Source organism: Anomaloglossus baeobatrachus, chromosome 4, assembly GCF_048569485.1.
Source record: "Anomaloglossus baeobatrachus isolate aAnoBae1 chromosome 4, aAnoBae1.hap1, whole genome shotgun sequence".
Taxonomy (NCBI): Eukaryota; Metazoa; Chordata; class Amphibia; order Anura; family Aromobatidae; genus Anomaloglossus; species Anomaloglossus baeobatrachus.
This window is the reverse complement of record NC_134356.1, coordinates 347289806-347433984: the sequence shown is the minus strand read 5'-3', so window position 1 is coordinate 347433984 and position 144179 is coordinate 347289806. Positions and strand designations below refer to the sequence as shown.

Here is a 144179-nt window from a genome sequence, read left to right as displayed (position 1 = left end):
TTCATGCCACCAATGCGCAAATTAAAGGACAGCATTAACATCTTATTTTTCACAGGCAATTTGGTCGCTTTTGACTGCAGCTTCAGAGTCTCTTCTTGGTATAAGTGGATAAAGAGAGCGTCATAGGCCAACCTCTTAAACCGCTGCTTGGTTTTCTTCTTGCTTTGGCTCCTAACACCCAGACTGGTTTTCCATGGGAATCCTTTCAAGTGCGACTCGCACAGGTCACTGAAGAGCTGAGTGATGCTGCTCATCTTACCGGATACACGGTTATCACTCAGGGAATGACTTTACTAAGCTTCATGTTAGAGGACAGAAAGGACAGTGACATCTGAAATACAAAGCAGGACGATGTATATATTGTAGAAGCATCACGAGGAAAACTATATAGATTATACCCCACAGTAAATCAGAGCCACGGCTGAAGTCACCAAGGAGATCACGACCATAGAAAACCAAAAAGCTACTGGACCAAGAAACAGAGTGCCAGCCCTCAATCATTCCTTAAAGGGATTGTCCCACAAAGAAAATTCATTTTAATCAATAAATCTTGGAATAATAATTTACATAACTGGATGTGATTAAAAAATTGTTCCTGTGCTGAGATAATCTTATATATGTGTCCCTGCTGTGTACTGTGTAATGGCGGTGTCTGACCGTACAGGAACATGGTCTGATCATACCACAGCTCCTGAGCCGGGGGGGGGGGGAGGTAAAAGAGTATACAGACATTACAGCACAGGACTGGAAATAATTCTTTCTTTGAGTTCTTTAAATAAAAACAATGGATACTCACATACCGCACCAGCGCTGTTCCAGCAATGTTAGTGTCGCTAATCATGGTAAGTCACGTGATATTGTTTACTGGAAATATTGATGAGCTCCAGCTGGACAGTAGCTCCTGATTGTCTACCTTGGTCACATGACACCACAATGTCACTTGACCCCCTGTAAATATCAGCAGTAATATAGCTGCTGCCGGATGGGAGTATCCACTGTTTTTTATTTATATAGAGGCCCTGAAGTGATTAAGCGGGGGTAGTCCAGTGGTAAACATCCCCTTTAAAATGGTTAATATCAGATCAGAGGGGGTCCGACAACCAGAACCCTCAGCGAGCAGTGGTTACCCGCTACAGCAGTGCCCAGATTTATCCAGTATACTGAGCAGTACACCCCCTCTGTAACAATGTTTGGGGGTGATCTGTAGTGCATGGACCACTGGGCTTCTGCTAGGTGCACCAGGCTGCCGGAGCTGATAACGGCTGATCCTGGGGGGTGATCTGTGGTGTCCGGCAGAAGCCCCTATATGGAGTAAGGACCAGTGGGTTCTGCTGGGTGCACCAGGCTGCCGGAGCTGATAACGGCTGATCCTGGGGGGTGATCTGTGGTGTCCCGTAGAAGCCACTATATGGTGTATGGATCAGTGGGTCTGCTGGGTGCACTAGGCTGCCGGAGCTGATAATGGCTGATCTGTGGTGTCCGGCAGAAGCCCCTATATGGAGTATGAACCAGTGGGTTCTGCTGGATGCACCAGGCTGCCGGAGCTGATAATGGCTGATCTGTGGTGTCCGGCAGAAGCCACTATATGGTGTATGGTTCAGTGGGTCTGCTGGGTGCACCAGGCTGCCGGAGCTGATAATGGCTGATCTGTGGTGTCCGGCAGAAGCCCCTATATGGAGTATGAACCAGTGGGTTCTGCTGGATGCACCAGGCTGCCGGAGCTGATAATGGCTGATCTGTGGTGTCCGGCAGAAGCCACTATATGGTGTATGGTTCAGTGGGTCTGCTGGGTGCACCAGGCTGCCGGAGCTGATAATGGCTGATCTGTGGTGTCCGGCAGAAGCCCCTATATGGAGTATGGACCAGTGGGTTCTGCTGGATGCACCAGGCTGCCGGAGCTGATAATGGCTGATCTGTGGTGTCCGGCAGAAGCCCCTATATGGAGTATGGTTCAGTGGGTCTGCTGGGTGCACCAGGCTGCCGGAGCTGATAATGGCTGATCTGTGGTGTCCGGCAGAAGCCCCTATATGGAGTATGGACCAGTGGGTTCTGCTGGATGCACCAGGCTGCCGGAGCTGATAATGGCTGATCTGTGGTGTCTGGCAGAAGCCACTATATGGTGTATGGTTCAGTGGGTTTTGCTGGGTGCACCAGGCTGCCGGAGCTGATAACAGCTGATCCTGGGGGGGTGATCTGTGGTGTCCGGCAGAAGCCCCTATATGGAGTATGGACCAGTGGGTTCTGCTGGATGCACCAGGCTGCCGGAGCTGATAATGGCTGATCTGTGGTGTCCGGCAGAAGCCCCTATATGGAGTATGGACCAGTGGGTTCTGCTGGATGCACCAGGCTGCCGGAGCTGATGACGGCTGATCCTGGGGGGTGCAGGGTGTCAGGCCCCCTCCTATCTCATATAGATGACTGATACTGGGGATCGTCCATCAATATCACAGTACTGGAACACCTTTAAGTTTTCACTCATGAAATAGCATGGTAATCCATATAATAATGCGGTGACCTCCTTATGCTATAAAGATGTTTATAAACTGGACAGAGTAGTGATCAGCCGCTGTGGCCTCCCCAGTAATGGGCGCTGCACAGTGTAACTCCAATTACAGAAGCGTCAGTGTCAGGTATGATTCAAGTGGAAGCCCGACCCTGGAGCCGGACGCCGCCATGCCATCTTCCAGTGTAGTAGTGATTACTGACACTCCAGCCACAGTCACCTCTGCAGGGCAGATAGCAATGGCGGGTCCCCGGAGATCAATAACGGCGATCACACGGGAGGATGTGACGGATACGGTATAGGATGTCTAATGGCAGCGATATCGCCCGGGGACTGACACTGCACTGCATGGATGAGGCAGCCTCTGCCATGAGGCAAATGGGCACAATTCATAATGCGCCGCCCCCGCAGCACTAACACTACATGTACTAGATTATCTCACCGGCACACTGTTCCGACACCGCCGCGCTCCATAGCTTCTACTTCCGGTATCCGTCTGGAAACTGCAGGGTACTTCCGGGAGCAGCAGCCGGTTGCTTGGTAACACAAACAACGCTGCGCCTCAGCCAATAGCGTTTTGTTTATGTGGGATGTTTTGAATGTGACCAGACGGGAACAGTGATCGCACACAAGGTTCCGGCTCACTCCACACAGCCGGGCCCGCCGCCTGCCTGTCATATAGTCTGCAGTAGGCCCAGGCCCAGCACTCCACACAGCCGGGCCCGCCGCCTGCCTGTCATATAGTCTGCAGTGGGGCCAGGCCCAGCACTCCACACAGCAGGGCCCGCCGCCTGCCTGTCATATAGTCTGCAGTGGGGCCAGGCCCAGCACTCCACACAGCAGGGACCGCCGCCTGCCTGTCATATAGTCTGCAGTAGAGCCAGGCCCAGCACTCCACACAGCAGGGACCGCCGCCTGCCTGTCATATAGTCTGCAGTAGGGCCAGGCCCAGCACTCCACACAGCAGGGTCCGCCGCCTGCCTGTCATATAGTCTGCAGTGGGGCCAGGCCCAGCACTCCACACAGCCGGGACAGCCGCCTGCCTGTCATATAGTCTGCAGTAGGGCCAGGCCCAGCACTCCACACAGCCGGGACCGCCGCCTGCCTGTCATATAGTCTGCAGTGGGGCCAGGCCCAGCACTCCACACAGCAGGGACCGCCGCCTGCCTGTCATATAGTCTGCAGTGGGGCCAGGCCCAGCACTCCACACAGCAGGGACCGCCGCCTGCCTGTCATATAGTCTGCAGTAGGCCCAGGCCCAGCACTCCACACAGCCGGGACCGCCGCCTGCCTGTCATATAGTCTGCAGTGGGGCCAGGCCCAGCCCTCCACACAGCCGGGACAGCCGCCTGCCTGTCATATAGTCTGCAGTAGGGCCAGGCCCAGCACTCCACACAGCCGGGACCGCCGCCTGCCTGTCATATAGTCTGCAGTGGGGCCAGGCCCAGCACTCCACACAGCCGGGACCGCCGCCTGCCTGTCATATAGTCTGCAGTGGGGCCAGGCCCAGCACTCCACACAGCCGGGACCGCCGCCTGCCTGTCATATAGTCTGCAGTGGGGCCAGGCCCAGCACTCCACACAGCAGGGCCCGCCGCCTGCCTGTCATATAGTCTGCAGTAGAGCCAGGCCCAGCACTCCACACAGCAGGGACCGCCGCCTGCCTGTCATATAGTCTGCAGTAGAGCCAGGCCCAGCACTCCACACAGCAGGGACCGCCGCCTGCCTGTCATATAGTCTGCAGTAGGGCCAGGCCCAGCACTCCACACAGCCGGGACCGCCGCCTGCCTGTCATATAGTCTGCAGTGGGGCCAGGCCCAGCACTCCACACAGCCGGGACAGCCGCCTGCCTGTCATATAGTCTGCAGTAGGGCCAGGCCCAGCACTCCACACAGCCGGGACCGCCGCCTGCCTGTCATATAGTCTGCAGTGGGGCCAGGCCCAGCACTCCACACAGCCGGGACCGCCGCCTGCCTGTCATATAGTCTGCAGTGGGGCCAGGCCCAGCACTCCACACAGCCGGGACCGCCGCCTGCCTGTCATATAGTCTGCAGTGGGGCCAGGCCCAGCACTCCACACAGCAGGGCCCGCCGCCTGCCTGTCATATAGTCTGCAGTAGAGCCAGGCCCAGCACTCCACACAGCAGGGACCGCCGCCTGCCTGTCATATAGTCTGCAGTAGAGCCAGGCCCAGCACTCCACACAGCAGGGACCGCCGCCTGCCTGTCATATAGTCTGCAGTAGGGCCAGGCCCAGCACTCCACACAGCCGGGCCCGCCTCCTGCCTGTCATATAGTCTACAGTAAGACCAGGCCCAGCACTCCACACAGCAGGGACCGCCGCCTGCCTGTCATATAGTCTGCAGTGGGGCCAGGCCCAGCACTCCACACAGCAGGGACCGCCGCCTGCCTGTCATATAGTCTGCAGTGGGGCCAGGCCCAGCACTCCACACAGCAGGGACCGCCGCCTGCCTGTCATATAGTCTGCAGTGGGGCCAGGCCCAGCACTCCACACAGCAGGGACCGCCGCCTGCCTGTCATATAGTCTGCAGTGGGGCCAGGCCCAGCACTCCACACAGCAGGGACCGCCGCCTGCCTGTCATATAGTCTGCAGTGGGGCCAGGCCCAGCACTCCACACAGCAGGGACCGCCGCCTGCCTGTCATATAGTCTGCAGTGGGGCCAGGCCCAGCACTCCACACAGCAGGGACCGCCGCCTGCCTGTCATATAGTCTGCAGTGGGGCCAGGCCCAGCACTCCACACAGCAGGGACCGCCGCCTGCCTGTCATATAGTCTGCAGTGGGGCCAGGCCCAGCACTCCACACAGCAGGGACCGCCGCCTGCCTGTCATATAGTCTGCAGTGGGGCCAGGCCCAGCACTCCACACAGCAGAGACCGCCGCCTGCCTGTCATATAGTCTGCAGTGGGGCCAGGCCCAGCACTCCACACAGCAGGGACCGCCGCCTGCCTGTCATATAGTCTGCAGTGGGGCCAGGCCCAGCACTGCACACAGCCGGGACCGCCACCTGCCTGTCATATAGTCTGCAGTAGGGCCAGGCCCAGCACTCCACACAGCAGGGACCGCCGCCTGCCTGTCATATAGTCTGCAGTAGGGCCAGGCCCAGCACTCCACACAGCAGGGACCGCCGCCTGCCTGTCATATAGTCTACAGTGGGGCCAGGCCCAGCACTCCACACAGCAGGGACCGCCGCCTGCCTGTCATATAGTCTGCAGTAGGGCCAGGCCCAGCACTCCACACAGCAGGGACCGCCGCCTGCCTGTCATATAGTCTGCAGTGGGGCCAGGCCCAGCACTCCACACAGCCGGGACCGCCGCCTGCCTGTCATATAGTCTACAGTGGGGCCAGGCCCAGCACTCCACACAGCCGGGACCGCCGCCTGCCTGTCATATAGTCTGCAGTGGGGCCAGGCCCAGCACTGCACACAGCCGGGACCGCCACCTGCCTGTCATATAGTCTGCAGTGGGGCCAGGCCCAGCACTCCACACAGCAGCGACCGCCGCCTGCCTGTCATATAGTCTGCAGTAGGGCCAGGCCCAGCACTCCACACAGCCGGGACCGCCACCTGCCTGTCATATAGTCTGCAGTGGGGCCAGGCCCAGCACTCCACACAGCCGGGACCGCCGCCTGCCTGTCATATAGTCTGCAGTGGGGCCAGGCCCAGCACTGCACACAGCAGGGACCGCCGCCTGCCTGTCATATAGTCTGCAGTGGGGCCAGGCCCAGCACTCCACACAGCCGGGACCGCCGCCTGCCTGTCATATAGTCTGCAGTGGGGCCAGGCCCAGCACTCCACACAGCAGGGCCCGCCGCCTGCCTGTCATATAGTCTGCAGTAGGGCCAGGCCCAGCACTCCACACAGCCGGGACCGCCGCCTGCCTGTCATATAGTCTGCAGTAGAGCCAGGCCCAGCACTCCACACAGCAGGGACCGCCGCCTGCCTGTCATATAGTCTGCAGTAGGGCCAGGCCCAGCACTCCACACAGCCGGGACCGCCGCCTGCCTGTCATATAGTCTGCAGTAGAGCCAGGCCCAGCACTCCACACAGCAGGGACCGCCGCCTGCCTGTCATATAGTCTGCAGTAGGGCCAGGCCCAGCACTCCACACAGCCGGGACCGCCGCCTGCCTGTCATATAGTCTGCAGTAGGGCCAGGCCCAGCACTCCACACAGCCGGGACCGCCGCCTGCCTGTCATATAGTCTGCAGTGGGGCCAGGCCCAGCACTCCACACAGCCGGGACCGCCGCCTGCCTGTCATATAGTCTGCAGTGGGGCCAGGCCCAGCACTCCACACAGCAGGGCCCGCCGCCTGCCTGTCATATAGTCTGCAGTAGAGCCAGGCCCAGCACTCCACACAGCAGGGCCCGCTGCCTGCCTGTCATATAGTCTGCAGTAGAGCCAGGCCCAGCACTCCACACAGCAGGGACCGCCGCCTGCCTGTCATATAGTCTGCAGTAGGGCCAGGCCCAGCACTCCACACAGCCGGGACCGCCGCCTGCCTGTCATATAGTCTGCAGTAGGGCCAGGCCCAGCACTCCACACAGCCGGGACCGCCGCCTGCCTGTCATATAGTCTGCAGTGGGGCCAGGCCCAGCACTGCACACAGCAGGGACCGCCGCCTGCCTGTCATATAGTCTGCAGTAGAGCCAGGCCCAGCACTCCACACAGCAGGGCCCGCTGCCTGCCTGTCATATAGTCTGCAGTGGGGTCAGGCCCAGCACTCCACACAGCCGGGACGCCGCCTGCCTGTCATATAGTCTGCAGTGGGGCCAGGCCCAGCACTCCACACAGCAGGGCCCGCCGCCTGCCTGTCATATAGTCTGCAGTGGGGCCAGGCCCAGCACTCCACACAGCAGGGACCGCCGCCTGCCTGTCATATAGTCTGCAGTGGGGCCAGGCCCAGCACTCCACACAGCAGGGACCGCCGCCTGCCTGTCATATAGTCTGCAGTGGGGCCAGGCCCAGCACTCCACACAGCAGGGACCGCCGCCTGCCTGTCATATAGTCTGCAGTGGGGCCAGGCCCAGCACTCCACACAGCAGGGACCGCCGCCTGCCTGTCATATAGTCTGCAGTGGGGCCAGGCCCAGCACTCCACACAGCAGAGACCGCCGCCTGCCTGTCATATAGTCTGCAGTGGGGCCAGGCCCAGCACTCCACACAGCAGGGACCGCCGCCTGCCTGTCATATAGTCTGCAGTGGGGCCAGGCCCAGCACTGCACACAGCCGGGACCGCCACCTGCCTGTCATATAGTCTGCAGTAGGGCCAGGCCCAGCACTCCACACAGCAGGGACCGCCGCCTGCCTGTCATATAGTCTGCAGTAGGGCCAGGCCCAGCACTCCACACAGCCGGGACCGCCGCCTGCCTGTCATATAGTCTACAGTGGGGCCAGGCCCAGCACTCCACACAGCCGGGACCGCCGCCTGCCTGTCATATAGTCTGCAGTGGGGCCAGGCCCAGCACTGCACACAGCCGGGACCGCCACCTGCCTGTCATATAGTCTGCAGTGGGGCCAGGCCCAGCACTCCACACAGCAGCGACCGCCGCCTGCCTGTCATATAGTCTGCAGTAGGGCCAGGCCCAGCACTCCACACAGCCGGGACCGCCACCTGCCTGTCATATAGTCTGCAGTGGGGCCAGGTCCAGCACTCCACACAGCCGGGACCGCCGCCTGCCTGTCATATAGTCTGCAGTGGGGCCAGGCCCAGCACTGCACACAGCAGGGACCGCCGCCTGCCTGTCATATAGTCTGCAGTGGGGCCAGGCCCAGCACTCCACACAGCCGGGACCGCCGCCTGCCTGTCATATAGTCTGCAGTGGGGCCAGGCCCAGCACTCCACACAGCAGGGCCCGCCGCCTGCCTGTCATATAGTCTGCAGTAGGGCCAGGCCCAGCACTCCACACAGCCGGGACCGCCGCCTGCCTGTCATATAGTCTGCAGTAGAGCCAGGCCCAGCACTCCACACAGCAGGGACCGCCGCCTGCCTGTCATATAGTCTGCAGTAGGGCCAGGCCCAGCACTCCACACAGCCGGGACCGCCGCCTGCCTGTCATATAGTCTGCAGTAGAGCCAGGCCCAGCACTCCACACAGCAGGGACCGCCGCCTGCCTGTCATATAGTCTGCAGTAGGGCCAGGCCCAGCACTCCACACAGCCGGGACCGCCGCCTGCCTGTCATATAGTCTGCAGTAGGGCCAGGCCCAGCACTCCACACAGCCGGGACCGCCGCCTGCCTGTCATATAGTCTGCAGTGGGGCCAGGCCCAGCACTCCACACAGCCGGGACCGCCGCCTGCCTGTCATATAGTCTGCAGTGGGGCCAGGCCCAGCACTCCACACAGCAGGGCCCGCCGCCTGCCTGTCATATAGTCTGCAGTAGAGCCAGGCCCAGCACTCCACACAGCAGGGCCCGCTGCCTGCCTGTCATATAGTCTGCAGTAGAGCCAGGCCCAGCACTCCACACAGCAGGGACCGCCGCCTGCCTGTCATATAGTCTGCAGTAGGGCCAGGCCCAGCACTCCACACAGCCGGGACCGCCGCCTGCCTGTCATATAGTCTGCAGTAGGGCCAGGCCCAGCACTCCACACAGCCGGGACCGCCGCCTGCCTGTCATATAGTCTGCAGTGGGGCCAGGCCCAGCACTGCACACAGCAGGGACCGCCGCCTGCCTGTCATATAGTCTGCAGTAGAGCCAGGCCCAGCACTCCACACAGCAGGGCCCGCTGCCTGCCTGTCATATAGTCTGCAGTAGGGCCAGGCCCAGCACTCCACACAGCCGGGACCGCCGCCTGCCTGTCATATAGTCTGCAGTAGGGCCAGGCCCAGCACTCCACACAGCAGGGCCCGCCGCCTGCCTGTCATATAGTCTGCAGTAGGGCCAGGCCCAGCACTCCACACAGCAGGGCCCGCTGCCTGCCTGTCATATAGTCTGCAGTGGGGCCAGGCCCAGCACTCCACACAGCCGGGACCGCCGCCTGCCTGTCATATAGTCTGCAGTGGGGCCAGGCCCAGCACTCCACACAGCCGGGACCGCCGCCTGCCTGTCATATAGTCTGCAGTGGGGCCAGGCCCAGCACTCCACACAGCCGGGACCGCCGCCTGCCTGTCATATAGTCTGCAGTGGGGCCAGGCCCAGCACTCCACACAGCAGGGCCCGCCGCCTGCCTGTCATATAGTCTGCAGTGGGGTAAAGCCCAGCACTCCACACAGCAGGGACCGCCGCCTGCCTGTCATATAGTCTGCAGTAGGGCCAGGCCCAGCACTCTACACAGCAGGGCCCGCTGCCTGCCTGTCATATAGTCTGCAGTAGGGCCAAGCCCAGCACTCCACACAGCAGGGACCGCCGCCTGCCTGTCATATAGTCTGCAGTAGGGCCAGGCCCAGCACTCCACACAGCAGGGACCGCCGCCTGCCTGTCATATAGTCTACAGTAGGGCCAGGCCCAGCACTCCACACAGCAGGGACCGCCGCCTGCCTGTCATATAGTCTGCAGTAGGGCCAGGCCCAGCACTCCACACAGCAGGGACCGCCGCCTGCCTGTCATATAGTCTGCAGTACAGCAAGGCCCAGCACTCCACACAGCAGGGCCCGCCGCCTGCCTGTCATATAGTCTGCAGTGGGGCCAGGCCCAGCACTCCACACAGCAGGGACCGCCGCCTGCCTCTCATATAGTCTGCAGTAGAGCCAGGCCCAGAACTCCACACAGCAGGGACCGCCGCCTGCCTGTCATATAGTCTACAGTAGGGCCAGGCCCAGCACTCCACACAGCAGGGACCGCCGCCTGCCTGTCATATAGTCTACAGTAAGACCAGGCCCAGCACTCCACACAGCAGGGACCGCCGCCTGCCTGTCATATAGTCTGCAGTGGGGCCAGGCCCAGCACTCCACACAGCAGGGACCGCCGCCTGCCTCTCATATAGTCTGCAGTAGAGCCAGGCCCAGCACTCCACACAGCAGGGCCCGCCGCCTGCCTGTCATATAGTCTACAGTAAGACCAGGCCCAGCACTGCACACAGCAGCGACCGCCGCCTGCCTGTCATATAGTCTACAGTAGGGCCAGGCCCAGCACTCCACACAGCAGGGACCGCCGCCTGCCTGTCATATAGTCTGCAGTGGGGTAAAGCCCAGCACTCCACACAGCAGGGACCGCCGCCTTCCTGTCATATAGTCTGCAGTGGGGCCAGGCCCAGCACTCCACACAGCAGGGCCCGCCGCCTGCCTGTCATATAGTCTGCAGTGGGGCCAGGCCCAGCACTCCACACAGCAGGGACCGCCACCTGCCTGTCATATAGTCTGCAGTAGAGCCAGGCCCAGAACTCCACACAGCAGGGACCGCCGCCTGCCTGTCATATAGTCTACAGTAGGGCCAGGCCCAGCACTACACACAGCAGGGACCGCCGCCTGCCTGTCATATAGTCTACAGTAAGACCAGGCCCAGCACTCCACACAGCAGGGACCGCCGCCTGCCTGTCATATAGTCTACAGTAGGGCCAGGCCCAGCACTCCACACAGCAGCGACCGCCGCCTGCCTGTCATATAGTCTACAGTAAGGCCAGGCCCAGCACTCCACACAGCAGGGACCGCCGCCTGCCTGTCATATAGTCTGCAGTGGGGTAAAGCCCAGCACTCCACACAGCAGGGACCGCCGCCTGCCTGTCATATAGTCTGCAGTGGGGCCAGGCCCAGCACTCCACACAGCAGGGCCCGCCGCCTGCCTGTCATATAGTCTGCAGTGGGGCCAGGCCCAGCACTCCACACAGCAGGGACCGCCGCCTGCCTGTCATATAGTCTGCAGTAGAGCCAGGCCCAGCACTCCACACAGCCGGGACCGCCGCCTGCCTGTCATATAGTCTGCAGTAGGGCCAGGCCCAGCACTCCACACAGCCGGGACCGCCGCCTGCCTGTCATATAGTCTGCAGTGGGGCCAGGCCCAGCACTGCACACAGCAGGGACCGCCGCCTGCCTGTCATATAGTCTGCAGTAGAGCCAGGCCCAGCACTCCACACAGCAGGGCCCGCTGCCTGCCTGTCATATAGTCTGCAGTAGGGCCAGGCCCAGCACTCCACACAGCCGGGACCACCGCCTGCCTGTCATATAGTCTGCAGTAGGGCCAGGCCCAGCACTCCACACAGCAGGGACCGCCGCCTGCCTGTCATATAGTCTGCAGTAGGGCCAGGCCCAGCACTCCACACAGCAGGGCCCGCTGCCTGCCTGTCATATAGTCTGCAGTGGGGCCAGGCCCAGCACTCCACACAGCCGGGACCGCCGCCTGCCTGTCATATAGTCTGCAGTGGGGCCAGGCCCAGCACTCCACACAGCCGGGACCGCCGCCTGCCTGTCATATAGTCTGCAGTGGGGCCAGGCCCAGCACTCCACACAGCCGGGACCGCCGCCTGCCTGTCATATAGTCTGCAGTGGGGCCAGGCCCAGCACTCCACACAGCAGGGCCCGCCGCCTGCCTGTCATATAGTCTGCAGTGGGGTAAAGCCCAGCACTCCACACAGCAGGGACCGCCGCCTGCCTGTCATATAGTCTGCAGTAGGGCCAGGCCCAGCACTCTACACAGCAGGGCCCGCTGCCTGCCTGTCATATAGTCTGCAGTAGGGCCAAGCCCAGCACTCCACACAGCAGGGACCGCCGCCTGCCTGTCATATAGTCTGCAGTAGGGCCAGGCCCAGCACTCCACACAGCAGGGACCGCCGCCTGCCTGTCATATAGTCTACAGTAGGGCCAGGCCCAGCACTCCACACAGCAGGAACCGCCGCCTGCCTGTCATATAGTCTGCAGTAGGGCCAGGCCCAGCACTCCACACAGCAGGGACCGCCGCCTGCCTGTCATATAGTCTGCAGTACAGCAAGGCCCAGCACTCCACACAGCAGGGCCCGCCGCCTGCCTGTCATATAGTCTGCAGTGGGGCCAGGCCCAGCACTCCACACAGCAGGGACCGCCGCCTGCCTCTCATATAGTCTGCAGTAGAGCCAGGCCCAGAACTCCACACAGCAGGGACCGCCGCCTGCCTGTCATATAGTCTACAGTAGGGCCAGGCCCAGCACTCCACACAGCAGGGACCGCCGCCTGCCTGTCATATAGTCTACAGTAAGACCAGGCCCAGCACTCCACACAGCAGGGACCGCCGCCTGCCTGTCATATAATCTGCAGTGGGGCCAGGCCCAGCACTCCACACAGCAGGGACCGCCGCCTGCCTCTCATATAGTCTGCAGTAGAGCCAGGCCCAGCACTCCACACAGCAGGGACCGCCGCCTGCCTGTCATATAGTCTGCAGTGGGGTAAAGCCCAGCACTCCACACAGCAGGGACCGCCGCCTTCCTGTCATATAGTCTGCAGTGGGGCCAGGCCCAGCACTCCACACAGCAGGGCCCGCCGCCTGCCTGTCATATAGTCTGCAGTGGGGCCAGGCCCAGCACTCCACACAGCAGGGACCGCCACCTGCCTGTCATATAGTCTGCAGTAGAGCCAGGCCCAGAACTCCACACAGCAGGGACCGCCGCCTGCCTGTCATATAGTCTACAGTAGGGCCAGGCCCAGCACTACACACAGCAGGGACCGCCGCCTGCCTGTCATATAGTCTACAGTAAGACCAGGCCCAGCACTCCACACAGCAGGGACCGCCGCCTGCCTGTCATATAGTCTACAGTAGGGCCAGGCCCAGCACTCCACACAGCAGCGACCGCCGCCTGCCTGTCATATAGTCTACAGTAAGGCCAGGCCCAGCACTCCACACAGCAGGGACCGCCGCCTGCCTGTCATATAGTCTGCAGTGGGGTAAAGCCCAGCACTCCACACAGCAGGGACCGCCGCCTGCCTGTCATATAGTCTGCAGTGGGGCCAGGCCCAGCACTCCACACAACAGGGCCCGCCGCCTGCCTGTCATATAGTCTGCAGTGGGGCCAGGCCCAGCACTCCACACAGCAGGGACCGCCGCCTGCCTGTCATATAGTCTGCAGTAGAGCCAGGCCCAGAACTCCACACAGCAGGGACCGCCGCCTGCCTGTCATATAGTCTACAGTAGGGCCAGGCCCAGCACTCCACACAGCAGGGACCGCCGCCTGCCTGTCATATAGTCTGCAGTAGGGCCAGGCCCAGCACTCCACACAGCAGGGACCGCCGCCTGCCTGTCCTATAGTCTGCAGTACAGCAAGGCCCAGCACTCCACACAGCAGGGCCCGCCGCCTGCCTGTCATATAGTCTGCAGTAGAGCCAGGCCCAGAACTCCACACAGCAGGGACCGCCGCCTGCCTGTCATATAGTCTACAGTAGGGCCAGGCCCAGCACTCCACACAGCAGGGACCGCCGCCTGCCTGTCATATAGTCTACAGTAAGACCAGGCCCAGCACTCCACACAGCAGGGACCGCCGCCTGCCTGTCATATAGTCTGCAGTGGGGCCAGGCCCAGCACTCCACACAGCAGGGACCGCCGCCTGCCTCTCATATAGTCTGCAGTAGAGCCAGGCCCAGCACTCCACACAGCAGGGCCCGCCGCCTGCCTGTCATATAGTCTACAGTAAGACCAGGCCCAGCACTCCACACAGCAGCGACCGCCGCCTGCCTGTCATATAGTCTACAGTAGGGCCAGGCCCAGCACTCCACACAGCAGGGACCGCCGCCTGCCTGTCATATAGTCTGCAGTGGGGTAAAGCCCAGCACTCCACACAGCAGGGACCGCCGCCTTCCTGTCATATAGTCTGCAGTGGGGCCAGGCCCAGCACTCCACACAGCAGGGCCCGCCGCCTGCCTGTCATATAGTCTGCAGTGGGGCCAGGCCCAGCACTCCACACAGCAGGGACCGCCACCTGCCTGTCATATAGTCTGCAGTAGAGCCAGGCCCAGAACTCCACACAGCAGGGACCGCCGCCTGCCTGTCATATAGTCTACAGTAGGGCCAGGCCCAGCACTACACACAGCAGGGACCGCCGCCTGCCTGTCATATAGTCTACAGTAAGACCAGGCCCAGCACTCCACACAGCAGGGACCGCCGCCTGCCTGTCATATAGTCTACAGTAGGGCCAGGCCCAGCACTCCACACAGCAGCGACCGCCGCCTGCCTGTCATATAGTCTACAGTAAGGCCAGGCCCAGCACTCCACACAGCAGGGACCGCCGCCTGCCTGTCATATAGTCTGCAGTGGGGTAAAGCCCAGCACTCCACACAGCAGGGACCGCCGCCTGCCTGTCATATAGTCTGCAGTGGGGCCAGGCCCAGCACTCCACACAGCAGGGCCCGCCGCCTGCCTGTCATATAGTCTGCAGTGGGGCCAGGCCCAGCACTCCACACAGCAGGGACCGCCGCCTGCCTGTCATATAGTCTGCAGTAGAGCCAGGCCCAGAACTCCACACAGCAGGGACCGCCGCCTGCCTGTCATATAGTCTACAGTAGGGCCAGGCCCAGCACTCCACACAGCAGGGACCGCCGCCTGCCTGTCATATAGTCTGCAGTAGGGCCAGGCCCAGCACTCCACACAGCAGGGACCGCCGCCTGCCTGTCATATAGTCTGCAGTAGGGCCAGGCCCAGCACTCCACAGAGCAGGGCCCGCCGCCTGCCTGTCATATAGTCTGCAGTAGAGCCAGGCCCAGCACTCCACACAGCAGGGACCGCCGCCTGCCTGTCATATAGTCTGCAGTAGGGCCAGGCCCAGCACTCCACACAGCAGGGACCGCCGCCTGCCTGTCATATAGTCTGCATTGGGGCCAGGCCCAGCACTCCACACAGCAGGGACCGCCGCCTGCCTGTCATATAGTCTGCAGTAGGGCCAGGCCCAGCACTCCACACAGCAGGGACCGCCGCCTGCCTGTCATATAGTCTGCAGTAGGGCCAGGCCCGGCACTCCACACAGCAGGGACCGCCGCCTGCCTGTCATATAGTCTGCAGTGGGGCCAGGCCCAGCACTCCACACAGCAGGGACCGCCGCCTGCCTGTCATATAGTCTGCAGTAGGGCCAGGCCCAGCACTCCACACAGCCGGGACCGCCGCCTGCCTGTCATATAGTCTGCAGTAGGGCCAGGCCCAGCACTCCACACAGCAGGGACCGCCGCCTGCCTGTCATATAGTCTGCAGTAGGGCCAGGCCCAGCACTCCACAGAGCAGGGCCCGCCGCCTGCCTGTCATATAGTCTGCAGTAGAGCCAGGCCCAGCACTCCACACAGCAGGGACCGCCGCCTGCCTGTCATATAGTCTGCAGTAGGGCCAGGCCCGGCACTCCACACAGCAGGGACCGCCGCCTGCCTGTCATATAGTCTGCAGTAGGGCCAGGCCCAGCACTCCACACAGCAGGGACCGCCGCCTGCCTGTCATATAGTCTGCAGTGGGGCCAGGCCCAGCACTCCACACAGCAGGGACCGCCGCCTGCCTGTCATATAGTCTGCAGTGGGGCCAGGCCCAGCACTCCACACAGCCGGGACCGCCGCCTGCCTGTCATATAGTCTGCAGTGGGGCCAGGCCCAGCACTCCACACAGCAGGGACCGCCGCCTGCCTGTCATATAGTCAGCAGTGGGGCCAGGCCCAGCACTCCACACAGCAGGGACCGCCGCCTGCCTGTCATATAGTCTGCAGTAGGGCCAGGCCCAGCACTCCACACAGCAGGGACCGCCGCCTGCCTGTCATAAAGTCTGCAGTGGGCCCAGGCCCAGCACTCCACACAGCAGGGCCCGCCGCCTGCCTGTCATATAGTCTGCAGTGGGGCCAGGCCCAGCACTCCACACAGCAGGGACCGCCGCCTGCCTGTCATATAGTCTGCAGTGGGGCCAGGCCCAGCACTCCACACAGCAGGGACCGCCGCCTGCCTGTCATATAGTCTGCAGTAGGGCCAGGCCCAGCACTCCACACAGCAGGGACCGCCGCCTGCCTGTCATATAGTCTGCAGTAGGGCCGGGCCCAGCACTCCACACAGCAGGGACCGCCGCCTGCCTGTCATATAGTCTGCAGTAGGGCCAGGCCCAGCACTCCACACAGCAGGGCCCGCCTCCTGCCTGTCATATAGTCTGCAGTAGGGCCAGGCCCAGCACTCCACACAGCAGGGACCGCCGCCTGCCTGTCATATAGTCTGCAGTGGGGCCAGGCCCAGCACTCCAAACAGCAGGGACCGCCGCCTGCCTATCCTATAGATTGCAGTAGGCCCAGGCCCAGCACTCCACACAGCAGGGACTGCCGCCTGCCTGTCATATAGTCTGCAGTAGGGCCAGGCCCAGCACTCCACACAGCAGGGACCGCCGCCTGCCTGTCATATAGTCTGCAGTGGGGCCAGGCCCAGCACTCCACACAGCAGGGACCGCCGCCTGCCTGTCATATAGTCTGCAGTGGGGCCAGGCCCAGCACTCCACACAGCAGGGCCCGCCGCCTGCCTGTCATATAGTCTGCAGTGGGGCCAGGCCCAGCACTCCACACAGCAGGGACCGCCGCCTGCCTGTCATATAGTCTGCAGTGGGGCCAGGCCCAGCACTCCACACAGCAGGGCCCGCCGCCTGCCTGTCATATAGTCTGCAGTAGGGCCAGGCCCAGCACTCCACACAGCAGGGACCGCCGCCTGCCTGTCATATAGTCTGCAGTAGGGCCAGGCCCAGCACTCCACACAGCCGGGACCGCCGCCTGCGTGTCATATAGTCTGCAGTGGGGCCAGGCCCAGCACTGCACACAGCAGGGACCGCCGCCTGCCTGTCATATAGTCTGCAGTAGAGCCAGGCCCAGAACTCCACACAGCAGGGACCGCCGCCTGCCTGTCATATAGATTGCAGTAGGGCCAGGCCCAGCACTCCACACAGCAGGGACCGCCGCCTGCCTGTCATATAGTCTGCAGTAGGCCCAGGCCCAGCACTCCACACAGCAGGGACCGCCGCCTGCCTGTCATATAGTCTGCAGTAGGGCCAGGCCCAGCACTCCACACAGCAGGGCCCGCCGCCTGCCTGTCATATAGTCTGCAGTGGGGCCAGGCCCAGCACTCCACACAGCAGGGACCGCCGCCTGCCTGTCATAGTCTGCAGTAGGGCCAGGCCCAGCACTCCACACAGCAGGGACCGCCGCCTGCCTGTCATATAGTCTGCAGTAGGGCCGGGCCCAGCACTCCACACAGCAGGGACCGCCACCTGCCTGTCATATAGTCTGCAGTAGGGCCAGGCCCAGCACTTCACACAGCAGGGCCCGCCTCCTGCCTGTCATATAGTCTGCAGTGGGGCCAGGCCCAGCACTCCACACAGCAGGGCCCGCCGCCTGCCTGTCATATAGTCTGCAGTAGGGCCAGGCCCAGCACTCCACACAGCAGGGACCGCCACCTGCCTGTCATATAGTCTGCAGTAGGGCCAGGCCCAGCACTCCACACAGCAGGGCCCGCCTCCTGCCTGTCATATAGTCTGCAGTAGGGCCAGGCCCAGCACTCCACACAGCAGGGACCGCCGCCTGCCTGTCATATAGTCTGCAGTGGGGCCAGGCCCAGCACTCCAAACAGCAGGGACCGCCGCCTGCCTATCCTATAGATTGCAGTAGGCCCAGGCCCAGCACTCCACACAGCAGGGACTGCCGCCTGCCTGTCATATAGTCTGCAGTAGGGCCAGGCCCAGCACTCCACACAGCAGGGACCGCCGCCTGCCTGTCATATAGTCTGCAGTGGGGCCAGGCCCAGCACTCCACACAGCAGGGACCGCCGCCTGCCTGTCATATAGTCTGCAGTGGGGCCAGGCCCAGCACTCCACACAGCAGGGCCCGCCGCCTGCCTGTCATATAGTCTGCAGTGGGGCCAGGCCCAGCACTCCACACAGCAGGGACCGCCGCCTGCCTGTCATATAGTCTGCAGTGGGGCCAGGCCCAGCACTCCACACAGCAGGGCCCGCCGCCTGCCTGTCATATAGTCTGCAGTAGGGCCAGGCCCAGCACTCCACACAGCAGGGACCGCCGCCTGCCTGTCATATAGTCTGCAGTAGGGCCAGGCCCAGCACTCCACACAGCCGGGACCGCCGCCTGCGTGTCATATAGTCTGCAGTGGGGCCAGGCCCAGCACTGCACACAGCAGGGACCGCCGCCTGCCTGTCATATAGTCTGCAGTAGAGCCAGGCCCAGAACTCCACACAGCAGGGACCGCCGCCTGCCTGTCATATAGATTGCAGTAGGGCCAGGCCCAGCACTCCACACAGCAGGGACCGCCGCCTGCCTGTCATATAGTCTGCAGTAGGCCCAGGCCCAGCACTCCACACAGCAGGGACCGCCGCCTGCCTGTCATATAGTCTGCAGTAGGGCCAGGCCCAGCACTCCACACAGCAGGGCCCGCCGCCTGCCTGTCATATAGTCTGCAGTGGGGCCAGGCCCAGCACTCCACACAGCAGGGACCGCCGCCTGCCTGTCATAGTCTGCAGTAGGGCCAGTCCCAGCACTCCACACAGCAGGGACCGCCGCCTGCCTGTCATATAGTCTGCAGTAGGGCCGGGCCCAGCACTCCACACAGCAGGGACCGCCACCTGCCTGTCATATAGTCTGCAGTAGGGCCAGGCCCAGCACTCCACACAGCAGGGCCCGCCTCCTGCCTGTCATATAGTCTGCAGTGGGGCCAGGCCCAGCACTCCACACAGCAGGGCCCGCCGCCTGCCTGTCATATAGTCTGCAGTAGGGCCAGGCCCAGCACTCCACACAGCAGGGACCGCCACCTGCCTGTCATATAGTCTGCAGTAGGCCCAGGCCCAGCACTCCACACAGCAGGGACCGCCGCCTGCCTGTCATATAGTCTGCAGTAGGGCCAGGCCCAGCACTCCACACAGCAGGGACCGCCGCCTGCCTGTCATATAGTCTGCAGTGGGGCCAGGCCCAGCACTCCACACAGCAGGGACCGCCGCCTGCCTGTCATATAGTCTGCAGTGGGGCCAGGCCCAGCACTCCACACAGCAGGGCCCGCCGCCTGCCTGTCATATAGTCTGCAGTGGGGCCAGGCCCAGCACTCCACACAGCAGGGACCGCCGCCTGCCTGTCATATAGTCTGCAGTAGGGCCAGGCCCAGCACTCCACACAGCAGGGTCCGCCGCCTGCCTGTCATATAGTCTGCAGTGGGGCCAGGCCCAGCACTCCACACAGCAGGGACCGCTGCCTGCCTGTCATATAGTCTGCAGTGGGGCCAGGCCCAGCACTCCACACAGCAGGGACCGCCGCCTGCCTGTCATATAGTCTGCAGTAGGGCCAGGCCCAGCACTCCACACAGCAGGGACCGCCGCCTGCCTGTCATATAGTCTGCAGTGGGGTAAAGCCCAGCACTCCACACAGCAGGGACCGCCGCCTGCCTGTCATATAGTCTGCAGTAGGGCCAGGCCCAGCACTCCACACAGCAGGGACCGCCGCCTGCCTGTCATATAGTCTGCAGTAGGCCCAGGCCCAGCACTTCACACAGCAGGGCCCGCTGCCTGCCTGTCATATAGTCTGCAGTGGGGCTAGGCCCAGCACTCCACACAGCCGGGACCGCCGCCTGCCTGTCATATAGTCTGCAGTGGGGCCAGGTCCAGCACTCCACACAGCAGGGCCCGCCGCCTGCCTGTCATATAGTCTGCAGTGGGGCCAGGCCCAGCACTCCGCTCAGGTCATTAACCCCTTCACCACCCGGCGATTTTGTTTTTCCTCCCCTTCTTCTAAGAACCATAACTTCTTTATTTTTCTGGCAATATTGCAATATCAGGGCTTATTTTTTGCTGGACAAGTTGTACTTCTGAGTGACACCATTCATTCTGCCTCATAGTGTACAGTTAAAATGGAAAAACAATTCCAAGTGCAGTAAAATTGAAAAAAAAGTGCAATTCTATGATTGTTTTTCTAATTACCATGTTCATTATATGGTAAAACTGCCCAGTCACTTAGATGCCTCAGGTCGGTGCGAGTTCGTAGACACCAGACGTATACGTTTATGTAAGGGTTAAAAAAAATCAGACGTTTGTAAAACAAAATGTCTCTTTTGGCGCGATTTCCCAGACCATAGCGTTCTCATTTTTCAGGATCTGGGCTCAGAGATGGGTTATTTTTTGTGTCCTGAGCTGGCGTTTTTAATTCTACAATTTTTGGGTAGATCCGATGTTTTGATCTTCTGTTACTGCATTATAATACAATGTTGCGGCAACCAAAATACGGAATTCTGAAATGTTGATTTGCTTTCTCGCTACACCATGTACCGATTAGATTAATTTATTTTAGATTTTGATAGATCGGACTTTTCTGAATGCGGAGATAACAAATATGTATTATTTTGTTTGTTTTATTTTCAATGGACTAAAAGGGGGGTGATTTGAACTTTTCTGTTTCTTTAATTATTTTCATTTTTTTTTAAACTTTTTTCCCCACTTTTTATAGAATTTACTAGTCCCCTTAGGCAACTTGATGCTGTGATCATCTGATCGCTTGCGCTGTACACCACTCTGTACAGCAGAAATGCTGACCTCCTGTCAATGCTGGCATTCACAGGAAGTATGTCATGACATACACAGGGGTCATCAGCTGACCCCCAACTTATGACAAACCATTGGAGCCCTGTGTTCATGTCACAGGTGAGCTGTTGGGAGCGGGGACTGACACACTTACAGCCGGTGCATGTTAATTCCCATTGTCAGAGATTGACAGCAGGATTTAACTGCTTAACATCTGCGGGCGGATCTCTGATCCCCCTATGCCTGTTAGAGGCACATTATTGCTGAACAGATCAGCTGACTTGTGCAGGGAAAGATGTGGGCTTGGTGTGTGAGCCCGCATCAAAGTCAGGGAGCCAGCATAGGACGTACCAGTACATCCTAGGTCATGAAGGGGTTAAAAGGAACCTATCAACATGTTTTTAGAACTTATTCTGAGCGCTACATAATTAGGGATAGAGATGCTATTTCCAGTAATGTGCCACTTGTGGAGGAAATTATTGTTTCAATAAAATCAGTGTTTTATCAGCAGGAGATTATCACTACAGGACTCAGTGTCTAGAGCCTCCAAGTCAACTTCTCTGTGTAACACTCAACTAATTAGCAGCTGTCTGCCTATGCACAGTGTACATAAGAAGCTGCCAAGCAGTGGTGTGGGTGGAGATATACACACCTCAGTATGCAGAGAACTGGCAGATCTCTGGAGATAGAACAGGAAATGTATCAAATGTAAACAAAGCAGCCCTGTAAGTGATACATAGGTGAAATCAGGCTTCCTGCCCCTACACCATGCTGCTCTCAGATTACATAGCAAAGACCTAGTGATTCTCTTCAGCATATAAAAAGAACACGGATTCCAGAAAGTGGTGATCTGGCTTTCACAGAGCCCTGATCTCAACATCACCGAGTCTGTCTGGGATTAAATGACAAGACGGAAGGATGTGCACAAGTGACATCCACAGGGTTCTTCAAGGTTTTTGGAACAACCTTCCTGCTGAGTTCCTTCAAAAACTAAGTCATGTGTACCAAGGAGATTTAATATTGATATTGTAGTGAAGGCAACGGCAATCACACCAAATGCTGATTTGATTTAGATATTTCTTTTTTACTACTAACACATCTATTCTTGAAATCATTCTTTGCTTTGCACACCTGCCTAAAATTTAGCTCAGTACTGTATATACATATAGTGGCAGAAAAGGAGGATCCAGCAACACGTCCATGGAGATATTGAATTAAAGTGGATTTATGTCATTCTTGTTAAAAGCATGGATGAAGAGAGAACACGAAGGATCGCAGCCTCCATATTACGCCTTTCAAACAATAGACGTGTTCTTAGTGATAGTATAAATACCAATAACAAGTATTCTAATTATCTGGAAAAAAGCCCAAGACGTTCAATAAAAGTAATTGTAGACACATGACCAAATAAACTTAAAGGAAACCTGTCAGCAGAAATTTCGCAATAAACCTAAAAGATTCCCCCTCTGCAGCTCCTGGGCTGCATTCTAGAAAGGTTCCTGTTGCTATTCTGCCCCCTTTGATACCTAAATAAAGACTTTATAAAGTCTTACCTTTTTGTATGCAAATGTTTTCTTATAGTCACGGGGGCGGGTTCTCTTCTCTTGCATCCGTTATTCTCCCTCCTGCCGCTTTACGCCGTCCCCCATTCTCATTTCCAAACATGAGGATGCCGCCCAGTGCTCCCGAGGTCTCGCGCATGCCCAGTGCCACTCTCGCGGGACTGAGTACTGTGCACAGTGTGACCGCTGGTGACGTGGTTGCGCAGGCGCGAGATTATGGGCGGCGCTGTGATTGTCATCAGCAAGTACCCGCCCATAATCTCGTGCCCGTGCTTCTCACTCTGCCTCCACAGTTATGCGCAAGCGCTGGCCATATGAACCCACATCACCTCTTACCCATCTATTTCCTGCTCCATGGAGCATGTGGAATTTAAACTGCATTACTGCTATATAATATATACTTATAACATGAAGGTACTTGGCCAATTCATATGTGCCCACCAGCCACTACAAAGCATACCTTTCTCCGGTAACACCCGCAACCTGATATTTATGAAACATGCCTCTCCCAAGCTAAAAGCCTACAAATTTATAGGACACTATTTCCACCAGGAATCTGTATAAATTAGTGCCCCATAAAATGAACATAGTGCAAAGCAATTTCACAACAGCATTGCTATGCAAATGTTCCATCTCATGTAATTTCTTTAATATGCTTCAGGATTCGGAACCCTGAAAGCGGTTAAAGGAAGTGAAGTGATTATTCTTCACTAAGTGAAGAAGGGATTAATCCGTGCGGTCATATCATAAACAAATCGGTGAGACCAGGATCCTGGATAAGAGACTTTAATGTCAACGTGCTTCCCAGTTAGTAGTATTCCTTTATCTGGACAAATCACAACTGAAATGACCAGTAGAACAATATTATTTTTATATATATATATATATGATTGAAAAAAGGTGCGTAAATAGCAGATGTTACAAATATGAATGCCGTTTCATGCGATTACAGCAGTTATGACTTACAAAACCACATATCTTGGTTTCGCTACTTGTTACCCTATTTGTTCTCTATTGTCTTTTCAACCTTCTATTGTTCTTCAGGCAGCTCCCACCACCTCGCTATAACTATAGAGTGAAACCTGGAGGCAGCAGAGCCCCGACAAGAGCAACAGCAAAATGTTTGAGGACAAGGTGTATTCTTATATATCATCCTATCATAGGAAGCTGCTGTAGTTACCATATTGACTCAATGTGAAATCCGCATGTGTCTTCCATCCATCCATTGTATGGTGATAGTCTTATGGGCTAAAAACATAAGGTTCCTGAGGAGTTTGTGAGGGTAGTGAGGCCAGGCGTCCTCATGAAGGATTCCCAATAAGCCCACCTTGTCACAGGGTGGTACAGGAGAATGCAAGATCTGGGTGAGGATAGCTTATCACTGCTTTCCAATAGTATGCAATAGGAGGGCAATGTCACATCAGGTGTATAAGAAATGCTGCCCTCTCCTCAAACCTCTGGCAACCTGCAGTGGTAGAACTACTCATTTTTTATAACCTGCTGTCAGGTAGCATTGATGGACTAAATGTATTTGGATTAGCTTGTTAATTGCTGGTGAAATACTCTGTGTTGAGCTGAAGGCATCGCCCCAATCCTCCTCTAATAGTGGAGGGTGATATCGTCCTCCATTTGGCTTCAACTAACAATGGTGATTAGGAGCGACTCCTGCTCAGTAATTGGGTATATAAAAACAAATTAACCCTTGAATCCGTAGCTCCTGAAATTCCCAATCAGGGAGTATGAGTTCCCAATGTATGGAAACTGGGTATTCAGGGCCTTTGTTGTGGATTTCTAAAGAAAGTGTGTCTGGGGACTCGATGGAGCTGCTCACATTGTGCAAAGTAAACAAGAACGCCCTGGGCTATATACCTGCGGCAATGTCTTGATCCCTAGATCCAACCAAAACGGAGCATGGAAATTCAGGAAAAGTCCTATTATGCCATTGGAGGGACTCCGCTATTGCACCCCTGAATTGAATTTTTTTTTGGTGTTTTCCACATTTGAACTGCGAGTCTATGAATGGGCAAGAAAGATCATGAATATTGCTCTGGTGCCTGCAAGACCACACCATAAACTCTAAAGACACAAATAGGTGGGGTTCAGAGTTAGGCAAGTGGTTATCCACTAGTATAAAAATAAGTCTGTGAGTGCTGCGCCTGCTTCATCCCCATCACATCCCAAGAGTGGTCATTTTCAGTTTATTTTGGTTTGAGCCCCATATTAAGGATGCTAAATAAGAGTTAATCATGACCAAAACCTTTTTGGGAACTATGGAGGGTGAATGCTAAAGAACATATAAGAATTTAGGGAGGAATATCATTTTAAGGACAATAATTCTCAAAACTGCTGACAGAGGGAGGGCACCCCATATTCTTATTTTCTCCTGCAGCTACGACAAGAGAGTGGATATATTTTAATCACGGAGCTTCGTGTGATTTCTTGCTATGTGTATACCTAGTAATATGAGGTGGAACACTATACACAGTCTGCAAAATTCATCCCCTTTCCATTCCATAGTGCTTAGAGATAACGGCATAGATTTCTGTCAGTTTATTGTTTGACTTGAGAATGGGCCAAATTAATCAATCAGATCATCGCTAAAGGCAATGTAACCCTTGGATTGGTCATAAATCAGTTGAAATTTTCTGCATATGACGCTAAGTGGTCTTCACGAGAGCCCACTTTAATCCATTGATACCCTCCAGTCAGATGGATCCTGACTGCTAGTGTTTGTATGGCAATGAAAACAAAAGGGGAGACAAAGAGCATCCCTGTCTGGTCCCCTTCCCTGAGGGAATCAACAAAGACCTAAAACCATGTATCTGGACCCTGGGCTTCGTAGATCAATACAACACTGTAATCCTTCTTCTAAAAGCTAAATCATTGAAGCATTCTTCTTACATCTCTTCCTTCCTAACTACATCTAGTATGAAGATAGCGGTCCCTTCTGTATGAAGACAATTGCCACTCCCCTGAGTAGGAAGGTAGTAGCACCACCCGTTAAAAGGTAGATGGCGGCACCATCCTAGTGTAGAAAGATGGCAGCACATCCCTTGTGTAGGAAGATGGCAGAATCTCGCCTGTCTATGTAGTTTGCAGAACTCTTATGTAGGAAGGAGACAGCACCTACCCTCTGTAGGAAGATAACAGTACCTTTAGGGTACCGTCACACTTTAGCGACGCAGCAGCGATCCCACCAGCGTTCTGACCTGGTCAGGATCGCTGCTGCATCGCTACATGGTCGCTGGTGAGCTGTCAAACAGGCAGATCTCACCAGCGGCCAGTGACCAGCCCCCAGCCAGCAGCGATGTGCAAGCGACGCTGCGCTTGCACGGAGCCGGCGTCTGGAAGCTGCAGACACTGGTAACTAAGGTAAACATCGGGTATGGTTACCCGATGTTTACCTTAGTTACCAGCGCACACCGCTTAGCTTAGCGTGTGCAGGGAGCAGGAGCCGGCACTGGCAGCGTGAGAGCTGCGGAGGCTGGTAACGAAGGTAAATATCGGGTAACCACCTTGGTTACCCGATGTTTACCTTGGTTACAGCTTACCGCAGGCTGTCAGATGCCGGCTCCTGCTCCCTGCACATTCAGGATTGTTGCTCTCTCGCTGTCACACACAGCGATGTGTGCTTATCAGCGGGAGAGCAACAATAAAAAAACGAACCAGGGCTGTGTGTAACGAGCAGCGATCTCACAGCAGGGGCCAGATCGCTGCTCAGTGTCACACACAGCGAGGTCACTGCTGCGTCACAAAAACCGTGACTCCGCAGCGATCTCAGAAGCGATCTCGCTGTGTGTGAAGTACCCCTTAGATGTATGTATGAAGATAACAGTGCCTCCCATATGTGTATGAAGATAACAGCATCTCCTCCAGTAAGAAGATAGCAGCCCCTCTCGTGTGTGTGTGTGTGTGTGTGTGTGTGTGTGTGTGTATGAAGATAACAACACCTCTCCTGTGTATGAAGATAACAGCACCTACTCTGTATATAAAGATAATGGAACCTCCCCTGTGTATGAAAACAGAAAGACGTCACTGTCACACCACAGCACACAGGAGAGAAATGGATCTGGCCACATATAAGGCTGGGAAAATGCTCAATATTTTATTTGACTTTGAGTAAAACATGTGCAACAAAAAGGTAGATAACAGCACCTCCTATGTGTGTATGAAGATAGCGCTGCCCCTGTGCAAGGAGATAACACTTGTTTCCATGTTGCAGTCTTTCCTTACAAATGGTAGCTCCAAATTGAGAAACTGCAGTCTCACAGGGCTATCAAATAGTAAGACAGTAGAGAGCACTGACGACAGTTTTACCCAGATACGTGCTAGCATATCTGGATATGGTGGCACACATCCAGATAGACCTGGACTATTGCCAGGACACTGAAACCGTGGCATTCACATAAAGAGGATATGCTGGCACACATCTACATAGAAACAGACTGCTGTATGGACACCCGACGTGTCACCAATTGAAATCAATTTTCCTTTTGTAGCGTACAGACAAAACTTGGATATAAAGTGTCTTTTCATGTTAATACATATGTTACGTTCTCTCAGCTATGACTTGCGATGCTATAATTTTTTGCTCCATTCTTTATTAAATAACACTGTATATTGTAGAAATATTTTATATTTTAGTCAACTTTTACCTCTTGAAGCATTCCAGAATATTAGAACATGACATGCTTCTGTAAACTGATAAATACTATATCACTTTTTGCAAGTGACAAACAAGCATATGAAATCATTTACACGGCTCAAGTATATATCATTTATGGGTTAAAAAAAGTTCCCAAGTTAATAAAAATGTGGTAAATGGGAGATAATGCCTTTGAGACCAAATAAACAAAGATTGATGGTAAGCACTGGAGCTGAAGCTGTGGGGAACATACCAGGAGATTATAGGTTAATTTAGCTCATCATACTGCCTTGTTTTTGGCCAATTTTGTATGATCTTAGGAAACACTTAAGAGGTTCCACATCAATCACAGATTGGGTTATTAAACATGCGACTGCATGTAGGCAGCTGTATGCAGAATTTAAAAATCACTAAAAGAGGTTTACAGGCCCTTATTGTTTGTCTACAGGAGTACAAACCTCAGAACCCTAGCAAATCTCAAACTGACGAGGTCAGGGCAATACAGTAAGAGCTACATATCCCACATAGCATTCTGTTAGCACAGGGGTGGGGAAGTTCTGGCCCGCAAGCCATATGTGGCCCACAATGACTTTTTCTGCGACCTGAGGTCAGATTCATGGGGACCACAGTGCTCAGGCAGCAGCCACATCTTGCTGACTTCTAGCCCTTTAAAGTCCCACGTGCGATGTGAGCATGCGCATGTATCGTTCACTGCTGAACACTGCAGGCGCATACACTAAAGGTTTATTTAGAGCCTAACACTAGCCGTGGCAGCATGCTGAGTATGCCATTTGCCAGTGAGGTTAGCGTGTGATGCGCTCCTGTCCCACAGAACTTAGAGGAGCGGCATCCCCACTGTTCCCAGTAATGTAAATGCCTCAAGTATTGTATGTGTCCCACAGTTATATATATACCCCCAGTGCTGTATGTGCACCCCCCAGTGATGTTTGTTTTCCCCAGTGCTGTATGTGCCCCCCAGTGATGTCTGTGCTCCACCAGTGATGTCTTTGCCCCCCAAACTAACCTGTGATGTATGTCCCATCTCCACCTGTGATGTATATGCCCCTAGCCTCTCCTTTGATATACAGTAGGTACGGAAAGTACTCAGACCCCTTTCAATCTTTCACGCTTTGTTACATTGCAGCCATTTGGTATATTCAAAAAAGTTCATTTTTTTCTCTCACTAATGTAGACTCTGCACCCCATCTTGACAGAAACCCCCCCCAGAAATGTAGAAATTTTTGCAAATGTATTAAACAAGAAAAACTGAAATATCACATGGTCATAAGTATTCAGACCCTTGCTCAATATTAAGTAGAAGCACCTTTTGAGCTAGTACAGCCATGAGTCTTCTTGGGAATGATGGAATAAGTTTTTTCACACCTGGATTTGGGGATCCTCTGCCATTCTTCCTTGCAGATCCTCACCAGTTCCATCAGGTTGGCTGGTGAACATTGGTGGACAGCCTTTTTCAGGTCTCTGCAGAGATGCTCAATTGGGCTTAGGTCAGGGCTCTGCCTGGGCAAGTCAAGAATGGTCACAGAGTTGTTCTGAAGCCACTCCTTTGTTATTTTAGCTGTGTGCTTAGGGTCATTCTCTTGTTGAAAGGTGAACCTTCAGCCAAGTCTGAGGTCCGAGCACTCTGGAAGAGGTTTTCTTCTAGGATATCTCTATACTTGGCCGCATTCATCTTTCCTTCAATTGCAACCAGTCGTCTTGTCCCTGCAGCTGAAAAACAACCCCATAGCATGATGCTGCCACCACCATGTTTCACTGTTGGGATTGTATTGGGCAGGTGATGAGCAGTGCCTGGTTTTCTCCACACATACCGCTTAGAATTATCACCAAAACGTTCTTTGTCTTATCAGACCACAGAATCTTATTTCTCATAGTTTGGGAGTCCTTCATGTGTTTTTTTGGAAACTCTATACAGGCTTTCATATGTCTTGCCCTGAGGAGAGGCTTCCGTCGGGCCACTCTACCATAAAGGCCCAACTGGTGGAGCGCTGCAGTAATAGTTGACTTTCTCCCATCTCCCAACTGCATCTCTGGAGCTCAGCCACAGTGATCTTGGGGTTCTTCTTTACCTCTCTCACCAAGGCTCTTCTCCCACGATTGCTCAGCTTGGCTGGACAGCCAGGTCTAGGAAAAGTTCTGGTGGTCCCAAACGTCTTTCATTTAAGGATTATGGAGGCCACTGTGCTCTTAGGAACCTTGAGTACTGCAGAAATTCTTTTGTAACCTTGGCCAGATCTGTGCCTTGCCACAATTCTGTTTCAGAGCTCCTTGGGCAGTTCCTTTGACCTCATGATTCTCATTTGGTCTAATATGCACTGTGAAGTCTTATATAAACAGGTGTGTGCCTTTCCAAATCAAGTCCTGTCAGTTTAATTAAACACAGCTGGACTCGAATTAAGGAGTAGAACAATCTGAAGGAGAATCACAAGGAAATGAACAGCATATGACCTAAATATGAGTGTCTGAGCAAAGGGTCTGAATACGTATGACTATGTGATATTTCAGTTTTTCTTGTTTAATAAATTTGCTAAAATTTCTATATTTCTGTTTTTTTCTGTCAAGATTGGGTGCAGAGTGTACATTCATGGGAAAAAAAAAAAGAACTTTTTGAATGTACCAAATGGCTGCAATGAAACAAATAGTGAAAAATGATAAGGGGTCTGAATACTTTCCGTACCCATTGTATATGCTCCAAGCCCCTCCTGTGATGTATATGCCCCCAGCGTCTCTTGTGATGTATATACTGCAGCTCCCATGTCTCCTGTGATGTATATGTGCCCCAGCATCTCTTATGTGATGTACAGTATATTCAACAGCCCCAGCGTCCATGTGATGTATATGATTTACAAAACTCATTATCACAAAGAGTTAACTGCGCTCCAGATGGACACAAACCTGGAAAAGCAGCTGAGAAGTAACATGATCAGTATTACCTAACATCACAGCTGCACCAAAGATAAGCAGCTCAAGCCAACACAGTAGGGGTGAGTTAGTTCATTGTTTGACCAAATACAGAAGGAGAAAAGTTTGTGCGGCCCCCGAATGATAGTAGAAATTTCCAAATGGCCAGTGACAGAAAAAAGGTTCCCTACCCATGTTTAGTAGCACTGCAGTGTTATAATAAAAACAATGACTGGTTAATTAGTTAATATTGCATTCTTGAATATCAGCCATGAAATCTCCAGTATTTATTCAGGGTTATGATTATTACATTGGTATGAAATAGTATATTAGTTAATTATTTTATTTTTTTTTACAAAAGTAAAAAAATGCCATATTTGTATAGTTGCCTTTTTTTCATTGAAATGATTGCATAGGAGTTTTGAAACCACTTCTGAATAGATAAAGTTAAAGGTCTTGACTCTGAAATCTTAATAGTTGTCTTCTTTTTCTTAGTTCATTTGTTCTGTCTTCTACTTTGCTATTAAATAAGAAAACACAATTAACAATGTATTCTTTACTTTCCTGTGCTACTAGCTGTTAATAAATCAGCAATATATATATTCTTTATAATATATTTGTAGTCTGATAGAAATCTGAAGTCTACAAAAACAATTGTATAATCTTCTGCAAAAGTTCATCCCGTTTTGTAACAGATGAAAGGCAAAATCCATTCCAAAAGATTTTTCTGATATGTTATATATAGCTGTCCCTGACTTGTCAAAGCGCCGGTTGCCGGTGCGAAACAGCTGTTGTCCGCGTGTGGTCAGTCCCTCTCCCCTCCTTCCTTTTTTATGCCTGCTCTTTGTAACAAATAAATACAAGTTTTCTACTGCCTATTTACGGTGAGTGCCCTCCGTTCTTATCTTTTTGTTTTGTACTGCTTCTTAACCTTGCTGTGCGGTGCACCCCGTTTGGCAGTTCCATGCTAGTGGGAATAATCCCCCTGTCTATTATGACAGGTGTTTTTCTGCATTGATTACTGGCTGGAGAATGTGCCCGCTTTCTTCCTTCTTTTTCCTTTGACACTACAGAACCTTCATATGGTTCTTACAAAGCCACTCCTTCGTTGCCCTCGCGGTGTGCTTGGGATCATTATCATGCTGAAAGACCCAGCCACGTTTCATCTTCAATGCCATTGCTGATGGAAGGAGGTTTGCACTCAAAACGCACGAGATATGGCCCCATTCATTCTTTCATGTACACGGATCAGTCATGCTGGTCCCTTTGCAGAGAAACAGCCTCAAAGCATGATGTTGTAACCCCCATGCTTCACAGTACTTATGGTGTTCCTTGGATGTAACTCAGCATTCTGTCTCATCCAAACACGACGAGTAGTGTTTCTACCAAACAGTTCTACTTTGGTTTCATCAGACCATATGACATTCTCCAACTACTCTTCTGGATAATGAAAATGCTCTCTAGCAAACTTCAGACGGGCCCGGACATGTACTGTCTTAGGCTATAAGCGCACGTGTGCGCTCTGCACTGCACACAAAAGGTCAGATTCAGAGCGCAGCTGAAAAGCTCCGTTCTGAAGTGCCTGGTGCCTGCAGAATTCGTGCGCTCTGCATGCTGCCTCTCCCTATAGACAGCATGCAAAGCGCACAAAAGAAGTGACATGTCACTTCTTAGAACGCACACTTCGGGCAGCAACCGAATCGCTGCGTTCCAATACGCCACGTGCGCACGTCTCATGCACAATCTTCATAGATTGTGCTGGGTACACAGGACGCATGAAGTTACGCTGCGGTGTAGAACGCAGCGTAACTGCATGCAATACGCACACGTGCGCACATAGCCTTAAGCCGGGAACACATCTGGCATTGTAGGATCTGAGTCCCTGGCAGCAAAGTGTGTTACTGATGGTAGCCTTTGTTACGGTGGTCCCAGCTCTATGCAGGTCATTCATTAGGTCCCCTCAGTGTGGTTCTGGGATTTTTGCTCATCGTTCTTGTGATCATTTTGACACCATGGGGTGAGATCTTACGTGAAGACCCAGATTGAAGGAGTTTATCAGTGGTCTTTTAAATCTTCTATTTTCTTATATTGCTCCCACAAGTTGATTTCATCACACCAAGCTGCTTGCCTATTGCAGATTCAGTTTTCCCAGCCTGGTGCAGGGCTACAATTTTTGTTTCTAGTGTCCTTCGACAGCTCTTTTGTCTTTACCGTAGTGGAGTTTGGAGTATGACTGTTTGAGGTTGTGGACAGGTGTCTTTTATACTGATAAGTTCAAACAGGTGCCATTAATACAGGTAATTAGTGGAGGACAGAGGAGCCTCTTAAAGAAAAAGTTAGAGGTCTGTGAGAGACAGAAATCTTGCATGTTTTTAGATGACCAAATACTTATTTTCCACCATAATTTGCAAAAAAAATCTTGCCAAATCAGAGAAGGTGATTTCCTGGATTTGTTTTCTCATTTTGTCGCTCACAGTTGTGGTCTACCTATGATGTCAATTACAGACCTCTCTCATCTTTTTAAGTGGGAGAACTAGCAGAATTGATAGTGGACTAAATAATTTTATCCCCACTGTAGGTGTGCTTCAACTGTAAGGAAAAATACTGATGCCACATTCTAACACGCAAGTGTGAACAGGTGCATACTGAGTATGAGATATATTGGCTCACTCAGACATCAGCTTTTCACATTCAAGTTATGTGTTTTGTACAGATAGAATTCCTACCTATTATAAGATATGGGGCTGGTTACGTGTCCATCTATTTTTGCATGGTCAGCACAAAATCACAAAGATTTGTTCAACTTTGATCCAAGCCTTGGATCATTTTCACCATCATATCTTTGTACACTGAGTTGTTCACAGACAAATTGATAGAGGTTTGAGAAATCTTCATACAAAAACAAAATCTGATAAAACTTTGACCAAACCCTTCTGGTAAAACCTACACAAATTTGAATGAAAAGCTGACGTCTGAAAATGGTCTGCTATGGTATTCAATACTTTTTTTGTGGTACACCAACATGTGAAGGACACTCTTTTGACTGCTATAAGGCTAAAGGCCCCGTCACACTAAGCAACATCACTAGCAACATCGCTGCTAACGAACAACTTTTGTGACGTTGCTAGCGATGTTGCTGTGTGTGACATCCAGCAACAACCTGGCCCCTGCTGTGAGGTCGTTGGTTGTTGCTGAATGTCCTGGGCCATTTTTTAGTTGTTGCTGTCCCGCTGTGAAGCACAGATCGCTGTGTGTGACAGCGAGACAGCAACAACTAAATGTGCAGGCAGCAGGAGCCGGCTTCTGCGGAAGCTGGTAACCACAGTAAACATCGGGTAACCAAGAAGCCCTGTCCTTGGTTACCCGATATTTACCTTTGTTACCAGCCTCCGCCGCTCTCACTGTCAGTGCCGGCTCCTGCTCTGTGCACATGTAGCTGCAGGACACATCAGGTAATTAACCCGATGTGTGCTGTAACTAGGAGAGCAAGGAGCCAGCGCTAAGCGGTGTGCGCTGCTCCCTGCTCTGTGCACATGTAGCTGCAGCACACATCGGGTAATTAACCCGATGTGTGCTGTAACTAGGAGAGCAGGGAGCCAGCGCTCAGTGTGCGCTGCTCCCTGCTCTCTGCACGTGTAGCTCCGAGCGCTGGTAACCAAGGTAAATATCGGGTTGGTTACCCGATATTTACCTTAGTTACCAAGCGCAGCATCTTCCACGCGGCGCTGGGGGCTGGTCACTGGTTGCTGGTGAGCTCACCAGCAACTCGTGTAGCGACGCTCCAGCGATCCCTGCCAGGTCAGGTTGCTGGTGGGATCGTTGGAGCGTCGCAGTGTGACATCTCACCAGCAACCTCCTAGCAACTTACCAGCGATCCCTATCGTTGTTGGGATCGCTGGTAAGTTGCTTGGTGTGACTGGACCTTTAGAGAACCCTTTACACAAACTTATCTTGTATGTCAGGAGCCTTTTATAGCGTAGACGCTAAATAAAATTCATCTACCTAAGCAGTCTCTGTTCACACTGTAGTGGAGGCTTCCATTTCTGATGGAGCCATTTTACATTCTATCAGGCCTACATTTCTTTGTAGAATAGATGATGCTATTCTGTAAGTAAAAAGTAAAGGAGGACTGATAAAACAGGAGTGAGACAATGCTGACAGATGACAAAACAGCTCAATGATACAATGTTTTGCCATAAAACTGACAGAACAAAAAAGCCTCTGTAAGCTGCTGTCCAACTATATACCCTTGATGCTTTTATACTACCTTTTCCGGCTGTTCTGTGTGCAAAAAGCCCCCAAGAAGACAAAAAGAAGATTAAAAGAATGAACATATTAATTTCTATACAAATATGACTTGCTGTTTATATGCCCAAGCTTCTGAGCTTCTCTTAAATGATCAGTTGTTGAAAAGACACCAACTGTCTAAATGAAGTAACATGTCCTATCATTTTCCACATGATAGACAATATACACTGCCTGACAGAAGTTCTGTCGCTTATCCATGTTATGTAAATAAAAGCTTATAACCTGACTTTAAATTCATCCATTGGTTTTATAAATTACTCTTTTGAAAGCTGACCCCGCAAGACAACTGTTCATGAGCAACGTTTGTTGGTTAGAAAATCCAAAGCCAGCCCCTCTTCCACTGCAGCAGAGCTCCAACAGGCCTGGTCACCTCAAGTCCCTGTATCAACTAGAACAGTTTGTAGGATTCTGTCTCAGAAATGTTGGGAAAATGCAGTGGAAAAAAACACTGAAAAGATAGTGGCAGCAAGAATGCTGAAAATGCAGAAAAATAAAAACCAACTTAATGTTTGCAATACTACAAAGAAAAGGAGAGTTTCCATAAGTGTCTTCTGCTTGAAAAACTAACCTTTAAACATCGGAAAAAGCACGCAGTGGGAACATACTCTTAAAAATGTCTTCCTGTACAGTTTTCAGTAATAGAAATTTCCCAGCAGTAGCAAAGGAATATGCCATCTGCAAAGAGCCGAAGATCATAGACCTTCTCAATGTAATCCTCCCACAGTGATCTGTTACATATCAAAGGATCATTTTAACTTGATTTCTAATTTAGACTCTAAAGCCGCTAATCTCAGCAATACTGTACACATTTGACCATTGCTCCACACTAGCTAATGACAAGCGGCTATTCCATCACTTCCTTACCATGTGACCGTAAATTTGCTCTCAGATATTTAGCCTAAAGTGATAACGTCAAAAAGAATATGAGTTTTTTTGTTTGTTTTTTTACTCAAAAATGCAAAGGAATTTCCAAGTCTAATGACTCTTCGTCTTGGGTCCGTTTTCTTGTTACCTATACTGTTAATACACTGACATGGTTAGAGATACAGAGACTTACCAAGACATTGCAGCATTCTCCATTTTGTCTCTAGGACAGTAAGCTCTTGTGTTAAGCTTTGCGCACAGTCATTCGCAGGAGCATTGTAGGGTCCAAAGCCCAATGAAGCACACTTTACTAGCACATTAGACAAGGCTCCTATGATTTCTTTTTCTGTTTCCTGTTAAATTGAGAAATCGCGGGAAAAGACGACAGAAATAAAATATAAACTTAAGTGATTTTAAAAAAAGCACACAATACATTTATCAGTAAACAGGCCATTCCCAGTTCCTGGCAGGATACAGACAATCTAAAATGTTATACGAGGATGACTGTACAGGGGCAAAATAGTTATGGACAACTCCTACACCTATTATCCTTGAAGACCGTGGGCGCTTTAAGCCATGCTGGCAAACAGCCTATTGGTCACTTCTAGTGATGAGTGAGCACTACCATGCTCGGGTGCTCGTTATCCTTACGAACAATTGGAAGCTTGAACGGGCTCGACTCCGAGTGTAATGAAAGTCAATGGGGGACTCGAGCATTTCCAATTGACTTTCTTTATACTCAGCATTCGAGCGTCCAACTCCTGGTTACTAGTACTGAGCATGGTAGTGCTAGCTCATCACTAGTCACTTCCATACTTATTTAATCAGGGAAAGATTTTAATCAAGTTACAGGATACCAGAGTATTATAGTCATATCTTACCGTAACAACAGCGAGCACAGCACCATCCGCTAGAGCCTGCAGAAGACTGGTAAGCAGAGCAATATCCATTGTACCAACACTTCTGTTGCTTCCAACAGCTAATATAACAAGATCTGGCTGGTAGGAATAAGCCAAGGGAAGTAGAAATCGAAACAGAGGATAGAAAAAGCTGCTACCGCCATGTGGGGTCTGCAGGAAGAAAAAACAGTACAGTAGTTCTTATACATTTTCAAGGTTAAGCATTCTTCTCAATAGAGCTTTTACTGTATACTGTACTTGCCATTCTTTATACAAACTGTTCCTCTAAATTTTCAAGGTTAGAAATTTTTCTCAATAGATTTTTCACTGTATTCAGTATTTTTCATACAAACTGAGCAACTATTTTAAAACTATATAGATATTGTTTGTTTGTTTTTTTTAACAAAAATAATTACACACATATGAAAGTCAACCTCTAAAACCATGTTCTTTTATTCTATGAAAACCTACGTTTATTTGTGAAGCCTTCAGAAGAACCTTTGCAATGAAGCAGGAAAGCATGGACCAACATCCCAATACCCATGACCCAGAGAATAAAAGAAATGATGAAATCACCACTGATACAAGTTGTATCATATAATCACCCCCTTTAAAACTGTGTGGTATATATATCTCACATACAGATTTAAAGAAAATGTTAATTTTACCCTTATTTTAACTAAAGTTGTGGTACTAAGTAATATACAAGTATTACAGGCTTTCCTCCTGTAAATGTGACTGCAGCATTGCTCTCCTCCTGTCTCCGGTCCATAAAATGGCTATTGATGGAGGGGCATATAATCAGATTTGTTTTTAAAGCCCCGCCAATAAAGAAGCCAGCTTTCCTATGTGCAGTGTTCTTCAACTGGAGGAGGCAGATGGACAGGTCGGGTCACACGCTCCTTTACTAGCAGCTGTTTTGTGGACAGGACCGCTGGGCATTCTGTATCAAAGCTGTAGTAACAAGGGGGAGGAGAACCTGTCATACTTATATATTGCCAAGTGCTACAAAATTTTGTCCATGATGCATTTGTTAACATAAAGATAATGTGTTTTATCGGGACGGCTGGGGCTAGAACTTGGGAACTAATGCTTCTGAGTCAAGCACTCTAACCATTGAGCTACTGGCTCTAATAAGTTTTAAATAAAGATAATGTGGCCTAACCCCTTTAAAGGGAACCTATCACTAGATTTGGCGACTATAAGCTGTTGCCACCGCCACTAAGCTCTGATATACAGCATTCCAGAATACTGTGTATATAAGAGCCCAGGCCAAGCTGTATAGCGTAAAAACACTTTTATAATACTCACCTAGGGGGTGGTCCAGTCCAGTGGGTGTTGCTTCTCTCTGGTCCAGCACCTCCTCTCTGCGGCAATCGCTGTTCTTCTTCCCAGTCCAGTGTGGATGACGCGTGTACGCCATCCACACAAGCAGACATTACAGTCCTACACAGGCGCACTTTTATCTCCCCTGCTGAAGGAAGATCAGAGTACTGTAAAGTGCAGGCGTGTAGAAAGGTTAAAGACAACATGTGCACTACAATACTTTGATCTGCCCTGTGCAGGGCAGATCAAAGTGCGCCTGCACAGGACCTCAATGCCAGCTAGTGTGCATGACGTAGGACAAGTCATGCACACAGACCTCAGAAGAAGGAGGACGGCGATCACCGCAGAGTGGAGGCGCCAGACCGGAGAGTAGCGACAGCCATCATACTGGACCGCCCCTCAGGGGAGTATTATAAAATTGTTTTTTACGTTATACAGAGTGACCTAGACTCTTATACACAGTACTAGAAGGTGGCCCGATTCTACGCATCGGGTATTCTAGAACTTACGTATTGTGTAGTTAATGTATGATTTTTGTTATATATATATATATATATATAAATGTTGTTGTGTGTAGTTGCCAAGTGTTTGTGTAGTGCGCTGTAAATGTTCTGGGTGTTGTCTGAGTGTGGCGGGGGGTGAGAGCGGTGTTGTTTGTTTGTTGCGCTGTTTGTGGAGCGCTGTGTGTCTGTAGCGTTGTCTGTGTGTGGTGCTGTGTGTGTTGCGCGGTTTGTGTGGGTGTGGAGTGCGTGTGTGTGTTTTGGGGGGAGGTATGTTTTGTGCAGTGTGTGTGTTGTGCGGTATGTGCGTATATTTGTGTGTGCCACGGTGTTTGTGTGTTGTGTGTGTGCGGCGTTGTCTGTGTAGGGCGGTGTTTGTGGTTCCCAGTGTGTGTGTGGTGTGTTGTGCGGTGCGTGCGTGACGGTGTGTGTGTGTTTTGGGGGGAGGTGTGCACCCCCCCATCGTGCTCCATCCCCCATGCTGCGCACCCCCCATCGTGCTCCATCCCCCATGCTGCGCACCCCCCATCGTGCTCCATCCCCCATGCTGCGCACTCCCCATTGTGCTCCTTCCCCAATGCTGCGCACTCCCAATCGTGCTCCATCCCCCATGCTGCGCACTCCCCATCGTGCTCTATCCCCCATGCAGCGCACTCCCAAACGTGCTCCATCCCCCATGCTGCGCACTCCCCATTGTGCTCCATCCCCATCGTGCTCCATCCCCCATGCTGCACACTCCCCATCGTGCTCCATCCCCCATGCTGCGCACTCCCCATCGTGCTCCATCCCCCATGCTGTGCACCCCCCATTGTGCTCCACAGTCACACATCAGACAGTATACACGCACACATCTGATCGCATACACTCACACACACACCCCACTTTTCCCTGTGCCCACCGGTGGGCGGTCCCAGCAGCTGTGCTGCACGCCGTGCTCCTCTGCCGACACTCACAGATCCGATCGCACACACTCACACATCAGAACACACTCACACACATCCGATCGCATACACGCACACACACACTGACGATATCGCACATACGCGCTCACACAATCACAACATCCGGAGATACCACATGCTTCCGGCCATGTGATCCTCCGGCAGGTCCTGGAAGGTCACTGCACAGTATCGCCGCCGAGAAGCAAGCGATATCACGGGATGTTGTAAATATGTGGATACGATCTGATGTGTGTGTAAGGTGTGTGTGAGAGTGAGTGTGATCTGATGTGTGTGTGTGTGTGTGTCTGTTCTTATGTGTGTGCGTGTTTGTGTTCCGCCGCTGCAGGACCTTGATGCGCTCACCTCGGGGTGAGAGGCCATTCCGTGTGGGGGGCGGAGCCTGGGCGAGCGGCCAATCCGTGCGGGGGGCGGAGCTGAGGCGAGGCGAGCGGCCAATCCGTGCGGGGGGGAGGAGCCGAGGCGAGCGGCCAATTCGTGAGGCCGAGCGGCCAATCCGTGCGGGGGGGCGGGGCCATGGCGAGCCCAGCGGCCAATCCGCTGTTTGTCACCGTAAGGACATGGCCAATCCGTGCAGGGGGGGCGGAGGCGAGGCGAGCGGCCAATCCGTGCAGGTGGGCGGGGCCATGGCGAGCCCAGCGGCCAATCCGCTGTTTGTCACCGTAAGGACATGGCCAATCCGTGCAGGGGGGGGCGGAGGCGAGGCGAGCGGCCAATCCGTGCGGGGGGAGGAGCCGAGGCGAGCGGCCAATCCGTGCAGGTGGGCGGGGCCATGGCGAGCCCAGCGGCCAATCCGCTGTTTGTCACCGTAAGGACACAATTTTGGAGCAAGACAGACAGACAGACAGAATAAGGCAATTATATATATAGATTCTAGAATGCTGTATATAAGGGCTCACTAGTTTTGGCCGCAGCTTATAATCACCAACTCTCGTGACAGGTTCCCTTTAAGTAATATCAAGAAAATGCACAAGTATTGACAAGAAACACTACAGCTCAATTTGCATGGTGCACTTCACTTACTTCCTTCCACTGGAGGAAAGTTACATATGGTGAATGAGTCTTCTCGGGCATTTTGTCTCCAGAAATTGTAAGACACAAAGTTTTCCTGTTAGGTGTAAAGTCATATAGCAAATTTAATGCAGCTGAAGTGCTTTCCCAAGCATTGCTGATTAACATTATATCATTATGGGTTATGCAGGGTTTCATCATGTGTATGGATTAATCAATTTTAATTACGTGTAAAAAAAACAAACTGCGTACAACAATAAGAAATGTTTATTCCATAAAATAGGAAAAGCTCAAGGCTACTTACCCCTCATTTGCTATTTCAGGTTTCATATCCACATCCCCAATAAGGACACAAAATACTCTGTACATAATAAAGAAATAAATGGTATGAAAAGAATCATTGATCTTGTACTACACCCTCCCTTAATACAAAACCTAGACTGCTTATTTGAATTTGATCGTTTAAGGTCTACAGTCAGAATTTATGAGTTATGGCGAGGTTAGCAAGTGATAAGTTATGTTCATATATTATACTCTGCTCACTTCCAAGCAGGACGGTAGGCGGGGGAGGGCATGGTGCGGCCTGTGGGCCACTGATTTCAGCCTTTCAGCTGTCTCAGTCCATGGGCCGGACAGGAACAGCCAGAGAGCCTGATGTGGCTTCTGAATAGCATTTTACTGAGCCCTGTTTTATAGTATGCTATCCATCATCGGGGTCAGGCTGTGCCAGGGGACATATACCCCATTGGCTGTTCTCCTAGAAGAAGCTTAAATTGTTTTCGCTAAAAGAAAGTTAATTTTAAAGTTCATTTTAATCAATAGATCTTGGAATAATAATACGTTCCACAATTGGAGGTATTTAACATTTTTTTGGACTGATATAATCTTATATATGTCCCTGCTATGTACTGTGTAATGGCCGTGTCTGACCGTACAGGAACTTGGTCTGATCATACCACATCTCCTGGGCCGGTGAGGATGCAAAAAAACAAACAGACATGCCCATATTGATGGCCTAGGATGGTTGATCGCACTGACAGATTCCCTTTAAGAAGCTATAAAATAGTTCATGACTATCAGATGTTTGGGGGTCCCCATCGATCAGCTGACAGATGGAGCTATGGTACCCCAAAACTGGAACAGAGGACAAGTACTGTTTTTTCTGCGAATTATTTAACTTGTAATTATTGCAAAGTAATTTTTTCCATGTGGGATTAACATATTTATCACGGAAGGTTTCATTGTAGTCCAATCATCTCACTGCACACTGACAAGGTCCAGAATATGCAGTACTATTACTCTGTTTAATCTGCTAATTTATCTTTCGTTATACTGACATGTTCCTTATAGTTTCTTATATGATAAGATACCGGTTACACATCAATATAAACAAGTGCTGTGCATTTCTTCTGAACTGATCATGTGGTATTCACTATTATGAAAGCTTTCTCCTGTTTGTCAGGATCCAACACCATCCTTGGCCCCAATATATTGCTCCCATTGACGTCACTATATCAGAGGTACATTTACCTTTCAGAGCCCAGATGTAAAGCTTGCTGTATGGCAGCTGCAGCAGAAAGATACACATTTGGAGATACGGTAATGCAATTCCTGGTCTAAGAAAAATAACATACACCAAACAACCGGATATTAATAATGGATTTAGTTCTAGTTACTTCACTACAAAGTTAGTAAACCCTTTTATAGAATAATTGACAATATTAAGCCCTTGAGAATGCTGCCTTGTTTCAGATTATCGCCTTTGATTGTTCCTGCTCACATTCCAAGAGCCATATTTTTTTTTTTTTTCCGTATGTTTTTGGTTGGGAGAGTTGTGGTCACATAGTTACATAGGTTGAAAAAAGACCTAGGTCCATCTAGTTCAACCTTCCTCCACCAGTTCTACATTTGGTCACAAAGTCATTTATAACCAACAATGTTGTGTAGTGAGGAAATCATCCAGCCCTTTCTTAAAAGCTGTTATAGTATCTGCCATTACTACCTCTTGTGGTAGGGCATTCCACAGTCTGACTGCTCTAACTGTAAAGAACCCTTTCCTATTTAGCTGTCGGAATCGCTTTTCTTCCACTCCCGGTGAGTGCCCCCTGGTCCTTAGTATAGTCTTTGGAAGAAATAAGTCATGTGCCAGTCCTTTATATTGACCACACATGTATTTATACATATAAATGAGATCTCCTCTGAGACGTCTTTTTTCTAAGCTAAACACCTTATCTTGAAAGTCACCATGCACGTTACCATTTAATGTACTGAAAGAAAGGAAAACAAGTCTGTGTGGTGGCATTGAGAAAAACAAATCGCCGGCAATACTGTCATTACTTTTTTGTTTTTTACAATAGATGACATGTTAACTTCGCCAGTTAACCCCCTAGAGACCGAGTGATTTTTTTTTTTGTTTTCGTTTTTACCTCCCCTTATTTCTAGAGCCATAAAGTTTTTTTTATTTTCTCATTGATATAACTGTGAGGGCTTGTTTTTTGCAATATGAGTTATACTTTTGAATCACATCATCCATTTTATCAAAATATATAATGGTAAGTAGGAAAAAGATTCCAAGTGTGGTGAAAAAGCAAAAAAAATAGTGAAATTCTTCCATTGTTTTTTTGTTTTCATTTACAATGTTCCTTTTACCATAAAAGTTACCGGGCAATATGATTCCCCAGGTCAGTATGATTGTGCAGATACCAAACATGTATAGTTTTATTTATCTGGTGACAAAAAGAAACCCCAGAAATTTTTTTAAAAAAAAATTAAAAATATAATATAATATATATATATATATATATATATATATATATATATATATAAAATATATATATTATATATATATATATATATATATATATATATATATATATATATATATATATATACACACACATACATACATACACACACACACGTTTATGTTGCGACTTTAGAAAAGCCGTAACATTTTAAATTTTTGGGATATGGAGCTATGTGAGGGCTTGGTGATTCAGCACCTTGAGCTGAAATTTTTATTGACATAGTGCAGGAGTATACATAATGTTTTGATCACCTGGTATTATTCCTCCCGTTGCTGTGGCAGCTGAAAAATTGCAATTCCGGCATTTTAACTTTTTACCCTTGTTACGCTGTTTACAGATTGGATAGTCATATTAAATGCATTAATTTTCATTCATATATACAGTATATCATTTTATTTTATCTCATTTTAAACATTTTTTGATATTTTTTATATTAGCCCCTCTAGTAGACTGCAACATTTAATCAATTATACAATGGGCCACAATGTTGTAGCACTGCAGTGTTTTGTAAAATGTGCAATCTCCAAAGAAACCAGCGCCAGTCTGGGATTCACTGGAGTACGAAGAATGCAAAAACGTGGGCTATCCGTAGGCCCCTGGTGGAGCTAAGTCTGACAGTGGCTTAATGAAGTTGGCTGGCCTTGGGTACAAGTCCACAGTCAGTCTCTGTGACTGCAGTCTTGTAAATCCTTACAGCTTGCAAAGTCAAGATGCTTGGTTGCAGGCAGTTGCGTGCCTGCAAATATGAGATTTGCATACATGTGGTCACAAAAATACATCAGGGGGGACTCTAGCGAATATGTTCCAAGTGCCAAGTGTTGTGACTTTTTTAAAAAGCTGCAATTGATGAATCATCTGAAGATATCTGGTCTTCCTAAACTCCACCCATAAAGTAAAAAAAACAACAGGAGAGCACTTATAAAATAGGCTTGAAAAAAAAGTGCAAATAGGCACTATGAATTCGGTGCAAAAAGAGTCCGTAATGGAAAAAAAAAGCCGATTCCATGCGCTCTGAGTGCAGCCTCTCCCATAGACAGAGCGGGGGCTGCAGGCAAAGCACACGGAAGTAGTGACATGTCACTTCTTAGAACGCGCGCTTTGGGCAGCAGCCGAAGCGCTGCGCCCTAATACGCCACGTGCGCACGGCTCCTGCATAATCTTCATAGATTGTGCTGGGGACGCAGGACACATGCAGTTACGCTGCGGTGCAGATCGCAGCGTAACTGCATGTAAATACGCAACGTGCGCACATAGCCTTACTTGTATTTTTATCTCTTTGTTTTTGTCTCTTCTTGGTATGTCATGCTTTAAAGTTGCATTGTTTTTGATACTTCTTGGTATTTGTCTTTGACAAAACTTTATTGATATACTTATGTGCGAATAACATGTGATTTTGATGCATTTCTGCAGCGAAACTGCATTACTAACAAGTGCATTTTTTACCTACGTATTTTCCGTATCGAAGGCAAGTCTTTGGGGAAAATTTGCACATAACTCAGTGTACCCAGAAATTAACTGCAGGTCAGTTTATGCAGCACAAAAAAGAAGCACAGTGGGTATGAGATTTCTATAAATCCCATCCTGTTTGCTGGAACTGTTGACATTACCTTTTTGACTCAGTGGGAATCTGAAGCATCAAAAGGCACTAAAATCTCATTGTAGGCACACAGGCTAAGTGTACATTTTTTAAACTAATAATCACTTACAACAATAAGTATTGTGCTAATATTAATAAACATAAGAATCTTTGTAGAAGAGCTTTATAACAGCTGCAGCTTATGATATTTAGGAGAAGCTCACCTTTCTGTTCAGGAGCTTTTCTACAGCGGGTAACAGTTTAGAGTTTAATACATTTTCATTCAGTTCACCTTGATTGAAAGCACTGACAATGAAAATAAATAAAAAACATTTGTGGGACCATATGAAAAAACTATAAACAGAATAGAAATATATATATACGGTGGAACCTCGCTTAACGAGTAACCCACTTAACGAGAATTTCGCTTAACAAGCAAAGCTTTCTGTAAATTTGTAACTCTATTTACGAGAAAGCTTTGCTGTATGAACGAAATCCTCACTGCACACACTTCCAGTTCCGTACATCCACCGTGCTCTAACCCACACTTGCAGTCCACACAAACACACACGCACGCACACACATACAGTATTATGCTCACCTTACCTTCCGTTCCACCGCCGGCCTCATGGTTCTTGTAGTCCGCCGGCTCATTGCGACGTCCTCGCGGCGAACTACAAGACCCAGGAGGCCGGCGATGGAACGGAAGGTAAGGTGAGCATAATATGTTTACCTTCAGTTGCATCGCCGGCCTCCTGGGTCCTGTAGTTCGCCGCTCCACTCCAGGCTGTACATCGGCAACCATAGCGACGAAGCAGGAACTTCCTCTGTCACCGCTACTCAAAGGCAGCGCGCTGGCCAATCAGAGGCAAGTGGCTCCTGCCTTTGACGTCAGCGCTCTGGCAGCAGAAGTTCCTCCCTCGTCGTTATGGTAACCCGATACACAGCCCGTACCGGAGAACAGCAAGTCCCAGGAGACAGTCGATGGAACGGAAGGTAAGGTGAGCATAATATGTGCATGTGCGTGCGTGCGTGCTTGTGTGAGTTTGTGCGTGTTTGTGTGTGTTTGTGTGTGTGGAATGACACAATAGGGGACCTGAATGGGACATTTAACAAGTTGTGGAACGAATCGTCTGCATTGCAATGATTTCCTGTGGGAAATCTTGCTTTGCTGAACGAGTAACTTGGTTAACAAGCACACTCCCAGAACGAATTGTTCACGTTAACCAAGGTTCCACTGTATATTACAGGACTGTTTGTTGTCATGCAGGCTCTGTCATGTGCTTGAGCCTTGGGCTTATGAATTTCACAGACAATACACCAGATTCTAGTGTGTTGGAGAAACTTTGAATTTTTTTTTTATTTTATTTTTGGCAAACAAGAATATCATTGGTGAAATGGCCACACTGATCAAACCCTGAATATCGGCTTTAGCACACTTAAAAAAAATTGGTCCATGTCTTTCACATACAAGAATAAAACAGATGTCTGAATGAAGCCTCAAAGTGTACCTTAGCTTAGCATTCATTATCTAAGGGTCTGATGGGAAAAGCTGAGCTTGCGCTCAATAGTCCCATAGAGAATGACTGGAGCAATAATCAAGCAAGTGATCTGCTGCTCCATTTTAATGGAGATAAAAGTGCTTCATTATGGCAAACAGTGGGGGTCCTTGCAGTTGGAGCCCACCAATCTACAAGTTAGAATCTATCCTGTCAATATGTGATTACTTCATTTCACCAGAAAAAAACCCTTTAGGTTATGTTCACACACTGCATTTTTTTTTTTTACAGCATTTTATCATGCGTTATATGCAAACTAAAAGCCGCTTTTTACAGTACTAGCAAAAGCTATGAGAGTCCAGAAATCTCATGCACACACTTGCTTTTTTTATTTATCCAAAATTGAAAGCAGCATGTTAATTCGAATAGCGTTTCAGCATTTTCCAAGTTTTTTTTCACCACTGACAGTAATAAGAGTGCAAAAACGCAATCGCCGCATCTTTGCTGTTTTTGTAGTGAAAGAAACTATCTTTATTAAACATGTACTGTAGACAAATGACACACCAAAAATACAGCAAAAAAAAAAAAAAGCAACAAAACCTGCTTTTTGGAAGCAGCTTTTTTTTTGCTGCCAAGAGAGCAGGCTTTAACTGCAGCAAAAACGCAACGTGTGAACATAGCCTTAAATTCTCCCTACTAAACATGGTTACGGATTGACTTGATAAACACAACCCACTCCAAACCAAATAACATAATGTCTATATTTAGAAGTGACAGGTCCACTTTACAGAATGTTGTGTTAAAATGATGATAAAGTTCTTGTGTTTTAAATGGTGTTGACATAAAAGAAAACCAAATTATACTAATGGTAAAATACTGGCTTTTGGTCAGTTATGATTTGCATACTAGACTATGGATTTGGGATTAGGAGGCAGAGGAGGACAGTGCGTCTTTCTTTTTGTTTAAATAAAGAAATATGTGGAATTGTTGCTTGCCCAGTGTATTTTCAGACATTACCTTGTTACATTAATTGCTTGCTGTGTAGTTAGAGTTCCTTCTTCTAGTTGCATGCCTTCCAGAATGTTAGGTGTGTTTTCTACAGGTGCTACCACAAGGGTTGTTATTGGAGGTGTCGGATGCAGGATCTTCTTCATGTGATTTTCTAACAGCTCATCCGCAGCAGATCCATCTGTCTGCAAAGGCTCGGGGGCTGGCATGCCCTTGGTGCTCATCTCTTGTACTAACCTTGTTTCTATCAATAATACAATATATTAATAATAATGATGGTGATTAATATTACTTCTTTTTTGGATGGAAAACAAAATGATATGCACAGAATGAAAGAGGAAAATGCAGCAAAAAAGCCAAAAGAAACCTTCTTGATTTCGTATATTTATATCTGCATCCATGTTACTGTCTTCACTGGCTCACTACTGTGATATCCTGAATTCCCTTATTACTGTATTCTGTGCTAACATCCATCCTTGCTGACAGTGCGCGTGCCTGCCGCCGGTGCGTGCCTGCAATGTCCTACATCGGAATCCATATGGAGATGTGGGCATGTGTGCAGCGTCTATGGTTACCTGTGACGCTGTGCTCGCTCCCCCTTTGCATCTCCATGACGTCTGGTGTGGGCGTTTCGGGCGCGACGCACGCGGCACGCATGCGCCAAAGGTGAGCCAGGATTGCCTGTTGGACCGGATAGGTCCTGTTTGTTTGCAACCAATCCGGTCACATGACCGAGTTTTTAAGGTCCTGCACCTGCATTATTGATCACTCTCCCGGACGAAGCGGTCTACATTAACATCGCGAAACGCGTGTCGGAAGTTTAAGGCAGCGAGTGACACATCGGTGGGGCTACCTCTTTATGGGTGAGACTATATTTGATACCCTGTCCTCTGGGGCAATGGTCGTTCTATACTTTGCCTAATTTATGTCTGGGACTTAGGGCAGTATAATGAATCTAATTAACCGATACGTGCAATAGTCCTGTCCCCTCTATTTATAATTCCTTACCTACATCTCTTTATTTATTCATAGTGTTATGTAGTGTATCCCCCATATATCCCCGATATCTATACTGATGTGTCTGCCTCTTGTGGGATTAGGATAGGGTGGGCTTTTCCTTCCCTTTCCCTCCCCCCCTTTCCTTCCATCTACAGCACCTTGTTTTTTAATCGTGTGTGTTTTTTTCTTTATATATTTCTATTGGTATTATTTATAAATCAATAAAACAAATTATTTTTATCTCAGCCATTTATTCTCCAGTTCTCTTTGTTGTGTCCCATTCCCCCGCACCTCCAGTAACCTCCCCCTGCACTACTGTGGGGTCCGTGACCTGGGGGCGGGGCCTGGCGGCAGCTGCCGTGGTGTCAGCGCCAGCACCGGGCCCCCTGCCCAGGATCACACATTCAAATGTACCGGCATCACAGATCACCGATGCCGGTACATTTGAAAGTGCTGATGAGAAGCAGCGCAGCGCAGCTTCTCATCACTGTCCCTCCCGCTGTCTGTGCTCTCTTCAGCACAGTGGTGACGTCACTACTGTGCTGAAGAGAGCACAGACAGCGCACGAACGTGCAGGAGTGGCGGGGACCGAGGACAGGTGAGTATGTACTCCACATGTGTTCCCGATGGGGATGGGGATGGGGGGGGTTGCAGAGACATATGTGTGCGTGTGCAGAGCCATATGTGTGCGTGTGAGGTGCACAGCCATATGTGTGCATGTGCAGAGCCATGTGTGTGCGTGTACGGTGCAGAGCCATATGTGTGCGTGTGCAGAGCCATATGTGTGCGTGTGCAGAGCCATATGTGTGCGTGTGCAGAGCCATGTGTGCGTGTGCAGAGCCATATGTGTGCGTGTGCAGAGCCATATGTGTGCGTTTGCGGTGCAGAGCCATATGTGTGCGTGTGCAGAGCCATGTGTGTGCGTGTACGGTGCAGAGCCATGTGTGTGCGTGTGCAGAGCCATATGTGTGCGTGTGCGGTGCAGAGCCATATGTGTGCGGTGCAGAGCCATATGTGTGCGCTGCGGTACAGAGCCATATGTGTGCGTGTGCGGTGCAGAGCCATATGTGTGCGTGTGCAGAGCCATATGTGTGCGTGTGCGGTACAGAGCCATATGTGTGCGTGTGCAGAGCCATATGTGTGCGTGTGCGGTACAGAGCCATATGTGTGCGGTACAGAGCCATATGTGTGCGTGTGCGGTGCAGAGCCCGATGTGGGGCTGTTATTTGCAATGCTGTAGTGATACCAGGTCAGTGCTGGGGCAGAATATACTGACAGGGAATGTGTGTGCAGGGGGCGGGCAGAGGGTGGGGCTGGACACTGGGGTGGGTGGTGACAGCTCTGACTGAGGTTCAGCACAGGAAGTGGTCATGTTTGCTGGATCTGAATGTAAACAAGAGCTGCAGAGAATAAAGGGGATAATTCAAGAGGAACAAAAGTTAGAAAACAAAAAATAACAATGTAGGGGTGATTTATATGACAATACAGCACAGATAAACTCAAAAATTTTTGTTAAGCTAATGTCGGACAACTCCTTTAACAAGACTTCATAAACAGAAATATTAACATATATTTCTAGAGACAATAAACTTACCTGTTCAATACCAATAAATTTAGGGAGAAAAGTGTTACTACAGCTGGTCACAATAGCATAAAAGTTCACATAGGCAAGACTGAAAGTGTATGGAAATGTGTGTATGAAACAAAAATGCTTCACTGGGAATCCAGCTTAGGCCTTGGTTCCACTTGTGTACAAATAATCGGTCCGATACTCATCCCGAAAAGTATGGCAAGTGTGATGTGTAGGGTCTTGTTTTTCTTGCCTATCATTTGTATGACATGCGAGTGCTAAGCGAATGTGCAGTTTTTTCTCACCTAGGATCCATGTGACATGCGTATGCCATCCGTATGACATGCGTATGTAATGCCATGTGATCTTTTTCTCACACCCATAAGCAGGCTTTACACGCTGCGACATCGCTAGCAATTGCTAGCGATGTCGAGCGCGATAGCACCCGCCCCATCGTACGGCCGATATGCGGTGATCGCTGCCGTAGCGAACATTATCGCTACGGCAGCGTCACACGCACATACCTGCTCTGCGACGTCGCTCTGGCCGGCGAACCGCCTCCTTTCTAAGCGGGTGGGTCGTGCGGCGTCACAGCGACGTCACACGGCAGCCGTCCAATAGAAGCGGAGGGGCGGAGATGAGCGGGACATAAACATCTCGCCGGTGGAGGCAGGTAAGGAGTTGTTCCTCGCTCCTGCGGTGTCACACATAGCGATGTGTGCTGCTGCAGGAACGAGGAACAACATCGCTAAAAAGCAGAAAACGATTTATTTCAGGACGACCTCTCCGCGGCAAACGATTTTGCCCTCTTTTGTGATCGTTTCAGATCGCTCTTAAGTTTTACACACTGCAATATTGTTAATGATGCCGGATGTGCGTCACAAACACCGTGACCCTGATGATAATTCATTAACGATATCGTAGCGTGTAAAGCCCCCTATAGACTTGCATTGGTATATCTGGTGCGATCTACACAGCATGCTGCAATGTTATCATCAGCATAATTAGAGCTGAGGAAAAAATAGCAGATGGACACTGCCTGACTGATTAACCCTGGTGCAAGGACAATCCAATGTTTTATCGGATTTCACTTGTCCATAAAAATCGCAAGTGGAACCGAGCCCTTAAACAGAGGAAATGACATAATAAATAACTCTTCAGACATAAAATTGGTCAAAAGATCCCTATCAAGAAACAATACACATAGAAAGCTCATAAGAATGATCTTAAATTGAACCAGACAGTTGTAACATACTACGGCAGAGTGTTTTAGAGAAAGCCACTCTTTATAAAGCGTCAAGACTGAGCCATGCTGGAGTCTAGTTGGAAAGGCGGGTACCTGGCATCTGCTTCCCACTTAATGCCCTTAATTGACAGCTCTCTTCCCATGCGCACATATAAACGTGCATGTGGATCGGTTAGGCTACTTTCACACATCCGGTTTTTGCTCTGCGGCACAATACCGCACTCTGCAGAAAAACCGCAACCGTTTTTTTTTTGCCGCCGGTTGCGTTTTTTTTTGCATAGACTTACATTAGTGCCGTATGGGCTTGCGTTCGGTCCGGTTTTTGCCGCATGCGGCAGATTTAGCCGATGACGCGGCCGGATGGAACGTTGCCTGCAACGTTTTTTGCGCCGGCAAAAAAAAAAACGCATCGCGCCACATCCGGCCGCTGCAGCGCATTTTCAATGCATGCCTATGGACGCCGGATGCGGCGCGATGCGGACAAAAAACGCATCCGGCCGCCGCATGCGGTTTCTTCCACTGCGCATGCTCAGTAGCGTGCCGCAACCGGAAAAAACCGGACCGGCCGCATGTAAAAACTTATGCAAAGGATGCAGTGTTTTCGCCGCATCCGTTGCATAGGTTTCACAGCCGGATTGAGCCGCAGTGCTCAAACCGGATGTGTGAAAGTAGCCTTAGCATGTATGAGCTGTCAGGTTCACTTAAACAATTCCTTCCTTAGATGGTTGTTCTAAAGTTTGAGCTTTTGGAGCACACCCCTGTGTTACCAGGGATGATGAAGAATGACAATTCTTCAGGAGCATCGGCAGGCTTGCACTGCTAGTCCAAACTGTTCATTTTCCGACGCTGCTTGAGCATTAAAGGAGCCAAATCATGCGCGCACGCATTAAGCAATGTGGCCAGCTTTACATCAGTTCTTATATAAGCATTATAAATAAGACATTTTAAGTCTACGCATGGTAGGCCAAGGGGTGCAGCAGTGGCCAGAAACCTAAACAAGAAGCAGTAAACCATAGAATTACCAATCCCTCCATTCTTAAAATAGAGAAGATTTTTAATAAGATTAAAATTGCAAAGTTTCTTGATTTTAAAAGTACTTTAAGCAGACATTATACTATCGTCTTTCAAGTGACCCAAGAGATCAGATACAGTAATAACTATTATCCTCAGTAGTTAAGAAATGAAGCAGTCTTGAAGAGATTTGGGACTTTAGAGGGGAATTTTATGATATGTGTAAATAGAGAAAAGTAAAATAAAGTCAAATTATATAAGTCAGCTAAGTATAACAAAACAAAATAATTACCATCATGCAATAAACACTTCCAGTATGGGGAATGTGCATGCCTTGTATTCTGGATGGATTCTAAAGCACTATAAAAATAAAACACATTACTGTTGCCAGTATTTGTCTGAAATACATAGCAAGGCATTCCAACCACTTAATCAGGTAATGAATTAAACTACAATTACACAGTAAAAAAAACTACAAGAGCTTTCAGGGGGTACAAAAATCATGCACAAGTGGCTTACAAAGAATCGGTCACCAGGTTCTTGCTATGTAATCTGATAGCAGCATGATGTAAGGGACAGAGACCCTGATTCCAGCGATGTGTCACTTACTGAGTTGCTTGCTGTCATGTTGTTCAAATAACTGTTTGCTCTGCTGCAGATCTACCGATCCTCTGAGTGCAGAGCACTGTATAACCTTGCCCACACCACTGTTTGGGAGCTTTCTGTGTACACTGTGCATAGGCAGAAAGCTGGTAATCAGTGGTGGGGTGGAGTTACAAAGAGCAGGAGGACTGCATGGCACAAGAAAACTAGTCTGTAGTGATAATCTCCTGCTAATGAAACACTAATGCTATTAGAACTAAAACACAGCCAAGTAAGTGACACATTATTGGAATCATGGTCTCTATATCATGCAGTTCTCAGATTATATAGAAAAAACCTGCAGACATATTCCCTTAATAGTGGATTTCCACTACTATGATACTGATTACCTATCCACAGGATAGGTCATTATTACTATGAGATTGATAGGGTCCGAAAACCAGTACCACCACAGATCAGCTTTTACCAGCTCCGGCAGCGGTACAGAGAAGAACAATACAGCTCAGTCACATTGTTTAGTGACCAGTCCTGGATACTGCAAATCAGTTCTAACTTATTTGCTGCCAAAACTGGTATTAGCCGGCTGTAGGACCCCACTGATCACATATTGGTAACCTATATGGAGAAGACATTGTCAGTATACTAATGGTGGAAAATCCCTTTAATTTCACATAATGACAGTCTGTGATTGCTCAGCTGAAACAGTGGCGACACAGATAGAAAAAGGACTCTGTGCAAGAATAATCTATGGGCCCACTGTAGTCTGATAGTTCTGCTATGACTGAAGCTCCTTGCTGCTTTGGAGGTGGGCCCATGTACGTCTGCACAAGCTGCACCAATAATGTGTCCGCCCATGAGCTGGAATGATTGTGTGGTCTTTAATTTTATGAAACGAAAACTTGAAATATAATATTTTTTATTATTTTTAGTTTTAAAGGTCATCTTAGTTGTAGAAAAAAAAAAAAAAAAAGAAAAACAAAGAAACAGAAGCTGCTGTAGCCTACAGTAAAAGTAGTAGCGTTGCAAGTCAGCCATTTAAAGGCGTATTCTCAAGTTTGGACATTATGCCCTATCTATAAACTAGGATGTACCGTATTTTTCAAACTTTAAGAAAAACTTCTGCTTAAAAGTGTGTGCGTATTTTAGCCCGAAGGCAGCTTCCTGTGATGGAGTAGATTGCTGACACTACATCATCCTTAATCACAGAGATTATTTCTCTCTCTTCTCCTTCTGCACATCGACCTATATGATCTGCGCTGAGTAGGAGTGGAAGCTTACCAACATCTGAATTGAAGCTGCACAAGTTGAGCAGATGAAGGACCTTCCACATGAGTACTTAAAGGACCTTTCAGGTCATATGATTGACCACATGACCTGAAAATTATTTTAATTAAGGGTTACTCCCATCATCCAATATCGTATCCTAACATGAATTAGGTGTAGTAATAATAATATTAGCAAATAAAGCTCCAATTAAAAACGAAGTATGGTTCTCTAATTAGCAATGTCGCTTACCTCATGTTGAGGGCATTGCAGGACCTTAGGTATCCATGGGTATGACCATGCATATAGTGACAGTTGGTTAGTTGCTCATGGTTGTAACCATGGATACCTAAGGTCCTGTAATGCTCTGCACATGAGGTAAGTGACACAGTAAATCCGGAGAATTATACTACATTTCTAATTGGAGGCATTTCCTAATATTATTATCATTACACCTAATACATATTGGGATAGAATCTGAGATGGGAATACCTCTTTAATTGATTAGAAGTTCCTTCAGCTGCTGAGCTCCTGTAGCCTCCATTCAGGTCCAAATATTTATTTTTATATATATATATATATATATATATATATATATATATATATATACATATATATATATATATATTTTAATATACATGTAGCGGAGTTGCATGTCTGTAAATGTACATGTAATGTGCGTGTAGTAGAGCTATGTCTGTATAATACACACTGCAGAAAGGCACTAACAATAGATTTATTACTTCCCTATTCTACCCTAATACATTAAAATTAGTGCTAATGGGGGGGGCGTGGCCGGCTGCAGAGTGATGAGGAAGTGAAAATCCTCTGCTCTGTGTTTCACTCAGCAAAGCTACAAAATACAGCAACTTGGATGGACCTTAGCCTTTATTGAACAAAAAAGAGCACAAGAGGACTCCGTCTGGATCATTTCGGTACCAAAATTATCTAAATCGGGCTCTCCTAGCCTGAGATATCACAGATTATAGCAGGCACTATCACAGCACAGAGGGACCGAGGAACAGTGGACACAACAAGCACTGGTGAGTGCATATAAACCTGGGCCAGGGGTGCACCGTTTATCACACTAGGCCTGATTCAGGGGATATAACTGTTAACACAGTGGGAGACATACCGTATTTTTCGGACTATAAGACGCACCGGACTATAAGACGCACCCTGGTTTTAGAGGAGGAAAATGGGAAAATAAAACTTTAAGCAAAAAATGTGGTCATGACACACTGTTATAGGGTGAGGATCTGCTGCTGACACTGTTATGGGGGTAATGTCCCCAAATTCTCTACTAAGGTACCCCATCCTGGTAATGATCCTCCTGCCTTGTATATGATCCTGCTATAAACCCCCATCCATCCTGTTCACATACCCCCCCATCCAGCCTGTTCACATGCCCCCCCATCCAGCCTGTTCACATGCCCCCCCCCATCCAGCCTGTTCACATGCCCCCCCATCCAGCCTGTTCACATGCCCCCCCATCCAGCCTGTTCACATGCCCCCCCATCCAGCCTGTTCACATGCCCCCCCATCCAGCCTGTTCACATGCCCCCCCCATCCAGCCTGTTCACATGCCCCCCCATCCAGCCTGTTCACATGCCCCCCCATCCAGCCTGTTCACATGCCCCCCCCATCCAGCCTGTTCACATGCCCCCCCATCCAGCCTGTTCACATGCCCCCCCATCCAGCCTGTTCACATGCCCCCCCATCCAGCCTGTTCACATGCCCCCCCATCCAGCCTGTTCACATGCCCCCCCATCCAGCCTGTTCATATACTCCCATCGTGCTCATATACCATCCTGGTATATGGCCTGTATCCTATAGCACAGAGAAAAAAATAAACGTTTATACTCACCTTTTCCTCACTCCCTGCAGCACCGATCACATCTTCCTCTCTGGCACGCTGATCTGTGTGTGTGGAGCCGTTCCCCTGCAATACGCGATGTCTTCCTGTCTGTGCCGATCAGCTGACCAGCTCAGCACAGATCAGCTGACCGGCACAGACAGGAAGTCATCGCGTGCAGCAGGGGGGCGGCTCCACACACGGGGACGGGTGAGTGCACTGATTCACTGCACCCCGCGCTGGTAATGACGCGCGGGGGGCAGTGAATACAGCCGCACATGATCACTCCAGGCTGTAATTGCCAGGGGTGATCATGCGGCCGGCTCTTTACTATGCGCGCGTTCCCGCTCATCCTTCCGCCCACCTGTCAGTGCCGGCTTCAGCGCTGAGAGATGGGTGGGAGGATGGGCGTGCATATGTAATGAGCGGGCCCACGTGGTCACGGCAGGCGCTGCTGCTGCCTGCTCGTGCCCCCGATGACCCGCAGCACCCTCATTCCCAGCCGCAGCCCTATAGTCAGACCATAAGACGCACCCCCAACTTTCCCCCAACATTTGGGGGAAAAAAAGTGCGTCTTATGGTCCGAAAAATACGGTAACTGGGCTGAGCAGCAGCCTTTTCCCCACAGCTCCATCCCTCCCCCTCCACTTCTCTCAGACTGCAAGGGACAGTTTCTGCAGCATTGCATATGCTAATTAACCCCTGTGGTGAAGTTGCTTATTCTTGCTGGAGCTGAACTTTAACAACAAATAAATCAACAAGCCACTAATGCTGGTGTCACACTAAGCGACAGCGACAACGACGTCGCTGTTACGTCACCATTTTCGGTGACGTAACAGCGACCTTGTAAGTCGCTGTTATGATCGCTGCTTAGCTGTCAAACACAGCAGAAGCAGCGATCATAACGTCGCTGTGCTACATGTGCAGAGAGCAGGGAGCCGCGCTTAGCGCTGGCTCCTTGCTCTCCTACAGTACACATCGAGTTAATTAACCCGATGTGTGCTGCAGCTACATGTCACAGTGCAGAGAGCAGGGAGCCGCGCGCACTGCTTAGCGCTGGCTCCTTGCTCTCCTTGCTACAGTATACATCGGGTTAATTACCCGATGCATACTGCAGCCACATGTCACAGTGCAGGAGCCGGCGCTGGCCGCAAGAGCGGAGGCTGGTAACCAGCGTAAACATCGGGTAACTAGGGAAAGGTCTTCCCTTGGTTACCCGATGTTTACGCTGGTTACAGCTTACCGCAGCTGCCAGTGCCGGCTCCTGCTCGCTTCATTTCGTCGCTCTCTCGCTGTCACACACAGCGATGTGTGTGTCACAGCGGGAGAGTGACGACCAAAAAATGAAGCTGGACATTCAGCAACGACCGGCGACCTCACAGCAGGGGCCAGGTCGTTGCTGGATGTCACACACAGCGACAGCGACGGGACGTCGCTGCAACGTCACAGAAAATGGTGACGTAGCAGCGACGTCGTTGTCGTCGTCGTTATGTGTGACACCAGCTTAAGTGGTGAAGGCAGTGCTGCCCTGACTTTATATCACCCTGTAAATAGGAGATTCTCCTATATAATAACCTATGCAGCTGCTTTTAAAACTTATTCTACTGCAAAGCAACCCTGTGCAGCATTCAGCCTGCAACTCACTGTATAATACCCTACTGTGACAAAGGTCTTGCTGCCAACTATTTGTGAGATCAAACCACCATAAACAAAGATTAATAACAGATTTTGAGTGATCTGGAAGAGGGGAACGAGCAGGAGCCCTGGAAGCAGCAGTGAAGGGCAGCAGTGTAGGGTCCTGAGCAGGGTAAAGAAGAGCTGCGGTGCAGTAATCTGCCGTCCTGGCCTGGGGGCCTGAGTGTGGTCTTGTGGCAGTGCAGGGAGAGGGGCACTCCGACCCCCCTCTTCCCTGATATAAGTGAGATAAGGAAGAAAACTCGTAGCAGTCCCACAGAAGTGTTTTTCAGAGCCTTCCATTTCTATATATAAAAACTCACTCCCTGCATCATACTCTACTGCCATCTAGTGGTCATTGGAACAATAGCTTGCTGTAAAGAGATTTGTACAGGAGGGAGCCATGAAAGGGATATACACCCCTGTATAATGTCTGCGTAGAGGGGAGGCTCGCCTTACCGCCCATATAGAGGACATGAGTCGACAGCTACAATTTTAATGATATTGCATTAATAAATAATATTGAAAGGAAATATAATACACGGCACAGACTAGGTGACGATCTGGCTGGGCTGAGGAGGAGAAGAGGCCCAGGCTGGTCTTACAGATTAAGAAAGGGGCAGCCGTTTGTGACCCCTCTGGACAAGTTTCTTACTAAGAGAGACTGTGTTGCGAATGACCCCATGCCACCAAAGTCACAACGACAATCAACCCATAAAGGTACTCAAGCGAAAAATAAAACTGCGTGGTCGGATCCATCGGATATGGACCTAGACTCTGCGCCCTCACTATCTGCTCTAGTGTCTCAGCAGGAGGACGGGGGAGGGTCACGTGACTCCCCATCAGAGGCTGAGTCGGGAGATATGGAACACCATTTTGACTATAGAAAATTAAAAAAGTATCTGGATCTCCTTCCTACCAAGGAAGACTTCAAATCCCTGATCTCAGAGGTGAAAGAAACCTGTAAGTCAGAAATTAATTCCATCCGCCAAGATGTTGGGCTATTAGCAGATAGAGTGGACTCAGTTGAAAGGGATCACGATGCCACTAGACAGTACATCATCAAATTACAGAAAAATGTGACTTCCTATGCTCAGGCCCTGAGTGAAGCTAACAAACATCTGGAAGACCTAGATAACAGAGGACGCCGTAATAATATCCGAGTGAGAGGCGTCCCTGAGGCTACAGGTAATGAGGATGTCCATGCCATTCTTGAAACCATATTTAACACTGTGCTGGAGCGCCCTATAACTCAAAGGATAAAATTGGACAGAGCGCATAGAGCATTACGCCCCAGGGGGCCTCAAAACCAATCTCGTGACATTATTTGCTGCGTCCACGACTTCCAACTAAAAGAGTCCATTATGGCTAAAGCCCGTACCTCAAAGAGAATTGAATACCAAGGGACTCGGATCCAATTATTCCCTGATCTTTCTTGGATCACCTTACAGAAAAGAAGACACCTGCAGCCACTTCTTGCATCCTTAAAAGATAAGGGCATCCGATACCGCTGGGGGTACCCGTTTGCCCTCATAGCCTCAAAAGATGGTCGTACGGCTGTGCTACGCTCAACTCAGGACCTCCCGGCTTTCTGCACTGACCTGGGAGTCCCTTCACCCTCCCTGGTGGACTGGGAATTGGAGATGCCATCCAGTCCACCCCGTCCAATCTGGCAGCAAGTGGACTCTAAGGGGGGATCTCCCTCATCACGGCCTAAGGCACGACCAGCTCCAACCTGAGATGACAATTTTTATTTATTTTGTTTTTCTTCTGGGAACTGGAGCCCCTTGTTTACATCTATGGTGTCAAGCTGAAGCCCCCTTGGGGGTATTGGGGGGGGTTTCATGCCCTCCCTCGTTTATTACAGGGACTTTGGTTGGTCCTTTCTTTCATAAGTAGCTGTTCACTTTTTCCTTTCCTCTTCTGATATTAATATATCTGGTTATGACTCCTCATACTATTTGCATTGGTTTGCTACTAGGGCGGTGAGAATTGAATACTCCCCTCTTGTAGATGTTTTGAATTTAGCTGCCGATACTGACTGCGATAGCAGAGTGTCCGTAGCTACAAACCCCCTTTAAGGGTTAGAGTTACCCTGGTTCCTCCTACGGAAGAGTTGGTAAAGGAGGTTAGGGTTTATATACTGGTAAAGTTATGCCAATTTTTTCTTCTTTGACCCTGGCCGGAGAGGACGGTGGCGGAGGTAAAGGATTTTGCCCATGGCTTCACTCCTCTCCGGTAACATTTGTGACATGTAAATGTTATGATCTATGTGTTATGTGTTTTGTCATTGTGCTTTCCCATCCCCTATGTGTCTACCCTAATTGTGGTGAGGGAATCCTCTGTACCCCATTGAGAACCACTCAGCATGGGCCCTTAGGCAATTTTGAGATGGGCAATACCCGGTTAGCCTTCGTATGTAATGCTAATTTTTCTTTATACTACTACAGCTTAAAATATGGTTAAAATTTTAACGTTAAATGTTAAGGGTCTAAACTCAAACATTAAGAGGCGTATGGCACTTGGTGAGATGCGGACCCAGCGAGCTGATGTGGTTTTCTTGCAGGAAACGCACTTGAACCTCAATGGGAACTGCAATTTCGCTAAACACCTTTACCCCACGATTTTTCTAGCCTCCCAGGAAAGGAAAAAAGCCGGTGTGGCGATTTTGATATCAAGAACCTGTCCCATTCAAGTTACTACCTCCCTGGCAGACCCACAGGGTAGATACCTTATCCTACAAGGGACATATAAGGAAGTTCCAATCCTTTTGTGTAACATTTATGCCCCTAACACCTCCCAGATCCTCTTTTTGAACCGGGTATTCCTCAAACTCACACGCCTTCCCTCCTCAGCGTGGATTGTGGGTGGAGATTTCAACACTATTTTCTCTGACTCTTTAGACAGGTTGACCATTAACAATCAATTGTCGAGCCCGTCTCAGCGTAAATTGACAGCTGCCTTTCGAAGACTGATCCGCAGGTTTGCCTTATTTGATTTGTGGCGAGTTAAACATCCCTCAGAAAAAACCTTTACCTTCTACTCTCCCCCTCATGGTACACACACCAGGATCGATTTCTTCTTTGGCAACGTTCAAGCCCTTAGATTGACGAGCAGTGTAGATATTGGTGCAATAACGTGGTCAGACCACGCGCCAATGACTCTCACCCTAGATCAGACAACTTCACGTACAAGAGTCTGCCACTGGAGGCTCAATGAGTCCCTCCTCAAGAGAACTCCCTACAGAGACAAACTGGAAGCAGGGCTGATAGAATACTTCGAGAACAATGAGGGGTCAGTGCCTAATTTTTCCACTGTTTGGGAAGCCCATAAGGCCGTCTTTAGAGGGCAATGCATAGCATTAAGCTCCCGTATCAAAAAAGATAGACTTTATCAGAGAGATCAGCTCCTTAAAAGTCTCAGAGACTTAGAAAATAGGATGACCCTTAACCCATCAATACGTACCCTTAGAGGTATAGTAAAGACTCGTGCCCAACTGAAGGACCTAGAGGTCAATATAACAGAAAAATTATTACTCTATAGCAGGCATAAATACTATGACAAAGGAAATAAATCTCACTCTCTTTTGGCCCGCCAACTTAGAGAGGATAGGGGGAACTCATCCGTTTATGCCTTGAGAGATTCGGGGGGGAATATTTTTTATGACCCCACTAAAGTTGAAAAGATCTTTCAGGATTATCTGTCGAGACTGTATTCTTTGTCTAGCCCTCTTCCTGCAGACCCAGGAAGACAGAGGGAGCTAATCCACTCCTTTCTTGAGCAGTGTAAGCTGCCTACTCTTACTAAGAATGCTGTAAACACACTGAATAAAGAAATCACGTGTGAAGAGGTAGGAGAGGTGCTTAAATTACTTCCTAATGGAAAATCACCGGGTCCAGACGGTCTGACATATTTTTACTACAAGGCATTTGCGGATCGACTTACCCCTTATTTGGTTAAATTATTTAATAGCTTCCTCACGGGCTCCCCTATACCCACAAGTATGTTACATTCATATATTACGCTTATACCCAAACCTGGGAAGGATGCTATGGAATGTGCCAATTACAGGCCCATAGCACTCCTTAATGCTGATTTGAAAATCTTTACTAAACTACTGGCTCTACGTCTTTCAGTCCTGCTCCCTCACCTAATACACAAAGACCAGGTGGGTTTTGTCCCATGTAGGCAAGGGGGGGACAACACCAGGAAGATCATTGACTTAGTAGAAGTTGTTAATAAGACAGAGAGTGAAGCACTCCTTCTTAGTTTGGATGCGGAGAAGGCGTTTGACCGTCTGGGGTGGCCATTCATGTTCGAAACATTGCATCATTTTGGAATTTCGGGTGCATTCATTACTGCCCTGAAAAGTCTATATTCATGCCCCTCAGCTTCGGTCAAGCTTCCTTATGCCACATCTCAACCCTTTCAAATACACAATGGCACTCGTCAGGGATGCCCTTTGTCCCCCCTTCTCTTTGTTATGTGTATTGAGCCATTGGCTGCTGCTATTCGCATTGACCCTAATATACGTGGAGTAATGGTGAGAGACAAGGAGTTTAAGCTATCCTTATATGCGGATGATGTCCTATTGATTTTGTCCCAACCACATATCACCCTCACGAATTTGCATTCCTTATTACTACAATTTGAAAGGTTGTCAGGGTATAAGGTCAATCAGAGCAAAACGGAAGCTCTGCCTCTTAATATTCCACAGGTGCGGGTCTCCTCCTTACAGGAAAACTACAACTATAAATGGAAAAACATATCCTTGACATACCTGGGGATACAATTAACATCTAAGTATAAGCTCTTGTACCAGCAGAACTATCCTAGTTTATTTACTGAGATAAAAAGGCTCCTGCTCAATTGGAATAAGCTCCCATTGTCTCTGTTTGGAAGAATCTCTGCAGTCAAAATGTCTGTCCTGCCGAAGCTACTTTACCTATTTGAGACCCTTCCGGTGTGTGTACCATATAAAGAATTGCGCAACATTCAGTCTGTTATACTTCAATTCATTTGGGCCCACAAGAGACATAGAATTAAGAAAGCGACTTTGTTTGACAGTAAACTGAGAGGAGGCCTGGGAGTCCCTGATATTACTAGGTACTATTGGGCAGTACACTTACGTCACATCCCTGCATGGTCTAATCGCAGTGCCTTCTCTAGATGGATGGAAATAGAGAAGTTATGGCTCGCCCCAATACACCCCAATTCCTACCTCTGGGGCACCTCATCAAACAAGCCTGACCCACATACCCTGGGCCCTATAGCCTTCACGAAGAGGATATGGGACTGTTGTGTCAAGAAGTTTCCACTTAAATCTGAACACTCTCCCTTGACTTCTTTTCTTTTTAATCCCAAAATGCTAGACGGTATGCAGGGTACAGCGACTAAAACGTGGTTTGACAGGAAACTCTTTTGCTTTGCTGACATAGTAGACGCACACTCCAGAGTCCTTCTCCCATACGCCACCATAGCTGATAAATTTAATCTCCCTGGCAATTCCCAATATCGCTATTTACAAGTTAGACACCTGATGCACTCCCTTTTTACCTCCCTAGAAGTCTCCACCCCTACACTTTTTGAGAGATTATGCAGAGCTGGGGTCTCTACTAAAGGCCTCATCTCAGATATATATCGTATTTTAATTACCCCCTGCCCAGAAGACAAGCCAAATCATACATATATGAGGAAATGTGAAGATTTCCTTGGTGAGTCCATTCCCTTGTGTATGTGGAAACGGATCTGGGATACTGCCTCTAAGACATCCTCATGCTATGTCTATAAGGAAAATCAGTATAAATTACTTATGTATTGGTATCACACCCCAGCACTACTACATAAACTAAACCCAGCTATACCTGACAATTGTTGGAGGTGTGGAGCCACAGGAGGAGACATACCGCACATATTCTGGGTATGCCCCAATATCCAGCGTTTCTGGAGGTTGGTGCAATCCCTTATATATAAAGTAACTGACCTTCGGGTTTCCCTGGATCCTAAATTCTATCTATTAAATATACCACTTGTTCAGCTGGGGAAAAGAGTGAAGCGGTTATTGTTACATATAACTACAGCAGCTAGATGTCTGATTGCCCGCAACTGGAAGTTAGCTCATCCACCCTCACTTACCGATCTCCAATCTCGGATCCAAGATGTGAGAAGGATGGAGTGTCTATCTGCCTTGTCAAATAATACAGTAGATCATTTTGAGAGTGTTTGGTCACTTTGGGACACTTATTGGGCCAATAAAGAATAATAGTGAGGTATGGTCTTGATGGAAGCCTGATATATTCACCCTCCCCACTCCACCCCCCCCTTCCTTAAACTTCCCTGTTTAGTCTTGTATTGTTTGTCTTGTCACATCCCCTGTTTTTATTGTATCAGTGGATAATAAGATATGTATACTGATTTTTGGTTTACAGTTATTGCTCACATGCTTGTGAGACATACCTATGCATCCATGTACTTTTTCCATGTCTGTTAAAAAATTTAATAAAACATTCAGTTATAAAAAAAAAAAAAATTAGTGCTAATGACCCCTCCACTTTACACCCCCAGGAAAGTTTTAATTTTAGGAAAAATGTTTTTCGTATTTTTGCACTAATCTAGAGTGCATCTTATAGTAAGGTGCATTTTATAGTCTGAAAAATACGGTAATATGTATGTAATGTAATACATAGTTGATCATATAATAAATGAGGAATATAATTTCACTTTTAGAAGGGTGTTGTGGTGAGAGGGCAACTCTTTCATTAAATTTGTCATTTACACACAGGTTGAATCAAATCACTGTAAGAAAGGTGCGGCAGGTAAAAAAACCCTATACTGTATTTCAGGAGAATAGCTAGAAAACACCATGCAGAAGAAAAAAAATAATATACCTGTAACATGGTGTCATTTCTCCAGACAACTTGGGTACTGGATCTCCGAGCAGCGTTCTTACAGTCATGGAGGCAGATTCTGACAGAGATCGTAGGTGGTAACCTCCCTGTTAGAAAATGATTGTAAGGGCATACTCGACTAAATATGATAAAGCTAAGCCACATCCATAACTATTCCTTACATAGCACAATAAATGGGCAGTGTGACCTCAACTTACAAATCCGCCTTACAATTGTACTGGTGAGAGCACCCTAACAAAACCAATTTAACCAATGAGAGCCACAATGACCATGTTGACATCCCAACCAATCATGATTTGCATATGGCTTCTATGCCAGATTTCTCTTGACTGGCACATCGGATCTATTCTAAAGAAGGATACATTTTTGGGGGGAGGGAACAAGCGCCTATACAGCCATACTACTTATGTGAAATGACAGACAGATTAACTTTAATTATTTGAATAAGCCATAATGTACCGCTGAGGAGAAATGATATAATATAATACTACTGCATTAGAGCACGATCTGCTTCCAGTTCAGCACATGTGTGGCTTAAGGCTACATGCGCATGCTGCGTGTTTGTCGCGTTTTTTGTTGTCAGCAAGTTCTGACTTTTGATTTCCTAGCAAAGTCTATGAGAATTCAGACTTGCTGTGTGCACGTTGTAGTTTTTTGTCTGCAGTTTATTTGTCAAAACCATCTGACAAAAATCTTTCTCTCCCTCTCTCTATGGCGCTCACTGTGAGCGTCAGATGTAGCAGTGCTGAAAGCATCGTGGGACCTCGTGTGGATTACGTTGGACCTGCAGGGGTGTTTTGGGTGTTAATAAAGTGGTGAAAGAGGGTGCTTTTTTTGTCTTTTATTTCAAACTAGAAGGTGGCCCGATTCTACGCATCGGGTATTCTAGAATTTACGTATTGTGTAGTTCATGTATGATTTTTGTTATATATATATATATATATATATATATATATAGATGTTGTTGTGTGTAGTTACCAAGTGTTTGTGTAGGGCGCTGTACATGTTCTGGGTGTTGTCTGGGTGTGATGGGGGGTGAGAGCGGTGTTGTTTGTGTGTTGCGTTGTTTGTGGAGCGCTGTGTGTCTGTAGCGTTGTGTGTGTGTTGCGCAGTTTGTGTGTGTGTGGTGTGTTTTGGGGGGAGGTATGTTTTGTGCAATGTGCGTGTTGTGCGGTATGTGCGTATATTTGTGTGTGCAACGTTGTCTGTGTGTGTGGGTGTCTATGTAGGGCAGTTGTTTGTGGTTCCCAGTGTGTGTGTGTGGTGTGGTGTGTTGTGCAGTGCGCGCGTGTGTGTGTGTGTGTTGGGGGGAGGTGTGCACTTCCCATCGTGCTCCATCCCCCATGCAGCGCACTCCCCATCGTGCTCCATCCCGTATGCTGCGCACCCCCCATCGTGCTCCATCTCCCATCCTGCGCACTCCCAAACGTGCTCCATCCGCCATGCTGCGCACTCCCAAACGTGCTCCATCCGCCATGCTGCGCACTCCCCATCGTGCTCCATCCCCCATGCTGCGCACTCCCAAACGTGCTCCATCCGCCATGCTGCGCACTCCCCATCGTGCTCCATCTCCCATGCTGCGCACTCCCAAACGTGCTCCATCCGCCATGCTGCGCACTCCCAAACGTGGTCCATCCGCCATGCTGCGCACTCCCAAACGTGCTCCATCCGCCATACTCCGCACTCCCCATCGTGCTGCATCCTCCATGCTGCGCACTCCCAAACGTGCTCCATCCGCCATACTCCGCACTCCCCATCGTGCTGCATCCCCCATGCTGCGCACTCCCAAACGTGCTCCATCCGCCATGCTGCGCATTTCCAAATGTGCTCCATCCGCCATGCTGCGCACTCCCAAACGTGCTCCATCCGCCATGCTGCGCACTCCCAAACGTGCTCCATCCGCCATGCTGCGCACTCCCAAACGTGCTCCATCCGCCATGCTGCGCACTCCCAAACGTGCTCCATCCGCCATGCTGCGCACTCCCAAAGGTGCTCCATCCGCCATGCTGCGCCAGCATCAGCCTCTCTACCTGCAGCATCAGCCTCTCTCCTCCCAGCATCAGCCTCTCTGTCCCCAGCATCAGCCTCTCTGTCTCCAGCATCAGCCTCTCTGTCCCCAGCATCAGCCTCTCTGTCGCCAGCATCAGCCTCTCTGTCCCCAGCATCAGCCTCTCTGTCCCTAGCATCAGCCTCTGTCCCCAGCATCAGCCTCTCTGTCCCCAGCATCAGCCTCTCTGTCCCCAGCATCAGCCTCTCTGTGCCCAGCATCAGCCTCTCTGTCCCCAGCATCAGCCTCTGTCCCCAGCATCAGCCTCTCTGTCCCCAGCATCAGCCTCTCTGTCCCCAGCATCAGCCTCTCTGTCTCCAGCATCAGCCTCTCTGTCCCCAGCATCAGCCTCTCTGTCCCCAGCATCAGCCTCTCTGTCCCCAGCATCAGCTTCTCTGTCCCCAGCATCAGCCTCTCTGTCCCCAGCATCAGCTTCTCTGTCCCCAGCATCAGCCTCTCTGTCTCCAGCATCAGCCTCTCTGTCCCCAGCATCAGCCTCCCGCAGCATCAGCCTCTCTGTCCCCAGCATCAGCTTCTCTGTCCCCAGCATCAGCCTCTCTGTCCTCAGCATCAGCTTCTCTGTCCCCAGCATCAGCCTCTCCGTGTCCAGCATCAGCCTCCCCATCCCAGCCTTCCCCAGGATCAGCCTCTGTCCTCTCAGCCTCCTCCAGCACGCCGTGCTCCTCTGCCGACACTCACAGATCCGATCGCATACACTCACACACACCCGATCGCATACACTCACACACACCCGATCGCATACACTCACACACACCCGATCGCATACACTCACACACACCCACACACCCCCACCCGATCGCATACACTCACACCCACCCGATCACATACACTCACACACAAAGACACACACACTGACGATATTGCACATACGCGCTGATACTCACAACATCCGGGGATATCACATGCTTCTGGCCATGTGATCCCCCGGCAGGTCCTGGAAGCTCACAACAGCACATAATCGCCGCCGAGAAGCAAGCGATATCCCAGGATGTTGTGAGTATGTGGATGGGATGTGATGTGTGAGGTGTGTGTGAGTGTGATCTGATTTGTGTGTGTGTGTATGTGTGTGTGTGTGTGTGCTGTTATGTGTGTGTATGTTCCGCAGCTGCAGGACCTTGATGTGTGGATGCGATGTGATGTGTGTGTGAGGTATGTGTGAGAGTGAGTGTGAGCCGGTGTACACTGGTAACTATGATACACATCGGGTAACCAAGGGACCTTAGTTACCCGATGTGTATAATGGTTACCAGCTTTCACGGCCTCCGTGAAGATCCCAGCATCGCAAGGTTATGTCTGGCGCTGCTGGGATCCTGACGGAGCCGGTGTAGAAGCAAGCGATATCCCAGCATGTTGTGATGTGTGAGGTGTGTGTGAGAGTGAGTGTGAGAGTGAGTGTGATCTGATGTGTGTGTGTACTCACCTGGGAATCGGAGCTCCGTGTCAGTTGGGCCAGAGCGAGCGTGCATTGCGTGAGGGGGGCGGGGCCTGCAGAGAGCCGGGGCGAGAGGCCAATCCGTGTGGGGGGGCGGGGCCATGGCGAGCCCAGCGGCCAATCAGCTTTGTGTCACCGTAAGGACACAATTTCGGAGCATGACAGACAGACAGACAGAATAAGGCAATTATATATATAGATAAAGGATTTTTTGGGTGTTTGTGTTTATTTACTTTCACTTACAGATTAGTAATGGGGGGTGTCTTATAGACACCTGCCATCACTAATCTAGGGCTTAGGCGCAGTTGTGGGCTGTTATTAACTCCTTATTACCCGTCTATTTTTCATAACCAGCGACGGTACAGCAGATAAAAATTAAAAAAAAACAGCTGGCCAAGCTAGCTATCCCTCTATCAAGCTATTCTGTTAATTCTTTCTGTATATTCTGTTCTTTCTCATTATCTATTCTATATGTTCTTTCTTTCTATCTATTCTATATGTTATCTATTCTTTCTATTTTTTTTCTATCTATCCATCTATTCTACCTATCTATCAAATATCCTATCCTATCATATTTTGTTTCTCTTTAAAAAAACGCATTAACAAAAATGCGGCAAAAACGCACCATCGTTACAAACGAGGTTTTTTTTACATTTCCAGGCTCTCTGTGACAAAGTGCAGTTTTGGTCGCAGTTAAAACTGCAGTGTGCGCATATAGCCTAAGTGGACAGATGCTGATTTCAGCGCTCAGAAATTACAAATGGATTTAATAAAACCCAATTAGTAAAGTTGGCTCATGATGGAAACATAAGTTAGCATGTCCATATTGTTACATATAGGAAAAAAAAAATGTTATTCAGTTTGCTCCAACTGGTTCTCTCCTCATGGCACAGGACGTTATGTCATCTTAGACCACATGCACACATTAAGTATTTGGTGATTTTTTTTTTTACCTCAGTATTTGTAAGGCCACATCCATACGCTGAGTATTTGATGAGTTTTTACCTCAGTATTTCAAAGACCATATTTGTGAGGCCATGTGCACATACATGAATATTTTGAGGAGGTTTTTTTACCTCAGTATTTGTAAGCCAAAACCAGAAGTGGAATAATCAGAGGAAAAGTATAATAGAAACATGGACACCACTTCTTTATTTTTTACCCATTCCTGGTTTTGGCTTACAAATATTGAGGTAAAAACTCACCATATACTGAACGTGTGCACATGGCCTTACAAATACTGAGGTAAAAACTCACCAAATACTCAATGTGTTCACGTGGCCTTACAAATACTGAGGTAATATACTCACCAAATACTCAATGTGTTCACGTGGCCTTACAAATACTGAGGTAATATACTCACCAAATACTGAACATGTGCACGTGGGCCTTACAAATACTGAGGTAAAAAAAATAACAATATCCTCAACTTGTGAATGTGACCTTAGTGAAGATCATCAAAATCTATGGTCTTCTACAGATTATAAAAGTGCAGCTTATAAAAAGAGCTGCTAATAACATTCAAATAGATGTATGGTAATACATTTGAAGTCACAGACAGAACAAAAGCGATTATCTAGAATATCAAGCTTCCTGGCAATAACAATGTCATAAGAAATGAGCCACAAAGAGATTATTTTGCTAAATATCATCTATTACAAACAATGCTGCTAAGTATTCTGATGGTCCCCTAATGGACCTGGATTTCTACAACGTCTGTCTGAACTTCCAGGATGTTGAATCCCGGTATACAAAGTGGGACTCACATTCCTCCCCGATCCCTTCACAGTATAAACAGAGGGTCTTGAATGTTATTGGGACTCCTTGCTCTAATGATGTTACCTGTTAGTAAAAGATGTAGCAGCTCTGGATTTGTTTAATGCATGACACCTTGCAATAACAGGGAAGATCTCATGCTTTTTTGTAAGGGAAGGCCTGGGAAATCTTATGGTATCCCACTTTGCATGCTGAGATCAATCTTTCAGACTTTTTCCTCTACAGTTGGGTCTTTTAGGAGCCATTAGGGACATATGGCAGGATTTTTTGGTAATAGGTGTTATTCAGTAAAATGATCAGACTGTGGAAGCAAGACCATCCTCATAGAAAGATATTTTACTAAAATGAACATGAAAAGCACAAGACTTTACCTCAAGAATCATGCATAGTTTACCACCAGCAAGATGCATTAACATGTGTGTGAGATGGGCATAGCACTCTGGAGTAGCGCACATACGTCCCTGCAGATATACAATAGTATGAAATATTACATTATAGAAAGACTGTTCAGTATAAAGATACATAAAAATATCGGATAATGATGTAGTACCTCAGGGTCTCCAACGCCTGAATCATAGCCGGCAGAGACTAAAACAAGCTCAGGATTAAACTGTAAATAGAAGAAATCGGATGACTTTTTCAGTGGAGAGCTGTATGAATATACTAACAGCAGCATACTAATATTCCAGGTTTGTGCCGCCATCTGACCAAATACAAGAATCAATAGCTGTTCCATTATTTTCCTTAATTTTCTTATAGCAACACAAAATAGTTACCTCAAAGGCCAATGGGAGGAGTACATGGAAGAAAGCTGCAATATAATCTGCATTACCCATTCCAATCTGAAAGAAAAACAAAAGGAACACAAATGCACGCGAAGGCGATTAATAATATTATAAAATACACGTTGGATATTTGTTTTGCTGTTGTTAATTAAGAATTTACTTGTTGCCATTGACTGAATCAGAATACTATGGAGTAATTCCAATGCTAATTGTGATTGTTCTTTACACCTAATCTTCACGCAAGGCCTCTTTCACACATCCGTGGAAAACACACACGATTTTCAGAAACATGTGCATGGCCCTCTGTGTGCCGTGATTTTGGCACATGTGTGTTTTCCGTGAGCTATCCGTGATAGCATACTGAGATCAAGATCTTTTTACTCACCTGTCTCCAGCACTGCTGTCCATGGTGCTGCTGTCTCCGATGCTGCTCCTTCTGGGGCCGCGTTACAGTGAATATGCAAGAGCATAATGAGCAGTCCCTGAAGCAAGTGACAGCAGCGCTGGAGACAGGTGAGAATAAAAAAAACATTTTATTTCAGACACGTGTTTTCTCTGGTACGTGTCAAACGGATCACACCACTGTGTGGTCCATGTGACATCAGTGCTGCAGGAGAAAAACAGATTGGTCTCCGTGCAGAACACACGGACATGTGTGTGCGCCAAACGGACACATGGTCCTTGTGAAAATACTGATGTGTACACAGACCTAATTATTTTAATGGGTCTGCGTATGTCCGTATCTCCGGTACGTATGAAAATGGACGTCATACGTACCGGAATCACTGACGTGTGAAGAGGCTTTATGTGGATGTAAGTCACAAAGGGTAATTGTATAGAGAGAATCACTGCACACTCTTATTTCAATATGCAAAGTCTTTAATTATAGAAGTGGTAGATAAAAAATAGGTGAAGGCAACAGGGAACAAGCTTTCGACCTAATCGAAACACATACTCAACATGTACAAGTGAAAAGGCCCATACACTAAGAAACCTGCTCTAACCTATAGTGCGTGTTCTTTTTTTTCCCCTTGTATGTTGTTGCTGCCTCCTTATGATTGGTCAACATCATGCAGGGGAAAAAGTACACGCCCCCAGAGAAAAATCTCTGGTAACAACCAGCTGAACTATAATAAATTATAACCTAAACATTACAAGTGAATATCTCAGCAACAGACAAAAACTTTTTATTTAGCTCTGCATCAAGTATTCTATAATTGGTCAGTTTAGTATGCTAACAATAGTAAAACATCCTCTATAATTATGTGTTTCACTCATGTCATATAAACTAGCTGTATTAAAGTAATGTGTACCTGGTTCCATGGTAGATTTATATTGAAACCAGTTCCCTTGCCCTTTCCGATAGAATCATAGTCCGATTCACGTAAGTTTGGCCAGAATGATCCATGTTCATAGCGATGCCAAGAGAAATATAAGACACTAACATACAGAAAAAAAAACACACAAAAAAAGAATATATATTTTATTAACTCATATAATTCAATTCCATCCATCATGTCACAGCCATACGTGTTTAGTTGTATTTCTATAAAATTGGTTAATGCAGCAGTAACACAGACAAAGGACTGTCAAATCTCCTTTTTGTCTTGTACTAAAACCCATCTGTAATAGACTGGTTGCAATGCCCATTTTCCCTGACATAATTGATGTTATTTTGGTATTGCATACTTAGCAAGCAGAGTGTCAGTCATGACTAAGCTGCTGTGCTCAAGCCCAGACTGGTGCTATGCTGAACATATAGAATTTAAGAAGTAGACGTGCAAAAAAACAAAGAGGACAACAGGTCTGCCTCCCACCAAAGGAAGCACAAATCGGAATACAGATCAATGAAACGATTGGAAATTTGCAGTTTTAATCTGTAGCATTATCACCCAAAATAAGGACCTGTCGGGACCAACAATAAGTGAGATTCAGAAAACAACCACGTGTAGAAAAACAGTGATCCCTATGTGTGAATCATGGTGCTCACGTCTAGGAGGAGTCTCATGTGCCAAGAGGATGTAAGACTGGAAATCACTGTAAATTCCAACAGTATACTGTATATAAGAGCCCAGGCCACTCTGTATAACATAAAAAACACCTTTTATTACACTCACTTGCATGGCGGTCAGGTCTGATGGGTGTCACTGGTCTCGGTCCAGCGCCTCCTCTCTTCCTTTCATCGCCATCCTCCTTCCCAGCTCCGTATAGATGATGCGTTCTCCGTCATCCACACAGAGGCCACCATTGCGCTCCTTTACACATGTACTTTAATCTGCCCTGTTGAGGGCAGATCATAGTATTGTAGTGCATGGACGTTCTTTGACCTTTCCCCACTCCAGCGCATTTCAGTACTTTGTTCTGCCCTCAGCAGGGCTGAGAGAAGTGTGCATGCACAGGAGCGCAATGGAGAACTCTTTGTGGATGATGTATGATGCATCATCTACATGGAGCAGGGAAGGATGACAGCGATGGAAAGAAGAGAGGAAGTGCCGGACCAAGACCAGCGATGCCCATCAGACCCAACCGCCCTGCAAGGAGTATAATAAAAGATGTTTTTTACGTTATATAGAGTGGCCTGGGCACTTATATACAGTATTCTAGTTATGCTGTATGCAAGAGCTTACTGGTGGTGGGGGCAGCTTATAAGGGAAAAACCTGGTGATAAATTCCAGTTAAGAAACAGGGTCACCGAATAAAAGTAATATTTATATACCAATCTTTTCTATTTTATGTTATTTCATATGATTATAGTAAATATATATTTATTATGCACATAATTAGTATGCACACACACACACACACACACACACGCGTGTATACAAACCTTGGGTCATCTTCAAAGATGTACTGGATTCCTTGTCCATGGTGAACATCCCAGTCAACAATTAGAATCCTGTACAAGAAGTTCAAAAGAAACAAAGAAACGGTTATAGATTATATAGCAATATTAGTAGTTTCAGGATGGCTAGTAAGGACCTTTTACCAAATTTTTCATGCTGAACTGGATACACGATATAATAGTGGTTGCAAAGCGGAATAAAAAGTTTGGTTTTTATTTTTAACTAGCTGTAGTACCCGGCGTTGCCCGGGATAGTAACAGTCTTCTCTGTCTCTCTCCCAGTCTCTGTCTGTGTGTCGCTGTCTGTCTCTCTGTCTGTGTCTTTCTTTGTCTGTCTGTTTCTATCTCTCTGTCTGTATTTGTATCAGTCTGTCTGTCTCTTTCCCCGGCTGTCTCTTTCCCCGGCTGTCTCTTTCCCCGGCTGCCTCTTTCCCCGGCTGTCTCTTTACCCTTCTATCCCTGTCTGTGTCTCTGTCTGTCTCTTTCTGTCTCTCTCTCTCTATCCGTCTCACCACTGACATCTTATTACCTCACACATAAGCTTCTTTTACTAACAGTTATTTTGTTCCTATAGCAACCACTGACAGTTGCTATTAATAGCTTGTAGCTCCCACCTCCATTCAGTTTAATGGATGCAGGATTTTGGAGAGTATCTGTAAAGCGCGGGATTAAATTTCCCGTCAAAACATAGTCTATGACGTTCCCTGAGTCACATGGAGTATTTGTGCAAAATTTCGTGATTGTAAATGCGACGGTGCAGATTCCTTTAGCGGACATACATACACACACATACACTGAGCTTTATATATTAGATTTCATCTTGGAGATATTAGCAATCTATAATTTGACACCTAATGAGTTACTATAGTTAAATCCAAATTGGTGTTATCACGTAGTTTTCACTGGGGGCTTGTGCTTCTGTCTCCTTTATGACCAATCATAAGAAGCCAGCAACATAGATGTGTAGAAGAATCTGCAATGATGTCATCAGGATCTCATGACCTGAGTCTACAAGTCCTGCCAGCCAGAAAGTGTGCCTAAACAAGCACTAAACATATATTACACAGCACAGAACTGTGAAAATATTAACTGCACATAAAAAAAAATTGCAGTATAAAGTGGTTTTGTCCATATGTCGAAAGAAACTTGCCCATTCAAGTCTACAGGTGCGCAAAACCCCCCAAAAATTGGATTCCATAGGGCGCCACTGTATAGCACCTGATGTTCACAAATACACTGCAATTCTTTAACATAGCAAATTGTACATAGTCTTGTAAAGAAGGGAATTTTGTTTACTTACCGTAAATTCCTTTTCTTCTAGCTCCAATTGGGAGACCCAGACAATTGGGTGTATAGGCTATGCCTCCGGAGGCCGCACAAAGTATTACACTAAAAGTGTAAAGCCTCTCCCCTTTTGCCTATACACCCCCCGTGCTCCCACGGGCTCCTCAGTTTTGGTGCAAAAGCAAGAAGGAGGAAAAAAATTATAAACTGGTTTAAAGTAAACTCAATCCGAAGGAATATCGGAGAACTGAAACCATTCAACATGAACAACATGTGTACACAAAAAAAACAGGGGCGGGTGCTGGGTCTCCCAATTGGAGCAAGAAGAAAAGGAATTTACGGTAAGTAAACAAAATTCCCTTCTTCTTTGTCGCTCCATTGGGAGACCCAGACAATTGGGACGTCCAAAAGCAGTCCCTGGGTGGGTAAATAATACCTCATAATAGAGCCGTAACGGCTCCGTCCTACAGGTGGGCAACCGCCGCCTGAAGGACTCGCCTACCTAGGCTGGCATCTGCCGAAGCATAGGTATGCACCTGATAGTGTTTCGTGAAAGTGTGCAGGCTCGACCAGGTAGCCGCCTGACACACCTGCTGAGCCGTAGCCTGGTGCCTCAAAGCCCAGGACGCACCCACGGCTCTGGTAGAATGGGCCTTCAGCCCTGAGGGAACCGGAAGCCCAGCAGAACGGTAAGCTTCGAGAATTGGTTCCTTGATCCACCGAGCCAGGGTTGATTTGGAAGCCTGTGACCCTTTACGCTGGCCAGCGACAAGGACAAAGAGTGCATCCGAGCGGCGCAGGGGCGCCGTACGAGAAATGTAGAGCCTGAGTGCTCTCACCAGATCTAACAAGTGCAAATCCTTTTCACATTGGTGAACTGGATGAGGACAAAAAGAGGGTAAGGAGATATCCTGATTGAGATGAAAGGGGGATACCACCTTAGGGAGAAATTCCGGAACCGGACGCAGAACCACCTTCTCCTGGTGAAACACCAGGAAGGGGGCTTTGCATGAGAGAGCTGCCAGCTCAGACACTCTCCGAAGTGAAGTGACTGCTACTAGGAAAACCACCTTCTGCGAAAGGCGTGCGAGAGAAATATCCCTCATTGGCTCGAACGGTGGTTTCTGAAGAACCATCAGCACCCTGTTCAGATCCCAGGGTTCCAACGGACGTTTGTAAGGAGGAACGATGTGACAAACCCCCTGCAGGAACGTGCGTACCTGTGGAAGTCTGGCCAGGCGCTTCTGAAAAAACACAGAGAGCGCAGAGACTTGTCCCTTAAGGGAGCCGAGTGACAAACCCTTTTCCAATCCGGACTGAAGAAAGGACAGGAAAGTGGGCAAGGCAAATGGCCAGGGAGAAAAACCCCGAGCAGAGCACCATGACAGGAATATTTTCCACGTCCTGTGGTAGATCCTGGCGGACGTTGGTTTCCTAGCCTGTCTCATAGTGGCAATGACCTCCTGGGATAATCCTGAAGACGCTAAGATCCAGGACTCAATGGCCACACAGTCAGGTTGAGGGCCGCAGAATTCAGATGGAAAAACGGCCCTTGAGACAGCAAGTCTGGTCGGTCTGGTAGTGCCCACGGTTGACCGACCGTGAGATGCCACAGATCCGGGTACCACGACCTCCTCGGCCAGTCTGGAGCGACGAGGATGGCGCGGCGGCAGTCGGCCCTGATCTTGCGTAACACTCTGGGCAACAGTGCCAGCGGAGGAAACACATAAGGGAGTTGAAACTGCGACCAATCTTGAACTAAGGCGTCTGCCGTCAGAGCTCTGTGATCGTGAGAACGTGCCATGAATGCCGTGACCTTGTTGTTGTGCCGGGACGCCATTAGGTCGACGTCCGGCATCCCCCAGCGGCAACAGATCTCCTGAAACACGTCCGGGTGAAGGGACCATTCCCCTGCGTCCATGCCCTGGCGACTGAGAAAATCTGCTTCCCAGTTTTCCACGCCTGGGATGTGAACTGCGGAGATGGTGGAGGCCGTGGCTTCCACCCACATCAAAATCCGCCGGACTTCCTGGAAGGCTTGCCGACTGCGTGTTCCTCCTTGGTGGTTGATGTAAGCCACCGCTGTGGAGTTGTCCGACTGAATTCGGATCTGCTTGCCTTCCAGCCACTGCTGGAACGCTTTCAGGGCAAGATACACTGCCCTGATCTCCAGAACATTGATCTGAAGTGAGGACTCTTGCTGGGTCCACGTACCCTGAGCCCTGTGGTGGAGAAAGACTGCTCCCCACCCTGACTCGCGTCCGTCGTGACCACCGCCCAGGATGGGGGTAGGAAGGATTTCCCCTTCGATAATGAAGTGGGAAGAAGCCACCACCGAAGGGAAGCTTTGGTTGCCTGAGAGAGGGAGACGTTCCTGTCGAGGGACGTCGGCTTCCTGTCCCATTTGCGTAGGATGTCCCATTGAAGAGAACGCAGGTGAAACTGCGCGAAAGGAACTGCCTCCATTGCTGCCACCATCTTCCCCAGGAAGTGCATGAGGCGCCTCAAGGGGTGTGACTGACCTTGAAGGAGAGATTGCACCCCCGTCTGTAGTGAACGCTGCTTGTTCAGCGGAAGCTTCACTATCGCTGAGAGGGTATGAAACTCCATGCCAAGATACGTCAGCGATTGGGCCGGTGTCAGATTTGACTTTGGAAAATTGATGATCCACCCGAAACTCTGGAGAGTCTCCAGAGTATCGGTGAGGCTGTGCTGGCATGCCTCTTGAGAGGGAGCCTTGACCAGCAGATCGTCTACGTAAGGGATCACCGAGTGACCATGAGAGTGGAGGACCGCGACTACTGTAGCCATGACCTTGGTGAAAACCCGTGGGGCTGTCGCCAGGCCGAAGGGCAGTGCCACGAACTGAAGGTGTTCGTCTCCTATGGCGAAGCGCAGAAAGCGCTGATGCTCTGGAGCAATCGGAACGTGGAGATAAGCATCTTTGATATCGATCGATGCAAGGAAATCTCCTTGGGACATTGAGGCGATGACGGAGCGGAGGGATTCCATCCGGAACCGCCTGGTCTTTACGTGTTTGTTGAGCAGTTTTAGGTCCAGGACAGGACGGAAAGACCCGTCCTTCTTTGGAACCACAAAGGTTGGAGTAAAAACCGTGACCCTGTTGCTGAAGAGGAACAGGGACCACCACTCCCTCTGCCTTCAGAGTGCCCAGCGCCTGCAGAAGAGCCTCGGCTCGCTCGGGAGGCGGAGATGTCCTGAAGAATCGAGTCGGAGGATGAGAGCTGAACTCTATCCTGTAACCGTGAGACAGAATGTCTCTCACCCAACGGTCTTTTACCTGTGGCAGCCAGGTGTCGCAAAAGCGGGAGAGCCTACCACCGACCGAGGATGCGGTGTGAAGTGGCCGTAAGTCATGAGGAAGCCGCCTTGGTAGCGGCACCTCCGGCGGTCTTTTTAGGGCGTGACTTAGACCGCCATGAATCGGAGTTCCTCTGATCCTTCTGAGGCCTTTTGGACGAGGAGAATTGGGACCTGCCCGCACCCCGAAAGGACCGAAACCTCGACTGTCCCCTCCTCTGTTGGGGTAAGTTTGGTTTGGCCTGGGGTAAGGATGTTTCCTTTCCCTTGGATTGCTTGATGATTTCATCCAATCTCTCACCAAACAAACGGTCGCCAGAAAATGGCAAACCGGTTAAGCACTTTTTGGAAGCCGAATCTGCCTTCTATTCCCGTAGCCACAAGGCCCTGCGTATTGCCACCGAATTGTCGGCTGCAACCGCCGTACGGCTCGCAGAGTCCAGGACAGGATTAATAGCGTAGGACGCAAATGCCGACGTTTGAGATGTTATGGAAGCCACTTGCGGCGCAGACGTACGTGTGAGTGCGTCAATTTGCGCTTGACCCGCTGAGATAGCTTGGAGTGCCCATACGGCTGCGAATGCTGGAGCAAAAGACGCGCCGATAGCTTCATAGATGGATTTCAACCAGAGCTCCATCTGTCTGTCAGTGGCATCCTTGAGTGAAGCCCCATCTTCAACTGCCACTATGGATCTAGCCGCCAGTCTGGAGATTGGAGGATCCACCTTGGGACACTGAGTCCAGCCCTTGACCACGTCAGGGGGGAAGGGATAACGTGTATCCTTAAGGCGCTTAGAAAAACGCTTATCTGGACAAGCCCGGTGTTTCTGGACTGCCTCTCTGAAGTCAGAGTGGTCCAGAAACATACTCTTTGTACGCTTGGGGAACCTGAAACGGAATTTCTCCTGCTGAGAAGCTGACTCCTCTACTGGAGGAGCTGATGGAGAAATATCTAACATTTGATTTATGGACGCGATAAGATCATTCACTATGGCGTCCCCATCAGGAGTATCAAGGTTGAGAGCAGCCTCAGGATCAGAATCCTGATCAGCTACCTCCGCTTCACTATACAGAGAGTCCTCCTGCTGAGACCCTGAACAATGTGATGATGTCGAGGGAATTTCCCAGCGAGCTCGCTTAGGCGATCTGGGACTGCGGTCCGTGTCAGAGACCTCACCCTGGGATCTATGAGACACCCCGGGAGGACATGGTTGTTCCAACTGAGGGGAACCAGGGGGCAATGATTCCACAGTGCCCATGGTCTGAGATACCGGTCTGGACTGCAAAGCTTCTAGTATCTTAGCCATAGTCTCAGAAAGCCTTTCAGTAAAAACTGAAAACTCCGTCCCTGTCACCTGGACAGTGTTAGCAGGTGGTTCCCCCTGGGCCACCCTTAGCAGAGGCTCCGGCTGAGTAAGTGCCACAGGGGCCGAGCAGTGCACACAATGAGGGTCAGTGGAACCTGCCGGTAGTGAAGCCGTACATGCGGCGCAGGCAGCATAGTAAGCCTGTGTTTTGGCACCCCTGCTTCTTGTGGGCGCCATGCTGTTGTCTCCCCTGAGCAACCCAGGAGGGTATATAGCCAAAAATCAACCGTGCACTATACAGTGTAAAGTATAGCCTATAATCATATAATCTATAAGTACACTTCTGCACAAGTGGGGCCAGCACCTGAGGTGCTGCTTACCGGCCGCTCAAAGCGGTTGTGTGGCCACCAGAATCCCTGCCTGGGTCTCCCAGAGCTTGTCCCCCCTCTCCAGCGTCAGAGGAGCTGACAGGAATGGCTGCCGGCGTCCTGAGGAGAGGAGGGGGCCGTGGGCGTGCCCTAGAAAGTGCGGGAAACTGGTGCCCCACTGTGCACAGTGAGGGGGGAGGAGTATGCAAAGCATGCTCCAGCCCTCAGTGCTGACATTCTGTACAGCGTCCCGCCCTTCCCCTGACTGACAGGCCTGGGGGCGGGAAGAGAATGAGACTAGGCCGCAGAAGCCGGGGACTATAGTTATAAGCGCGGCCGCCGTATAAGCGCGGTCGGCGCGGATGTCCCCGGCGCACTAACAGTCCCAGCCGCGCCGCATGTATAACAATGGCAGCGGCGGTCAGCGCGGTAGTCCCCAATACACTACACACCCAGCCACGCTGCAGCGTGTGATGGCACAAGTGCGGTCAGCGCCGCGGTCCCCGGCGCACTAACACACCCAGCAATGCTGGAGTGTTTCTGTGCGCGGTCCCCACGGGGACACAGAGTACCTCAAAGTAGCAGGGCCATGTCCCTGACGATACTCGGCTCCTTATCCAGCAGAATCCCCAGGGGCTGTGGATGGAGCACGGTCTCAGTGCCTGGAGACCGATAGGATCCCACTTCACCCAGAGCCCTAAGGGGGATGGGGAAGGAAAACAGCATGTGGGCTCCAGCCTCCGTACCCGCAATGGATACCTCAACCTTAACAACACCGCCGACACAGTGGGGTGAGAAGGGAGCATGCTGGGGGCCCTGTTAAGGGCCCTCTTTTCTTCCATCCGACATAGTCAGCAGCTGCTGCTGACTAATCTGTGGAGCTATGCGTGCATGCCTGCCTCCTTCGCACAAAGCAAAAAACTGGGGAGCCTGTGGGAGCACGGGGGGTGTATAGGCAGAAGGGGAGGGGCTTTACACTTTTAGTGTAATACTTTGTGCGGCCTCCGGAGGCATAGCCTATACACCCAATTGTCTGGGTCTCCCAATGGAGCGACAAAGAAATGTTAATTGCTGCTGTTTAAAAATAAATAGCTGACAGATTGCATACAGATGACAAATGAGGAAACAACCATCCGCGTTTTCTGGATGAAACGCTGATGATATTTTATGCACTTGTGTGAACCTACTCTTATAGTGTACATGGGCAGATCAGTCAGTATTATTGTTGTTGACTGTCATTAAACTGAAGCATCTAACTGCAAAATATTATCCTCGACAACCTGCTGCCTGACCTTAACATGAAAATCTGGAGGTACACTTTAAAATTCTTCTGAAAAGCACCATTCGCAGTGCCAACGTGTACTTAACAGTATTGTAACCGGGTCTCAGTCTATAGCCCTGATTTATTAAAGGGTACTTTACACGCTGCGACATCGGTACCAATATAGCTAGCGAGCGTACCCGCCCCCGTCGGTTGTGTGTCACGGGCAAATCGCTGCACGTGGCGCACAACATTGCTTACACCCATCACACGGACTTGCCTTCATTGCGTCGTCGCTCTGGACGGCGATCTGGTGCGGCGTCACACGGCAGTCGTCCAATAGCAAACCCACGCAAACACAGTGAGAACATATAAACTCCTTGCAGATGGTGTCCTTGGTGGGATTTGAACCCAGGACCCTAACGCTGCAAGACTGCAGCGCTAACCACTGAGCCATCGTGCCGCCCAGGTTACAATAACACAACTAGTGGCTGGTTCATGCTGCCTCTGGCTCAGGGAACAATGATTTGCTTACAGGTTCCTTTTGTTTTTCATTAAATGTGTGCATATACTATAGTGTGAGTGTATTAATATACTGTACTCACCTACCCCTGATCTTTCCAGTGTCCAATGCCGCTCTACTCTTCCAAGTAACGTCACTCCGGCTCCCTCTATCCTCGATACATGAGCCGGAAGTCTCTTTTACAATGTAAATCTATTATACTCATTCTGACGCTCCATAGACTCATATTGTAAAAGCCAATTCCAGATTATGCATAGCGCAGCGTGACCTTTAGAGTCTGCACAGAGATGACGTCACCGAAAAGCGGAGCAAAACGGCGTTGGACACTGGAGAGAGCGGCCGTAGGTGAGCATATTATCAAACTTAAAATACATTACGTGCACATATACACATATCTAATTAAAAACAAATATTCATGAGTCGGCTTCTTTAAACACCTACTTAAGATTTATTTTTCTTAGTGTAAAAACATGAGACATGAACATGATTGAGCCTGTTAATGGATATAACCCACACAGCTATGAATGTAAATGTTACTATTAATGTAATGTGTTATTATTCATGTACAAAAGTCAGAGAAAATACTTGGTTATTATAGGGGCTGTAGCATGTGTAGCCACTTACGAGGTAATAAGTAAGCTTTGCATTAGGACTTCCCATACTTGCAGAAAGTAAAGTAGAAGCACACATCTTACATTATACATTAGTAACACTACAAAAAGGTCCCACTTAATGTAGTCACAAGATGCGTAATAGTCCGTGAATAATGTTGGCTTGTCTTAATTTGCCATCTTATGTAACACATGACTCACCTTTGAACGTTGTACTTGCTTTTCGCATATTCTGCAGCTACAGCTACGTTATTAAAGACACAAAATCCATTGCTTTCACTTCGCTGACTGTGATGGCCTGGAGGTCTAAAGGGTTAAAAGAAAAAACTCACAAAAGACTTAGACCGACCACCACAATACAAAATATTACAACAAACAGTTCATTTTTTGAAAAATAGCTAGTAAAATATTTTTTTCAATTATGAATGCGAAAAAACCCCTCTAAAAATGATGAAGACCAGAATTCAGCTGGTGGCTGTAGGGGAACCTAGAAATAAAAATATAACATCTCTTATATGCATATAGGGGTGTGTAGGGTGGGGACGAGACGATAAGCCATTCACAGACATGTATGGAGGTAATACTCCAAGGAGTAATATGTCCGATCATTCTGGTAGCCATCCTTACCTTATAAGAGCCATTCCATTCAGAGAATCCCCAGACATCACTGCATCAACAAGTTGCAGCGTGCCACCAAGTGATATCTTCGCACAACGGTAAGAGTTCTGCAAAAAGTCAGATTTACAAGCTAGTAAAATGTGTATGCTTAGAATCATTCATAGGACGGGCTTTACCAAACCTTGTATATGGTACTCTACCAACAAAACTGCTCTCCACTATGTGCAACCATCCCATCGCAAATGATCAAAATGGCTTCTTTTTAACCAATGCTTAGCTAATTTTATTCATAGGTGACGATAAATGGTAGGTAACTGACCAACATCAATGTAGGCGGGAGCCATCTAACAATCCTAATTGCCGCTCGGATTCTCTCTGTAGGGAATTACAGCACTACGAAACAGCACAAAAATGCTCTCGTAAAAAATTCTATGGAAATGCTATAAATTTTACTTATTATGTGGTAATCAGTATTCCTGAGGCTGGCAATTGCTTACAGATATACACAATGCTGTCTGATTTCTTGCACTTCCATGTCAAGAAAAGAAAAGAATATCCACCTCATAGTTTTCTATATAATTTGCTATGTTTAAAATTAAAGAACTATTTAGTCATCAGTAGTGGATATGTATTTTTCATTTTCTTTCTTTCTAAGCCAAATTTAGGAGTGGCAAGTAAACGCAAAAATAATTAAAAGATAGATTTATAATTTTTTTTTTCCTATGGTATCACTGGCTTTAAAAAACAGATTGAGCAATACTGATTAACCCCTTCACAAGCAGCCGATTTTGCGCTTTCCTTTTTTTTTTCGCCACCCTTCTTCCAAGAGCCGTAACATTTTTATATTTCCGTCACTATAGGCATGTGAGGGCTCGTTTTTTGCGGAACAAGTTGTATTTTTAAATGAAACCATGAGGTTTACCATATAGTGTACTGGAAAAACATTCCAAATGCAGAAAGATAGCAAAAAAGTGCAATTGCACAATTGTGTTTATTATATGGTAAACCTGATGTGTCGGTGTGAGGCCTGAGGTCAGTGCAAATTCGTAGACACCAAACATGTATAGGTTTACTTTTATCTAAGTGGTTAAAAAAAAAATCAGAAGTTTGTCCAAAAAAAGTGGCGTACGTTTTGCGCCATTTTTCATGACCCGTAGCATTTTCATTTTTCAAGATCTATGGCTCAGTGATGGCTTATTTTTTACGCCTTGAGCTGACGTTTTTAACGGTACCATTTTTGCACAGATGCTACATGCAAATGTTGTTGCATTTTGCGCAAGATTTGTGGCGACCCAAAAACGTAATTTTGTCATTTGGAATTTATTTGCTGCTATGCCGTTTACTTTTTTTCTTATTAGCCCATATAAAAATTTAAAACTTGGAGCTAAAGCAACATTTTAGGGAAAAAATGTAGTTATTCTTTTTTTACTGGCCAGTGGTATGAAATTCAGTGACACACCTGTGGTGTCAATATGCTCACTGCACCCCTAGAGGAGTTTATTGAGGGGTGTAGTTTGTAAAATGGGATCGCAGTTTTCAGAACGGTGTTACTTTTACTTTCTGTCACCTAGGCCTCTCAAAGTCACTATAAAATATGATGTGGTCCCTAAAAAAATGGATTTGTAAATTTTGTTGGAAAAATTAGAAATTGCTGATAAATTTTTAACCTTTCTAACTTCATAACAAAAAAAAATATAATTCAATTATTGTTCTGATGTAAAGTAGACATGTGGTAAATGCCATTTAGTAACTATTTTGTCTGACCTGTTTAGTTTAAGGGCATAAAAATTCAAAGTTTGAAAATTGTGACATTTTCACTAAATTTACAATATTTTCACAAATAAAGGCAAAAAATATCGTCCTTTGTTTACCACTAAGGGGTACTTTGCACGCTGAGACATCGCTAACATCGGCTAGCGAAGCAGAGCGCAATAGTCTCCGCCCCGTCGCACATGCGATATCTTGTGATAGCTGCCGTAGCGAACATTATTGCTACGGCAGCTTCACACGCACTTACCTGCCCTGCGACGTCGCTCTGGCCGGCGACCTGCCTCCTTCCTAAGGGGTCGGGTCGTGCGGCGTCACAGCGATGTCACGCGGCAGGTGGCCAATAGAAGCGGAGGAGTGGAGATGAGCGGGACGTAAACATCCCGCCCACCTCCTTCCTTCCGCATAGCCGGTGGACAGCGCTAAGGAGTTGTTCCTCGCTTCTGCGGCTTCACACACAGCAATGTGTTCTGCCGCAGGAACGAGGAACAACATTGTATCTCCTATTGGTGCGACATTATGAAAATGTCCGACGCTACACAGATCACCGTTTTACAACGCTTTTGCGATCGTTTATCGGCGCATCTAGGCTTTACACATTACGACGTCGTTACCAGCGCCGGATGTGCGTCACTTTCGATTTGACCCCGACGATATCGCAGTAGCGATGTCGCAACGTGCAAAGTACCCCTTACATGAAGTCCAATATATCATGCAAAAACAGTTTTAGAATCACTGGGATCCGTTGAAACATTCCAGAGTTATTACATCATAAAGTGACACTGGTCAGAATTGTAAAAAATGGCTGGGTCATGAACGTGAAAATGGGCTGGGGGGGTGAAGGTGTTAAAAGAAGCTGAAAAAGATGGAACAAAAAGAACAGGAAGGTGTTTTGACATTGCTCTGCATATGCTCATTGTTTTTAATGATTATTCAATGCTTTTTCAGGGGGTTTCCAATTGGCATCAGCATGAAAAAGTAGTCATGTGCACATATCCTAAGGAAATATTCAGTTACTTAAAATTTCCACTGCAGAAAATTTCTCCAAGAAAAGAAAGATGCATCGCTTACATAAAGTCATTTATACAATCCGAGTTATTTGAGTACATTATTTTTTCAGTGTACTATATGGGTGGATTCTGGTTGCAGAATTTCTTTATAGACCTCAATAATATTTCAAATTCTGCCCTGAAACCCACAAAACAAATATGGAGAGAGAAAAAAAAAGTGCCACAAACCCTTCAAAGGTCATTTTACAGCTTTAGGCCATGTGCGCATGCCGCGGATTTACCCGCAGAATTGCCGCGAATTTTGCTGCAGAAAATGTTTATAACATTTCTACAGTCCTTCTCCAGCAAAATCTATGGGGATAAAAAAAAATGCTGTGCGCACACTGCGTTATTTTATACCCGCGGATTTACCCGCGGAATTTCCGCCGCGGAATTAATGTGCATGTCACTTCTTTTCTGCAGGTCACTGCGGTTTTGCCATTAATTATTGGTAAAAACCCGCAGGGACCAACCTGTGGAAAAAACGCAGAAATTCCGCATCTATTCCACAACATCCCACGGTAAAACCGCATGCGGAATTTGCGTGCGGATTTCTGCCGCGGGTGCGGGAAACTTTCAGAGGGTCCGGAATTTCCTTAAGAAAATTCCATTTTCTAGTGCGCACATGGCCTAAAACGCAGAAAAATCTGGACATCTTCAATGATTACATTGATTAATTTACAACACAAAATCTACACAAAGTCCAACAACCTCTAAACAGCAGCATTGTCCTATAGCTCCCACCTGATGAAAGTATGCAGCAACGTACTTCTGTGACGTTTCCTTCAATTCATCTACATCCATAGTCTGCGTATTTTTCACTACTTCAAGGTATTCAGGACTGAAAACAAGTAGTGAAGACACCAGTATGGTCAGTACACACAAATGAATTTTCCAATTCAGACTTTAGAATATAGAGATGAGCTGTCCCAGGGTGAAAACTAATCAGCTCTTGCTATGATTTTATTCTCACTGCTCCCTTAAGTATTCCTTTTTTAGCTGCTTTTTTTAAGCCGTTATATGGTTACAAGAATTTTTAAGGTCTTTACAAGGGGGTGATGCTCACAGGATACTCAGGGGTGTGTCTTTAGGCTACTCTGCAATATTACCATGTGTGCAACACCCCCTTGGAAGAGAACATACAAATTAGCATAAAGGACACACTAAATAAAAAGATCCATATCTCTGAAATCCTTAACCCCTTCACGACCGGCCGATTTATCGCTTTCCGGTTTTTTTTTTCGCTATTCTTTTTCTGAGAGACGTAACTTTTTTATTTTTCAGTCAATATGGTCATGTGAGGGCTCATTTTTTGCGGAACGAGCTGTACTTTTAAATGAAACCATCAGTTTTACCATATAGTGTACTGGAAAACGGCAATAAAATTCCAAATGCAGAAAAATTGCAAAAAAGTGCGATAGCACTATGGTTTTTGAGATATTTTATTCACTGTGTTCACTATATGGTAAAACTGATGTGTGGGTGTGATGCCTCACGTCAGTGCGAGTTCGTAGACACCAAACATGTATAGGTTTACTTTTATATAAGGGGTTAAAAAAAAAAATCGGACGTTTGTCCGACAAAAGTGGCGCACGTTTTACGCCATATTCCGTGACAAGTAGCGTTCTCATTTTTCGGGATCTATGGCTCAGTGACGGCTTATTTTTTGCGTCTCGAGCTGACGTTTTTAACGGTACCATTTTTGCGCAGATGCTACGTTTTGATCGCCTCTTACTGCATTTTGCGCAAAAGTTGTGGCGACAAAAAAACGTCGTTTTGGCGTTTGGAATTTTTTTGCCGCTACGCCGTATACTGACCAGATTAATTGATTTTATATTTTGATAGATCGGGCGTTTCTGAACGCGGCGATACCAAAAGTGTGTATATTTTTTTAACCCTTTAATTTTCAATGGGGCAAATGGGGGGTGATTTGAACTTTTAGGTTTTTTTGGTTTTTTTAATTTTTTAAAACTTTTTTTTTATTTTACTAGTTCCCCTAGGGGGATATTGCGATCAGCAATCCGATTGCTCTGCAGTATCTGCTGATCACAGCTACACAGCTGTAAAGAGCAGATACGCTCTCTTTCTCTTTTGCTGTGCCGCTGGCACAGCGAAAGTGAAAGCAAGTCATGTGTAGTACAGGAGTCATCACATGACCCTGTGCTACCATGACAACTATCGGAAGTCACGTGATTGCGTCACGTGACTTCCGGTATCGGGCGGTAAGTAAAAGTTTACCGCGATCGCGCTTATATAGGACGTAATTTTACTGCCCGCGGTCGTTAAGGGGTTAAAGTGGACTTAAAAAAAACAAAAACTAATTACTTATGGGAGCAGGAGTAAAAGAAGAGCAAAGACTGAATACTTTTGACCTAGTTGCACTTGCTCTTTAAAGCATTTCTAAAGGCTGAAAAGTGGAGCTGATCTGGGTCCTGACACCCCCATTGATTATTCGTAACACTTGTAAAATTTGCAGCCCTGCAGTGCATGAGAGCACAACAATGCAGTGTACATGCTCAATAGTAAGTCTATCGGTCCGAACACCCCTATGTATGCGGGAGCTGCTAACAGGAGCAGAGCCCTTTAGAACAAGGTTTTGAAGAGTTAGTGGGGGTCTCAGGACCCAGACTGCCTCAGATTGACAGCATTTACACCCTCTAGAATATATAAAAGAAAAATATGAAATTATAGTCACACTTTAAAGTGAGCGTTAAAAGGACTTAAAACAGATCCAAAGAAAGTCAGTCTACTATTTTTTACAATCATGTACTGATGTAGTTGGCTACTTATTGCCTTAGGACTAGCTTTGAAGTAGCTCTACATTAATAAGTGAAAGAATCTAAATCTAATCCAAAGCAGCAGTTCCTCTTTCAACACAAACACACATATGATAAGGAGGGAATTGGTGCTGCAGTATTATATGGAGCATTTAAAGGGGTTGTCCAGTCTAAAGCCATAAGTCTGCAGTTGCTGTATGTATTACTCTATGTGACTGCAGACTTATTAATCCTCATATCATATGCACTGTGAGGATTCTCCGGTGTCAGAGCCAGGAATGGTGGTCACAAGGCTGCTAGTGTGCAATATGCATAATCCCAGCCACATTGCAACTAAAGGGGCGTGGCCTCCCACAATATGTTAGCATTGAGCGAGGCTGCGCCCCTCTAGTCGGAATGCAGCCGGGAGTATGCATTTTGCACACTAGCAGCCTTGTGACCACCATTCCTGGCTCTGACACCGGAGAATCCTCACAGTGCATATGATATGAGGATTAATAAGTATGCGGTCACATAGAGTAATACATACAGCAACTGCAGACTTACGGATTTAGACAAGGCAAAACCTTTAACATTTTAAAACAAAAATAATATCTATCAACATCATATGGCATAATTATTGGCTGGTTCTCAGAACAATTATGTCTCCTAATTCCTCCATACACAGGAGTTCCTGTGCTCTCTATGAGAACGCTGCTGTCAGACTCCTCTGGAGACAGCTCATCACCTCCAGTTCATAAGGATTAGCAGTCTAAAATTGTGATCTGATTGATCCATATCTCCCCTAACAACATCTGTTCAGGCAGTGTTGTGAGGCCCCATACATACATCATGCTATTGTGTATGGGAGCCTTAAAGGGGGGTTTCCAACAAAGTTAATTTTAAAGTTGATTTTAATCAATAGATTTTGGAATAATAATAATTTCCACATTTGGATGTGTTTAAAAAAAAAAAAGTGTTCCTCTGCTGAGATAATGTTATATATGTCCCCCTGCTGTGTACTGTGTAATGGCCGTGTCTGACCGTACAGGAACATGGTCTGATCATACCACAGCTCCTGGGCAGGGAAGTATGCAAAAGAGTATAAAGACATTACAGCACGGGAAGGAATTTACCTGCCTGTTTTTTTTAAAAAAAAAAAATGTTTTACCTCAAAGAAAGAATCAGCTATGATCCCGTCCTGAACTTTTTACTCTTTTGTGTCCAGCAGATGTGGTATGATCAGACCATGTCCCTGAACGGTCAGACACGGCCATTACACAGTACATAGCAGAGGCACATATACACTTGAAACCATAAGTTTACAGACACTATTTAAAAAGGCACACATTCATGTTTTTCTCACTATTGACATGAAATCAGAATAAACCTTTCCTGTTTTAGGTCAATTAGGAACCAAAATTATTTATATTTGACAAAAGTCAGAATATTGAGAGAGAGAATGTTTTAAGGCATTTTTATTACTTATTTTTATTACCTTTTCAGCTTGGCTGATAAATTTTCAATGGGATGAAGATCAGGGCTTTGTGATGGCCACTCCAAAACATTGACTTTGTTATCCTTAAGCCACTTTGTAACCAGTTTGGTAATATGCTTCAGGTCATTGTTTATTTGGAAGACACATTCCCAAACATGTTTTAAGTGCCTGGCTGAAGTCTTAAGATATGGTTTCAGTGTTGCCACAAAATCTTCTTTCCTCATGAATGAAGGGCCAGGACTAGGGTCACTACAGCAGGATGTTGCTCCTAGCAACCAGGAAAACAACTGCTGTAGGAAGAAGGGAAATAGGAGTGCAGCAAAGCCCAGACAGATGTTAGTGGTAGGGGACTCTATAATTAGGCGGACAGACAGGGTCATCTGTCGCTGAGACCGTAAATGCCGAACAGTGTGTTGTCTGCCGGGTGCTCGGGTTCGGCATATTGCAGATCGGATACAGATTGCTGGGTGGGGCTGGGGAAAACCCAGCGGTCATGGTGCACATTGGTACTAATGACAAAGTTAGAGGCAGGTGGAAGGTCCTTAAAAATGATTACAGGGAACTAGGAGAGAAGCTGAAGTCCAGGACCTCCAAGGTGGTGTTTTCAGAAATACTACCGGTGCCACGAGCGTCACTAGAAAGACAGCGGGAGCTTAGGGAGATAAATACGTGGCTTAGAAATTGGTGCAGGAAGGAAGGGTTCGGGTTCAAGGAGAACTGGGCTGACTTCTCAGTCGGCTACAGGCTCTATGGTAGGGACGGGCTGCACCTCAATGGGGAAGGTGCAGCTGTGCTGGGGGAGAAAATGGTCAGACGGATGGAGGAGCTTTTAAACTAGGATCTGGGGGGAGAGAGTAGTGGAGCAAAAAAGGGGATAGATAGAGCAGATAGAGACAGTGAGATGGTAGGGGTCAATGAAGGTTTAGGGGGGGGATGGGACATGCAAGGAACGTAGGGAGGCTAGGAGTAATAAAGGTGTTAATAGGATTAAATGTCTACTGGCAAATGCAAGAAGTCTTGCAAACAAAATGAATGAATTGGAGACTCTTATGTCAACCATGGATTATGATGTGGACGGCATTACGGAAACCTGGCTGGATGAAAGCCATGACTGGGTGACAAACATACAGGGTTATAGTACATTTAGGAGGGACAGGAAAGACAAAAAAAGGTGGTGGGGTGTGTATATTTATCAAATCTAACCTAAAACCTGTGTTGAATGATGACATTGGGGGGAACTGCAACAATGTAGAGTCAGTATGGGTAAATGTACATGGGGAGGGGAATAATGGAAAAATGCTATTTGGAGTTTGCTATAAGCCTCCTAACATATCTGAACAAATAGAGGGTGAAATGCTGGAACAAATTGAAAAGGCAGCTAGTAATAATAATCGGGTTCTTATTATGGGGGATTTCAACTATCCAGACATACAGTGGGACATAGAATCTTCCGGTTGTGCTAAAAGCTGTAAATTCTTATCTATCATTTAAGACAATTACCTCTCTCAGATGGTAGATGAACCGACGAGGGGAGATAATTTGCTAGATTTGGTCCTGTCAAATAGACCCGATACAATTTCAGATCTACAGGTCCGGGAGCACTTGGGCACCAGCGATCATAATATGGTAAGCTGCAACGTAATATTCAATAAAAAATTTCAAAGGGGAAATGCTAAAACCTGGAATTTTAGGAAAGCTGATTTCAACAAATTAAGGGAAGAGCTTAAATGTGTAGATTGGGACAAAGTCATGGTAACTGGGGATACTGAACATAAATGGGGAAAGTTTAAGGATATACTGCTAGAGTCCTGTAAAAAACTTATACCCTCTGGTAATAAAACGTCCCGGAATAAAAAGAAACCACTATGGATAAATAAGACTGTACAAAGTATAATAAAACAAAAACAAAGGGCGTTTAAAATCTTGAAGGCTGAGATTACAGAAATAGCATTTCAGGAGTATAAAGATATCAATAGGCAATGCAAAAAAAGAAATCAAACAAGCAAAACTAGCTACTGAAACAAAAATCGCCAATGCCATTAAAATAAATCCCAAAATCTTTTATAAATACATTAATGCCAAAAGGAAAACAAAGGATAGTATTGGCCCCTTAAAATATAATAACAAAGTTAGTTATAGAGGACAAACAAAAGACTGAGATATTAAATAGGCATTTCTCTTCTGTGTTCACCAAGGAACTGACTGTACCAGGCATCATTCAACAAGTGAAAAATCAAAGTTCACCACCCGATATAATTAATTTAACACAAGAAGAAGTGCGCCTACGTCTGAGTAAATTAAACATTGACAAATCCCCAGGGCCAGATGGCATTCATCCACGAATATTGAGGGAATTGAGCTCCGCAATTGACAGACCGCTGTATCTTATCTTTTTAGACTCGCTTGTAACAGGGTTGGTGCCTCAGGATTGGAGGATTGCTGATGTGGTACCGATATTTAAGAAAGGTAAGAGGGTAGATCCAGGCAACTACCGTCCAGTAAGCCTGACATCAGTAGTTTTTGAGGGCATTTTAAGGGATGACATGCAAAAATATGTTGCAGAAAATAATATAATAACTGACAGACAGCATGGATTCATGAAAGATAAGTCGTGTCTAACCAACCTGTTGGGGTTCTATGAGGGGGTAAGTGCAAACCTGGATATTGGTAATGCAGCTGATGTGATTTATTTGGACTTTGCAAAGGCATTTGATACTGTACCACATAATAGCCTTATACTAAAGCTCCAGAAGCAAGGACTAGGGGAAACTATATGCAACTGGGTAAGGAATTGGCTAAAAGATAGGAAACAAAGAGTAGTCATAAATGGAACATTCTCTAAATGGGCCATAGTCAGCAGTGGGGTGCTGCAGGGATCTGTGCTAGGACCAATTATTTTTAATCTCTTTATTAATGACCTTGTGGATGGGATTGATAGTAAAGTGTCAGTCTTTGCTGATGACACCAAACTATGTAGGATATTAAAAACTAACCTTGATAGTACAATATTACAAAAAGATCTGGATAAGATGTCAGAATGGGCAGATACTTGGCAAATGAGATTTAATGTTGATAAATGTAAAGTAATGCACCTAGGACGGAGTAATCCTATAACTGCGTATACATTAAATGGAAGTAAACTCGGGACTACAGAACAGGAGAAGGACTTGGGTATTCTCATTACAAATAAGCTGAGCAGCAGCACTCAATGTCAAGCAGCAGCTGCAAAAGCAAACAAGATTCTAGGGTGTATAAAAAGAGAAATTAGATCCCGTGATCCCAACGTATTGTTACCCCTCTATAAATCACTTGCAAGGCCACATCTGGAATATGGGATTCAGTTTTGGGCTCCACATTTTAAAAAGGACATTCAGAAGTTAGAGTCAGTTCAAAGGCAGGCAACTAGACTACTACAAGGAATGGAAGGCCTCCCATATGATGACAGGTTGAAAAAGTTAGATATGTTTAGCTTAGAAAAAAGACGTCTCAGAGGAGATCTCATTTATATGTATAAATACATGTGTGGTCAATATAAAGGACTGGCACATGACTTATTTCTTCCGAAGACAATACTAAGGACCAGGGGGCACTCACTGCGAGTGGAAGAAAAGCGATTCCGACAGCTAAATAGGAAAGGGTTCTTTACAGTTAGAGCAGTCAGACTGTGGAATGCCCTACCACAAGAGGTAGTAATGGCAGATACTATAACAGCTTTCAAAATAGGGCTGGATGATTTCCTCAGTACACACAACATTGTTGGTTATAAATGACTTTGTGACCAAATGTAGAACTGGTGGAGGAAGGTTAAACTAGATGGACCTAGGTCTTTTTTCAAACTTAGTAACTATGTAATATGATAGCATCTTTTTTATTAGGTGTACCAGTCCCTCCTGCAACAAAACAACTCCACAACATGATGCTGCTACCACCGTGTTTCACAGTTGAGATGGTGTTCTTCGGCTTCAAAGATTCTCCCTTTTTCCTCCAAACATAACGATGATCATTATAGCCAAACAATTCAATTTTAGTTTCGTCATACCATAGGACAAGTCTCCAAAAATTAAGGTCTTTGTTCCGGTGTACATTTTCAACCATTAATCTGCCTTTTTTACATTTCTTTTGGTGTAATGGCTTCTTCCTGGCAGAGTGGCCTTTCAGCCAATGTTGATACAGTACTACTAGTTTCACTGTGAATAATGACACAATCTTACCAGCTTCCACCAGCATCTTTACAAGGTCTTTTGCTTTTGTTCTTGGGTTGATATGCACATGTCTGACCAAACCACATTCATCTCTGGAACATAGAACCTGTCTCCTTCCTGAGTGGTATGATAGCTAGCTGGATATTCCCATCCTGTTTGTACTTGCATATAATTGTTTGTACAGATGAACAAGACACCATCAGGTATCTAGAAATTACACCCAAGGATGAGCCAGACTTGTGCAAGTCTAAAATTCTCTTCCTGATATCCTGGCTGATTTCTTTTGATTTTCCCATGATGCTACACAAAGAAGTAGTGTGTTTCAGGTATGCAATAAAATGCATACACAGCTGTGTCTCTAATAAACTCAGATGTTGCCAATAAACCTATCAGAAGCTTCCAAATACATGACATAACCATATGGGCTGTCCTATATTGTTTAAAGGCATAGTACTCTCAAGGGGGCTTTACACGGTAGCGATAGCTAGCAATTTGTAGCGATAGCGAGCGTATAAGTACCCGCCCCCGTCGCGCATGCGATTGTTTGTGATCGCTGCCGTAGCGAACATTATCGCTACGGCAGTGTCACACGTACTTACCTGGTCGGCGGCGTCGCTGTGACTGCCGAACAATCCCTCCTTCAAGGGGGAGGGACGTTCGGCATCACAGCGACGTTACCGCAACGTCACTAAGCGGCCGGCCAATCAAAGCGGAGGGGCGGAGATGAGCAGGACGTAACATCCCGCCCACCTCCTTCCTTCCGCATTGTGGCCGGCGGCAGGTAAGGAGACGTTCCTCGCTCCTGCGGTGTCACACATAGCGATGTGTGCTGCCGCATGAGCGATGAACCACCTGGATAAACAACCCTTGCCGATTTTTGAGTTTGGGACGACCTCTCCATGGTGAACGATTTTCACCATTTTTGAGGTCGCTTAAGGTCGCTGGTCAGTGTCACACGCTGCGATATCGTTAATGACGCCGGATGTGCGTCACTAACAACTTGACCCCGACGATAAAACATTAACGATATCGTAGCGTGTAAAGCCCCCTTCAGTGTATGTAAACTTTTGACACTGCAGAAAGTAATAAAAATGCCTTAAACACTCTCCCTCTCATTATTCTGGCATGTGGCAAATATAAATAATTTTAGTTCCTAATTGACCTAAAACAGGAAAGGTTTATTCTGACTTCATGTCAGATAGTGATAAAACATGCATGTGTCTTTTTCGATAGTGTATGTAAACGTTTGATTTCAACTGTATAACACAGGGACATTTTTTCAAACACATCCAATTGTGGAAATTATTATTATTCCAAGATCTATTGATTAGAATCACTTTTTATATTACTTTTTTCTCCCCAGTTTAATGGGTTAATCATTCATATTTGGACACCACTGTTCTGTTGTACTTAGGAAGGAGAAAAATAATCCTGACCTTAATAACAATTTAAATAGATTTATTCAACTGAAACAATAACAACATTACAGCATAAGTTATTTGCTTAACCCCTTAACGACCTTTGACGAACTGGGTACGTCACGGTGACATGGTGCTAAACGACCCATGACGTACCCAGTACGTCATGGCGAAATCGCGGTCCTGGAGCCCCGGGGAGTCCAATTTCTTTGATTAAACGGTAGATTCGGGAAGGAGGGGACCTCTGCCTGACCTCAGGAGGGGTGGTGCCTCCTCCCCGAACCTACAGAGGCTGTGATTGGCTGACAAACGCCGCTCAGCCAATTACAGTCACTAATGTTCCAGCCATTGAAAATGGCTGGAACATTTAAATCCAGCCCTGATCAGTGCTGCTGTAGCATTGGCCATTGGCTGGAGCTGGGTGATCTTGTGACCGCTCTCTCCAATCAATGTGGATCTGCGGCCTGTGACCGTCCCTGGAAGCCGAGGAGAGCGGTCTCTGCGGGTGCCCATCGGTAAGTTGCCGCCCGCCCCTGTCCCCCCCCTGTCCCCGATCGCCCTGCCAGCCCCGCCGCTGTCTCCGATCGCCCCGCCCGCCACCGCCGCTGTCTCCGATCGCCCCGCCCGCCACCACCGCTGTCTCCGATACCCCCGCCCGCCACCGCCAGCCCCGCCGCGGCTCCCGATCCACCGCTGTCCCCGCCGCCACGCTCCAGATCCACCGCTGTCCCCGCCGCCACGCTCCCGATCCACCGCTGTCCCCGCCGCCACGCTCCCGATCCACCGCTGTCCCCGCCGCCACGCTCCCGATCCACCGCTGTCCCCGCCGCCACTCCCCACCGCTGCTCCGTATCCACCACTGTCCCAGTCGCCACGCTCGCCACTGTCCCCACTGCTGCTCCGGATCCACCGCTGTCCCCGTCGCCACGCTCGCCACTGTCCCCACCGCCGCTCCCGATCCACCGCTGTCCCCGCCGCCACGCTCGCCACTGTCCCCACCGCTGCTCCGGATCCACCGCTGTCCCCGCCACCACGCTCGCCACTGTCCCCACCGCCGCTCTGGATCCACCGCTGTCCCCGCCGCCACGCTCGCCACTGTCCCCACCGCCGCTCCGGATCCACCGCTGTCCCCGTCGCCACGCTCGCCACTGTCCCCACCGCCGCTCCGGATCTACCGCTGTCCCCGTCGCCACGCTCGCCACTGTCCCCACCGCCGCTCCCGATCCACCGCTGTCCCCGCCGCTTCTCCGGATCCACCGCTGTCCCCGCCGCTGCTCCGGATCCACCGCTGTCCCCGTCGCCACTGTCCCCGCCGCTGCTCCGGATCCACCGCTGTCCCCGCCGCCACGCTCGCCACTGTCCCCGCCGCCGTCGCATCCCACCTTTTTCCGCCGCTGCTACCCCCGAATCGGCCCCCACTGTTCCCGATCGACGTCCGCCGCCTCCTTCATCGGCTGCCCCTTCTCCATCGCCACTACACCTCCTATCCCTCCATGTGCTGCAAGCCACCCTCCCCCCACATGTGGGGGGAGGGTGGCTTGCAGCACATGTGGGGGGAGGGTGGCTTGCAGCACATGTGGGGGGCGGGTGGCTTGCAGCACATGTGGGGGGAGGGTGGCTTGCAGCACATGTGGGGGGAGGCTGGCTTGCAGCACATGTGCTGCAAGCCACCCTCCCCCTATATGTGCTGCAAGCCACCCTCCCCCCACATGTACTGCTGCAAGCCACCCTCCCCCCACATGTGCTGCAAGCCACCCTCCCCCCGGGGCCCCCCCTCCTCCATGTGCTATCTCTCTCTCCCATCAGACTCTGCCCCCCTCCCCGATCTGCTGCCTGCTCTCTCCCATCCTCTTCATCTACTGCCCCCTCTCACCCTCCTCAATCTGTTGCCTCCTTCCTCTGCTGCCTCTTCTATCTGCTGTGATCCTGCTGCCTAGATCCATCCTGTAAGGTAGGTATCCCCATCTCACCTCCCTACCCCCCCATTCTCTGCCGCTCCTCCATCCGCTGCGCCATTTCCCATCTTCCATCCGCTGCGCCCTTTCCCATCCTCTGCCGCTCCTACATCCGCTGCGCCATTTCCCATCCTCTGCCGCTCCTCCATCCGCTGCGCCATTTCCCATCATCCATCCGCTGCGCCCTTTCCCATCCTCTGCCGCTCCTCCATCCGCTGCGCCCTTTCTCATCTGCCGCCCCGCCCTCTCGCATCGCATTATCCAGCGCAGTTGCTCGCTTCCAGACTGCAGTGGATGATGCGATGCGAGACTCGTGCATTGCTCTCACGTTTGGCACTGGTCTTAGTGGCAGGCGCTCTTTTTTTTTTTATTCATTTTTTTTTTTTTTTACTGATGTCTGTATTTTTTATTTCGCCAAACTAATTTTTTTGTATGAGGGGGGGGGTCTAGTTTCCAAAATGGGATCACATGTGGGGGAGCTCCATTGTTTAGGCACCTCAGGGGGGTCTCCAAATGAAACATGGCGTCTGCTAATAATTCCAATCAATTTTACTGTGAAATGGCGCTCCTTCTCTTCTGAGCCCCGCTGTACGCCCAAACAATTGATTTCCACCACATATGAGGTACCTGTGTACTCAGGAAAAATTGCACAATACATTTTATGGTGCATTTTTCCTCATACCCTTGTGGAAAAAAAAGCTACCTGTTTGAAAAAACTATTTTGTGGTAAAAAAAAGAATAAAATATTTTCACGGCTGAACATTACAAATGTTTGTGAAGCCTCCAGGGGTTCAAAGTGCTCACTAAACAGCTAGATAAATTCCATGAGGGGTCTAGTTTCCAAAATGGGGTCAATTGTGGGGGAGCTACATTGTTTAGGCACTTCAGGGGGGTCTCCAAACGCAACATGGCGTCCGCTAATAATTTCAACCAATTTTGCTGTGAAATGGCGCTCCTTGCCTTCCGAGTCCTGCCGTGTGCCCAAACATTTGATTTCCACCACATATGGGGTATCTGCGTACTCAGGAGAAAATGCACAATACATTTTATGGTGCATTTTTTCCTGATACCCTTGTGATAAAAAAAGCTACCTGGTTGAAGCAACAGTTTTGTGGTAAAAAAAATGTTTTTTCTTTTCACGGCTCAACGTTATAAACTTCTGTGAAGCCCCCAGGGGTTCAAAGTGCACATCAAACATCTAGAAAAAATAGTTGAGGGCTCTAGTTTCCAAAATGGGGTCACTTATGGGGGAGCTCCATTGTTTAGGTACCTCAGTGAGTCTTCAAACCCGACATGGCGTCCGCTAATGAGTGCAGCTAATTTTGCACTCAAAAATTCAAATGGCGCTCCTTGCCTTCCGAGTCCTGCCGTGTGCCCAAACATTTGATTTCCACCACATATGAGGGTATCTGCGTACTCAGGAGAAAATGCACGATACATTTTATGATGCATTTTTCCTGATACCCTTGTGAAAATACAAATTTTTATGGCTAAAGTAACATTTTTGTGTTAAAAAAAGTAACATTTTCATTTTTTCGTCTACATTGCTTTGGTTGCTGTGAAGCTCCTAAAGGGTTAATAAACTTCTTGGATGTGGTTTTGAGCAGAGTGAGGGGTACAGATTTTAGAATGGGGTCACTTTTGAGTATTTTCTGTCGCCTAGGTTTCTCAAATCACTCCAAATGTGATGTGGTACCTAAAAATTTTTTTTTTGTAAATTTTGTTGGAAAAATGAGAAATTGCTGATGAACTTTGAACCCTTCTAACTTCCTAACGGAATTTTTTTTTCAAAAATTGCGCTGGTGTAAAGCAGACAAGTGGGAAATGTTATTTAGTAACTATTTTGTGTGACATATTTTTTAGATTTATGGGCATAAAATTTCAAATTTTGAAAATTGCAAAATTTTCAAAATTTTCGCCAAATTTCCGAAATTTTCACAAATAAACGCAAAACATATCGGCCTAAATTTACCACTGACGTGAAGTACAATATGTCACGAATAAACAATTCACAAATAAACGCAAAACATATCGGCCTAAATTTACCACTGACGTGAAGTACAATATGTCACGAATAAACAATCTCAGAATCGCCAGGATCCGTTGAAGTGTTCCAGAGTTATAACCTGTCAAAGTCACACTGGTCAAAATTGCAAAAAGAAGGGAATTTTGTTTACTTACCGTAAATTCCTTTTCTTCTAGCTCCAATTGGGAGACCCAGACAATTGGGGTGTATAGGCTATGCCTCCGGAGGCCGCACAAAGTATTACACTAAAAGTGTAAAGCCCCTCCCCTTCTGCCTATACACCCCCCGTGCTCCCACGGGCTCCTCAGTTTTGGTGCAAAAGCAAGAAGGAGGAAAAGAATTATAAACTGGTTTAAAGTAAATTCAATCCGAAGGAATATCGGAGAACTGAAACCATTCAACATGAACAACATGTGTACACACAAAAAAACAGGGGCGGGTGCTGGGTCTCCCAATTGGAGCTAGAAGAAAAGGAATTTACAGTAAGTAAACAAAATTCCCTTCTTCTTTGTCGCTCCATTGGGAGACCCAGACAATTGGGACGTCCAAAAGCAGTCCCTGGGTGGGTAAAATAATACCTCGTGATAGAGCCGTAAAACGGCCCCTTCCTACAGGTGGGCAACCGCCGCCTGAAGGACTCGTCTACCTAGGCTGGCATCCGCCGAAGCATAGGTATGCACCTGATAGTGTTTCGTGAAAGTGTGCAGGCTCGACCAGGTAGCTGCCTGACACACCTGCTGAGCCGTAGCCTGGTGCCTCAAAGCCCAGGACGCGCCCACGGCTCTGGTAGAATGGGCCTTCAGCCCTGAGGGAACCTGAAGCCCAGCAGAACGGTAAGCTTCGAGAATTGGTTCCTTGATCCACCGAGCCAGGGTTGATTTGGAAGCCTGTGACCCTTTACGCTGGCCAGCGACAAGGACAAAGAGTGCATCCGAGCGGCGCAGGGGCGCCGTCCGAGAAATGTAGAGCCTGAGTGCTCTCACCAGATCTAACAAGTGCAAATCCTTTTCACATTGGTGAACCGGATGAGGACAAAAAGAAGGTAAGGAGATATCCTGATTGAGATGAAAGGGGGATACCACTTTAGGGAGAAATTCCGGAACCGGACGCAGAACCACCTTGTCCTGGTGAAACACCAGGAAAGGGGCTTTGCATGACAGCGCTGCTAGCTCAGACACTCTCCGAAGTGAAGTGACTGCTACTAGAAAAACCACTTTCTGCTAAAGGCGTGAGAGAGAAATATCTCTCATTGGCTCGAATGGTGGTTTCTGAAGAACCATCAGCACCCTGTTCAGATCCCAGGGTTCTAACGGCCGCTTGTAAGGAGGAACGATGTGACAAACCCCCTGCAGGAACGTGCGTACCTGTGGAAGTCTGGCTAGGCGCTTCTGGAAAAACACAGAGAACACTGAGACTTGTCCCTTAAGGGAGCCGAGCGACAAACCCTTTTCCAGTCCAGATTGAAGGAAGGACAGAAAAGTGGGCAAGGCAAAAGGCCAGGGAGAAAAACCCTGAGCAGAGCACCACGACAGGAAAATTTTCCACGTCCTGTGGTAGATCTTGGCGGACGTTGGTTTCCTAGCCTGTCTCATAGTGGCAATGACGTCTTGAGATAACCCTGAAGACGCTAGGATCCAGGACTCAATGGCCACACAGTCAGGTTGAGGGCCGCAGAATTCAGATGGAAAAACGGCCCTTGAGATAGCAAGTCTGGTCGGTCTGGTAGTGCCCACGGTTGGCCGACCGTGAGATGCCACAGATCCGGGTACCACGACCGCCTCGGCCAGTCTGGAGCGACGAGGATGACGCGGCGGCAGTCGGCCCTGATCTTGCGTAACACTCTGGGCAACAGTGCCAACGGAGGAAACACATAAGGGAGCTGAAACTGCGACCAATCCTGAACTAAGGCGTCTGCCGCCAGAGCTCTGGGATCTTGAGACCGTGCCATGAACGTCGGTACCTTGTTGTTGTGCCGGGACGCCATGAGGTCGACGTCCGGCACCCCCCAGCGGCAACAGATCTCCTGAAACACGTCCGGGTGAAGGGACCATTCCCCTGCGTCCATGCCCTGGCGACTGAGATAATCTGCTTCCCAGTTTTCCACGCCTGGGATGTGAACTGCAGAGATGGTGGAGGCCATGGCTTCCACCCACATCAGAATCCGCCGGACTTCCTGGAAGGCTTGCCGACTGCGTGTGCCGCCTTGGTGGTTGATGTATGCCACCGCTGTGGAATTGTCCGACTGAATTCGGATCTGCTTGCCTTCCAGCCACTGCTGGAACGCTTTCAGGGCAAGATACACTGCCCGTATTTCCAGAACATTGATCTGAAGCGAGGACTCTTGCTGGGTCCACGTACCCTGAGCCCTGTGGTGGAGAAAAACCGCTCCCCACCCTGACAGACTCGCGTCCGTCGTGACCACCTCCCAGGATGGGGGTAGGAAGGATTTCCCCTTCGATAATGAAGTGGGAAGAAGCCACCACCGAAGGGAAGCTTTGGTCGCCTGAGAGAGGGAGACGTTCCTGTCGAGGGACGTCGGCTTCCTGTCCCATTTGCGTAGGATGTCCCATTGAAGAGGACGCAGGTGAAACTGCGCGAAAGGGACTGCCTCCATTGCTGCCACCATCTTCCCCAGGAAGTGCATGAGGCGCCTCAAGGGGTGTGACTGGCCTTGAAGGAGAGATTGTACCCCTTTCTGTAGTGACCGCTGCTTGATCAGCGGAAGCTTCACTATCGCTGAGAGGGTATGAAACTCCATGCCAAGGTATGTCAGCGATTGGGCCGGTGTCAGATTTGACTTTGGAAAATTGATGATCCACCCGAAACTCTGGAGAGTCTCCAGGGTAGCGTCGAGGCTGTGTTGGCATGCCTCTTGAGAGGGTGCCTTGATCAACAGATCGTCCAAGTACGGGATCACCGAGTGACCCTGAGAGTGGAGGACCGCTACTACAGTAGCCATAACCTTGGTGAAAACCCGTGGGGCTGTTGCCAGGCCGAAGCGCAGTGCCACGAATTGCAGGTGTTCGTTTTCTATGGCGAAGCGCAAGAAGCACTGGTGCTCTGGAGCAATCGGTACGTGAAGATACGCATCTTTGATATCGATCGATGCAAGGAAATCTCCTTGGGACATTGAGGCGATGACGGAGCGGAGGGATTCCATCCGGAACCGCCTGGTCTTTACGTGTTTGTTGAGAAGTTTCAGGTCCAGGACAGGACGGAAAGACCCGTCCTTCTTTGGGACCACAAACAAGTTGGAGTAAAAACCGTGGCCCTGTTGCTGAAGAGGAACAGGGACCACCACTCCTTCTGCCTTCAGAGTGCCCAGCGCCTGCAGAAGAGCCTCGGCTCGCTCGGGAGGCGGGGATGACCTGAAGAATTGAGTCGGGGGACGAGAGGTGAACTCTATCTTGTAACCGTGAGACAGAATGTCTCTCACCCAACGGTCTTTTACCCGTGGCAGCCAGGTGTCGCAAAAGCGGGAGAGCCTGCCACCGACCGAGGATGCGGAGTGAGGAGGCCGAAAGTCATGAGGAAGCCGCTTTGGTAGCGGCACCTCCGGTGGTCTTCTTAGGACGTGACTTAGACCGCCATGCATCAGAGTTCCTTTGATCTTTCTGAGGCCTTTTGGACGAGGAGAATTGGGACCTGCCCGCGCCCCGAAAGGACCGAAACCTCGACTGCCCCCTCCTCTGTTGGGGTATGTTCGGTTTGGGCTGGGGTAAGGATGTATCCTTTCCCTTGGATTGTTTGATGATTTCATCCAAACGCTCGCCAAACAATCGGTCGCCAGAAATTGGCAAACTGGTTAAGCGCTTTTTGGAAGCAGAATCTGCCTTCCATTCCCGTAGCCACAAGGCCCTGCGTAGTACCACCGAATTGGCGGCTGCAACCGCCGTACGGCTCGCAGCGTCCAGGACAGCATTAATAGCGTAAGACGCAAATGCCGACGTCTGAGTGGTTATGGACGCCACCTGTGGCGCGGACGTGCGTGTGGCTGCGTCAATTTGCGCTTGACCTGCTGAGATAGCTTGTAGCGCCCATACGGCTGCGAATGCTGGGGCAAAAGAAGCGCCGATAGCTTCATAGATGGATTTCAACCAGAGCTCCATCTGCCTGACAGTGGCATCTTTGAGTGAAGCCCCATCTTCCACTGCAAGTATGGATCTAGCTGCCAGTCTGGAGATTGGAGGATCCACTTTGGGACACTGAGCCCAACTTTTGACCACGTCAGGGGGAAAGGGATGTGTATCCTTAAGGCGCTTAGAAAAACGCTTATCTGGACAAGCATGGTGATTCTGGACTGCCTCTCTGAAATCAGAGTGGACCAGAAACATACTCGGTGTACGCTTGGGAAACCTGAAACGGAATTTCTCCTGCTGAGAAGCCGACTCCTCCGCCGGAGGAGCTGAGGGAGAAATATCCAGCATTAGATTGATGGACGCAATAAGATCGTTCACTATGGCGTCCCCGTCAGGAGTATCAAGATTGAGAGCGGCCTCAGGATCAGAATCCTGATCAACTGTCTCCGCTTCATCAACCAGAGATTCCCCCCTCTGAGACCCTGCACAATATGATGATGTCGAGGGAAATTCTAAGCGAGCTCGCTTAGTCGGTCTGGGGCTGGGGTCTGTGTCAGAACCCTCAGCCTGGGACCCATGAGATACCCCAGGAGGACATTGTTGGTCCAACTGAGGTGGGCCAGGGAACAAAGATTCAACAGAGTCCCTGTGCTGAGATACCGGCCTGGACTGCAAGGCTTCTAGTATCTTAGCCATAGTCTCAGAGTTTTGCAAACTCCGTCCCCGTCACCTGGACAGTGTCAGCAGGTGGCTCCCCCTGGGCCCCTCTTAGCAGAGGCTCTGGCTGAGCAAGTGCCACAGGGGCCGAACAGTGCACACAATGAGGGTCAGTGGAACCTGCCGGTAGCGGGGTCGTACATGCGGCGCAGGCAGCATAAAAAGCCTGTGTTTTGGCACCCCTGCCTTTCGTGGGCGCCATGCTATTATCTTCCCTGAGCAACACAATAGGGTATATAGCCAGAAATCAACTGTGCACCATACAGTGTAAAATATATATACCATAAACATATAATGTTACACTACTGCACAATGGGGCTAGCACCACAGGTGCTGCTTACCACCCGCTTAAAGCGGTTGTGAGGCCACCAGAGTCCCTGCCTGGGTCTCCCAGACTTTGTCCCCCTCTGCAGCGTCCGAGGAGCTGACAGGAATGGCTGCCGGCGTCCTGAGGAGAGGAGGGAGCCGTGGGCGTGACCCAGAAAGTGCGGGAACTGGTGCCCGCACTGTGCACAGTGAGGGGGGTGGAGTATGCAAAGCATGCTCCAGCCCTCAGTGCTGCTCGTTCTGTGCAGCGTCCCGCCCTTCCCCTGCCTGTCAGGGCTGGGGGTGGGAAGAAAGGAAACTAGGCCGCAAAAAGCCGGGGACTCTAGTAATAAACGCGGCCGCCGTAAAAGCGCGGCCGGCGTGGAAGTCCCCGGCGCACTACAAGTCCCAGCCGCGCCGCGGTGTTTCCATGGCAGCGGCGGTCAGTGCGGCAGTCCCTATACATAAACACACTCAGCAACGCTGAGTGTGTAATGGCACATATTAACCCGGTCAGCGCCGCGGTCCCCGGTGCACTAGCACACCCAGCAAAGCTGGAGTGTTGCTGTGCGCTGTCCCCACAGGGATACAGAGTACCTCCAAGTAGCAGGGCCATGTCCCTGAACGATACCCGGCTCCTATCCAGCAGGCTCCACAGGAGTTGTGGATGAAGCACGGTCTCAGTGCCTGGAGACCGATAGGATCCCACTTCACCCAGAGCCCTAAGGGGGATGGGGAAGGAAAACAGCATGTGGGCTCCAGCCTCCGTACCCGCAATGGATACCTCAACCTTAACCACACCGCCGACAAGAGTGGGGTGAGAAGGGAGCATGCTGGGGGCCCTATATGGGCCCACTTTTCTTCCATCCGATATAGTCAGCAGCTGCTGCTGACCAATCTGTGGAGCTGTGCGTGCATGTCTGCCTCCTTCGCACAAAGCAAAAAACTGAGGAGCCCGTGGGAGCACGGGGGGTGTATAGGCAGAAGGGGAGGGGCTTTACACTTTTAGTGTAATACTTTGTGCGGCCTCCGGAGGCATAGCCTATACACCCCAATTGTCTGGGTCTCCCAATGGAGCGACAAAGAAATGGCCGGGTCTTTAAGGTGAAAACAGGCTGGGGGCTGAAGGGGTTAAACAAACATCCATGTTTGTTAACTAATTTGGCTAAACAAAATATATATATATTTTAAGAAACTTAGACTGTCAGCCCAGCCGACACATGAAAAACTTAAATACTACTGTCCCTGCTGTCCTCTGTAGCTCACTTGTCGTCATCTTCATCATCATCTTCTTCTTTGTTCCTATTCATAATCTGGAAAAGAAAAACAAGCTTTCCTGCTTTATTGGGTCCCAACCGATTTCTCAATTTAGAATGAATGAGTCCAAAGGAAGAGAATATTCTTTCAACGCCTGCAGAAGAAGCTACTGCTGTTAAAAGTGAAATCATTACTTGAACAGTCTCTAAATCCAAGCGCTTAAGTGACTTCCACCAGTTTACTGGTGTGACCTTCCTTAAAATATCTTCAGCAAACATATATTTCTTGAATGGTTCCCCCTTAGCTCTGAAGTTTATTATAGTTGGCATTAAAGATGGATGATTGCTGGATACCCATGTCATAGCTAACTACTCTTCCTCAGCACTTAGGTTTTGACCCTGATATTGGATATTGACAATATTTGCCAAAAAATGAGCTGGAGTCAGTGCTTGTCCCATTCGTTTGTTTACTGCTTGTAATTTAATTCTGTCCATGTGTAGTTCTGTTTTTAAGTGTTCACTCAGTTCCTTCCAAATTTCAACAGCATCCGCAATAAAACAGCTATTTTTCTGTATTTTGTTTAAAGCTTGAGAGATGGGTTTCAGGAAGCTCAGCATATGTTCAACATTTCTCTTAAGCCCAATGTTGAGGATTTTGGCCGTGACAGTGCCATCTATTTTATCTCGATTTTCTTCACAAAGTGTCATCAAAATAGGCCAGTTTTTGATATACTGCTCAAAACAGTCCACCACAGAGTTCCATCTAACATCTTGTGGGAGCGTTAGCTTGGTTCCACCCATCCTTTTCAGAGCTTCTGCAGCAAAAGGATTATTACGGAAGTATTTAGCAATTTCAACAACATTAGCCTTTATTTCTGGAACACTTAAGTCTTTGGCTAAGAGGTGCAGCAAATGAGCACTGCAACCATATGTTATTAGCAGCTTTGTATTCCCTCCCTGCTCTTCTAAATCTCTTCTCATCTTGGATACATTTGCAGCATTGTCAGTGACCAAACTGCGTACTAGACATTTGAATTTTTGTTCACATGTCGTTATAGCTTTTACTGCCACTTCTTGTAAGTATTCTGCTGTGTGTGCATTTCCTGACGTATCAGTTGTTTGTGCAAGGAAGATTTTAGCTTCTTCTGTTGTTATACAAGCGCATACAATAGGATCATTGTGGACATTACTCCACCCATCAATACTTAGGTTAACAATTTTACCCTCCAGAGCTGTTGCACATTGCTCCATTTCTCTGTCATACACTTGATCCAGCAGTTTCCCTGCAACATCAGCTTTGCTGGGTGGACTGTATCCTAGTCTCAGTGACTGAGCCATATTAATGAAATGTGGGTTCTCAGTCAGACGGAAAGAAGAGTTCGTTGCATAAATAAACTGGGCAATTTTTTCATCAATCAACTCTTTTTCTAATCTGCTAGTTCTTATCACAAACCTATCTATGGTGGTTCCAGGAGGTAAAGGTTTTTTCTTCCTTTTGGGTGATGGTGATATGTGGCTGTGGGTGTCTGATGATGATGCTGCTGCTGCTAATGAAGCACTATCCTGGATGGATAACTCTGAAACTGTAGAACAGGATGATGGTGATCTTGGAGGTGGATAGTTTCCAGAATCCATGAATTCCCCTAAACAAAAAAAGTCAATGCTGTTATTTTATTGTTTATTATACAATTTCTGCTTATTGTACACAACACATCACTGCCCCTGCCCCAAAAGGAATATTTGTTTTTCTTCATAACTGTACCAAATGACAGTAACATGCAGTAATAATAAGAAATATAATTTTTCTCACACATGACAGTTCAGTCTTTAGAAATAGGATTCAATAAAAATGTTTACCAACCTGAAGATCCTGCCTGTTCAGAAGTGTTTCTTTGGTCATCTTCATCACCACACTTCTCATAATGTTGCCTCATTCGCGCCACCAGGCCTTGCATCTCTTTGTTGCATCGTTTGCATTTTGCACGCATGCCTGCCTTACCAATAGGCGAAGGAGCTTCATTAAAATATTCCCAAACTGGGTCTCCTTTACGGCCTGCTGCCATTATAAGGAAAGAATGTAATAAACCTCAGATCGTACACACAAACAGATCCAGACATGTCTGTCTGTGGCTATGCTGCAGTATTGTGCTCAAAGTTTCACTTTCATTTTCTTGTCTGCTTGCCCTTCCTCCTCCTCACACTTAGATTCACATTCTTCTTGTGTTGTGCAGATCTATTCCACTCCAAACAATCAGAAACATATTGTCTAACTTCTTGGACTTGGCACTGAAGGGGTTGATTCTGTATTCATAGGTTTGTAGAACAATAGGATTAAGGTCTTTTTCTCAACTCTGTTCATGTTGTAATATTTTTGCCGTGAAGAAGAGGCTGGGACCTCTGCGAAGTCAAATTCAGTTTTGAGAACTGCGTAAGTAAAGCGAGCGTCTGTGATAATATAGGAGAGAAACTGCCCACTAATCCTACAGAAACCTCTGGAAGAGCATGGCATTGTGAATGTTACACATATACAGCCTTTATTCTACTGAGTTAAACAACTCAGCTTTATCTCATGATGGAAGAACCTTTGGATGGTAAAATATTTTCCTCAAAAAGCAGTTTATTGAAAAAAATCCGATTTAAATCAAAAATCTGATTTAAATCAAAAAAATCCGTTTTTTTTTAATTTTTTTTAAAAAAAACATTGATTTTTATCCACCCTGGATGTGAACCTAAAGTAATTAAACAATAATGAACAGAGGGCAGGTGATCGCTTTTTGAGGAATGGAATATCCCATTCTTTTCCTAAACTGCTTTGGTAAAAGAAAGCTAAACTATGTTTGCTCCCTATGACTAAGGCTGCTTTCACACATCCGGTTTTTGCTGTGCTGCACAATCCGGCTCTTTGCAGAAAAAACGCAACCGTTTTTTTTGCTGCTGGTTGCGTTTTTTCCGCATATACTTTCATTAGTGCCGGATTGTGCCACATGGGCTTGCGTTCGGTCCGGTTTTTGCCAGATGCGGCATATTTAGCCCATGCGGCGGCCGGATGGAACGTTGCCTGGCACTTTTTTTGTCCGGCAAAAAAAAAAAAACGCATCGCGCCGCATCCAGCCGATGTGGCGCTTTTTCCAATGCATGCCTATGGATGTCGAAATGCGGCGCAATGCAGCAAAAAAATGCATCCGGCTGCCGCATGCGTTTTTTTGCACTGCGCATGCTCAGTAGCGTGCCGCAACCGGCAAAAAACGGATGGGCCGCATGTAAAAACGTATGCAAAGGATGCGTTTTTTTCGCCGCATCCGTTGCATAGGTTTTAGAGCCGGATTTAGCCGCACTGCTAAAACCGGATGTGTGAAAGCAGCCTAACAAGACCAGCTTTCCTGCATCTACAGTATATTACAAAAACACAATGTGGCACATGCACATAAAATGTGTGCTACTAGACAAGTGCCAGAGGCTATGTAGAACATGAATGGCCATTGATTTGAATAGGCACCGCGTACTACAACATATCTCTACCAGCAGCAATGATGGATGAACCCCCTTATCACATAAAGCCCCAATCTGGACTGTACAGACCTGTGAACCAGCGTGATCTCCTCCTCCGTAGCCTCTCTGACCGGTAACTGGACACATCTGTTTACAAGATCATAATCCTGAAGTCTCTTGTAGGAAGAAGCCAGTCTCTCTGGCACCTCAATAGCACACTCTGGGCTAAAAGAAGAGACAGCAGCTTCAGCTAATATTACGTATGCATACCTCCCAACCGTCCCGGATTCTGCGGGACTTGCACGATTTATCAGGGCTGTCCCGCACTCCCGCGGCTCACAGCTGATGTCCCGGCTCCTCCCCTCAGTGGAGTGAATAAATTAAATTAAATTATCATCGGCTCTGGATTTTCGGGGCGGCCGGGACTCGAACTCGTGGAGCTGTGAGTTCATTGTTTCAAAGGCAGCAGCTCTAACCACTGAGCTACTGCCTCTATTGAAACCAATAGGAAGATTTTGTTATCTTGACCTATATACGGCAGACAACAGAAGCAGGTTATTCAGCTGCAAAGATGGATGGAGGGATGAATGGAGGGATAGAGGGAGGGAGGGATGGATGGATGATAGAGGGATGAATGGAGGGATACAGGGAGGGATGAATGGAGGGATAGAGGCAGGGATGGATGGATGATAGAGGGATGAATGGAGGGATAGAGGGAGGGATGAATGGAGGGATAGAGGCAGGGATAGATGGATGATAAAGGGATGAATGGAGGGATGAATGGAGGGATAGAGGGAGGGATGGATGGATGATAGAGGGATGAATGGAGGGATAGAAGGATGGAGGGATAGAGGGATGAATGGAGGGATAGAGGGAGGGATGAATGGAGGGATAGAGGGATGAATGGAGGGATAGAGGCAGGGATGGATGTATGATAGAGGGATGAATTGAGGGATGAATGGAGGGATAGAGGGAGGGATGGATGGATGATAGAGGGATGAATGGAGGGATGAATGGAGGGATAGAAGGAGGGATGAATGGAGGGATAGAGGGATGAAAGGAGGGATAGAGGGAGGGATGAATGGATGATAGAGGGATGGATAGAGGGAGGGATGGATGGATGATAGAGGGATGAATGGAGTGATAGAAGGAGGGATGAATGGACGGATAGAGGGATGAATGGAGGGATAGAGGGAGGGATGAATGGAGGGATAGAGGGATGAATGGAGGGATAGAGGCAGGGATGGATGGATGATAGAGGGATGAATTGAGGGATGAATGGAGGGATAGAGGGAGGAATGGATGGATGATAGAGGGATGAATGGAGGGATGAATGGAGGGATAGAAGGAGGGATGAATGGAGGGATAGAGGGATGAAAGGAGGGATAGAGGGAGGGATGAATGGATGATAGAGGGATGAATGAAGGGATGAATGGAGGGATAGAGAGAGGGATGGATGGATGATAGAGGGATGAATGGAGGGATGAATGGAGGGATAGAAGGAGGGATGAATGGAGGGATAGAGGGATGAAAGGAGGGATAGAGGGAGGGATGGATGGATGATAGAGGGATGAATGGAGGGATAGAAGGATGGAGGGATAGAGGGATGAATGGAGGGATAGAGGGAGGGATGAATGGAGGGATAGAGGGATGAATGGAGGGATAGAGGCAGGGATGGATGGATGATAGAGGGATGAATTGAGGGATGAATGGAGGGATAGAGGGAGGGATGGATGGATGATAGAGGGATGAATGGAGGGATGAATGGAGGGATAGAAGGAGGGATGAATGGAGGGATAGAGGGATGAAAGGAGGGATAGAGGGAGGGATGAATGGATGATAGAGGGATGAATGGAGGGATAGAGGGAGGGATGGATGGATGATAGAGGGATGAATGGAGGGATAGAAGGAGGGATGAATGGAGGGATAGAGGGATGAAAGGAGGGATAGAGGGAGGGATGAATGGATGATAGAGGGATGAATGAAGGGATGAATGGAGGGATAGAGGGAGGGATGGATGGATGATAGAGGGATGAATTGAGGGATGAATGGAGGGATGAATGGAGGGATAGAAGGAGGGATGAATGGAGTGATAGAGGGATGAATGAAGGGATGAATGGAGGGATAGAGGGAGGGATGGATGGATGATAGAGGGATGAATGGAGGGATAGAAGGAGGGATGAATGGAAGGATAGAGGGATGAATGGAGGGATAGAGGGAGGGATGAATGGAGGGATAGAGGGATGAATGGAGGGATAGAGGCAGGGATGGATGGATGATAGAGGGATGAATTGAGGGATGAATGGAGGGATAGAGGGAGGAATGGATGGATGATAGAGGGATGAATGGAGGGATGAATGGAGGGATAGAAGGAGGGATGAATGGAGGGATAGAGGGATGAAAGGAGGGATAGAGGGAGGGATGAATGGATGATAGAGGGATGAAAGGAGGGATAGAGAGAGGGATGGATGGATGATAGAGGGATGAATGGAGGGATGAATGGAGGGATAGAGGGAGGGATGGATGGATGGATGATAGAGGGATGAATGGAGGGATAGAGGGATGGATGGATGGATGATAGAGGGATGAATGGAGGGATAGAGGGAGGGATAGAGGGAGGGATGGATGGATGATAGAGGGATGAATGGAGGGATGAATGGAGGGATAGAGGGAGGGATGGATGGATGAATGGAGGGATGAATGGAGGGATAGAGGGAGGGATAGAGGGATGAATGGAGGGATGAATGGAGGGATGAATGGAGAAATAGAGGGAGGGATAGAGGGAGGGATGGATGATAGTGGGATGGATGGATGATAGAGGGATGGATGATAGAGGGATATATAGATACACGACAGATAATAGATAGATAGAGATAGAATCATAGATAGATAGAGGGATAGAATCATAGATAGCTAGATAGATAGATAGATAGAATCATAGATAGATAGATAGATAGAGGGATAGAGATAGATAGATAGATAGATAGATAGATAGATAGATAAATACTGTATCTCAATGTTGGTGAAAGAGTCAGATTCATTTGTTCCCATAAAACTACTATAAAGAAATGAGGAAAAAAATACAAATACAATTTTTTTTTTTTTTTTATCTTCACCACCTTGGATTCAAACCAGCAACGTTCAAAACTTGTGTCCAGCAACCTCCTGGCTTTCCTAGCTGCTCTAGCTGTTGAGCCACTAGGATTGATGATGTCAGAGGGAAGATTTCACATAAATGAACCTACAATGCAGCCTCTTACACAGCAGATTACACAGGACACAGCAGATTACACAGGACACAGCTACATTGTACAGAGCAGCATCTCTATCTCCTGTATTCTGGAGGGAGAGGAAAAGAGGATTTTTTTTTCTTCTAATAAAGTTACTAAAAATAATAAAAAAAAATAGAATAATGTAATTTTATTGCACTTTTTTATAAAATAATAAACATCACAAATCAGCAAATAACATGGACATATTTGGTGTCCCTGTAATCGTAATGACCTGAACAACACAGCGATCAGGTTATTTATGGGGATCGGTAAATGGCGGGAAAAAAAAGGCGCAATTTATTATTTTTCTTTATTAAAACCCATAAAAAATGTAATAAAAATGGATCACTGAGGCCGTGTTCACACATAGCGTAAATGCGGCATTTTTTCTGCAGGTGTCCGCGCCACGAGTGCAATAACAATGTTCTCTGATTATTGCGTGTTTGCGGTATTTTTTATGCATTGTTCCCCTTATTTGATACGTTTGTTGCTGATGTGAATCCTGAAGCTTATAAAGAAAGAAACACCAAATCCGCACAGTTCAGCGGCGTCTTTCCACGCACCAGGAGCGGAGATTTCAGGACGTCTCATGCACTTTGCTTGGACAATTAGTCCATATTCACATGTAGTGTAAATGCTGCATTTTTTTCTGCTGTTTCTTTGCACATTTATTCTGCTGTGTGTAATTGTCCAAGTAAAGTGGATGTGATTCCATGAAAAGACGCCGCTGAACTCTGTGGTTTTCGGGGGGGGGGGGTTTCTCTGGAGGTTTCTATGTGGAGCTTAAAAAATGCAGGAAAAAGCTTCTCTGTACGATAAAAACACTTAAAAACGCAGATTCACATTTGAACCAAAAAAACAGAGAAGATTGTTATTGTGTAGTTTGGTGCAGACAGAAACAAAAAGAAACAGAATTTATGCAACGTGTGAACACGGATTGATAGGCACAAATAAGCAACATGTCATATAGTGACACATAGAAATATAAAAAAATTCTGACTGCTATAAATATGAATGAACAGTCCGGGGCATCTGCTGAATGACCCTTACTGCTAAATGGGTGTGGCTAGGGGTGTGGCTAGGGGCGTGGCCAAAATTTGCCGCGGCGCGCTGCGCGCGCCGCATACTTTGTCCCTCTTTCCTTTCTTGAAAAGTTGGGAGGTATGCGTATGTGATAAGCATGAAGAAATCAATTTAGACCAAACTCACTGCACAATACATGCCAAGTGGCTACTACATTTTGTCCTGTTGCTTATATAGCGCCAACATATTCCAAAGCACTGAATACTTACTCATCCCAAAGCAGGCAATAGCTCATCATTTCTTCATCATAGACTAATGCTGTGCCGGACACCATTGCTGGAAAACATAGTGTACATATAATACCAAGAAACAATTCATCGGATAGAAGTATCATTTATATGCAGTCCTGAAATATCAGCTACAGCAGTTACTAATAGGCGACCTTGAAAAACACCCCTAACTAAAATAAAAAAACACTCAAAACCATAAAGGTCCTGGTGTTTTCTAGGAGAACAGCTTCAGGAATCTCTCCTACTGTGAGGAGTTTTTTGGGAGTTTTTTCTTTCCTCATGCGGTTTTGGTAAGTTTTCAAGTGGTTTTTGAAGAATTTTTTTATGGTTCTGTAAAATTTCTTACTAAAACATTTTTTGCATCCCTCTGATTGTACAGTGCCTAGTTGGAGTGCTTTCCATCAGGAAATGCTTCTAATAAGAGCCATACAGTTTCTTTTCTACCACGCTGCGTTTTTCAAAAATGGGAACCCTATATGCTGTACAACACTCGCCTCAGACCTATAAGCCTTCCTTACAGGACTCTTCACTCGCCTGTCACCATCCCTCAACTGACCTGCTCTGACCCTCTGCAACCACTGCCATCTTGAAGAAAAAACAAGAAAGCCAGCACTAAATGTGCACTACTGCACTAAAAATTCCAAACTGTACTTATTACTAAACTTTGAGATTTTTGGCAAAAAATTGCAATTTCTTGAGCCACCCCGCCACGTCACAGCAAATCTCTTTGGGGCAGTCCTACTCTAAAATATTTTTATTTAAAATGTGCCATATGGCCTCACATATGGAAAAGTAGAACTGTTCTTAGCAGCATTTACCTGGTACATCTCGAGCCTGGTACCTTGCGCCACCACACCTCCTGATCTTTCCCTTTCTGTTCTCCAACGCACACTACTCGCTGTCTCCTAACGCACACTACTCACTGTCTCCTAACGCACACTACTCACTGTCTCCGAACGCACACTACTCACTGTCTCCGAACGCACACTACTCACTGTCTCCGAACGCACACTACTCACTGTCTCCGAACGCACACTACTCACTGTCTCCGAACGCACACTACTCACTGTCTCCGAACGCACACTACTCACTGTCTCCGAACGCACACTACTCACTGTCTCCGAACGCACACTACTCACTGTCTCCGAACGCACACTACTCACTGTCTCCGAACGCACACTACTCACTGTCTCCGAACGCACACTACTCACTGTCTCCGAACGCACACTACTCACTGTCTCCGAACGCACACTACTCACTGTCTCCGAACGCACACTACTCACGGTCTCCGAACGCACACTACTCACTGTCTCCAAACGCACACTACTTAAATGTGCTTTACACGCTGCGACATTGCTAACGATATATCGTCGGGGTCACGGTGTTTGTGACGCACATTCGGCGTCGTTAGCGACATCGCAGCGTGTGACAGCTAGGAGCGACGATCAATGATCGCAAAAACGGCAAAAATCGTTGACACGTCGCTCCAAATCATAATGTCGGTGTTTCTTTCCGCAGGTTGTTCGTCGTTCCTGCGGCACCACACATCGCTGTGTGTGACACCGCAGGAACGACGAACATCATCCTACCTGCGTCCATCCAAGGAGGAAGGAAGGAGGTGAGCGGCATGTTCCAGTCGCTCATCTCCTCCCCTCCTCTTCTATTGGGCGGCCGTTTTCTGACGCCGCTGTGATGTCGCTGTGACGCCGAACGCACCTCCCCCTTTAAGGAGGGATTGTTCAGCAGCAACAGCGACGTCGCGGAACAGGTATGTGCGTGAGACGCTGCCATAGCGATATTGTTCGCTACGGCAGCGATCACCACATGTCGCACGAACGGCGGGGGCGGGTGCTATCGCTCGCGACATCGCTAGCAATCACTAGCGATGTTGTAGCGTGTAAAGCACCCTTTAGTGTCTTCTAACGCACACAACACACTGTCTCCCTACGCACACAACACACTGTCTCCCTACGCACACTACTCACTGTCTCCCTACGCACACTACTCACTGTCTCCCTACGTACACTACTCACTGTCTCCCTACGCACACTACTCACTGTCTCCCTACGCACACTACTCACTGTCTCCCTACGCACACTACTCACTGTCTCCCTAACTGACCCTGTTAACTGCCTGTTCCTGGGCAGATTTAACCTTTTATTTTAATTTCTGGACATGGCTTATATTATATTACTAGACTTAACTCAATATAACCCCAATAACTCTTCCCAAAGAGGGCTGGCCAACAGTTAGGCCGGGGCCACACAGGGACTAATGCGATCCTCGCATGACACTCGTCTCACGCTGGCAGCACAGCGGGAGCTGAGTGTCATGCGAGTTTCACTGCGACTGAGGGACGATCATGCAATCGGACCTCCTCAGCTGCCGGGGATGGGCCGGCACAGAGGAGGGGCGGGCCAGTGCTGAGGAGGGGCGGGCCGGCACAGAGGAGGAGAGAGAAGGATTTATCTCACTCTCTCCTCCGTAGACGGCTATTGCCATTCTCACTCTGCACTCGCATTACATTGGTGTACTGCGAGTGCAGTGCGATCTTTCTCTCGCCCAATAGACTTGAATGGGTGAGAGAGAAAAAGTCTCGCATTACAATCGCAGCTTGCTGCGATTGTTTTCTCGGTCCGATTGGGACCAAGAAAATAATCGCTCATGGGTGCTGGGACATAGGTTAATATTGGTCCGAATGGAATGCGATGTTTTATCGGATTTCTCTCGGTCCGATTTTCATGCCGTGTGTCTCAAGCCTTAACCCTATCTGTGGCCATAGGGATGAGAGTGAAAACAATAAAACACACATATTTGCAATGTAACGTATACCACACAGATGTATCAATACAACTGATGTCTGCAAGGGTAGAGATGAGCGGATCCAAACAGTAAACTTCGGTTTCGTACACAGACTTTACAAACAAAAAACAGTGTTTGAGTGCTTTACGTATGCTAACTAGAGATGAGTGAACCTGAAGCTCAGTACAAACTCAGACTGTTCAAAGAAAACAAAGTTTGCGTTCGGGTACTTTACATAAGCAAACCACTCCCACGAGTAGTGTTGTGCTCCGGTACGCTCGGCCCTGTGTGAGCCACTTGCAGTGTTTGAATGCCTCACCCTGGGGCTAAAAATAGCATTATTGGATGTAGTGTGCACAACAACAAAAAAAACCTCCAGACCTCCTTCCCCCACAAGTGCACTGTTTATGGCTGCATGTAGGCGGAGTGTCGGACTACCCAATCAGAAACTTCAATGGATTTCCGGTCAAGTCCAGGTCCAGAAGTGAACTTTATCTAAAGTCTGGCTGAACCGCCAAACCCAAACTTTCACGAGTCCGCTCATCTCTATTCAGGGATGAAAAACACTTATCATACTTTGTATGCCAGATTCCAGGTGTGTAGTGCTCACTGTGGAGGGGGCAGATTCTGTGTGCGGTGCTCACTGTGGAGGGGCAGATTCTGTGTGTGGTGCTCACTGTGGAGGGGCAGATTCTGTGTGTGGTGCTCACTGTGGAGGGGCAGATTCTGTGTGTGGTGCTCCCTGTGGAGGGGGCAGATTCTGTGTGGTGCTCACTGTGGAGGGGCAGATTCTGTGTGGTGCTCACTGTGGAGGGGCAGATTCTGTGTGGTGCTCACTGTGGAGGGGCAGATTCTGGTGCAGGGCTCACTGTGGAGGGGCAGATTCTGTGTGCGGTGCTCACTGTGGAGGCAGCAGATTCCAGGTGTGTAGTGCTCACTGTGGAGGGGGCAGATTCTGTGTGCGGTGCTCACTGTGGAGGGGCAGATTCTGTGTGTGGTGCTCACTGTGGAGGGGCAGATTCTGTGTGTGGTGCTCACTGTGGAGGGGCAGATTCTGTGTGTGGTGCTCACTGTGGAGGCAGCAGATTCCAGGTGTGTAGTGCTCACTGTGGAGGGGGCAGATTCTGTGTGTGGTGCTCCCTGTGGAGGGGGCAGATTCTGTGTGCGGTGCTCACTGTGGAGGGGCAGATTCTGTGTGTGGTGCTCCCTGTGGAGGGGCAGATTCTGGTGCAGGGCTCACTGTGGAGGGGCAGATTCTGTGTGCGGTGCTCACTGTGGAGGGGGCAGATTCTGTGTGTGCGGTGCTCACTGTGGAGGGGGCAGATTCTGTGTGTGCGGTGCTCACTGTGGAGGGGCAGATTCTGTGTGTGGTGCTCACTGTGGAGGGGGCAGATTCTGTGTGTGGTGCTCCCTGTGGAGGGGGCAGATTCTGTGTGCGGTGCTCACTGTGGAGGGGCAGATTCTGTGTGGTGCTCACTGTGGAGGGGCAGATTCTGGTGCAGGGCTCACTGTGGAGGGGCAGATTCTGTGTGCGGTGCTCACTGTGGAGGGGGCAGATTCTGTTTGTGCGGTGCTCACTGTGGAGGGGCAGATTCTGTGTGTGGTGCTCACTGTGGAGTGGCAGATTCTGTGTGCGGTGCTCACTGTGGAGGGGGCACATTCTGTGTGCGGTGCTCACTGTGGAGGGGGCACATTCTGTGTGCGGTGCTCACTGTGGAGGGGGCACATTCTGTGTGTGGGGCTCACTGTGGAGGGGGCACATTCTGTGTTTGCGGTGCTCACTGTGGAGGGGCAGATTCTGTGTGCGGTGCTCACTGTGGAGGGGGCAGATTTTGTGTGTGGTGGTCACTGTGGAGGGGCAGATTCTGTGTGCGGTGCTCACTGCGGAGGGGGCAGATTCTGTGTGTGTGGTGCTCACTGTGGAGGGGCAGATTCTGTGTGTGGTGCTCACTGTGGAGGGGCAGATTCTGTGTGCGGTGCTCACTGCGGAGGGGCAGATTCTGTGTGCGGTGCTCACTGCGGAGGGGGCAGATTCTGTGTGTGTGGTGCTCACTGCGGAGGGGGCAAATTCTGTGTGTGTGGTGCTCACTGCGGAGGGGGCAGATTCTGTCTGTGGTGGTCACTGTGGAGGGGCAGATTCTGTGTGCGGTGCTCACTGCGGAGGGGGCAGATTCTGTGTGTGGTGCTCACTGTGGAGGGGGCAGATTCTGTGTGTGGTGCTCACTGCGGAGGGGGCAGATTCTGTGTGCGGTGCTCACTGCGGAGGGGGCAGATTCTGTGTGCGGTGCTCACTGTGGAGGGGCAGATTCTGTGTGCGGTGCTCACTGTGGAGGGGCAGATTCTGTGTGTGGTGGTCACTGTGGAGGGGCAGATTCTGTGTGCGGTGGTCACTGTGGAGGGGCAGATTCTGTGTGCGGTGGTCACTGTGGAGGGGCAGATTCTGTGTGTGGTGCTCACTGTGGAGGGGCAGATTCTGTGTGTGGTGGTCACTGTGGAGGGGCAGATTTTGTGTGGTGCTCACTGTGGAGGGGCAGATTCTGGTGCAGGGCTCACTGTGGAGGGGCAGATTCTGTGTGCGGTGCTCACTGTGGAGGGGGCAGATTCTGTTTGTGCGGTGCTCACTGTGGAGGGGCAGATTCTGTGTGTGGTGCTCACTGTGGAGGGGCAGATTCTGTGTGTGGTGCTCACTGTGGAGTGGCAGATTCTGTGTGCGGTGCTCACTGTGGAGGGGGCACATTCTGTGTGCGGTGCTCACTGTGGAGGGGGCACATTCTGTGTGCGGTGCTCACTGTGGAGGGGGCACATTCTGTGTGTGGGGCTCACTGTGGAGGGGGCACATTCTGTGTTTGCGGTGCTCACTGTGGAGGGGCAGATTCTGTGTGCGGTGCTCACTGTGGAGGGGGCAGATTTTGTGTGCGGTGCTCACTGCGGAGGGGGCAGATTCTGTGTGTGTGGTGCTCACTGTGGAGGGGCAGATTCTGTGTGTGGTGCTCACTGTGGAGGGGCAGATTCTGTGTGCGGTGCTCACTGCGGAGGGGCAGATTCTGTGTGCGGTGCTCACTGCGGAGGGGGCAGATTCTGTGTGTGTGGTGCTCACTGCGGAGGGGGCAAATTCTGTGTGTGTGGTGCTCACTGCGGAGGGGGCAGATTCTGTCTGTGGTGGTCACTGTGGAGGGGCAGATTCTGTGTGCGGTGCTCACTGCGGAGGGGGCAGATTCTGTGTGTGGTGCTCACTGTGGAGGGGGCAGATTCTGTGTGTGGTGCTCACTGCGGAGGGGGCAGATTCTGTGTGCGGTGCTCACTGCGGAGGGGGCAGATTCTGTGTGCGGTGCTCACTGTGGAGGGGCAGATTCTGTGTGCGGTGCTCACTGTGGAGGGGCAGATTCTGTGTGTGGTGGTCACTGTGGAGGGGCAGATTCTGTGTGCGGTGGTCACTGTGGAGGGGCAGATTCTGTGTGCGGTGCTCACTGTGGAGGGGCAGATTCTGTGTGTGGTGCTCACTGTGGAGGGGCAGATTCTGTGTGTGGTGGTCACTGTGGAGGGGCAGATTCTGTGTGTGGTGGTCACTGTGGAGGGGCAGATTCTGTGTGTGGTGGTCACTGTGGAGGGGCAGATTCTGTGTGTGGTGCTCACTGTGGAGGGGCAGATTCTGTGTGTGGTGCTCACTGTGGAGGGGCAGATTCTGTGTGTGGTGGTCACTGTGGAGGGGCAGATTCTGTGTGTGGTGGTCACTGTGGAGGGGCAGATTCTGTGTGTGGTGCTCACTGTGGAGGGGCAGATTCTGTGTGTGGTGGTCACTGTGGAGGGGCAGATTCTGTGTGTGGTGCTCACTGTGGAGGGGCAGATTCTGTGTGTGGTGGTCACTGTGGAGGGGCAGATTCTGTGTGTGGTGGTCACTGTGGAGGGGCAGATTCTGTGTGTGGTGGTCACTGTGGAGGGGCAGATTCTGTGTGTGGTGGTCACTGTGGAGGGGCAGATTCTGTGTGTGGTGGTCACTGTGGAGGGGCAGATTCTGTGTGCGGTGCTCACTGTGGAGGGGCAGATTCTGTGTGTGGTGGTCACTGTGGAGGGGCAGATTCTGTGTGTGGTGGTCACTGTGGAGGGGCAGATTCTGTGTGTGGTGGTCACTGTGGAGGGGCAGATTCTGTGTGTGGTGCTCACTGTGGAGGGGCAGATTCTGTGTGCGGTGCTCACTGTGGAGGGGCAGATTCTGTGTGTGGTGCTCACTGTGGAGGGGGCAGATTCTGTGTGTGGTGCTCACTGCGGAGGGGGCAGATTCTGTGTGCGGTGCTCACTGCGGAGGGGGCAGATTCTGTGTGCGGTGCTCACTGTGGAGGGGCAGATTCTGTGTGCGGTGCTCACTGTGGAGGGGCAGATTCTGTGTGTGGTGGTCACTGTGGAGGGGCAGATTCTGTGTGTGGTGGTCACTGTGGAGGGGCAGATTCTGTGTGCGGTGCTCACTGTGGAGGGGCAGATTCTGTGTGTGGTGCTCACTGTGGAGGGGCAGATTCTGTGTGTGGTGGTCACTGTGGAAGCGCAAGTCTATCACAAGCAGCATCTACCTTCCCACTTGGCAGCCAGGTGCAAATCGGCTAGTGATGTATCGGTCGTGAACAATCCGAGACAAAGCGCCTGCTCACCACCGGGAACTGAGACAACGTGTTTCTTTTTTCCCTGTCTCCTAGTTTATTCAGGCATAGCTGGGTCTGGGAGAATTCGACGAGGTCAGTAGGTGCACAAATGCACATGTGTGGAATGTCAATGACCTGTGAGGCTCCGCCCAATTAAAAACCTATTCCATTGTGATTGGCTCCTTTGGACACATGACCAGTGATATCATTAAGGTCCTTAACTAAGTTTGGATTTTTGGCATCTGGCAAAAGGATGGGAGATGCTAGAATGTACGGGCTCCTGACAGGTATGACGTAACTTGTCATGTGATGGGGCGTGTTCAAAATGCAGCCTGATGTTTCCAGACGGAATAAGCATTGTTTGGGGAGGGTGAAGCCCCCCTTGCATGATTATAGTAGACAGGAAAAAAACATGGCCGCGCCCACCAACCAAGCCGGCTACGCCCCTAACCTGTCAGGAGGCCGTACATTCTAGACTCAACCCTGACAGGAGAGGAGGCAAATACATGTTAGCTTTCCGGCTCACTATTCATTTCTGTTGTTGCTGTCTGCAGCGGCTTATCACACACTGTGATCTGAGCACAGGTCTAGGTACAGCTCATAACCTGAGTGTAGAAGTCAATCACATGGTCATAGCTCTGCCTGAGTCACAGCCATTAACCCCTTAGCACCTTGCTATGTTTCTGTTCTATTTTTGTACTTTCATCCTTCCCTCCCTTGATTTGGGGTGGATGAAGTAAAATTACAAAATAAAAATGACATTCCACAATAGTCTTTGGTTTTGTTTTTCTGGCATTCATCCTGCAATAAAAATGACCCGGAGACATGATTGTTCAGATCTGTATGTTTACAATGAGATTACATTTAATTTTCTGTTCATTCTTTTTTTTTGTGAAAAAATTAGAGAAATTAATTAAAAAAGAAAAAAAGATTTGAGTCAAAATTTTCCAAAACCCAGAACATCTTTACTTTTTGGTGGATGGAGCTGTATTAGGGCTTGTTATTTGTGTGGTGACCTGATTTTTCCGATTTTTATTATTTTGGGGTACATGCAGGGCCGCCACTAGGAATTTCAGGGCTCCATACTGCCAAAATGTTAAGGCCCCCTTAAGATTCCGCCCAGGCCCAGCTCCCGCCTCCACTCCTGAAACCTTCCACAGTCCCACTGTTACTCTTGGAAAAACTTATATACAGCAATGGTAAAAAAAAAAAAAAGAGACCACTGCACATTTTTATAAAAATCAGCTTCTCTACGTGTCTGACAGCCTTTCCACTCCAGTGTCAGTTGAATTCCAACCAGAGTACCGACCGCCAGAGGGCAAAAGCGACTCTCCACTGACCGAGGTGACCATCATCTTATTCGAACGTCACTCATCAACCGCAGGATGACATCAAGTGACCAACAAAAGGAATGGCAAATGACAGCTGGGGTGAAGTGCACAGCAAGAACAGTTCATAACAGGCTCCTACAGGCAGGGCTCAAGTCATATAAAGCTAGAAAAAAAGCCTTTTCCTTTCGTCACGACAGCACCCACGAGAGAGGGATCCGCCCCCTTCAGGACAGGAAACCTACAGATAAAAAGGGGCGGTCCCCCTCCCTCATCAGTTAGTTTCCTGTCCTGCTGGGATCGGAACCTGCAGTGCCTGGGTCCTGTTGAGTCCGTGCGGTTTTCATGGGGACGGCGGAACTCTGGATCCGGAAGCACGGTCGGTGGAGCTCCCCTCGTGGACTCCGTCCTCCGGTGCGCCTCGTCCTCTTCTCCTGGTCCGGCTTTGCCTCCAGGGAATGACGCCTGCAGCAGGGTGTACCTTTCCTGGATCGTGTGCGCGGCGGGGGGGGGGGCCCTGCCGCGTCGAAGGTGCGTGCTTCCCTGCTGCAGTGTCCCGGAAGTCTGCAGGAGCACTTCCGGGGGAGCGGCCGGGAAGGTTCCTTGTGAAACCCGTGACCCCTCCATCCTGGCTGGACGCTGCGGTACTGGTGAGTCTCTGGCGGTGGGGCCGGAGCCTCTACCTGACGTTCCTGCCTCTTCACCACTGCACGGCGTGTGCACGTGGGAAGGGGTGTCCTGGGCCTGCCGCGTCCGAGGTCTGTCTCCATGTCACCGTCGTCGAAGGGGGGGGCTCGGCTGTGGCTCTCTGCCGGCCTTTCCTACTTGGTCTGTGATATGTCCGGGGTTGCACCCCTTCTAGGTCGGCGGCCTCCCTCCTGCTGTGCCGGCGTCCGGATGGTGTCTGCCCTGGGGTGTGAGGCGGGGTGCCCTCTTGGTCTGTGCTCGGTGGCCTCTGTGCCTCCTGCCTCTGAGCTCCGGGGCATCTGTGGCGTCCTGGCCCCTGTGGCCTCCTGGCATCGGTGGGGCCTGACCCCTGTGGCCTCTGTGGACTCCTGGCCCCCGTGGCCTCTGTGGACTCCTGGCCCCCGTGGCCTCTGTGGACTCCTGGCCCCCGTGGCCTCTGTGGACTCCTGGCCCCCGTGGCCTCTGTGGACTCCTGGCCCCCGTGGCCTCTGTGGACTCCTGGCCCCCGTGGCCTCTGTGGACTCCTGGCCCCCGTGGCCTCTGTGGACTCCTGGCCCCCGTGGCCTCTGTGGACTCCGGGCCCCCGTGGCCTTTGTGGACTCCGGGCCCCCGTGGCCTTTGTGGACTCCGGGCCCCCGTGGCCTTCGTGGACTCCTGGCCCCCGTGGCCTCCTGGCTTCTGTTGTCTCTGTGGACTCCTGGACCCTGGGGGCCCCTGTAGGCTCCTGGCCCCCTGTGGGTTCCGGGCCCCTGTGGCCTCTGTGGGTTCCTGGCCCCTGTGGCCTCTGTGCCCTCCTGGTCCCTGTGGCCTCCGGGCCCCTGTGCCTTCGGTATGTACTGGCCCATGTGGCCTGTGTGTTTTTTCTGGCCCCTGTGGCCTGTGTGTGGCCTCCTGGCCTCTGTGGCCTCTGAGCCTCCTGGCCTCTGTGGCCTCTGGGGGGGCCTCCTAGCCTCGGGGCCTCCTAGCATCCTGGTCTATGTGGCCTCTGTGACCTCTGGCCTCTGGTCCTTCCGGCCTCTGAGCCTCCTGGTCTTCGCACCTCCTGAGGTTGGGTCTCGGTGCCTCCTGGTCTCTGTTCCTCCTGGCCCCCGGACCTCCTGGCCTCGGGCCTCTGTGTCTCTTAGTCCGGGCCTCGTGCTTCCTGGCTTGTGCCTCTGTTCCTCTGTGCGGCCTGCCCTTGGTCCTCTGTGCCTCATGTCCTTGGTCCTCTGTGCTGCCTGCCCTTGGCCGCTGTGCCTCCTGGCCTTTGGCCGCTGTGCCTCCTGGCCTTTGGGCGCTGTGCCTACTGGCCTTGGGCCACTGTGCCTACTGGTCTCGGGCCTCTGTGCCTTCTGGCCTCGGGCCTCTGTGCCTTCTGGCTTCGGTTCTCTGTGGCTTTTGGCCTCGGGTCTTGGCCTCGGGTCTTTGTACCTCCTGGCCTCGGTGCCTCCTGCCTTCGGGCCTCTGTGTGTACTGTCTCTGTGCTTTGGGCTTCCTGGCCGCACGCCTCGGTTGCCTCCTGGCCTCGTGCCTCCTGCCTCGGTGCCTCTGACCTCTGGGCTTCCTGGTCGCTGTGGCTTCCTGGCCTCTGTGTGTGGCTCCCGGGCCCCTGTGTGGCTTCCTGGCCTCTGTGTGGCTTCCTGGCCTCTGTGTGGCTTCCTGGCCTCTGTGTGGCCTCCCGGCCTCTGTGTGGGTTCCCGGCCTCTGTGTGGCTTCCCGGCCTCTGTGTGGCTTCCCGGCCTCTGTGTGGCTTCCCGGCCTCTGTGTGGCTTCCCGGCCTCTGTGTGGCTTCCTGGCCTCTGTGTGGCTTCCTGGCCTCTGTGTGGCTTCCTGGCCTCTGTGTGGCTTCCTGGCCTCTGTGTGGCTTCCTGGCCTCTGTGTGGCTTCCTGGCCTCTGTGTGGCTTCCGGGCCGCTGTGTGGCTTCGGGCCTCTGGGCCTCCTGACCCCGTGCCTCTGTGCCTTCTGGCTCGGGCCTCTGTGTCTCTTGGCTTCTGTGCCTCCGTGCCTCTTGGCTCCGGCCTCTGTGCCTCTGTGCCTCTTGGCTTCTTGGTCTCTGTGCCGTCTTGGCCTCTGTACCTTCTTGGCCTCTGGGCCTCCTGGCCTCATGCCTCGGTGGCTCCTGGCTCTGGCCTCTGTGCCTCTTGGCCTCTGTACCTCTTGGCTCCGGCTTTTGTGACTCTGTGCCTCTTGGCCTTTGTGCCTCTTGGCTTCTGGGTTTCTGTGCCTCTCGGCCTTTGTGCCTCTTGGCCTTTGTGCATCTTGGCCTTTGTGCTTCTTGGCCTCTGTGCCTCTTGGACTGTGGGCCTCTTGCCTCTGGGCCTTCCTGGCCTCTGTGTCTTCCTGGCCTCTGTGTCTTCCTGGCCTCTGTGTCTTCCTGGCCTCGGTGCCTTCCTGGCCTCGGTGCCTTCCTGGCCTCGGTGCCTTTTTGGCCTCTGGGCCTTCCTGGCCTCTGGGCCTCCTGGCTTGGGTCTCCCGACCCTGTACCTCCTGACTCCGGCCTCTATGCCTCTGTACCTCTTGGCCTCTGTACCTCTTGGCACTTGTCGTCTGGGCTCTTGTGCCTCTGTGCCTCTTGGCCTCTGTGCCTCTTGGCCTCTGTCGTCTTGGCCCTTGTCCCTCTGTGCCTCTTGGACTCTGTGCCTCTTGGACTCTGTGCCTCTTGGACTCTGTGCCTCTTGGCCTCTGTGCCTCTGGGCCTCTGTGCCTCTGGGCCTCTGTGTATCTTGGCCCTTGTGCCGCGATGCCTCTTACCTCTTGACCTCCGTGCCTCTGTGCTTCTTGTCCTCTGTGCCTCTTCGCCTCTATGCCTCTTGGCCTCTGGGCCTCTTGGACTCTGGGCTTCTTGGCCTGTGGGCCTCTTGGCCTCTGGGCCTCTTGTCCTCTGTGCCTTTTGACCTCCGTGCCTCTGTGCCTCGGTGCCTCTTGGCCTCGGGGGCCTCTTGGCCTCTGGGCCTATTGGCCTCTGTGCCTCTTGGACTCTGTGCCTCTTGGACTCTGTGCCTCTTGGACTCTGTGCCTCTTGGACTCTGTGCCTCTTGGTCTCTGTGCCTCTTGATCTCTGTGCCTCTGTGCCTCTTGGGCTCGGGGCCTCTTGGGGTCTGGACCTCGGGGCCTCTTGGCCTCTGTGTCTTTTTGGCCTCTGTGCCTCTGTGTCCTTTTGGCCTCTGTGCCTATGTGCCTCTTGGCATCTGTGCCTCTGTGCCTCTGTTCCTCTTGGCATCTGTGCCTCTGTACCTCTTGGCATCTGTGCCTGTGTGCCTCTTGGCATCTGTGCCTCTGTGCCTCTTGGCATCTGTGCCTCTGTGCCTCTTGGCATCTGTGCCCTTGTGCCTCTTGGCATCTGTGCCCTTGTGCCTCTTGGCATCTGTGCCTTGGTGTCTCTTGGCGTCTGTGCCTCTGTGCCTCTTGGCCTCTGTGCCTCGAGGCCTCCTGGTCGTGTGGGCCTGTGCTCTCGTCCTGCGTCTCTGGTCCTTGCGTTTGTGCTTGCTTCTTGCGGCGCTCCTGCCTTGCGCCTCTGCCGCCTTACGCCTCCCTGGCCTTCCGCCTGGTCTGGCGCCTTGGGCTTCCTGCTTCGCATCTGCGTCTCTTCTCCTCCTCGTCTGTTCCGGTGTGTCTCTGATCCTCTGTCTCTTGGTCGCCCTTGCTTCTGCAAGGCGTGTTCGCGCCTGTCCGGCCCTGTCTGTTGGTCCTTCCTTCCTTGGGGGGTTCCGGTTCAGGTTGTTCTTCTGCCGCGCGGGGTGTCTTCGGGGGTTTTTTCTTCCCGCGCGGGGTGCTTTCTCCATTCCTTCATTCGCTGCCTGTCGTGGGGGCGGCTCTGTCCGCGACTGTGTCGCTAGGTCGGCCCCTTGGCGGCGGGGTTGGTCTTTGTTTTTTGTTCTTTGTCTTTCAGGATTCTGGCTGTGGTCCTCGCGTGGCGTCCCTTGTCCCGCTGGCTGTGGATGCTGTTCCCCTGTCGTCTGTGGGAAGCGTGTTCCTCTGGTCTTCTCGGTGTCGGATCCTTCTCTGGGGCGGTTGCCTCCTCCTTGGGCGGATGTGGCCTGTGTCTCCTTCGATGGTATTGTACGGCTGGGTCCTGGTCCTCTCCGTCTGCCCTTCCGGGCTCTGCCGGCTGGCCTTTGTTCTTCCACTGTCTTCCGTTGGTGGCTTGGCCCTTCGCGCGTTTTTTTCCCACCCTCTGAGTGTAATCTCTCTAAGTCTCTCGTGGGTGCTGTCGTGACGAAAGGAAAAGACTATATTACTTACGGTAATGGGATTTTCCAGAGTCCACGACAGCACCCTTTACACCCCTACCCTTTGTTTTTTCTTTTACCCTTTGGGTTTGGTTGTTCTGTTCTTTTTTCTATGCTTGTTACTAATTTGTGGCGGTTCCTCTCCATTTCTCTGAAACTAACTGATGAGGGAGGGGGACCGCCCCTTTTTATCTGTAGGTTTCCTGTCCTGAAGGGGGCGGATCCCTCTCTCGTGGGTGCTGTCGTGGACTCTGGAAAATCCCATTACCGTAAGTAATATAGTCTTTCATCAATAAGAAGCAAAGGAGAGCCAGGCTGAAGTTTGCTAAAGACCATAAGGATTGGACCATAGAGGACTGGAGTAAGGTAATCTTCTCTGATGAGTCTAATTTTCAGCTTTGCCCAATACCTGGTCGTCTAATGGTTAGATGGAGACCTGGAGAGGTGTACAAGTCACAGTGTCTTGCACCTACTGTGAAATTTGGTGTAGGATCAGTGATGATCTGGGGATGCTTCAGCAAGGCTAGAATTGGGCAGATTAAACTTTGCAAAGGACGCAATCAAGCCGCATACAAGGTTATCCTGGAAAAACAGTTCCTTAATTCTGCTCAGGCAATGTTCACCATCTCTGAGGACTTTTTTCAAGCAGGACAATGCGCTATGCCACACAGCTAGGTCAATCAATGTGTGGATGAAGGACCACCACATCAAAACCCTGTCATGGCCAGCCCAATCTCCAGAACTGAACCTCATTGAAAACTTCTGGAATGTAATCAAGAGGAAGATGGATCGTCACAAGCCATCAAACAAAGAAAAACTGCTTACATTTTTGCGCCAGGAGTGGCATAAGGTCACCCAAAATCTATGTGAAGGACTGGTGGAAAGCATACCAAGATGCATGAAATACGGTACCTGGATCTAAGGGAGCATTTATACTGAACAATCCCTGCATTTATAGGGAATCTGCTCTGCTCGCTGCCTGGGAGTATTCCTAGACTCTGATCTCTCTTTCAAGCTACACATCCAAGCCCTCTTCACCTCCTGCCGCCTCCAACTCAAAAATATTTCACGGATCCGAACATTCGTTTCCCAAGAAGCTCAATTGTGCAATACAGGGTAATATTGTGGTACCGTGTTACCCAGAAAACTCAATTGAAATACTATGTCCCAAGAATGATAAAAGTATATTAGGAGTGATACCAAGAAGCTGCAAAAACCCTAGTACATGCCCTTATCTCCCGCCTGGATTTTTGCAACCTCCTGCTCTGTGGCCTCCCCTCTAACAGTCTCGCACCCCTACAATCTATTCTAAACTATGCTTCCCGGCTAATCCACCTCTCCCCCCGCTACTCCCCAACCTTTCCTCTCTGCCAATCCCTTCACTGGCTTCCCATTGCCCAACGACTGCAGTTCAAAACCCTAACCATGACCTACAAGGCCATCCACAACCTGTCTCCTCCCTACATCTCTGACCTAGTCTCCCGCTACTTACCTGCACGTAACCTTCGATCCTCACAAGATCTCCTTCTCTATTCCCCTCTCATCTCCTCTTCCCACCATCGCATCCAAGATTTCTCCCGTGCCTCCCCTATACTCTGGAATGCTCTGCCACAACACATCAGACTCTCACTTACCTTGACAAGCTTCAAAAGGAATCGGAAGACCTACCTTTTCCGACAAGCCTACAACCTGCCGTAACCCTCAGTCTCATACAGCGCCACACAATCAGCTTTACACTCACCTACTGTATCCTCATCTATCCCTTGTAGACTGTGAGCACTCGCGGGCCGGGACCTCTATCCTCCTGTACCAGTCTGTGCCTTGTATTGTTTATGATTATTGTACTTGTCCCTATTATGTATACCCCTTTTACATGTAAAGCGCCATGGAATTGATGGCGCTATAATAATAATAATAATGAAAGTCATGATTAAAAATCATGGCTATTCCACAAAATATTGATTTCTGAACTCTTGCTGAGTTAAAACATTAGTATTATTGTTTCTAAATGATTATGAACTTGTTTTCTTTGCATTATTTGAGGTCTGAAAGCAATGCATTTTACTGTTATTTTGACCATTTTTCATTTTCAGAAAATATTCAGAAAATAAACACAAAATTTATTACTTGGAAATTTGGAAACATGTTGTCAGTAGTTTATAGAATAATTTACATTTTATTCAAAAATATACCTATAAAAAGAAAAATCAGAAAAACTGAAAATTTGGAAGTGGTCTCTTAATTTTGCCAGAGTTGTATATATACAGTACAGACCAAAAATTTGGACACACCTTCTCATCTCTAGAACAACTATTAAGAGGAGACTTTGTGCAGCAGGCTTTCATGGTAAAATAGCTGCTATGAAACCACTGCTAAGGAAAGGCAACAAGCAGAAGAGACTTGTTTGGGCTAAAGACCACAAGGAATGGACATTAGACCAGTGGAAATCTGTGCTTTGGTCTGATGAGTCCAAATTTGAGATCTTTAGATCCAACCACCGTGTCTTTGTAGAAAAGGTGAACGGATGGACTCTACATGCCTGGTTCCCACCGGTGAAGCATGGAGGAGGAGGTGTGATAGTGTGGGTGCTTTGCTGGTGACACTGTTGGGGATTTATTCAAAATTGAAGGCATACTGAACCAGCATAGCTACCACAGCATCTTTCAGCGGCATGCTATTCCATCCGGTTTGCGTTTAGTTGGACCATCATTTATTTTTCAACAGGACAATGAACCCAAACACACCTCCAGGCTGTGTAAGGGCTATTTGACTATGAAGGAGAGTGATGGGATGCTACACCAGATGACCTGGCCTCCACAGTCACCAGGCCTGAACCCAATCAAGATGGTTTGGGGTGAGCTGGACCGCAGAGTGAAGGCAAAAGGGCCAACAAGTGCTAAGCATCTCTGGGAACTCCTTCAAGACTGATGGAAAACCATTTCCGGTGACTACCTCTTGAAGCTCATCAAGGGAATGCCAAGCGTGTGAAAAGCAGTAATCAAAGCAAAAAGTGGCTACTTTGAAGAAACTAGAATATAAGACATATTTTCAGTTGTTTCACACTTTTTTAAGTATCTCATTCCACATGTTTTAATTCATAGTTTTGATGTCGTCAATGTGAATCTACAATTTTTAGAGTCATGAAAATAAAGAAAAAACTCTTTGAATGAGAAGGTGTGTCCAAACTTTTGGTGTGCACTGTATATATATATATATATATATATATATATATATACACACAGTCATATGAAAAAGTTTGGGCACCCCTATTAATGTTAACCTTTTTTCTTTATAACAATTTGGGTTTTTGCAACAGCTATTTCAGTTTCATATATCTAATAGCTGATGGACTGAGTAATATTTCTGGATTCAAATGAGGTTTATTGTACTAACAGAAAATGTGCAATCTGCATTTAAACAAAATTTGACCGGTGCAAAAGTATGGGCACCTCAACATAAAAGTGACATTAATATTTTGTAGATCCTCCTTTTGCAAAAATAACAGCCTCTAGTCGCTTCCTGTAGCTTTTAATGAGTTCCTGGATCCTGGATGAAGGTATATTTGACCATTCCTGTTTACAAAACAATTCCAGTTCAGTTAAGTTTGATGGTCGCCGAGCATGGACAGCACGCTTCAAATCATCTCACAGATTTTCAATGATATTCAGGTCTGGGGACTGGGATGGCCATTCCAGAACATTGTAATTGTTCCTCTGCATGAATGCCGGAGTAGATTTGGAGCGGTGTTTTGGATCATTGTCTTGCTGAAATACCCATCCCCTGTGTAACTTCAACTTCGTCACTGATTCTTGCACATTATTGTCAAGAATCTGCTGATACTGAGTTGAATCCATGCGACCCTCACCTTTAACAAGATTTTCGGTGCCGTCATTGGCCACACAGCCCCAAAGCATGATGGAACTTCCACCAAATTTTACTGTGGATAGCAAGTGCTTTTCTTGGAATGCCGTGTTTTTTTGTCTACATGCATAAGACCTTTTTATATGACCAAACAACTCAATCTTTGTTTCATCAGTCCACAGGACCTTCTTCCAAAATGTAACTGGCTTGTCCAAATGTGCTTTTGCATACCTCAGGCGACTCTGTTTGTGGCGTGCTTGCAGAAACTGCTTATTTCGCATCACTCTCCCATACAGCTTCTCCTTGTGCAACGTGCGCTGTATTGTTGACCGATGCACATTGACACCATCTGCAGCAAGATGATGCTGCAGGTCTTTGGAGGTGATCTGTGGATTGTCCTTGACTGTTCTCACCATTCTTCTTCTCTGCCTTTCAGATATTTTTCTTGGCCTGCCACTTCTGGGCTTAACAAGAACTGTACCTGTGTTCTTCCATTTCCTTACTATGTTCCTCACAGTGGAAACTGACAGTTTAAATCTCTGAGACAACTTTTTGTATCCTTCCCCTGAACAACTATGTTGAATAATCTTTGTTTTCAGATCATTTGAGAGTTGTTTTGAGGAGCCCGTGATGCCACTCTTCATAGGAGATTCAAATAGGAGAACAACTTGCAAGTGGCCACCTTAAATACCTTTTCTCATGATTGGATACACCTGCCTATGAAGTTCAAAGCTCAATGAGGTTACAAAACCAATTTAGTGCTTTAGTAAGTCAGTAAAAAGTAGTTAGGAGTGTTCAAACAAAAAAATTGATAAGGGTGCCCATACTTTTGCACCGGTCAAATTTTGTTTAAATGCTGATTGCACATTTTATGTTAGTACAATAAACCTCATTTCAATCCAGAGATATTACTCAGTCCATCAGTTATTAGATATATGAAACTGAAATAGCTGTTGCAAAAACCCAAATTGTTATAAATAAAAAAGGTTAACATTAATAGAGGTGCCCAAACTTTTTCATATGACTGTGTATATATATATATATATATATATATATATATATATATATATATATATATATATATATATATATACATATACACGCTGCTCAAAAAATTAAAGGGAACACTCAAGTAATGCATCCTAGATATGAATGTGAATGATAAACATATTCTCATTCAATACTTTGTTCTGTACAAAGTTGAATGTGCTGACAACAAAATCACACAAAAATCATCAATGGAAATCAACTGTTTTAACCAATGGAAGCCTGGATTTGAAGACACACACAAAATGAAAATCAAAACAAGACAAAATTAAAGTGGAAACAAGTCAAAATAAGGCTCAGTATTGTGTGTGGCCTCCACGTGCCTGTATGACCCTCCCACAACGCCTGGGCATGCTCCCGATGAGGTTGCAGATGGTTTCCTGAGGGATCTCCTCCCAGACCTGGATTAAAGCATCCTCCAACTCCTTGACAGTCTTTTGGTGGATGTGGATGTGGATGTGCTCAATCGGATTCAGGTCTGGGAACAGCAGGCCAGTCCATAGCTTCAATGCCTTCATCTTGCAGGAACTGCTGACACACTACAGCCACATGAGGTCTGGCATTGTCCTGCATTAGGAGGAACCCAAGGCCAACCGCACCAGTATATGTTCTCACAAGGGGTCTGAGGATCTCATCTCGATACCTAATGGCAGTCAGGCTACCTCTGGTGAGCACATAGAGGGCTGTGCAGCCCTCCAAAGAAATGCCACCCCACACTATTGCTGACCCACTGACAAACCGGCCATGCTGAAGGATATTGCAGGCAGCAGATCGCTCTCGATGGCGTCTCCAGACTCTGTCACATGTGCTCAGTGTGAACCTACTTTCATACTTTCATCTGTGAAGAGCACAGGGCGCCAGTGGAGAATTTGCCAATCCTGGTGTTCTGTGGCAAATGCCAAGCGTTCTGCATGGAGTTGGGCAGTGAGCACAACCCCCATCTGTGAACATCGGGCCCTCAGACCATCCTCATGGAGTCGATGTGTACCGCCCCACGGCCTCGGCTGCGGCCGCCGAGCCGCTCGGATCCGTGCTCGTGTACTGCGGGTGGTGGCTCGAGCCTCTCATGGACCCGGGGGTCACATCGCTCTGAAAGGAGTAGTGGCGGTGCACGCAGGGGTTTGGGTGAATGTTTGGTGGAATTGATAAAGTTCGTGACGCCACCCACGGATTGTGGTGATTGTATGGTGGACACCACCGCTGCCATTGACTAGGCCTCCCGGGGACGGTGTTATGCAGCTTGGTGTTAACCCCTCCGTGGGCAGGGGTGATGGTCCCGGGGGCCCGCGGGAAGGTGAGGGCCGGGGTGCAGGGCGCAGCGCACTGGTGTACTCACTCTGACACAAGATAACGGAGTCTCTGGTAAACCAAACGGCAGGATGGACAGGGCCCACAGCCGGCTGCAGTGTTCTCCCTGGACAGGTTGGTGATGGCTGTCGTTTTCCTGCACCTATGTTATGTTGCTTTTGACTCCTGTGCCTGGACACTGGTAGTCTGCTCCCTGGCGTGTAAGTGTCGGGGGAGCCCGTTTGCCCGCAGACGCTGGCCTTTTGGATCTCTTGCCTTTGGCGGTGGCACTTATCCTGGCTGGTGGGGCTGTTGCCTTCAATCGGGACTTGGGTGGGAATGAACCCCTGAGGTCCAGACCACAATCAGCAAATTCGACTATCAGGGCGGCTTCTAGCCTAGTCGGGGTCTGAGTACCCTGCCTGGTGCTTGGTTCCAATCGGCTCCCCGCTTCGGTACCGGCGGGCCACCGCCCGACCCCATTCCTACGGTTCCACCGACCGTACACCAACTCCTGCAGACAGCCACCACCATCTGCCGACCTTTCTGGAGGTGTCTGAGCTCCGACCCAGTCTCTTGCAGTTCCACTGGTGGGCCTGGACTCAGGTCCGCCGGTGTGTGTCTCTCTGCAACGGATGCAATGGATGCTGCAAAACAACGCAATTCGTTTTGATTTTTTTTTTTTACCAGCGGCAGACTATTGTGAACGATCAGCTGATCGCTCCCAGTAGCTCCCAGTAGCCGGCCGCCGGGTGATCAGCTGATCGCTCCCTGCAGCCGGCCGCCGGGTGATCAGCTGATCGCTCCCAGTAGCCGGCCGCCGGGTGATCAGCTGATCGCTCCCAGTAGCCGGCCGCCGGGTGATCAGCTGATCACTCCCAGTAGCCGGCCGCCGGGTGATCAGCTGATCGCTCCCTGCAGCCGGCCGCCAGGTGATCAGCTGATCGCTCCCAGTAGCCGGCCGCCGGGTGATCAGCTGATCGCTCCCTGCAGCCGGCCGCCGGGTGATCAGCTGATCGCTCCCAGTAGCCGGCCGCCGGGTGATCAGCTGATCGCTCCCAGTAGCTCCCAGTAGCCGGCCGCCGGGTGATCAGCTGATCGCTCCCTGCAGCCGGCCGCCGGGTGATCAGCTGATCGCTCCCAGTAGCCGGCCGCCGGGTGATCAGCTGATCGCTCCCAGTAGCCGGCCGCCGGGTGATCAGCTGATCACTCCCAGTAGCCGGCCGCCGGGTGATCAGCTGATCGCTCCCAGTAGCCGGCCGCCGGGTGATCAGCTGATCGCTCCCGGCCGCCGGGTGATCAGCTGATCGCTCCCAGTAGCCGGACGCCGGGTGATCAGCTGATCGCTCCCAGTAGCCGGCCACCGAGTGATCAGCTGATCGCTCCCTGCAGCCGGCCGCCAGGTGATCAGCTGATCGCTCCCAGTAGCCGGCCGCCGGGTGATCAGCTGATCGCTCCCTGCAGCCGGCCGCCGGGTGATCAGCTGATCGCTCCCAGTAGCCGGCCGCCGGGTGATCAGCTGATCGCTCCCTGCAGCCGGCCACCGGGTGATCAACTGATCGCTCCCTGCAGCCGACCGCCGGGTGATCAGCTGAGCGCTGTCACTTGCCAGCGCCCGGGCATGCCGGCGGGCGGGCGCTCAGCTGAGCGCTATCACTTGCCGGCGGCCGGGCATGCCGGCGGGCGGGCGCTCAGCTGAGCGCTGTGACTTGCCGGCGGTCGGGCATGCTGGCGGCCGGTCGCTCAGCTGAGCGCGATCGCTTGCCAACGGCCGGGCGCTCAGCTGAACGTTCGGCCACCGCGAGCCAAAATAAAGTTTGATTTTAAAAAAAAAAGAGCATGCGCAGTGAAATCCAGAGGATTCCGCTGCTCAAAATAACGTTACATGCTGCATTCCTCCCGCTGGGCGGAAGCAACGGAGCATCGCCCAGCGGAAGCAACGCAGGTCCTTTTGGTACAATCCGTCACCCATACAAGTCTATGGGAAACAGCGGAATCCGTTAACGGATTCCGCTGGTTTCCAAAAGGGCGGATTGTAACGGAAGGAAATAAACGCAAGTGTGAAAGTACCCTAACTTGGAGTTATGTTCAGTTGGTTAAGTGTTCTCTTTAATTTACTGTTTATTGACCAGTATATATATATACCTGATGCATGTTCCCCCATACACTCGGGGTCTGCATCATCACAATATATGCAAGAGCAATTTGTCACTTTAACAGCCCATATGGTTTATTAACAGCTCCATAAACCATACTAGGTCACATAACATAAAGATGCCATTCCTTGGCTTTCTCCTCAAAGACCAACGCATAATATAAAGTCCAAACACTGTTGGATTTCCACACGGGTGTCCCTGACCCTTGTCAGTATTCAGACACTGGTTTCAATTGTTGTTACCTTCCTCTGAAGGTGGCTAGTGTCCTCTTACGAGATTCCCCCTGGCTCCAGCCAGGCTTTACACATGGACTTTAAAGCCCATACCTTCTCCAGAAGGTCTCCTTAGCAGAGCAAACACACTGCAGCAGGTGTTTCAGGAGCTCCTTCATGTTGAAACGAGAAGAGCAACAGGAGGGGCGCTCCAATGGGTAATACCCGGTGGTCTAAAGAGGGAGGGGGGGTTAGAGTATAACTAACCTTTCCAGGTTGTACCGCCCGTTCAACCAGGATCTCCAGCCTGTGGTGTACAGTGTATCACTGCTCACCAAGCAGGACGCAGCAATCCCAGATTGGCCTGGAACCTCCAGTCGTTGGTCTCCTGCTGCTGCAGCACGGAACCCCACAGACCTGCTGATCCACCGCCAGCCACTTGAGTGCGCAGACAAAATTTTCGTGGACCCGCCGATCCACCGCAAAGCACTTCAAAACAATTTTTCATGGACCTGCCGATCCACAGCAATACTTTCTAGGCCGTTGCCCCTAGCAACCAGGCCGCATGCCCGCATTCTCCACTATAATGTGACAGCCTGCGCCCCGAGTGTATTGGGGACACACGTCTGGCAGCGGGATTGAGGCACACCGGAACACTTTATCACAATAATAGTCCTGTCTGTCTCTCCTCCAGGAGAGGTTCAACCCTGCAGCCACAGCCCTAGCCTGGCTGCACTCACCTTCCAGTCTCCACTCAGAATGACAGTCTAGAGCCATTCTCCCCTAGACACTGCAACAGGTTCAGAACCACAGGATTGTTTTAACCCTTGGAGCCATGCCCACAGATGGTAAGGAGTGTTTAATCAGCCTCACACACCCTTCCATGACTCTGTATGTAAGGCAATCCTGCGGAACCACAGGTCCCAGCCAACTTCACATTAAAGAGCACCAATGCTTCTTCAAAACATACCGGCCATTTACAATGCTGCCGGTTGATGCCCCTCAATATGTATATATGTATAATTAATATATACAGTTAGGTCCAGAAATATTTGGACAGTGACACAATTTTCACGAGTTGGGCTCTGCATGCCACCACATTGGATTTGAAATGAAACCTCTACAACAGAATTCAAGTGCAGATTGTAACGTTTAATTTGAAGGTTTGAACAAAAATATCTGATAGAAATTGTAGGAATTGAACACATTTCTTTACAAACACTCCACATTTTAGGAGGTCAAAAGTAATTGGACAAATAAACCAAACCCAAACAAAATATTTTTATTTTCAATATTTTGTTGCGAATCCTTTGGAGGCAATCACTGCCTTAAGTCTGGAACCCATGGACATCACCAAACGCTGGGTTTCCTCCTTCTTAATGCTTTGCCAGGCCTTTACAGCCGCAGCCTTCAGGTCTTGCTTGTTTGTGGGTCTTTCCGTCTTAAGTCTGGATTTGAGCAAGTGAAATGCATGCTCAATTGGGTTAAGATCTGGTGATTGACTTGGCCATTGCAGAATGTTCCACTTTTTTGCACTCATGAACTCCTGGGTAGCTTTGGCTGTATGCTTGGGGTCATTGTCCATCTGTACTATGAAGCGCCGTTCGATCAACTTTGCGGCATTTGGCTGAATCTGGGCTGAAAGTATATCCCGGTACACTTCAGAATTCATCCGGCTACTCTTGTCTGCTGTTATGTCATCAATAAACACAAGTGACCCAGTGCCATTGAAAGCCATGCATGCCCATGCCATCACGTTGCCTCCACCATGTTTTACAGAGGATGTGGTGTGCCTTGGATCATGTGCCGTTCCCTTTCTTCTCCAAACTTTTTTCTTCCCATCATTCTGGTACAGGTTGATCTTTGTCTCATCTGTCCATAGAATACTTTTCCAGAACTGAGCTGGCTTCATGAGGTGTTTTTCAGCAAATTTAACTCTGGCCTGTCTATTTTTGGAATTGATGAATGGTTTGCATCCAGATGTGAACCCTTTGTATTTACTTTAATGGAGTCTTCTCTTTACTGTTGACTTAGAGACAGATACACCTACTTCACTGAGAGTGTTCTGGACTTCAGTTGATGTTGTGAACGGGTTCTTCTTCACCAAAGAAAGTATGCGGCGATCATCCACCACTGTTGTCATCCGTGGACGCCCAGGCCTTTTTGAGTTCCCAAGCTCACCAGTCAATTCCTTTTTTCTCAGAATGTACCCGACTGTTGATTTTGCTACTCCAAGCATGTGTCTCATCTGTCCATAGAATACTTTTCCAGAACTGAGCTGGCTTCATGAGGTGTTTTTCAGCAAATTTAACTCTGGCCTGTCTATTTTTGGAATTGATGAATGGTTTGCATCCAGATGTGAACCCTTTGTATTTACTTTCATGGAGTCTTCTCTTTACTGTTGACTTAGAGACAGATACACCTACTTCACTGAGAGTGTTCTGGACTTCAGTTGATGTTGTGAACGGGTTCTTCTTCACCAAAGAAAGTATGCGGCGATCATCCACCACTGTTGTCATCCGTGGACGCCCAGGCCTTTTTGAGTTCCCAAGCTCACCAGTCAATTCCTTTTTTCTCAGAATGTACCCGACTGTTGATTTTGCTACTCCAAGCATGTCTGCTATCTCTCTGATGGATTTTTTCTTTTTTTTCAGCCTAAGGATGTCCTGCTTCACCTCAATTGAGAGTTCCTTAGACCGCATGTTGTCTGGTCACAGCAACAGCTTCCAAATGCAAAACCACACACCTGTAATCAACCCCAGACCTTTTAACTACTTCATTGATTACAGGTTAACGAGGGAGACGCCTTCAGAGTTAATTGCAGCCCTTAGAGTCCCTTGTCCAATTACTTTTGGTCCCTTGAAAAAGAGGAGGCTATGCATTACAGAGTTATGATTCCTAAACCCTTTCTCCGATTTGGATGTGAAAACTCTCATATTGCAGCTGGGAGTGTGCACTTTCAGCCCATATTATATATATAATTGTATTTCTGAACATGTTTTTGTAAATAGCTAAAATAACAAAACTTGTGTCACTGTCCAAATATTTCTGGACCTAACTGTATATATATATATATATATATATATATATATATATATATATATATAATTGCCTTATTCTGTCTGTCTGTCTGTCTGTCTTGCTCCAAAATTGTGTCCTTACGGTGATACAAAGCTGATTGGCCGCTGGGCTCGCCATGGCCCCGCCCCCCGCACGGATTGGCCGCTCGCCCAGGCAACTCGCCCACGCCCCGCCCCCCTCACGCAATGCACGCTCGCTCTGGCCCCGCCCCCCGCACGCATTCCCCGAACCGACCGACACGGAGCCACGACTCCCAGGTGAGTACTGTACCCCCGGGAGCCCACATCAGCGTATGCCGCCAACCCAGCCGACACATACCCTCGCATTGCTGGGGTTGCCGCCGTATGCTGGTGTGGGCTCCCGTGCGAGCGGGGGACGGGATACGCTGGTAACCATGGTAGCATAGTTACCAGCGCATCAAGGTCCTGCAGCGGCGGAACATACACACACGCACGCACACACACACACACACACACATCAGATCACACTCACTCTCACACACACCTCACACACACATCACATCGCATCCACACACTCACAACATCCTGGGATATCGCTTGCTTCTCGGCGGCGATACTATGCAGTGAACTTCCAGGACCTGCCGCAGGATCACATGGCAAGAAGCATGTGGTATCTCCGGATGTTGTGAGTGTGAGCGCGTATGTGCAATATCGTCAATGTGTGTGCGCGTGAGTGTATGCGATCGGGTGTGTGTGAGTGTATGCGATCGGGTGTGTGTGAGTGTATGCGATCGGGTGTGTGTGTGTGTGTATGCGATCGGATCTGTGACGGCAGAGGAGCACGGCGTGCTGGAGGAGGCTGGGAGGAGAGAGGCTGATCCTGGGGAAGGCTGGGAGGGGGAGGCTGAGAGAAGAGAGGCTGATGCTGGGGGAGGCTGAGGCTGGGGTAGGCTGGGAGGAGAGAGGCTGATGCTGGGGACAGAAAAGGCTGATGCTGGGAGGAGAGAGGCTGATGCTGGGAGGAGAGAGGCTGATGATGGGAGGAGAGAGGCTGATGCTAGGAGGAGAGAGGCTGATCCTGGGGAAGGCTGGGAGGGGGAGGCTGAGAGAAGAGAGGCTGATGCTGGGGGAGGCTGAGGCTGGGGTAGGTTGGGAGGAGAGAGGCTGATGCTGGGGACAGAAAAGGCTGATGCTGGGAGGAGAGAGGCTGATGCTGGGAGGAGAGAGGCTCATACTGGGAGGAGAGAGGCTGATGCTGGGAGGAGAGAGGCTGATGCTGGGGAAGGCTGGGAGGGGGAGGCTGAGAGAAGAGAGGCTGATGCTGGGGGAGGCTGAGGCTGGGGTAGGCTGGGAGGAGAGAGGCTGATGCTAGGGACAGAAAAGGCTTATGCTGGGAGGAGTGAGGCTGATGCTGGGAGGAGAGAGGCTGATGCTGGGAGGAGAGAGGCTGATGCTGGGAGGAGAGAGGCTGATCCTGGAGAAGGCTGGGAGGGGGAGGCTGAGAGAAGAGAGGCTGATGCTGGGGGAGGCTGAGGCTGGGGTAGGCTGGGAGGAGAGAGGCTGATGCTGGGAACAGAAAAGGCTGATGCTGGGAGGAGAGAGGCTGATGCTGGGAGGAGAGAGGCTGATGCTGGGAGGAGAGAGGCTGATGCTGGGGAAGGCTGGGAGGGGGAGGTTGAGAGAAAAGAGGCTGATGCTGGGGGAGGCTGAGGCTGGGGTAGGCTGGGAGGAGAGAGGCTGATGCTAGGGACAGAAAAGGCTGATGCTGGGAGGAGAGAGGCTGATGCTGGGAGGAGAGAGGCTGATGCTGGGAGGAGAGAGGCTGATGCTGGGGAAGGCTGGGAGGGGGAGGCTGAGAGAAGAGAGGCTGATGCTGGTGGAGGCTGAGGCTGGGGTAGGCTGGGAGGAGAGAGGCTGATGCTGCGGGCAGAGAGGCTGATGCTGGTGCAGCATGGGGGATGGAGCACGATGGGGGTGCACAGCATGGGGGATGGAGCACGATGGGGAGTGCGCAGCATGGGGGATGGAGCACGTTTGGGAGTGCGCAGCATGGCGGATGGACCACGTTTGGGAGTGTGCAGCATGGGGGATGGAGCACGTTTGGGAGTGCGCAGCATGGCGGATGGACCACGTTTGGGAGTGCGCAGCATGGCGGATGGAGCACGTTTGGGAGTGCGCAGCATGGCGGATGGAGCATGTTTGGGAGTGCGCAGCATGGCGGATGGACCAGTTTGGGAGTGGGCAGCATAGCGGATGGACCACGTTTGGGAGTGCGCAGCATGGCGGATGGACCACGTTTGGGAGTGCGCAGCATGGTGGATGGACCACGTTTGGGAGTGCGCAGCATGGCAGATGGAGCACGTTTGGGAGTGCGCAGCATGGCGGATGGACCACGTTTGGGAGTGCGCAGCATGGCGGATGGACCACGTTTGGGAGTGCGCAGCATGGCAGATGGAGCACGTTTGGGAGTGCGCAGCATGGCGGATGGAACACGTTTGGGAGTGCGCAGCATGGCGGATGGACCACGTTTGGGAGTGCGCAGCATAGCGGATGGACCACGTTTGGGAGTGCGCAGCATGGCAGATGGACCACGTTTGGGAGTGCGCAGCATGGCGGATGGAGCACGTTTGGGAGTGCGCAGCATGGCGGATGGAGCACGTTTGGGAGTGCTCAGCATGGCGGATGAAGCACGTTTGGGAGTGCGCAGCATGGCGGATGGAGCACGTTTGGGAGTGCGCAGCATGGCGGATGGTGCACGATGGGGAGTGCGCAGTATGGCGGATGGAGCACGTTTGGGAGTGCGCAGTATGGCGGATGGAGCACGTTGGGGAGTGCGCAGCATGGCGGATGGAGTACGTTTGGGAGTGCGCAGCATGGCAGATGGACCACGTTTTGGAGTGCGCAGCATGGCGGATGGAGCACGTTTGGGATTGCGCAGCATGGCGGATGGAGCACGTTTGGGAGTGCGCAGCATGGCGGATGGAGCACGTTTGGGAGTGCGCAGCATGGCGGATGGAGCACATTTGGGAGTGCGCAGCATGGTGGATGGAGCATGATGGGGGTGCGCAGCATGGGGGATGGAGCACGATGGGGAGTGCGCAGCATGGGGGATGGAGCACGTTTGGGAGTGCGCAGCATGGCGGATGGACCACGTTTGGGAGTGCGCAGCATGGGGGATGGAGCACGTTTGGGAGTGCGCAGCATGGCGGATGGTCCACGTTTGGGAGTGCGCAGCATGGCGGATGGAGCACGTTTGGGAGTGCGCAGCATGGCGGATGGAGCACGTTTGGGAGTGCGCAGCATGGCAGATGGAGCACGTTTGGGAGTGCGCAGCATGGCGGATGGTCCACGTTTGGGAGTGCGCAGCATGGCGGATGGAGCACGTTTGGGAGTGCGCAGCATGGCGGATGGAGCACGTTTGGGAGTGCGCAGCATGGCGGATGGACCACGTTTGGGAGTGCGCAGCATAGCGGATGGACCACGTTTGGGAGTGCGCAGCATGGCGGATGGACCACGTTTGGGAGTGCGCAGCATGGCGGATGGACCACGTTTGGGAGTGCGCAGCATGGCGGATGGACCACGTTTGGGAGTGCGCAGCATGGCGGATGGAGCACGTTTGGGAGTGCGCAGCATGGCGGATGGAGCACGTTTGGGAGTGCGCAGCATGGCGGATGGAGCACGTTTGGGAGTGCGCAGCATGGCGGATGGACCACGTTTGGGAGTGCGCAGCATAGTGGATGGACCACGTTTGGGAGTGCACAGCATGGCAGATGGACCACGTTTGGGAGTGTGCAGCATGGCGGATGGAGCACGTTTGGGAGTGCGCAGCATGGCGGATGGAGCACGTTTGGGAGTGCGCAGCATGGCGGATGGAGCACGTTTGGGAGTGCGCAGCATGGCGGATGGAGCACTTTTGGGAGCGCGCAGCATGGCGGATGGTGCACGATGGGGAGTGCGCAGTGTGGCGGATGGAGCACGTTTGGGAGTGCGCAGTATGGCGGATGGAGCACGTTGGGGAGTGCGCAGCATGGCGGATGGAGCACGTTTGGCAGTGCGCAGCATGGCGGATGGACCACGTTTGGAAGTGCGCAGCATGGCGGATGGAGCACGTTTGGGATTGCGCAGCATGGCGGATGGAGCACGTTTGGGAGTGCGCAGCATGGCGGATGGAGCACGTTTGGGAGTGCGCAGCATGGCGGATGGAGCACATTTGGGAGTGCGCAGCATGGAGGATGGAGCACGATGGGGGGTGAGCAGCATGGCGGATGGAGCACATTTGGGAGTGCGCAGCATGGCGGATGGAGCACGTTTGGGAGTGCGCAGCATGGCGGATGGAGCATGATGGGGAGTGCGCAGCATGGCGGATGGAGCACGTTTGGAAGTGCGCAGCATGGCGGATGGAGCACGTTTGGGAGTGCGCAGCATGGGGGATGCAGCATGATGGGGAGTGCGCAGTATGGCGGATGGAGCACGTTTGGGAGTGCGCAGCATGGCGGATGGACCATGTTTGGGAGTGCGCAGCATGGCGGATGGAGCACGTTTGGGAGTGCGCAGCATGGCGGATGGAGCACGATGGGGAGTGCTCAGCATGGCGGATGGAGCACGATGGGTGGTGCGCAGCATGGGGGATGGAGCACGATGGGAGGTGCACACCTCCCCCCAACACACAGACACACACACGCGCACTGCACAACACACACACACACTGGGAACCACAAACACCGCCCTACACAGACACCCACACACACAGACAACGCTGCACACACACAACACCCAACACACAAACACCGCGGCATACATAAATATACGCACATACCGCACAACACACATATTGCACAAAACATACCTCCCCCAAAACACACCACACACACACAAACCGCGCAACACACACACACAACGCTACAGACACACAGCGCTCCACAAACAACGCAACACACGCAACACACATACAACACCGCTCTCACCCCCCGCCACACCCAGACAACACCCAGAACATGTACAGCGCCCTACACAAACACTTGGTAAGTACACACAACAACATCTATATATATAACAAAAATCATACATTAACTACACAATACGTAAATTCTAGAATACCCGATGCGTAGAATCGGGCCACCTTCTAGTATATATATATATATGTATATATATATAAAGCTGAATGGGTGTATGTATGTATGTAAGTATGTGTGTGTATATGTGTGTGTGTATGTCCGGGATTGGCATCTGCACCGTCACAGCTACAGCCACAAAATTTTGCACACTCACACGTCTGGACCCCAAGAGCATCATAGGCTATGTTGTGAGGTGAAATTTTAACCCCGCATGTTCCAATTTACCATTCAATTTTGCCCCTATCTACATAATGGGGAAAAAGTGAAACGAAAAGTGTATCCGCACCGTCGCATTTACAATCACGAAATTTTGCACAGACAACTCATGTGACCCAGGGAATGTCGTAGACTATGTTTTGACAGGAAAATTTAACCCCGCGCTTTACAGTTACTCTCCAAAAAACATGCCTCCATTAAAGTAAATGGAGCCTGGAACTACAGGTTATTAGTAGGAGCTGTGATTGGTTGCTATAGAACAAAAGACATTCTTAGTATAAGAAGCTTATATGTGAGGTAATAAGATGTCGGTGAGGAGACGGATAGAGAGAGACAGACAGAAAGACAGACAGAGAGACAGACA

The 144179-nt window shown here is 49.3% G+C and overlaps 2 protein-coding genes across 5 annotated transcripts in view; both read right to left on the bottom strand.

Annotated features, from left to right (window-relative positions):
• Nucleotides 1-3018, bottom strand: part of TUBGCP6 (tubulin gamma complex component 6) — a 184724-nt gene extending 181706 nt beyond the window's left edge. Inside the window, 2 exon segments of the mRNA XM_075343451.1 lie at nt 1-331; nt 2946-3018. The exon segment at nt 1-331 is cut by the window's left edge and continues 493 nt beyond it. Of these exon segments, the coding sequence (XP_075199566.1) occupies nt 1-254 (254 nt within the window). The 5' untranslated portion in view covers nt 255-331; nt 2946-3018.
• Nucleotides 3019-30311: 27293 nt separating this feature from the next.
• HDAC10 (histone deacetylase 10) lies at nt 30312-120771 on the bottom strand. 4 transcript variants are annotated; one of them, XM_075345090.1, is made up of 21 exons: nt 120589-120771; nt 113204-113270; nt 108730-108864; nt 85682-85778; nt 82131-82228; nt 81705-81809; nt 72814-72882; nt 71300-71426; nt 69978-70043; nt 69752-69811; nt 69573-69662; nt 63905-64011; nt 51915-51982; nt 46806-47040; nt 44514-44595; nt 41437-41522; nt 40211-40267; nt 39919-40003; nt 36093-36281; nt 35405-35564; nt 30312-30559 (listed from the first exon to the last, which is right to left on the bottom strand). In XM_075345090.1, the coding sequence occupies exons 2-21, from the start codon at nt 113266-113268 to the stop codon at nt 30552-30554; spliced, it is 1989 nt and encodes a 662-aa protein (XP_075201205.1). In that variant the 5' UTR covers nt 113269-113270; nt 120589-120771; the 3' UTR covers nt 30312-30551. The 4 variants fall into 4 exon arrangements, with proteins under 4 accessions (XP_075201205.1, XP_075201206.1, XP_075201207.1 ...); XM_075345091.1 differs by having other exon boundaries at nt 120667-120771; XM_075345092.1 differs by lacking the exons at nt 108730-108864; nt 113204-113270; nt 120589-120771 and adding an exon at nt 105161-105205.
• Between the last annotated feature and the right edge of the window lie 23408 nt (nt 120772-144179).

Bases quoted from the DNA above. Each gene is read 5' to 3' on its own strand.
- HDAC10 (XM_075345090.1), bottom strand. From the start codon at position 113,268: ATGGTGTCCGGCACAGCATTAGTCTATGATGAAGAAATGATGAGCTAT. The intron at 69,663-69,751 runs GTACTACATCAT...GTATATCTGCAG, and splicing joins CAGGCGTTGGAGACCCTGAG to GGACGTATGTGCGCTACTCC. The intron at 41,523-44,513 runs GTGAGCTTCTCC...TATTTTTCTTAG, and splicing joins AAAAGCTCCTGAACAGAAAG to ACCAGGAATTGCATTACCGT.